Raw genomic sequence first — 144179 nt, forward strand, 5'->3', positions numbered from 1 at the left:
CTATATGTGGTTTATCATGAAATGTAAGGTGATTAAATGTGTATCAAGTTTTTCTTAATTATTCTTTAATGTTTTTATTATGATAGTACATTATTTGGCAATGTCCTAAAGGGGGAAAGAAAGAACTGGGATTAATTTCAAGATAGTCAAACTTTCCCTTCATTTCTTTTTGTGATACTGAGCAGTTACTTTAAAATATCCACAGACTTTGACAGAGTATAAAACATGATTAGATTTCCACCAGCAGCTCATGTGGTTGAGAATAACACAAGAGGCATAATTGACCTTCAAACTAGAACTGAATGCCAGAAGAAATGTTCATCAAAGAAGAAATCCTATGAAGAGAAATTTCCTGGACCAGTAGCCAAAGAAAATTTTAATAATCAAAATATTCTAGTCTGTTCTTATTCATAGGGCAGAACTAAATCATATCTTGAAATAAAGCTATAGCCTTCATTTTCTTTTATGTAATTAACTCTTTATTAATGTTGCCATGGCTTTTAAATTAAATATTAAATAGGGGTAAAACATTAATTTGAGATTTTCATACTATTCTCTCCCACCCTTGTATATATATAAAGAAGGATATATACATTTGCCTCTCCTTCTCTTTAAAGAAGATAGGAGGGTAGATAAAGCAGATCAAGAAAGAGAGGGTATAGCTTATGGGAAACATAGACTTTTATTATCCCTCCATATAGTCTCTATTACACATTATGTGTGTGTGTAATAGCAGTGGACAGGCTGCCCAGGAGGCAGTAGTGGTAAGGAACCCACCTGCAAATGCAGGAGACATGAGACCCTGGTTCGATCCCTGGCTTGGGAAGATCCTCTGGAGGAGAGCATTGCCTGGAGAATCCCGTGGACAGAGGAGCCTGGAGGGTAACAGCCCATATGGTCTCAAAGGCTCAGGCATGACTGGAGGAACTTAGCAGGCAGGCACTCATGCACAGAGAAGTAGACATGAGCTATTGGCAGCCAGAAGAGAAGTGGAAACACGTGGTGCTGAAGCTGATCTAAATAGTGAAGGAGGTTTACTGAGAATATACCAAGCAAGCTTATAGGTCCAGAGGAAGAAACTGGATAAGAAGTTTGTTGATTGAATTAGTTATCAGTTCAGTTCAGTTCAGTCGCTCAGTCATGTCTGACTCTTTGTGACCCCATGGACTGCAGCATTCCAGGCTTCCTTGTCCATCATCATCTCCTGGAACCTATTCAAACTCATGTCCGGTGATGCCATCCAACCGTCTCATCTTCTGTCATCCCCTTCTCCTCCCATCTTCAATCTTTCCCAGGGTCAGTTCTTTTCAAATGAATTGGTTTTTTTTCACAACAGGTGGCCAAAGTATTGGAGTTTCAGCTTCAGCATCAGTCCTTCTAATGATTTCCTTTAGGATGGACTGGTTGAATCTCCTTTCAGTCCAAGGGATGCTCAAGAGTCTTCTCCAACATCACAGTTCAAAAGCATCAATTCTTTAGTGCTCAGCTTTCTTTATAGTCCAACTCTCACATCCATACGTGACTATTGGAAAAGACATAGCTTTGGCTAGATGGACATTTGTTGGCAAAGTAATGTCTCTGCTTTTTAATATGCTGTCTGGGTTGGCCGTAGCTTTTCTTCCAAGGAGCAAGTGTCTTTTAATCTTATGGCTGCAATCACCATCTGCAGTGATTTTGGATCCCCCCGAAATAAAGTCTCTCACTGTTTCCTCTGTTTCCCCATCTATTTGCCATGAAGTGATGGGACTGGATGCCATGATCTTAGTTTTCTGAATGTTGAGTTTTAAGCCAACTTTTTCACTTTCCTCTTTCACTTTCATCAACGAGGCTCTTTAGTTCTTTGCTTTCTGCCATAAGGATGGTGTCATCTGCATATCTGAGGTTATTGATATTGCTCCCAACAGTCTTAATTCCAGCCTGTGTTTCACCCAGCCCAGCGTTTCTGATGATGTACTCTATATATAAATTAAATAAGCAGGGTAACAATACACAACCTTGATGTACTTCTTTCCCAATTTGAAACCAGTGTGTTGTTCCATGTCCACTTCTAACTGTTGCTTCTTGACCTGCATACAGATTTCTCAAAAGGCAGGTCAGGTGGTCTGGTATTCCCATCTCTTTAAGAATTTTCCAGTTTGTTGTGATTCACACAGTCAAATATTTTGGCGTAGTCAATAAATTAGTTATGGTTATTAGCTATGGTTGACTGTATTTATCAAGTTACTATCAAAACTATTGCATAACAATGAGGAATGAAACAATAAAAACTGCACTGATACCTCTCTTGGAAAAAGTCCAGAAGTTTGGAGACTTGCAAGTTTGGAAGAAGTAACTGCTTCTCTTCTGCAGTCAGGAAAAAATAAATCTAACTGGAAAGACCTTTGAGCAATAAAGGCCAATTAGACTTGCTTTGCAACAAGAATCAAGTCAGGGTACACCTGTCACATTCATTCTTAAAAGCTGTGACTAGAATTAGGTGGCTTAAAGAGTCAGTTCAGGTTTGACTCCCAATAAATAAAGTTTCTCTATAGGACATAATGACTCAAAAAATGTAGAGTAAAAATGTGTTTCTCCAAGAAATCTGACATCTTTAACACATGTCCTATTAAAAAGGAGAGAAAGCAGAGTCAGAAAAGCAAATATCTGTCACAAATATAAGAAGTGCATGTCAAAAGTCAATGTGAGTGAAACTCTTGGCATGTGTTGCCAACTCTATTGAATGGATGAGAAGCCTACAATTTGTTGAAGAAACTTGTATCATTAAATGCATCATGGATTAGGCAAAAAAATGATTCTGATCATTACCAGAATATACCACAAATACCAGAACTTTGACTTTTCAAGATCCCCATCTTCTAAGAGCAGAAATGGGAAGAAAAAAGGTGCTAGGTTTCACTGCTCTTGTCCTGCCCTGCCCCACCCCCACCCCCTCACTGAGACTTAGTTAAAAAGACAAAAGGAGAAATAACCGAGAGAATGGATCCAAGAAGCACAGAGAACACTGGAGTGAAGATCCCTCTCCATAACCTTCCATGTAGATTTCAAAATTGACACAGAAACCCATACATTTTTCTCCTTCTGAAAAAGGGCATTTGCTGAAATCATCCAGTTCCCTGGATAAACTATAATTTGTCTATTTAGTTCATAAATATCAGGATCAAAAAAACAAATAGGGCTTTTTGATAAGGGGACTGATTACCAAAAACATCCTAACAAAGATATCAACAAATAATGCAATAAATCTTGACCATTAAGCTTGATGCCAGGAACAGATGGCAATTCAGATAGCTGTCTTGAAAAAAGATAGTAACTTTTGTGTGTAGAATGAAAGAAGCACCAGATAGTTGATGACCAGAAGGTCAAGTATCTAAATAATTATTCTGCTCACATAGTAGTCCCAAATCTGGGACTAGATGGTATTATACTTCCAGGTCAATTTGTAGTTAAATGAAACCATTTGGCCAATGAGTTGAGAACAGAAAAGTGTCAGATATCAGCTCCAGATGACATTATTTAATTACTAGATCAAGATTTTTCATATCTCTCTTTCCTCTGGCCTGGGGACCAACATTTGACATTGTTCTTACCTATACATAACTGAATTAAGCAGAGCATACTTCATAAAAATTTCTTGTTGCCCTATAACACTTGAGAACTAAGCTTTGTAGGCTTGAATCATTGTTTTACTGTACCTTCACTATTTCTACTGATAGGTTTATAATGACATTATTCCCCCTCTTTACAAAGAAACAAAGGTTAGAGAAGATGTATGATTTACCTAAGATCTTTCAGTCCTTTAGCTACTAGACACCAAATTGCCATTTGAACTGTAGTCTTCTAAAATACACATTTCTTCTTTTTGCTTTTAACTTATTGCACTTTGATACATATTGCACATGATACATACATCTTAAGTACCTTAAGTGCAATAATCTGATTACCATACATCTGTTATTCAATCTGAAGACCTTTCTCCTGACCCAGTTATATTATGAAAACTGCCATCATCCACAATTCTTTCTTCAGTGGGTTGACCCTTAATGCAAGCAAGAAAAATCTCACCTTCTTAACCTTCCCCTGTTAAAAAAGGAGACTGTCCAGAGGTACATTTTGGGGACAATAAGTGTCTTACCCATAATTTTCTAAAACATTGGAATGACTAAGAAGTAATTTTGCAGAACCAAAAGCAATACAGAACTCTTTGCAGCCAAACTGTTCTTGTTGAGAAAATCTGACTTCCATGGGATAGGTCACAATGCCCATAAAGGAGGGCATTGTGAAGAGAATTCTTGATGTGAGAAATAAAGAGAAAACTCTAGTGTTGTTCAAGTCCTTATTCCAGTTCTTTTTGAGACCTGGTTAGAGTCTGCCATTCCTGCAATTTGAAATCATCTTTGTGTTTTTGTAAATCATTGTTTCCATTTTTTTAAGGTTGTTCCAGGTTGATTATGTCACTGATATCAAAGAATTATAAAGTTGTATGCACAAAAACCCATGGATTACATGTTCAACCACTTCTATGCTTTCTATATTTTATTTAACTACTAAGTGTTAATAATTACTTAATCAGTGAATTTCATATATTTTTCATTCTGTATTGAATTTAAAATAGAACACTGTATAGCCACTCAGAGAGTCTGATAAAATGTTTCAAGTTTCTATTGACCTTTACCTACTTATATGACAGAGAAAAAAAGAGATTGGACAAATTGATAAAATCGTGAGTCGGTTCCTATTATGATCAGATCCAAAGATAAAATACATCAAATTATTTTATTGGCATATTTTATTAAAAGTGTACCATCAAAAAGGGCTCAAAAATTTATTTTTAGAAACAAGTTTTTATTGAAACATAAATCACTTAATTTTCCATTTATAAGATTGTCATTGCCAACAGGGTGAAACATTAAATGAGAGAAAAAGACTAACTACATGATTGCATTACAACTTGAGGACATGGTTTTTTTTCTTTTCAAGAGAGTAAAGCAAATTCAATGTAGATTTCAGGTAAGATTGTTTGAATAAAAGAATAACTTGTTTCCAACTGACTAGAAGTTTATGGCTTGAAAATAAAAATATTGAATAATCTCAACATGATAAATTTAAATTCAATTGATTTCATTCCTCCCTCCCTCACTCTCCTGTTTGGTGAAATGAAACAATCCAAGAGACAGTTTAAACCAAACAGAGAATCTTTTGATGGTATTATGCCTCAGATGTTTTACCTGAGCTTCTCTCCAACTACAGTTCAGTTATTTTGATTTCGAAAAGGGTAATTGAGAATTTGGAGTGTGTGTGTGTGTGTGTAATGAGGGAATAAGTCTGTACTATGAAATAAATAGTAATAATAAAACATTTCCTTCATTTAAATGTGAAACTTTAAACTTGAAAGAGATGTTACTTTTGTCAAGCCTAAATGTATCTTGCATTTGGCTAGTAGCATTTCTCTGGAGATATATTTATTTATTAAATATTCTTGCCTTTGGTTTATTTTTATGTTTCACTATCCTTTAATTAAAAACATATATCTATATATAATTGCCCTTTGATTAATTACATCATACATTATAATAGCAAAAACATTAAAGGAAACATTATTAATAATGAAAGAAAGAAAAAAATACTGTAGAGGGTATATTCTAAAAACATAAAGGATATATTTTAAGAATATACATTGAAATGGCCAAGTGATAACATACACGAACAGTGGTCAAACAAACTAGGAAAAAGTGTTCATAAATTCAGGTTTTGCATATCCAATAAAAGTTCACTAGATGTTCTTTGATGTCTGGAGGATGGAGAAATTATGTAAAGACAGTCAAATGTATGCCAGGTCTAGAGGATATAAGTTACATAAAGAATTTGAAAAGTCAGTACAGTTGCATGTTTTTCCCAGATAATCACTGACTGGAGGATTGTGTTCACACCTCTCTTAAAGAGACATGTTATTAGCTATAATGGACACAGTGTGAGCTTCAACAAATCATTAACTACTTGGGGAACACTTTTTTTCCCCCATCTATATATTCCTTTATTAAACCATGCCTGTAATGAATCAGTTACATAGTTATTCGCAGCTGCATTGCAGCTATGATACTACTGGTGTTAGGGGAACAAAGAAATCAAGGACTTCTCAAGGATCCAGAAATATAACTTTTATCAGTTCTAGCACTAAAGAAGAAAGGAGCAGTCAGCTTGGGATTGCTTCTGGGAATATTCACCTTGCTGCTTACACTGGATGAATTTATAGAATTCTTAGACCACTTAGACCATGGTTAGTAATTTTAGAACATTTCATTCACTATCAAATAGGGAAAATAAAGACAGAATCTCCCCTTGAGACACTTAATTGTGGCACACTCCAAAACAGAAAGAGCACTTTCTGAATCTGAGATCAGGGGTCTTATTACTATATATTGTTATCTTTGATAGCCCTTCACATATTGTTCTTCCAATCTATATAAATTCTTTCACTATTTGTTTACTTAGTATATGACACTTGTATATCACTGTGAGTCTCTCAGTTCTCCTTTATCTTTTTGAATTTACTTCAGAAAATGTAGTAAATATATGATCAGAGAAATACATAGTTTGTTACATTTTTCTAGTTTATCAAAATCCCTAAATGTAGGCAAATGCTTATATAAACATATATTTGCATATGTACACACACACACACACACACACATATATATATATATATATATATACATAAAACTTTTAGCAATGAATAGATGCATGACAGATAACCAGATATATTGATTGATAGACAGTATCAGCATCCCCATGGTTGGTAATATTGTATGTATTATTATGTTTCATTTATTCATTCAATAAGTATCTAGTATGTTTCTACATTCTGATAGGGCAAGGTATATTTATAATTCTACAATTTTTAACACTACTGATACCACCTATGGTGGCTCAGATGGTAAAGAATCTGCCTACAATGCAGGAAAGCCAGGTTCAACAACTGGGTCAGGAAGATCCCCTGGAGAAGGGAATGTCTACCCACTCCTATATTCTTCCCTGAATAATTCCAAGGACAGAGGAGCCTGCAGGCTATAGTTCATGGGGTCTCGAAGAAGTTGGACAAGACTTACAGTCTAAACAACAACAACATACCACCTACAATTTATTTTTAAAAATGGCTTTTCCTTTAAAACCCTCACAATTTATTGATGTAACTTACCAGACACACACATACACCTACAGAGGTACTGTAGGATAAATTCTAAATAAACATATATACCAAGTACTAGAACATTAAACTGTTTTAAGTGATATGCTTACAGAAAAAAAAAAATATATATATATATATATATACTAATGAATATCACATTTTAATAGTATATTTTTCCCTGTTTACGGGCTTCTTTGAACTCATGGGCAACATGACCATTTGAAAAATTAGATGAAAGAGGATGACTTCTGTTTCAGAACTACAATTGCTAATGGAGAATGAAAGTGCACGAACCAGTGGGATATTTCCACTGAAAACAGAAAGTTTAAAAGGAAAACCATGATTTATACAATCTCAGTTGCCCCCTTGCTAATAAAGCAAGGATGAGGTCTGTTGGGAACTTGTGAGCATGAGTGTGCTAACTGCACCTCCAGGTAGCAGCAGGGATGCTCCCAGGGATAATTATCACCTCCAAGGAAGCAGTAGTTCCAGAAATGATGTTCATCATCAGATAAAAGGGGAAGGCCCCTCACAAGCATTCTGTTCCAAGCTATAAAGTTCCTTTGTTTTCAGAAGAAGCAGTTATGAATTAAGGCCCACTGCTGTTCAAATAATTAGGATTTGTGGTGTTTAAGAATTACCTCCATTAGAGAAGTAAAATGGTATTAATAGTGCGGCAGCAAGCTGTGAAATATAGAAACATTACTTCCTAAGACAGCTGTTCAACTGCTGTTAAAATATGCAAACTTCCCTAGAAAAAAATTTTTCTTTGTAGTCAATCAGTGCCTGGCTAGCAAACAAAAACAAAGGTGAGAAATAATAGCCCCATAAAAAGGAGAGTTCTTTTGAGCTATTGAAACAATTATGGCACAAACTAAATCACTAAGGGAACAGAGAATCATTTCAGGATCATGGAATTAAAGAGTAGGAATTAAGTGATCAATACATAAAAGATGTATTAACAGAATGATTAAGAAAATAGCAATTCACAAGGAAAGTTCTCCTGAGAAGGAAAACCTGCTTTACTAGAGAAACAGCACATTTTAATATGATTCCTGTGGGGATAAATATGTGGATAAATGAAAATAAGTTTTGTTTATTCAGTCATCAAAAGCATCGCATTTCCCATGTAAAGATTTGAGCTTTCTAAATAACTGTGAAGATACTGGAATCCCTTAAATTGAGGATCATACTTGGGTCATTTGCCTGTGATGATGACAAATTGAGGCAATATTTAGGGGGAAAATAATTAAATGGGGCTTCCCAGGTGGTGCATTTCAGTTCAGTCACTCAGTTGTGTCCCACTCTTTGCAACCCCATGGACTGCAGCATGCCAGGCTTCCCTGTCCATCACCAAATCCTGGAGCCAGTATCTTTGCTAAATTGAACCAGAGGCTAGTCTGATTCCTTGGGGGCCTCTATCCTTTAAGTTTCTGAAGATAAGGAAGATTTTTCACTTAAAGATGTTAGACGGTAAATAGGATTTCCAATGGCATGTCTCAGATGTAGTTTTTTTTTTATTTTTTCTTATTTTTTAGAAGTAATCAGTAGCATATGTTCAATTAATATCTACTTAGAATATTTTACTGCTTTTGAAAATTGGTGGTTTAGTCTCTAAGTCATGTCTGACTCTTGTGACCCCCATGAACTGTAGCCCACCAGGCTGCTCTGTCCATGGAATATCCCAGGCAAGAATACTGGAGTGGGTTGCCATTTCCTCCTCCAACTTTTGAAAGAGTGAATGTATTTATTAAAATTATTTGCATGGCAGGCTTCTTAATGATAAAAAGTATTCTGAGGCAATCCATTTTTATTTTACTTTCTAGTGTACGTGCATGCTAGGTTGCTTTCCTTGTGTCCAATTCTGCGTGACCCTATGGACTGTAACCCTCCAGACACTTCTGTTCATGGGCTTCTTCAGGCAAGAAGACTGGCATGGGCTGCCATGCCCTCCTCCAGGGGATCTTACAGGTCCAGGGACTGAACCCGAGTCTCTTATGTCTCCTGCATTGGCGGGCAGGTTCCTTACCACTCGCGCCGTCTGGAAAGACCCATGGGCAAAATGCACAAGTTTCACTGAGTATGTGAAATATAGAGTCTCAATTTATATTATCTGCACAAATTTTGGTCTTGTGTATCTGTATATAGCAATCACAGATTTGCCTTGGCTTTTGTTTTTCTGATTTTACGTTCTTGGTTAAAGAGTTTAGATAGACCTGCTCCCTCTCTATTTTTAACATCAACCACAATCTATACTAGATATGAGATATGTTAGACTGCCAGTCACAGCTCTCCATTTGCATTAAGAAAAGTTATTCTCTGCTTCTGGTTTTCTGGCCTCTTGGAAGGTTATTAAATTCCACAAAGCTATAAAAATAAGCTGCAATTATGAAAACAATCTTTATCACACACACACATTGACCACTTCACTTGTGAGTACCCATGTTGCTAGTAAATTCATACACATTTTTAGTAGATGCTACTCAATCTGTATCTGAATGAAATCTCTTAAGTTCAACAAGAATCATTCTACTTGCAAAAGCAGAAAGAAAAGCAAGGGAGTGATAATAAAACAAACAATAATTTCCCCATAACATTTTTTCAAACATCCCTCTGAATATATAATCAACATTTTTTTCTAAACTCACCATATGTAAAAGCACATTTTTTTTTAATAAGAAGCATTGAAAAAGTATTTCTTGAAATCCAACATAGAAGCTCTATATGATAAAAGGACTTTTCTAGTCCTTTATTATTCCTTCTGTTTCATTTCAGGAAATGTTTATAATTATATAGAGTATTTTCATTTGTGACCTTATAATCTAATGGCTTTTGTTTTTACTATTGATTTTATTTATAGCCTTACATACAATAACAGCATCACTTTGGTCCAAATGTTTAATGGAAATTCAAAATCTAAACCTTACCCTCTTACACTGTTGGTGGGAATGCAAACTAGTACAGCTACTGTGGAGAACAGTGTGGAGATTCCTTTAAAAACTGGAAATAGAACTGCCATATGACCCAGCAATCCCACTCCTAGGCATACACACCGAGGAAACCAGAATTGAAAGAGACACGTGTACCCCAATGTTCATCACAGCACTGTTTATAATAGCCAGGACATGAAAGCAACCTAGATGTCCATCAGCAGACGAATGGATAAGGAAGCTCTGGTACATATATACAATGGAATATTACTCAGCCATTAGAAAGAATACATTTGAATCAGTTCTAGTGAGGTGGATAAAACTGGAGCCTATTATACAGAGTGAAGTAAGCCAGAAAGAAAAACATCAATACAGTATACTAACGCATATATATATATGGAATTTAGAAAGATGGTAACGATAACCTTGTATGCAAGACAGCAGAAGAGACACAGATATATAGAACAGTCTTTTGGATTCTGTGGGAGAAGGCGAGGGTGAGATGATCTGGGAGAACAGCATTGAAACATGTTTATTATCATATGAGAAACGAATCACCAGTCCAGATTTGATGCATGATACATGATGCTCGGGGCTGGTGCATTGGGATGACCCAGAGCGATGGGATGGAGAGGGAGGTGGGAAGGAGGTTCAGGATGGGGAACATATGTACACCCATGGCAGATTCATGTCAATGTATGGCAAAATCAATACAATATTGTAAAGTTATTAGCTTCCAATTAAAAGAAATAAATTCATATTAAAAATAAATAAACCTTAATTTTCAATCTATTTTAAAGACTTCTGATTTTCTATTACTATTTAAAAGGTCAAATTAATTTAAATTTGCATTTCATAATATATCTATGGTGCTGATATTTGGCATTATAAAATTGCAGATAAAATAATAGGCATGCTAATTTGCTTCAGTCGTGTCTGCCTATCTATGCAAACCTATGGCCTATAGCCTGCCAGGCTGCTCTGTCCTTGGGATTCTTCAACAAGAATCCTGGAGTGGGTTGCCTTGCCCTCCTCCAGGGGATCATCCTGATCCAGGGATCTAACCTGGGTCTCACACACTGCAGGCAGATTATTTACCATTTGAGCCACCAGGGAAACCCGAAAAAAAAAAAAAAAAAAAAACTTAAGTAATTAAATAAGTAGGAAAAGTTAATAAATATATCGAAGAAACAAACTGTGATGACTTCAAAAATTAAAAAGTAACTCAGTAAGGAAGTAATATGCTTTACTAAGAATTCCTCAAACCTATTAACTGAACTATCTATGATCTAGTTACTTGCTTTAGCTGTTAACTGCATCCCTCTACACCAAACATAGGTATATAAACAAAGTACATTTTAATATTAAATTTATCCCTAAGATTTTAAGCTCCTCAAATAATAGTATCACTTTGTAACCTCTCACAAATAAGGGGATAGCTATATACACTTTAAAAAAATAAAGGAAAACAATAAATAAACAATAAATAAAGAATGGGAAAGAATAGAGATCTCGTCAAGAAAATTAGAAATACCAAGGGAATATTTCATGCAAAGATGGGTGCAATAAAGAACAGAAATGGTATGGACCTAACAGAAGCAGAAGATATTAAGAAGAATTGATGCTTTTGAACTGTGGTGTTGGAGAAGACTTTTGAGAGTTCCTTGGACTACAAGGAGATCCAACTCAGTCCATCCTAAAGGAAATCCATCTTGAATATTCATTGGAATGACTGATGCTGAAGCTGAAACCCCCAATACTTTGGCCACCTGATGCAAAGAGCTGACTCATTTGAAAACATCCTGATTCTGGGAAAGACTGAAGGCAGAAGAAGAAGGGGATGACAAATGATGAGACTGTTGGATGGCATCACCGACTCCATAGACGTGAGTTTGAGTAAACTCCAGGAGTTGGTGATAGACAGGGAGGCCTGGCGTCCATGGGGTTGCAGAGTCAGACATGACTGAACAACTGAACTGAACTGAACTTTGAACAGGAAATTTCAACATTATTTATGTAATAATAGTAAAATATTAGTGACTTATTAAACATAAATTATATTATTTGATTACAATATAATGGCTACATTAGTTTATCTTTCACTAATTTCTCTAAATTTTATATTTAATATGGTAATACACATTACAAAGATTCCACCCTGTGAAACCTGTATGCAGGTCAGGAAGCAACTGTTAGAACTGGACATGGAACAACAGACTGGTTCCAAATAGGAAAAGGAGTACGTCAAGGCTGTATATTGTCACCCTGCTTATTTAACTTATATGCAGAGTACATCATGAGAAACGCTGGGCTGGAGGAAGCACAAGCTGGAATCAAGATTGCTGGGAGAAATATCAATAACCTCAGATATGCAGAAGACACCACCCATATGGCAGAAAGTGAAAAGGAACTAAAAAGCCTCTTGATGAAAGTGAAAGAGGAGAGTGAAAAAGCTGGCTTAAAGCTCAACATTCAGAAAACCAAGATCATGGCATCCGGTCCCATGACTTCATGGCAAATAAATAGGGAAACAGTGGGAACAGTGGCTGACTTTGTTTTCCTGGGCTCCAAAATCACTGCAGATGATGATTGCAGCCATGAAATTAAAAGACACTTACTCCTTGGAAGGAAAGTTATGGCCAACCTAGACAGCATATTAAAAAGTAGAGACATTACTTTGCCAACAAAGGTCCGTCTAGTCAAGGCTATGGTCATTCAGTAGTCATGTATGGATGTGAGAGTTGAACTATAAAGAAAGCTGAACACTGAAGATTTCATGCTTTTGAACTGTGGTGTTGGAGAAGACTCTTGAGAGTCCCTTGGACTGCAAGGAGATCCAACCAGTCCATCCTAAAGGAGATGAGTCCTGGGTGTTCATTGGAAGGACTGATGTTGAAGCTGAAACTCCAACACTTCGGCTGCCTGCTGCGAAGAGCTGACTCATTTGAAAAGACCCTGATGCTGGGAAAAATTGAGGATAGGAGGAGAAGGGGATGGCAGAGGATGAGATGGTTGGATGGCATCACCGACTCAATGAACATGGGTTTAGATGGACTCCGGGAGTTGGTGATGGACAGGGAGGCCTGGCGTGCTGCAGTTCATGGGGTCGCAAAGAGTCAGACATGACTGAGCAACTTAACTGAGACCTGAGAACTACTACTAAGTCGTTTCAGGTGTTTCTGGCTTTTTGCAACCCCGTGGTCTGTAGCACACCAGGCTCCTCTGTCCATAGGGATTCATGTTCTTAAATTTTATTGCTGTCTGTTTACAAACTAGTCAGTTATTTTCAGAGCCCATATTTTTCCTACTATAAAGACATCCAACTCTGTTCAACAAACAGAATCACTGTTTTTTGACCTCTGTTTCTGGAGCTGGAAGTTCCTTTGTTCACATGCCCACAAATTCCAGTATCACAAAGTATTTTGTCACTTTAAAATGGAAACTGTTTTTTCCAGTCTATGATTATAATTTCCTGTCGATCTTCCCAGTGACGCTAATGGTAAATAATTCACCTGCCAATGCAGGAGATGCAAGAGACAAGGGTTTGATACATGAGTTGGGAAGACTCCCTGGAATAGGAAATGGCAACCCAAGCCATTATTCATTTCTGGAAAATTCCACACACACAGAGGAGGCTGGTGGGCTACTGTCCATGGGGCTGCAAAGAATCAGACATGACTGAGTGACAGAATGCACACACAAACACACACACACACACACACACACATGCACTCATCACCAACTGGCCACTTAGCCAAAGTATCATATTTTAGATCATACATTTAGGTCTGGGCAGCATACCAATTCTTGATTTAAAATTCTGTATCAGTTAGGTTAAGGTAGGTTGCTCTGCATTAACATACAATCCCCAAACAATATTTGTTCATTTCTCTCACTCTGTATGGTCATCATTAGCAAAGGGGCTCTATTCATCCTAAAGAACCAAGGTTGATAAAGATGCCATGAGTCAGTGATGCTTCCAGAATTCTCATAGGAAAGGGAAATGAGTGCAGCTAATTGTAAACAATTTCTAACAGCTTCTATCTATAGGTGAAAAAAGTCACTCCTGCTACTACTTCATTAACTAAACCACAGAAAACACGGTCACGTCTAACTGCAAAAGACAGACAAGTGCTTTGCAAATGTAAGGGCAGAAAGAAGGGAGAACTGAAATGTTTGACAACAGCTTTAATGTTGTTCAGGGATCTAATAATAACAATAGCAATAATCACTATCATCATCACCATAATTACCATCATCATCTCAGTTAGAAGGAGTGCCAGGGAAAGTTTCAATGAAGAAGTCATAACTAAATGGATTTTGGAAAACAATCTATTAACTAAGGAAAAAAGAAGTGTGGAAAGTTATTTTATGGAGGAATAACTTCTGTGGACTCCTTGAGAGGATAGGGACAGACTTACATTGGAGAAAAAGAAATCAAATGTGGCTGTGAAGCAAAAAGAATATGTCAAAGTGGAAATCATGTTAAGGGTTTTCATCTTTAAGAATAAAAGAAAGCTATTAAAGGACTACAATAGTGAAAAAAAGGAAAATAATACTTGGGAATAAACTTAATCAATGAGATATAACACTGGTACCTGAAAGTAACAAAATTTTGCTGAATGAAATTAAAGATAATACAAATAAATGGAAAAACATCCATGTTCATGAACAGGAAGGCTTAATATTGGTAAGATGTCAATACTACCCAAAGTTCAACACAATCCCTGTCACTCTATCAACCTTTTTTACAGAAATAGAAAAATCCATTCAAAGATTTACATGGGATCTAAGAAATATTGAATAACCAAAACAATCTTAGAAAAGAACAAAAAGAACAAAATTGAATGTCTCATACTTCTTGATTTCAAAATTTAATACAAAGGCATTGTGATCCAGTGATGTACTGGCATTGAACCAGACATATAGGCCAACAGAATAGAATAGAGTGTCCAGAAATATGCTGTTCCAAATGGTAAAATGATTTTCAGTAAGAGTATGAAGCCCATCAAAAGGATGAGGATCATCTATTCAACAGATGGTACTTGGAAAACATCTACATGCAAAAAAATAAAACTAATAATAATAAAATTTTTAAAGGGTTAACTTTATTGTAGGTATATTTAACCATAATTTTTAAAATTTGGGTGACATATCTTACCTTCTTTACTTCTAACTGATTACTCATAACTCATAATTTTCAGGAAAATTATCTGAAAAGCTTCACAACTTATTTTTAAATCATTTTGAAAATCATTTTAAATCATTTATTTTAAAATTATAATTGCTGTACAAAACTCTGTAGTCATTTAACATATACCACATGGGGTGCTTATATATAAATTACATTTTGATAAAACTATCATCAGGGTCTGTGCCATAACCATATTCATCACCTCTGAAAGTTTCCTCTTGCCCTCGTTACTTATCATAAGTATTATTTGTGTGTGTGTGAGAGAGAGCAAGATAGAGACCCAATATAAGATCTACTTTCTCAACAAATTTTTAAGTACACAAGGCATGTTATAACTACACACAGTAGTAGATCTCTAGGACCTGTCTATCCTACCTAACTTTGACTAATCCTTGTTCCCTCCCTCCCAAATCTTGGCAAGCACCATTTCATTCACTGCTTCTATAAGTTTCGCTATTTCACTTTCTCTCTCCACCTTCAGAATTTAATCTGTAAAAATATGTACAATTTAGTTATCTTCATTTATTTTGTGGTCATGATTTTATTCAGTATTTTATAAGTTCTGCCTTTGCAAAATAGTTCTTAAAATACTCAGACAAAAAGATACATACCCCCACTGTGTGCATAGCCACACAAACACACAGTAATGTCTAATGCACTCAAGTCAGAAAGTGTGGTTCTGATTGAGTGATTAATTCATTTTTATATATAGGCATAGCATATTTTTGATGAATAATAGCATATCTGTTTTTTTTAGAATCCTATTTAATGCAAAATAAAATCTGGAAAATAAAATAAGAAATGTTTTTTTTTCTGCATCTGAAGTCAAATTCATGCTTTTCATAACAAGGGAGAAACGAGCCAGTCCTCAGACAAAATGGTATTGAAATATTACATATTTTAAGAATCAAGGTCACTGCCACCGCTTGCTGATTATTTAGTTCTTCCATTCAGCCCTTTAAAATGTCAGCTTATGAAATGGAGTTGCTAAAAATGAACAATGAGAACCTAACAATTAGGAAACAAGGTTTGGGGTTGATGAGTGCAGTTCATTAGGGAGAGCAACTCTGAATTTTTCAAAGACAAGCTATTTATATTTTGGGAAAGATAAAACTTTATTCAGTTCATTATGATGACACAGCAGAAATTTGCAATTAATTTTAGAAATGTTATCTAAGAGATTACATGCTTGTAAAAAGACATAATTTATAATTTTAAGCTTCACTACTTATAAAAATTTACTTATTCCAGAAATAGGTTGCATATAAGAATGTCAGGTAAGCCATATGCTTTTATATTTCACTCAGCATGTTTTAGGTTAATTGTTTGGTTACAAATTCAAAGTTAAACATGTAAACAAGGGGAAAAAATTAATTTGTTAAGGCAACAAAAAAATCTATGAAACTTCATAACTGAATTGTGTTGGAGTATCATAAAATGTTGAAGGTCATTTGTAAACATGACCTACATCCTCATCTGATTCTTGCACATCTCTCAAAAAATGAACATTGCACAGAAAATGAATCAAACAAGAGGAGATATTGTTGTAGCTATGTGTTTAGAATTCTATTGCTTCTCTAACAAGTTAACACAAATTTTGTGGCTCAAAGCAATACAAATCAATTATTACCTTATATTTCCATGAATTGGAAATCTGACTTCTGTGTTAAAATAATAGTGTCAGTAGGGTTGAATTCCTTTCTGGAGACTCTGTGAGATGCATTTCATTGCCTTTTATAGGTTCTATAAGCTATCACATTCCTTGACTAGTGGCTTACTTCTTCAAACATCAAAATCAGTTATGTCAAATCTTTCCATGAATTTAGTCAGAAAAGGTCTTCCCGTTTTTTTGAGTCATCTGATAAGGTTGGACCCACCTCTGCCATGTACGGTAAAATATTCCCAGGATCTAGAAATTAGGATGTGAACATCTTTGGGATCTGTTGGCTTACCTCAACTTGTTTTCTAAATCCTACTTTTATGAAAAAACGATGGATAGTTTGAGAATGGTAATTTTGTTCCGACTATGTACATTATATATGGTGCAATGCTAGTAGTTTCCTTTCCATTCTCTAAGGCAGTTGCTCTGAAGTAAGGAATAACAAGTGGGGATTATATACGTCCACATGTTTCTATGCTTAAAGAAACAAATAACAGGGGTATAAAGCCACCTTGTGCAAAAGAGGATTCCATGATACATCTATATCAGTGCTTGATATACTATTTTTCATATAAAGATTTCACTCCCCTTTATACTATTTACAGTTCACTCTGCATTTTGTGGTACATTTTCTCTGGCAATTTGTCTGTATGATGATACAATCACTAGGATATTATAGAGATATAATAAGTCATGGCATAAAACATCTTTGTTTGATGGAAACTAAACTTATTCTAGTTATTACCAAAAATGTCACACATATAGCAACAAATAATTCTGTATATATGCCAGTATGTACTGATGATATTATCTCTGAAAGTAATATTTTTAAAGTCAAGTCCATGTATATTGTGGTGCACATGCTAAGTCAGGGAGATGAGGTATTAGTCCCACTCTCCTTCCAGTTTTTCCTCTTTTTGTTCTTCAAAGTCAAGAAAGCTTAAGAACTCATTTCCTAGACTCATTTGCACCTAGGAGCCCTCCTGAGACTATTTTATTTGTTATAAATTTACTATTACTTTTTACTACTTTCTATGTCTGATTTATTTGCAATATTTTTCTGTTTCTTTAAAAGGGTGACTTCCCTGGTGGCTCAGACCGTAAAGAATCTGCCTGCAACAGGAATGAGTGAATGACAGTCACTCAGTCGTGTCTGACTCTCGCGATTTGGAATCCTCTAGGCCAGAATACTGAAGTGGGTAGCCTTTTCCTTCTCCAGGCTGTAACAGGAGACTTGGGTTCAATCCCTGGGTCTGGAAGATCCCCTGGAGAAGTGAGCAGCAACCCACTCCTGTATTCTTGCCTGGAGAATTCCATGGACAGAGAATCCTGGAAGGCCATAATCCATGGGGTTGCAAAAAGTCAGATATGACTGACTAATACAAACAAAGTCAATCATAATAAGAATTTTTACATAATAAAATGATTAAAATCATATATTTTCATTTAAAATTTCAGCTGCATCCAGAGAACATAAATTTCTATGTTTATCAGAAAACAGGATCTGATTTAGAGTATAATATCAAATTATTTCAAGAAAGGAATGATTTTAGTTTTTTTTTAAAAACACTCCCTTGTATTTTATATTTATTTTCTTATTTTTATTAAACCTACTTAGAAATGTGTAGGAGTGAATACATTCCCAAAGATTTAAACCAAGGAATTAAGTCTGATTATTTTTATATCACTTAATTATTCATTATTCAATAACTTTATCAAGTCTACAAACTGTCACAATATCTATCTACCAATAATCATATACACACTCTGCCCTACTGTTTACATTGTCTCCTTGAATGGAATAAAACATCTATTAGAGCAGAGAGTTTTATCCTGTTTTGATTACAGAAGTTGCTCACACATATAGACGTGTGCCTGGCACTCTGCTGTGGCTGAATACCATTTGCTGAAAGGATTGACTGATGGAGCACCTACCATATGTCAGGCACTGTTCTAGGTTCTTGAGCCATATCTTCAAAGAAAGCAAAGATTCTTGTGGAACTTATAGTCTATGGGTTAGAGAAAGTCACATAGCCAAAGATCAGTAGTCATACAATTAAGTTATATAGAATAGTAAAAGCTGAGTATTAGGGAAAATAGAGTATGACAAATGAAAAAAAAATCAGGAGTCATTGGCTAGGAAGGGAAGCTTCTGAAGCAACAGCTTTTTTTTTGTTTGTTTGTTAAGGTTGTCATGGCAGGATGCATTAAGAAGAAATGATTAAGTGAAATCTTAGAGGTAAAGGAGTTAATCATGAGGATGGAAGAGGATGAAAAATATCAAGTTGAAGGCCCTTACACCTTAGAGAAAGGAGAATTCCCTGAAAGGGTAAAGTAGAAATAGGGATGGACAGGTGGTGAAGAGACCAGAGGTGTAAGGCAAGCGTGTAACTCATGTGGGTCCAGAGCCCAGAGAGAACTTTGTTTAATTGTGAGTGAAACAGGAGGCTCGAGTAATTTTGAGCCAAGAAGTGTGGTTTTATTTGAAAGGGATCATTCTGATTGGTTGTTGTTCAGTTTCTAAGTTGTGTCCAAGTCTTTGTGACCCCATGGACTGCAATATGCCAGGCTCCCTCATCCTTCACTGTATCCCAGAGTTGGCTCAGATTTATGTCCACAGTCACTGATGCCATCCAACCATCTCATCCTCTGTCACCTCCTCTCCTTTTGCCTTCAATCTTTTCCAGCATCAGGGTCTTTTCCAGTGAGTTGCCTCTTTGCATCAGGTAGCTAAACTATTGAAGCTGCAGCTTCAGCATCAGTCCTTTCAATGGATATTCAAGCTTGATTTTTATTAGGATCAACTGGTTTGATCTCCTTGCAGTCCAAGGGATTTTCAAGTTTTTCTCCAGAATCGCAATTCAAAAGCATCAATTCATCTCTCAACCTTCTTTATGGTCCAACTTTCACATTGTACATGACTACTGGAAAAATCACAGCTTTGACTATACGGAACTTTGTCCACAAAGTGATGTCTTTGCTTATTAATACACTGTGTAGGTTTGTCATAGTTTTCCTTCCAAGGAGCAAGTGTTTTTGAATTTCATGGCTGCAGTCACAATCCACAGTAATCTTGGAGCCTAAGAAAACAAAATCTGTCACTGTTTCCACTTTTTTCTCTTGTATTTACCATAAAGTGATGGGACCAGTTACCATGTTTTTTTTTTTTTTTTGATGTTGAGTTTCAAGCCATCTTTTTCATTCTCCTTTTTTACATTCATCAGGAGGCTCCTTATTTCCTCTTCACTTTCTGCTATTAGAGTGGTATCATCTGCATATCTGAGGTTGTTGATATTTCTCCCAGCAATCTCGATCCAGCTTGGGATTCATTCATCCTGGCATTTCACATGATGTGCATTGCATAGAAGTTAAATAAGCAAGGTGACAATATACTGCCTTGACGTACTCCTTTTCCAATTTTGAACCATTCCATTGTTTCACCTCTGGTTTTAACCATTGATTCTTGATCTGCATACAGGTATCTCAGGAGGCAGGTAAGGTGGTCTGGTATCACCATCTCTTGAAGAATTTTCCACAGTTTGTTGTGATCCACAGAGTCAAAGGCTTTGGTGTAGTCAATGAAGCAGAAGATGTTTTTTCTGGAATTCTGTTGCTTTTTCAATGATCCAACAATTGCTGGCAATTTGATCTCTGATCCCTCTGTCTTTTCTAAACCTAGCTTGTACAACTGGGAGTTCTCAGTTCACATCCTGCTGAAGCCTAGCTTGAAGTATTTTGAGCATAACTTTACTAGTATGTGAAATGAGGGCAACTGTACAGAAGTTTTAACATTTTTTTGGCGTTGCCCATCTTTGGGTTTGAATGAAAACTGACCTTTTCCAGTCTTGTGGCTACTGCTGATTTTTCCAAATTTACTGATATATTGAGTGTAACACTTTAACAGCATCATCTTTTAGGATCTAAAATAGCTTAGTTGGAATTCTATCACCTCCACCAGCTTTGTTCATAGTAATGCTTCCTAAGGACCACCTGATATCACACGCTAGGATGTCCGGCTCTAGGTGAATAACCACACCATCATGGTTATCTGGGTCATTAAGACCTCTTTTGTATTGCTATGTTGAGAGTAAACAATATGATGGTGAATTTAGAAGAAAAGAATACTTAACCGTTTTAGTAAGACTGATCATTGGGGACATCCAGGCATCACAGAGCAATAGGAATGTGTCATTGAATATAGAACTGCTTAGAGTATAAATTTTAGTAGCTGCCAATATAAATTGTTTCTTATAAATCAGGAAACATGAATTAAACATTCCTTATAAAAGAGAGTAAATCTTTCAAAATAAATACATACATATCTACATACATACATACATACATTGTGGTTTATTTCTTCTGTAATAAATGTGACGGTTTTTGTTCTTTTCTGTTTCTGGGCATTAGATTTCCAGTGTCCTTCACATTCAGTATTTAGGCAAACTTTATATTTGGGCATGTTTTTTCAACAGAGCACAGGAAAACAAGACAATTTCCTCATGGGAACAGAAATGAATATATTTTCAATATATGCTTATTAAATATATACTATATAAAAACATTGATTCTGTATACATAACCTGAACAAAAAGTGGTACATCAAATGTACTGTTTTTAAGGAGCACATATTATAAAGACAAGTTGGTAGTTTTTACTCACATTTTTTATGCCGAAAATGCTTTTCCAATAAAGGTTATTCACATACATTTATGATACAGTTCATTGATTATAGTGACATTAAGCAATTTCATTGTTTTCCACCAGCCCCATCTTAGGGAAGGAATAGCAGGCTTTAGTCTAAAGATATATAAAGACAAAGCTCAAAAGAGTTGTCTCTTTGCCCCTTTCTTATCAAACACAATATTAATAATCTCTTTGATCTTAAATACAATGTTCTTTTCAGTCTACATAATCACAGACAAATGAAATGTTAAAAATTTCTAAAATACTATGGGAAAACACCTTTTCTTGCCCCATAAATTGCAAAAGTTGCTAAAGTCACCTTCTCATGCAAAATATGAATGAAAATAAAAGGCAAATCTGTTTTCATATCATCAGTCTATCTTTGGCATTACTTTAAGGTCTACAGATGCCATTACTAATGAAGGGATGCTCAAGAATAATGAGCTCAAGTCTCTCAACCTTCGAATGACCAAAAAATGTAAGTCTAAGAGATCACATAGAGTCAAAATGGTGTAAATGCCCACAAATCATTGCAAAAACCATGTTTGTAATCCCTATTCTCATGCATGACCTATGCACATAAATTTCCAATCTCTTACTCTTATGGAAAAATAAATATTTGACAAGTGAGTTTTTTTTTTTATGATAGTCTTCTTATTTATGTTTTTCCTCTGAATTTGAACTTATTATTGAAGTTTTAAGTGCTAAGTTTTTGAAATTATTTCTTGTACTTCAACATATTTCTAAAAGGATTTTGGCAAGCATGTTAGCTTCCGTTGATTTCTAAACATAGCATAATGCTCTTCCTCACTTGGAAAATATTTCCTTAGGTACACTTTAGAATCAAATTGGCAAAGGAATATGGTAATATTTTACATTTATAATAAGGAGGGTAACTGTAAACAATTTTAAGAATAAATACACCTAGTTTTAAGGATAATTATTTTTACAGTGGTCCAGCCTCTGGAACATCAGCTCTAGTGCCTTGAATAGTTTGCCTAATAAGCAGATTTATTGGGAAACAACAATCACTTCTCTGTGCATCTGAATCTATACAGAATACATCCATCTATCTGGTAACAAATTATTGTGTTTTTAAAATATCATTTGAACCAGGAAAGGGAGGTAAGCAGATAATTCATTTTTTCCCCTAACTATGTGTGTATCCAGGTGTGAAACAAAAGTAAATATTTACTTTCATTTATATATGAAAATAGTAGTTAAGAAATCCTTGCATATATTTTGTGAATGCTATTGTGATTTTAGGGCTTCCCTGGTAGTTTAGCTGGTAAAGAATCCACCTGCAAAGCAGGAGACTCCAGTTCAATTCCTGGGCTGGGAAGATCCACTGGAGAAGGGATAGGCTACCCACTCTAGTATTTTGGGGCTTCCTTGGTGTTCAGCTGGTAAAGAATCTGCCTGCAATGCGGGAGGATGGGTTCAATCCCTGGTTTGGTTCAATCCCTGGAAAAGGGAAAGGCTACTCAGTCCATTATTCTACCCTGGAGAATTCCATGGACTGTATAGTCCATGGGGTCACAAAGAGTCAGACACAACTGAGTGACTTTCACTTTCACTGTGATTTTATCTTGAGCAAAAATCATATGTATGAAAGTCTTACCATTGACTAAAGACTGCTGAATAGATAAATTAGCTAAGCCAGGGAATTTCAACCCCTGCACTGTGATAGCAATCAAAATCTTTCTTTTGGTAATAGACTATTAGTGATATATGAGATTTATGCCACAGTTTAACTACATTTAATATCACTTATACATTTTTAAAAGAATTAGTGACAGTTTTCTGGTCATTTCCCCCTTGGTGCTAAAGCAATAGTTCTACAGATAAATGGAAAAATAATTTTAGTAAAATTGTTCACATAAAATACTACGCATGTGTGCCCATGGCTGATCTGTGTTGATGTGTGGCAGGGGCCACCAAGTGTTGTTAAGAGATTGTCTTCCAATTAAAATAAATAAATAAATTAAAAAAATACTACTGTATTCCAAAAGAAATATTAAGGAACACATTTAAGTCGATGATCAACAGCATAAATTGTATCAAGGCATTGCACATATTTAAAAGAGCATGATTAAAGGAAAACAAACAACATTTGTTAATATTTTAAAATTTGAATTACATACTTAAAGAGATTCTTATATCTGTATATTGCATAAGATTCGTTGCTTCCCTGCCAAATATACTGTTCTTTATTAAATCTTCGGGGTTTTCTTTTTCCATAGACTATTTTAATCTAGAGGAGTTGGTGAGGAGGTTGTATACAGAGGCCATAAGTTTAGATCATTTGATTTGTTTCAAACGTAATAATTATGCTGTTATCTATATTTGCCACAAGAAAAACATACTTGGCATAGACACTAGTGGCCATGAACAGAGTTTTTGTTTTTTGTGGGTTTTTTTTGGTACAGAAAAGGACACCTTGGTAAAAACTTTAAACCTCAGCAAAGATTTTTTTCATTGTTCCTTTCTTTTTTAAAAAGCATATAATTTACATATATCTTATTTAACTAACCATGCAGTTTTCTAAACTGGCCTTCAAGCAGATTGACAACACCTAAGGAACTGAGCTATAATCAGGCAGCTTTGGTCATCTAAAAATCAATTGATGGTAAAATGGAATTATAGTTTACAACATATTCTTAAATTTTTAATTCAGATATTGAAACTACTTGAGTGATTATTAATGAATGCTTAAACTTTGCTATTAACAAATCAACACCCACTGTGAAGTTTAATTTTTTAACTAAAGTTTTGTGGAGAGGCAAAAGTCCCAGAACAGCCAACATAACATTGAAGGACAAGCATACTGGAAGAATAATACTATCTGACCTTACTACAAAGCTGTAAGAATCAAGATGTGTAGTGGCAAAAGAATATACAATTAGATCAAGGGAGCAGAATAGTAGAGAGCCTATAAATATATCTCCATAAATAGAGTCAACCTTTCTTTGGCAAAGGAGCAAAGGTAGAGGCAGTAGAGATAGCTTCTTCAATAAATGATGCAGAAATAACTAAATATCCATATGCAAAAAAAATTAAACACACACTTAACATCTTCAACAAAATTAACTCTAAATGTATCATAAACATAAAATTCAAAAATATAAAACTTCTAGAAGATAGTATAGAAAAACACCTAGATGATCTTGGCTATGGTGATGGCTTTTATATACAACACCAAAGATGAGATCCATGTAAGGAAGAATGAATGAGCTGAACTTCATTAAGATTAAATCTTCTGCTCTGTAACAGACAATATCAACAAAATTGAAACATAAGTCACAGATCAGAAGGAAAAGACACATCTGATAAACCACTACTATCCAAAATACGGGCTTCCCAGGTGATGCTAGTAATAAAAAGTCTGCCTGCCAAACCAGAAGATGCATGAGACCTGGTTTCAATCCCTGGGTCAGGAAGATTCCCTGGACAAGGAAATGGCAACCCACTTCAGTATTCTTCCCTGGGAAATCCCATGGATAGAGGAGCTTGGCGGGCTACAGTCCATGAGGCTGCAAAGAGCTGGACACAACTGAGGGACTGAGCACATATCCATAATATATGAAGAACTCTTAAACTCAACAATAAGAAAATAAACAACCTGATTAAAGAGTTGGCCATAGTAAAGCAATTATTCTTCAATTAAAATTAAAGAAATTTAAAAAATGGAGAAGAGATCTTAATGAAGAAGATATATAGATGGCAATTAAGCATATGAAAGAATGCTCCACCTCATATGTGATCAGGGAAATACAATTTACAACAACAATGAGATCCCACTACCCACTAGCCCTTTTTTAAGAAGGGCTGCAATCCAGATCACTGACAACATCACATGCTGCTGAGCATGTGGATCGTCTGGAACTCTGTCCCATTGCTAGTTGGAATGCCAATGGTACAATCACTTTGGAAAATAGTTTGACAGTTTCTTAAAACCTAAACACATTCTTACTATATGAAATGGTGGTCATTTTCCTTAGCATTTACCTGAAAGCTGAGAATTTACATCCACTCAAAAACCTTTTCATTACTGTTTATAGCAGATTTCTTGATAATTGTCTTATTTAAAATCTGGAAGTCATCAAGATGTCCCTCAACAGATGAATAGATAAAGAAATGTGGTACATCCAGACAGACATGGAGGTACCTTAAACGCATATTACTAAGTGAAAGAAGTCAATAAGAAAAGGCCAAATAGTATATATTCCCAAATATATTACATTCTGGAAAAGAAAAAAAATTATAGAAAGAGGAGAACAAGTGTTTCCCGGGAGGTGACAGTGGGATTGAGGGAGAGATAAACATGCAGAGGACAGATTTTTAGGGCACTGAAAATATTTTGTATATTACTGTATTGATGAATACATGTCATCATACATTTACCCAAACTCAAAGAATGTGCAAAGCAAGACTGAATTGTAAGGTAAACCATAGTCTTTGGGTGATTATGATGTGTTTATATACGTTCATCCTTGGTAAAAAAAAAAAATTGTACCATTGCTGTGAAAGATAATAGGGGAGGCAATAAATGTGTAAAGATAGGGAACATATGGGAAATCTCCTGGCTTTCCTTTCAGTTTTGTTGTAAACTTAAAACTGCTCTACAAAAACAGTCTGCAAAAATTCAATAAAATTACATTGCATTATAAAGCTTTTAATATACACTGTTAATAACAATCACTATGTTCTAGCTCTATAGAGCTAGACAGTCTTATCAGAGCCCTTGCCTAAATATTAGCATATTTTTTATCCTCTTCACGAAATTATAGTGAAACATAGAGATAATTGCTGCTACCTAAAACATAATTTTGAAAACAATCAATATAATAGTATAATACATATAAATGAGAAATAAAATCAAATTCATAATAGATTACTTTTATTAGTTATTGTGCATGACAGGGAGGCCTGGCGTGCTGTGATTCATGGGGTTGCAAAGAGTCGGACACGACTGAGCGACTGAACTGAAATGAACTGAAAATAAACATACAATGATAATGAGTTAGTCATATGTTTTCATCTCTTTTTGGTTTAAAAATCTGCAATTAGAAAAATTAATAGCTATTCATTGAAAAGATATTGAAAAAGAAAGGTCAGGATACAGTGGCAGAAACTAGGATAAAATGTATGTTTAGACTAAATAATTTCAATGAGATATTTTGTATATAGTAAGAAGGAATAATAAGAGAAAGAAATGATGAAATCATGCCAAAACAAATTATAGACAAGGTAAATGTAGAAAATGAAAAAAAGAAGCTGTTTTTGGCAATAGGTCTTATAAATGTAGTGATTGTGTAGAGAATACAGCAGAGACAAATTAGCACAAAAAAAGTACCACCTATCTTGAAATCTTCATATCTAAGAAAGATATTGAGTTTCAGGTCCTTAAAAAGAACTTGGTGGGCAAATCTACCAACAGGTAACCATGAGCACGGTTGTGAAAGTCAACTGTGGGTCTGATGAGGCTCTATAGAGATGGGAGAGGTCTTAACACCATCAGGTGAAAAAAATCACAGACTACCCAAAAGAATAATTTCAACTTGTAATTTTAAGAACATAGATTCCTTATCATTGCACTATATATTTTTAAAACCTGTGGAATAAAAATACTAAAAAATATTTTTAAAAATTTCAATAATAAAATTTAAAGATATTCCTTAAGGTTATTAGGTTTCATAAACTTAGTAATATGTTAAAAACAGCTGCTTTCATTTTTTTAATATTTACAGTTATTTTCACATTTTCTGTAATTATGCTAGTGCAGTAAGAATTTGTTGTATAGTCCAACTCTTTTGCGACCCCATGGACTATAGCCTGCCAGTCTCCTCTGTCCTTAGGATTTTCCAGGCAAGAATACAGGACTGGGTTGTCATTTCCTTTTCCAGGGAATCTTTCCAAACCAAGGGTGAAACTTGAATTTCCTGCACGTGTCTCCTGAATTACAGGTAGATTCTTTACCACTGGGGGCTTCCCTGCATTAAGCATATACCAAAGATATAGATGTTATGAATGTTTATAATACATTAATAAGACAAAATGCAGGCATTTGTTACTAAATAAATCACAGATAAACTGTATTTGACATACTTAAATTCCTCTTTAATAATATTCTTAACTACTGGGCTCTGTTGTGCAGGTTTATGTTAAAAAAAAAAATCAGTCTTTTTGGTGATAAACTCCTTTTGATTTGAATTTTGAGTAGGTCATTTGAAATCCCTAAGCATTCTGGACAGTTCTTCATTTTGAAGGACTCTTTTGAGCATTGTGTGTGACCTGACCTCTGCCTACAAATTTCCCAGGAGCATCCCTCTAGACAATAAAAATGTGATCTACATATTTCTACATCTCCCTCTAGTGGGCATAAGTGTTGTAGTCTTAATCCCTGGAGCCTGTGAATAATAAATTAGGTTTTATAACAGAGGCAAATTATAGTTGGACCTGAAATTAAGTATGCTAATTAATCTGTCAAATTAATCACAAGGGTCTTAAAGTAGAGAGGTAGACAGAAGAGGATACCAGTATAATGCAATGTGAGGACTCAACCCACCATTGCTGACTTTGAAGATGCAACAATATATCAATATATCAGAGTGCAGTAAGTGGAGTATATGATTAGGATATAAACTCCATATCAATACCTAGTCTATATCTATACAGCTCACACATTTTACCATATTCATGTATTAGCACAAGTGAATTATCTAGATATTTCTAAATATGGAAATCAGTTAAATACATTTTATGAAAGTAGATATTTTGCCTTCTTTAAAATAAAAATATCTAGGTATTACCCTTTCATTTTCCTTAAGTGCTTTTGTCAAAACATTTGAGATCAAATATAAACATCATTGCCAGTGAGCTTTCTGTGTTCTGATACAATATTGTACAGAGGTCACACTAGCAGAAATGAACAGGGATATTTCAGGAAGCTTGGTTCTCCTGTACACATATGTTCATTAATAATTGTTACTGACATTTTACAATTTACTGCTGACAAAATTATTAAGTCAAATAGGTGTAACTTCAATTTGGGTAAAATCATGATATTCAATTTTGCCCAAATAAAAGACAAAAAACTTTATTTTAGAGATTAATACTTAGTTTGCTCTATACTTTTCAAGAACCTCACAATTCCTTTCTAAGGTTTTGGCTTACCAGTTTAATTGAATTGAAATATTTAACTCACACATTTTTCTTGTTATTTATTTCTTGGAAGATTAATACAATTTTTGATTTGATTCCAAGTTGTGAATTGCTTTAAGTTTTGGTAAATTTAGTAGCACTTCTTATGGTCGAATGCAGCAGATTGTCAAATTTAGAAATGGAGTCTCAAAGAACTGGTCATTATTTGAATAATGATAGTATTCTTTTTAAATTAATTTTTATTGGAGTATAGTTGCTTTACAATATTGTGTTAGTTTTTACTGCACAGAAAAATGAATTAGCCATACATATACTTATATTCTTTCCATTTTGGATTTTCTTCCCGTTTACGTCACCACAGAGCATCAAGTAGAATTCCCTGTGCTATAATGTATGATCTCATTAATTATCTGTTTTACACATAGTATCAATAGGCATATGTGTCAATCCCAGTTTCCCAATTCCTCTCTATCCCTTTCTCCCTTGGTATCCATATATCTGTTCTCTACATCTGTGAATAAAGATAGTATTATTAAAGGAAAGAAAAATGAAAAGTGAAAGTCGTTCAGTCATATCCGACTCTTTGCAACCCATGAGTTATACAGTCCATGGAATTCTCCAGGCCTAAATAAATACTGGAGTGGGCAGCCAGTTTCCTCCACCAGGGGATCTCCCAACCCAGGGATCTAACCCAGGTCTCCCACATGGCAGGCAGATTCTCTACCAGCTTAGCCACCAGGAAAACCCACGATTACTGGAATGTGTAACCTATCCCTTCAGTGGATCTTCCCAACCCAGGAATCTAATCAGGGTCTCCTGCATTGCAGGCAGATTCTTTACCACTGAGCCACCAGGGAAGCCTTGGATTTAAGGAGTAGACTTTCATAGAAGTGAAGTAGAAACATAGGCAGAAGTCAAATGAAACATGAGTGCATCCATTTTTCTCTTCTATTGCCTCACAGCAAACTGTCACCAAGCATAAAGGCCAAGACAAAGAAAATAAGGAAAATGGTATTCATTTTTTTTGAATAATTTGTAATTCAGGAGGAAAAATGCAAATTTGTGGCCAGTTAGCTCTGCCAAACCTTGGGGAAGTGACACAGCTTCTGGATCCAGTTAAATTCTTGGAAGTTCAACAAGCGATACATTAGCAAATAGAAGAGAGAGAAAAGCTCCTACTGCTCCAAACTCAACCTGGTCAAAGAGTGGTAGAAATGATGCTATTAGTGTGTTAGGAACATGAGCTACAAAATTCCGTTCCTGACAAATTTATTAGCTCAGCAAATTTCACAAATTCTTTCTTAATTTCCCTCACCCATAATAGAAGTGATAGAAATTTTAAAAAGTCATTGCTCTTATTTGAATTAACTGAGTTGTTTCATTTGAAGAACATTTCAAGATAGGTTACATGATAAACACCCCATAGAGAAATATGATAGGGAATTCCCTGGCGATCCATTTCCACTTCAGGAGGGGAGGGTGTGGTTTGACCCCTTGTTGTTAAAATAATATCCATTGTGAAAAAAAAAGAAAGAAGTAATGAAAAATTGATAAGAAAGGAATTATGTTAGAAAATTCAATATTCATTCATTTAGGGCAGCTGAGACTAGAGGTTACATTAGGATAAGATTATATGACATCACAATTAAATTATTTTACTTATTTTTGACAGTTAATGCATTTATATAATTCAAGGAATACTATATATTTATTGTTCTATACTATACATTTTTGCTTAAAAATTCATTTTAGATATATTTCTACATAATATATACATTTTTACACACACACACTTGGATGTATACACACCCAAGCACTTGCACACAAATGCTTTTTGCATTAATGGCTGAATAATATTCCACTGAATGAACATGCCTAAATTTAATAAGCAAGCACCTTATATATCTATATGTTTAGACATTTAAAATGCTTCCAATATTTAGTTAGCCAATAAAATCAATGCCTATATGTATACTTCCAGATATGAAAGTTGTTTATTACTAGAATCATCTTCAGTCCAAAGTTCTTTCAATCTTTTTAACTATGCTCATCTCATAGAAAAACACTACATAATAATTCTAACTTACATTTAATTTATAATAATGAGTTTTAATATCTCTTCATGTTTTTATGAAAGTTTCACTTATTATTCATGTTAGTCATTGTTAATATAATTTAAATTTATTTCTTCTTTAATTACTTACTGAACAACTGCTAAGTATAAGTCTTCTTGTAGGTGCTAAAGATATATCAATAAATAAAACAGATAAAAACTCCTGAACTTATGGAATTACATTTTTCTATTGCATTTTTGGTACTAATTTTTCAGACTTGTAGTATATTTATTATGTTACATTTTTCTCTGTTTGTCATCACTTTATATACACTGATAATCACCAAAGTGTGGATACAATGAGATAAAAGATGTTATGTGCAATAACAAGCAAGATAATATCTGGTAATAAAACTAACAAGAAGAGGTGTAAAGCCTACAGACATTTTAAAATTCTACTGAAGGAGAAAAATATAGACTTAAATATAGACACGCTATGATCTGAGAGATGGGTAATACAAGTGCAAGTTTTCTCTGAGTTCAAAACCACAATGAAATAAACATATGGATTCTGGTAAGTATACAGGCAGATCCTGACATTCCTATTAGATATTTAGAACACAAGAATAAACAAAAAAATCAGAAAAAATGGCAGATAACCAACCCTGCAATATATATCTTCATTTAATTTAACAGCAGTGTGGGCTGAATGTTTTTGTACTTCCCAAATTTATATTTTGAATTCAATACCGCCAAATGATAGCATTCAGTGGTAGGACTTTGGAAGGTGTTTAGGTTGTGAGGGCAAAATCTTTCATGACTGGAACTGAAACTGAAGTCACTCAGTCATGTCTGACTCTTTGCAACCCCATGGACTGTAACCTACCAGGCTCCGCTGTCCATGGGATTGCCCAGGCAAGAGTACTGGAGTGGGTTGCCATTCCCTTCTCCAGGGGATCTTCCCCACCAGGGATCAAACCCAGGTCTCCCGCACTGCAGGCAGACACTTTACCATCTGAGCCACCAGGGAAGCCCAATTTATTGAGTGGGATTACTGCCCTTTTAAAGGCGCTTCAGAGAGATACCCAGCCTCTTCCATCACAAAAGGAAACAGCATGAAGGTGCTAACTAAGAACAAGGAACAGGGCCTTCATGAGATTGTGCCATACTGGGACATTGATCTTGGACTTCTCAGATTCATCAATGTGAGAATTAAATTTCTCTTGTTTATAAGCTACTCAGTCTTTGGATATAGCAGTCCAAACAGCCTGAAAAAGTCTGGTGACAGTTGAGACTATATGAGTGCTAGTGGGTGACTCAACCAGTGCAAACTCAACCAGCTAGTAATTCAGTAGCTCTAATTGCACAGTATGTGCCAGACATGGTATCTTTGCTGGAGATCAGTATGATTACAGATACCTGGTATGTACCCACTGATTTTGTCAACGATTCCTGTTCTCTTCCAGTCAAAAAAGTGGATGGGAAATTATTGGCATTTACAAGCCATGGAAAAAGACAGACATTTAAAGTTTTGCTACAGGTTCTCCAGTCCCAAAGAAAACCCATGCTGAATATTCATTGGAAGGACTGATGCTGAAGCTGAAACTCCAATACTCTGTCCATGTGATGTGACGAGCCAACTCATCAGAAAAAAACCCTGATGCTGGGAAATATTGAGGGCAGGAGGAGAAGGGGACAGCAGAGGATGAAGTGGTTGGATGGCATCAGTGACTCGATGTACGTGAGCTTGAGCAAACTCTGGGAGATAGTCAAGGACAGGGAAGCATGGTGTGCTGGGTCACAGAGTCAGACACAAAGTGAGCAACTGGACAGCAAAAACAACAACAACAACAACAAACTCTTGATCCTGTCTTCCTTTTAGTATATCTATTATATATATACAGAATATATTGTATACTATGTATATTAAAATTAAAACTAGATATTTTAAAAAGGCTTGAAACTAAATATTAAAAAAACTAAGATCATGGCATCTGGCCCCATTACTTCATGGGAAATAGAAGGGGGAAAATGTGGAAGTTGTTTCAGATTTTCTCTTCTTGGGCTCTAAAATCACTGTGGATGGTGAAGAAGATGAAGATGAAGAAGCAGAAGATGATTGCTTCTTGAAAGAAAAGTTATGACAAACCTTGACAGTGTGTTGAAAAGCAGAGACATTATTCTACCTACAAAGGTCTGTATAGTCAAGGTTATGGTCTTTCCAGTGATCATGTACAGTTGTGAGAGCTGGACCATAAAGAAGGCAGAGCGCCAAAGAATTGATGCTTTCGAACTGTGGTGCTGGAGAAGACTCCTGAAAGTCCCTTGGACAGCAAGAAGATCAAGCCAGTCAATCTTAAGAGAAATCAACCCTGAATACTGGCTGGAAGGACTGATGCTGAAGCTCTAGTGTTTTGGTCATCTAATGCGAACAGCCAACTCATTGGAAAAGTCTTTGATGCTGGGAAAGACTGAGTGCAGAAGAAGAGGGCATCAGAGGATAAGACGGCTGGATGGCATCACTGATGCAATGGATATGAACTTGGGCAAACTTTGGGAGATGGTGAGGGACAGGAAGGTCAGGCATGCTGCAGTCATGTGGTCGCAAAGAGTTGGACATGATTGGGCGACTGAACAACAACAGCAATGCAAATATACACATGTGCATACACACAAGCACACATATACGCACATACCTTTCTGGCTCTTTTTCTCTGGTTGAACCTCAAATGAATAAATCAAGGTGAGAAATGGTTCCAATATATAGGGCTTCCTGCACAATGTTATTAAGAAACTTAATTAGTTCTCTAAGATTGATCACACTACTGTTTTCCCTTCAGAGTACAAGTCCTTACAGTGATCTGATGTAATGCCTTACATGATCTGGTCCCCCACTATCTCTCTCACTTCATCTCCTACCACTCTTCCTTATGTTAAGTCATCCCCAGTTTTATGGATCTCCTTCATCTTCGTCAAATATAACATGGACCCCTGTCTCAGAGATTTTACTTTTGATGTTTCCTTATCTCTGGAGCACAGTTCTCCCAGATATCAATCCTTATGGCTCTCTCCTATCCTTCAAGTGAAAGCTCAAATGTCATCTATCTGGGAGGCCTTCCCTGACCACTTGTATAAAAGAGCAACTCTGCCATCATTCATTTTTCTCTATAGCATTCATCTTTTTTTTTCAAGTGATATGTTCATTTGTTTGCTCATTTTTTTTGTCTAACTAGAATGAAGACTGCATGAAAACGTGAACACTAGTGTTTGTTTTATCTTCAGTAACTACAGCAGCATTCATTATGTAGTAAATATTTAATAAGTATTTTATTGAATAAATTAATGAGTGATTGAATAACAATATGAATCAAAATTATAAATAAGGACATTTTCTTTGAGGCTACAGTTTTGCCTCTATGACTTTGATTTAAAAATACAGTCAGAGAATTTACCTACAAGTTTAAAATTTTTAATAGTAAAATTGAAAGGACAACACTAAATACTCACCAAAGAAGTATTGTGCATCTGGTCTACCTATGATGCAATTTAAGTGACTGTTTAATGATGTAGGAATATTTTCTTGCTATTGCGTCAGTGAAGAAAGCAATGTATATTAAAGTATGTAAGGGTCTTAACACTGTGAAAGTGAGAAATTTCCTTTTTTATTTTGTACAGCTCTATATTGGTTAATGTGATTTTTATTACAGTCTCATACTGCTTTTACAACTAAATTCTTCGCATAGATTTACTTAAAACACATGTACAGCAAACACAAACACAAACTCTAGATCTATTGGTATAACATGATTGCTGATAACAGAGGTGCTGAAGATAATTATAAGACGAGCTCCCTGAGAACAGGACAATGTGTATTCTCTGCTCTACTTCAGTACTTAAAACTTCAGCACTTTGCCTCAGATTAGATGTTTAATAAATATTTGTTGATTGCATTACTGAAATATCAGCCACACATATTATATAATATCACAAAAAGTTTCTCCTCATATTTATATTTTGCTCTTACTTTCATTCTTATCAACACACACACACACAACACAGTCACAATAAACAGCTATTCTGCTCTCTAGATAAAAAATTTTCTAGCTTGTGGAGGAGTCCCAAGAGATAAAATGCAATGACTACAAATACAGCAAAGTTCCCAGGGGAACTTTTGACTCAATTTTCTGAGAGTGGCAGAGAAAAAAGAACAGAGGTCTGTCAAGTTCCAGAAAAGAACCATCCCAGCCAGTCCCTGGAGGAATGCTGGGAGGATGGGCATTACTATTGCAGCTTCTGAAGCTCTCCTTTCCCAATCTACTACAGCTAGCACTGCCCACTTAACTGCACGGTGACCTGCTTTGAAGGAAGAAATGCAGGGAAGGTGAATGCCAGCTTGAAGTTCCCAGACATAGGGTTCATATGGACCTGATCAAAAAGGAAAGACATTTCAGGTTTAGGGGACTACTGCTGAGCTACTGAGATTAGAGTCCAAAAGAACAGTGGATTTAAATAGCACGAGCTATACTTTTATTCTGCCATCTTTGCAGAGGGATTCATTTTGGGACTGTTCAACAGATTTCACATCTCATAGCTTCTTACAGTATTCTACAAGCAGATTTAATACTTCTTTGAGGGCCCTAGAATCTTGCATAACTGGATACACACTGTCATTCTGATGAAGTAAAATGATGCATTTACATAATGTCAAATAATGAAAGAATTATACAAATTTCCCAAAGTGTATTAAAACTATATAAGAACCTTTTAATAAATCAAATACATAGTATTACTATGTTTCCATTTTATTAATAAGAACTATTGATCATCTAATATTTAACAAAATTAATAACTCCTCTGAGTATTTAAATAACTCAGTGACTAAGAGTTCTAAAATTAAAATGCTTTATATGAAAAGTTAAAAAGATGCAAATGCCTGAAATGAAAATGCAAGGCATTATTTGTCAGATGCAACATATTTTACAAATCTAAGTATTTTAAAGAATTTTACTGGTTATTCAATATTTTGAAAGAACATGAACTATTTCAGTAATAATATCTAAATTATTAGCAAAATTATATTGCTATTTTTATATAATCCAAGATGATGTTATACAAAAAATCAAATTATACACAACTATTTTAAATTTTATATCATACATATTTTATTTATTAAATTACTAAATTCTCTTCAGGTAAAACATTTTCATTGCAAGAAGTGTTATTACTAAAATTGTTTCATTTGTCAGTATGATACCTTTTTGAGTTATTTTTCCTGCCCTTTTGTGCCATTCCCACTTCATCTCCTTGATTACCACATGATCATTATTTTCCATTAGTAATAAAGCATATGAATTTGAATAAGTTAAAGGCAATATGAACAATCAGAGTTGTAGCATTTCTTCTAAAGATACCAATTTTCTCACATCTTGAATTACAATCCCATTTGTGAACATTCAAATTCCCAATTTTATACTCACATTCGATTGATATTAAAGCAAGATATAATTTTGAATAGATTTCTCAGCAGTTTACAATCTTCTAATATAAATAAGTTCATTTTGTAAAGTTATTAATATTTTAAATTAAAAAATAAATCAAGAAATGATTTTCAGTTAGTATTTGTATACAAAATCTACCACTATTTTCTACAAATTTATTCTAAAATTGAGAAAACAGGAAGTTTATCAAAATATCTGACATTTGGTTTATCATCATAGATGACAACCTAAATCTCTGTATTTCTCCATTCATACTTTTTAAATACTGAATTAACCCAAATTTTAAAATATTAAAATTCAGTGGTAAAGTTAGTCATAAATTAGTTTTCACACACTTTCCATTCCCTCAAAAAATATACTGCTATTCCTGAAATACACCACTTACAGGCAAAAGATAGGTGAGATTGAGTATATATCTGTGAGAATGAAACAGAATAAAGTGATTTACTAGTGGTGAAACTGTGATTAGTATTTTGAGATTTTATTGCCATTCAGCAGATACATTTGGGCTAAAGTCATATTGCTCCAGGTAAATAAAGATCTATGCCTTAGGCTGTGCCTCTCTGCTTTGATGGCTTCTTAAAATTTCTCCTTTTATAACTAGTCCTTTATCATTAATGCCAGCATACCAAACCAGGATCTGAGTCTCATGAGACTTGGAGACATCTCACACTCATTCTACAACAGTGTTTCACAGTGAGACCATATGGGTTGCATGCATTCAATAAGACAATTTAAACCAATGCTTGTTAAAATGAGCTAAAGGTACTTGTTGAAGTCCTTGGGTAAGAGACTGCCTCAAAAAAAAAAAAAAAATGTGTAGTAAAAAATAACATGACTAGCTTATGTTTACTGTCAAGATGATAAGGTAGCATTGTTCCTCCTTTCTTGCCAAAAATCTATTTCAGACAGAAAATAACTAACTCAGAAATCGGCAGGGGAACTGAGAGCAGAAATTAGCCCTTGTGGATGTAGCCTGAGTCAGAAGGTAGCAATGGTAGTGTATTGAAGGAAATGTGAATTCTGTTCATGTCCTAATTACCACGTGACTACCACTGCCTGACTTTTACAGAGAAGGCAGAAGGAACCAGCTCACAGATTTTAGTGGAATTCAGGATCCTAAAAGAGCCCCTGCAGAATGAGAAACTGATGAAAATTCTTCTGACTGCAACCTGGCAATGATTGGTGAAAACCCGCCCAACTCCACTATGCCAAATTACTAAGGTAGGTGGATGACAAGCTGGAAAGAAAGCCACTACAGGGGACTGACTTTTAAGAGTTGACAGATGATACATCCCTCTGGCTGTGACAGAGTAACAGAGACAAAACTCATCCCTCATGTATACAAACAAGTGGTTTTCAGACATTTCAAAACGAGTAAGTGATCCCAGAAAGAAAAGAAACAGACAAGGTGAGTTCTACAATTGCACCAGCTTATGTCCTATGGACGCCCTTTGTTGAGAGTTTCTAGGAAGTGCTGGGAGGTGAAACTAAAAGAACCCAGAAGCCTACGCTGAGGAGACAAATTTCCAGGAGGCCTAAGCAGCTAGAATTTCTGGGAGAGTCTAAGAGAGAAGAGAGCTGCAAAGACGAAGGGCTCTGGAGAGCAGCAGAGGGCTCCCTTCAAGTCTTTAACTGAGGACTTATTTTACTGAATTCTTGAAATGGACATGGAACAACAGACTGGTTCCAAATAGGAAAAGGAGTACATCAAGGCTGTATATTGTCACCCTGCTTATTTAACTTGTATGCAGAGTACATCATGAGAAACGCTGGGCTGGAGGAAGCACAAGCTGGAATCAAGATTGCTGGGAGAAATATCAATAACCCCAGATATGCAGATGACACCACCCTTATGGCAGAAAGTGAAGAACTAAAGAGCCTCTTGATGAAAGTGAAAGAGGAGAGTGAAAAAGTTGGCTTGAAGCTCAACATTCAGAAAACCAAGATCATGGCATCCGGTCCCATCACTTCATGGGAAATAGATGGGGAAACAGTGGCTGACTTTATTTTTCTGGGCTCCAAAATCACTGAAGATGGTGACTGCAGCCATGAAATTAAAAGACGCTTACTCCTTGGAAGGAAAGTTATGACCAACCTAGATAACATATTAAAAAGCAGAGACATTACTTTGTCAACAAAGGTCTGTCTAGTCAAAGCTATGGTTTTTCCAATGGTCATATATGGATGTGAGAGGTGGACTATACCAAAAGCTGAGCGCCAAAGAATCGATGCTTTTGAACTGTGATGTTGGAGAAGACTCTTGAGAGTCCTTTGGACTACAAGGAGATCCAACCAGTCCATCCTAAAGAAGATCAGTCCTGAGTGTTCATTGGAAGGACTGATGCTGAAGCTGAAACTCTGGTACTTTGGCCACCTCATGCGAAGAGTTGACTCATTGGAAAAGACCCTGGTGCTGGGAGGGATTGGGGGCAGGAGGAAAAGGGGACAACAGGATGAGATGGTTGGATGGCATCACTGACTCGATGGCCATGGGTTTGGGTGAACTCCGGGAGTTGGTGATGGACAGGGAGGCCTGGTGTGCTGCGATTCATGGGGTCACAAACAGTCAAACACGACTGAGCAACTGAACTGGACTGAACTGAACAACTTCCAAGGTCAGAGAAAGAAACAAGAGAAAGGATCAGTGGAACAATAAGTAGAGTTCACTCAAAGCCTGGAGTAGATTTTGTTTCCACAGCGTGCTAAGTCACTTCAGCTGTGGTCGACTCTTTGCACACCTATGGACTTGTAGCCCACCAGCCCCAAACAGGAAAGAACCCAATATCTACCCATGGGTGAATAGAAAAAAAATCGTGATGCATACATAAAGTGGCATACCACAGAACCATAAAAATGAACAAAGTATTGATGCATAATATAACATGGATAAAACTTAAAGGTATGATCCTGAGTGAAAGAAGCCAAACCAGAGTGCATACTCTGTGATTCCACTAAAATGAACTTCCAGTAAATGCAAACTAATCTACACTTACAGAAAATAATCATTGGTTGTCTGAAGCATGGGTTTTGAAAAGGAGAAGAATTACAAAAGGTCATTAGGAAACAGAGGGTGATGGAATTTTTCCTTATCCTAGTTTTATAGATATGTTTAGTTGAATATATACATTAATATTCACTAATGTTAGTATTTATTTTAAATGTATACAGTTTATTTTACATTATTTGTTTTTTCTTCTTACAGTCTCATTAGTTATACCAAACTTATACCTCAAATGGGGCTTCCCTGGTAGCTCAGACAGGAAAGAATCCACTTGCAATGCAGGAGACCAGGGTTCAAGACCAGGGTTTAATCCCTGAGGTGGGAGGATACCCTGGAGAAGGGAATGGCTGGCCACTCTAGTATTCTTGCCTGAAGAATCCCATGGAGAGAGTAGATTGGCAGGCTACAGTCCATGGGGTCGCAAAAAGCCTATAAAATATAATAGATGCAATGGAGAAGGCTATATTTTCTCTTGTATCTACCTGTAAATAGCTGGTAAAATGCTTATTATTTTATTAGTACAGTAGTTGCTACCACATTGATAATATTTATTTATCAATTTTTATTCATAGATGTCTTACAATGTATCTTGCTTTTATGAGAGTCTAGAATGAATCAGTATGACAACACCATTACTCACAAGATAGAAAATATAAGATTTAACCTGCTAGTAATGCGATGTCACAAGCACATTTAATTCACAAACATGAATTTCAGAGAAAAAGAACATTTCTTTCTAATAGTTTTATGAAAAATTATTTTTTCTAAATATTTTCTTGTCATGTGCTCAGTAGCTCAGTTGTGCCAACTCTTTGCAACCCCTTGGACCATAGCCTGCCAGGCTCCACTGTCTATGGAATTTTCCAAGCAAGAATACAGGATTGGGTTACCATTTCCCACTCCAGTGGATCTTCCTGACCTGGAAATTGAACCCATATCTCCTGGGACTCCTGCATTGGCCGGCGGATTCTTTACCACCAAGCCACCTGGAAAGACCCTTTCTTAATAATTGAATTTATTTAGTTTTAATTGATTGATGACTGTTTTTAATATTGGTTGACTTCTGTCATACATCAACATGAATTAACCGTAGGTGTACATATGTCCCCTCTTTCTTGAACCTCCCTCTGGAAAGATCCCTTTAATCATGTATTTGTCAACATCCTTCATAAAATAAAAAAAGTAAGATCTCTGTTTTGTTTTCCACTTAGAAAATGTACTGGCAACTCCTCTGTTAATATTGCTCTAACTCTGGAAAGAGAGTATTTCTTAAATTAAATAATTTTTTGCTGACAGCAGCATGTGCAATTCCACACTAAACAATTATTTTCCTGGCTAATACTTTACTTCTAACCAAAATGTAGCAACTTGATAAGTCATAAGTAAATATGAGTTCAAGCTATGATTTTATTTGAATTTAATTTCTCTTCACAGAATTTTTTAAGGAAGTCATTTTTCTTTGCTCATATTATTATTAGTATCATGAATTTTAATATTAGTGTCCCTGATTGGGCAAAGCTTCCCAAAAGTTTCCAAATTAATTAAATAAGTCTCATAAAAGGATACATATGATTAATTAAACTATTCATATTTTTATTAGGATTCAGACAAAATAACTAAAAAGTTAGAGAAAATTAACAGATATTTGGGAGCATTCAAAATTGGATAATTTGTTGCATATCAGAAGAAGCAAAATCTTAACTCTCTTACTTCCATTTTCAAATAACTAGAAATCTTTCTAAATGATCGGAATGAAAATTCAAACAGGTTTTTCCATAAAGCAGCATTTGAAAACACACAAACATGGATTGCAGTGATTGCAGTGTTATCAATTTAAGAAAATACAAGTTGTTTTCTTCACTGTGGGGTAAATTTATTAAGCATAAAATTCATATTTTTAGCTTCATGGCAACTTCATTGATAATATTTGATTACATGTCACTATGTACCAACATTTTATCCCTAATTCATATTTTACCTTTGTAATTGATTTAGATCAACGAGGTATCTCTCAAAGGAAACCAGAGCCAAACAGACTTGTTTGAGCATATCCACAAATCCATTTACTAGTTAGGGGTCTTCTGTTTGCCACAGATTTGATCAGTTTTCCCTTGTCGCAGAATTGTAGCGTGATTCTGCATTCTACAGCTCCATCTTGTGTCAAGCAGTGACTGAAAATGATTTCTCTTTTTTTCTGAGCTGGGTAATTATATTTCTGCTCTTTGAGGACAGTGAATGATGACAAGGTGGGCTAAACATAAGTGCTTGGACAAATATTCTGAACAAGTGTTAATAACAGCCAGATGGGAGCTGCAGCTAATCTGTGAGGAACGGGCTGCTCCTTCAATGAAGCTCACTGGAAAAGGGCTTCTCAGCGCAGAACTGGCCTAACCTTTCCTGTCTTCTTATCCCCCCATCCACGTGTGACAAGCCCATCAGCAGCGCGGTTCGCTGGCCAGATGCTGTAGTCTGCAGCTGTGGACATAGCACTCATTCTTTCTCTTTTTGTTCCTCCTTTGAAAACAAAATTGGTCTTGACAGTGGATATTTATAATCAGCATGTCCATCTTTCAGTGTGGCCAGTTTTTTTGGTATAAAACACACTGGTTAGTTTGAGAAAATGAGATTATTCTGTGATATTTAATATGTATTTATATTTTTGCTAGTGTGTTTACTGTGTTAAAAATTTTAAAAAGTCTGTACAGTTTAAGAAACTTATCTGACAGTCCTTAAGACAGGGCTACTACAGAGAAAAGCTGAAAGCACAGATTTTTGTCAATGGAGCATGAAGATGACTAAAAGAATAACCTCAATCCAGCATTCTAAGCTATCCAACTGCCATAGCAATAGAAACTGCTATAGGCAAATTGTATGCTCTTCCCTTAATATTTCAACTTTCCTTTAATTGCATATTATTGCATTTGGGTTCCTTAAAAAGTTATTCACTGACAATTATATATCTATCGAATGAGCTGAGTTTTTAATGAGAATAGTGTAACTATATTTTTAGCAGTTAAAATACAAACAATGTTGATACAAAAAACTTGAATAAGGTTTGTACTATTTAAAACAGATTCTGAATATTAAAATTTTTAACATAAAGATTATTTCACATAGCTAATATCAACTGGTAGGGAGAAAAAAAGTCATTCCAACAAAATTTAATTGCATTTGTCAAGCAGGCAGTGCTATTATTTAAATGTGTTTGTGTGTCTTATTTGGGAAGACATCTAATGGTTTTAATGTCTGAGAGGATAATGGATTAACCCAGATTAAAATATTGTTCGCTGTTATAATTTTTGTACTTCAAATCCAAGATATAATAAAAGTTAACTCTTTATCAATATTTCATGCATTCATTTATTCCCCTTTTCATTCTTTCACTGAAAAATTAAAAAACACTGTGTTGTTCATGGTGAGTTGTGATGTGGGTATATGGATGTGTATGTTTGTGTATGATTGTGTGATTCTATTGAAGAGACAATAAATACTTTATTCTCAGTGATAAATCATTATCTTAACCAACAACATTGTGAATGACTGTTTATAACTTTGGCACAAACTACTCAATGAACACCTCAAAAGTTCAGTGTTTCATTATACCAGTCTCATTGCTTAGAAATAAATTCTGATAAATGCTGCTTATACTACAAATAATTTTATTTATGGAAGACTTATCATTGTTTAAAATATTAATGAAAAGTTTTAAATGTATCATATGCCACATTCTATGTAAGGGTTACTTAGTAATAGTGTTAAGATAGTGACATAGTTTAGTGATTTATTTCTTAAAATTTGCCTCATCTGTGTGCAAAGGAATCAGAGCAACTCACATTAAATTGCAGTTCTAAATGATCACATTAAATGGTAAAACAGAACGGACATTATTTCTTCAAAGAATGATTTAGTAATCAAGAATTACCAACAAATGAAATGTAGTTTAAATTGATGCAAAGAAAAAAAAAAAGGTTTAATCTTCCTCTTTAGGAATACATGCATTATTTTAGGTATATGTGTGTTTCTCACTTTTAAGTTGGCCATTCATTTATAGGAACTCTACAATGGTAGCATAACAAAAAAATTATGAAAAATTTTGAAGTGTGAAGAAAATGGCATCAACTATTAAAAACTTTGAGAACGAGTCTAGACAGCAACACAGAGGAGAAAACAATTACAAGAGGGGAAAAGTAGAGCAGAGTCTGCTCTATATAATATGAAAAGAGCTCATAAAATCAGTGCCTGATTCTACTTAAACCAATCCCCTGAAAATGACCCCATCCTTTTTCACATCTAGATTGGCTCTTACTAATATTTGTTAGTAATGTTGATATTACTCATTAAATTTGATCTTCGCCTTCAAATGTCACAGAGATAGTAACACAAGCATAAGCACGAAGAACAAACTCTGTGTTCTCACATTTTGCACTCAAACCATTCTTGTTTTTGGATCTAAGAAAGAATAACAAAGTAAACAAATATTACCAAAAAATCTGTAACCACTGGAATGAGCCCAGTAAGGACACAGTGACTCTTGGTAGAGCAAGCTGTACTTCCCTTAGGGCTGCTATTGTGATGAGACGAGACTCATCCGAACTTTCTGGTATTATGTTGAAGGAGGAGAATGCATAATAATCTGTTTCTTCCTTTTCTTTCTCTACTATTCTGAAATGCTTATGGTTTCTCATCTTGAATCTATCATTTTAAATTTTATCAATTTCATAGAGATATAATTTGGAAAAGAGAGTGCAGTCCATAGCACACTCAACAGATTCACAGTGACTCCATAGTGCCCATAACTCAAATTATCCAACACTTGTGACCATTCTCCCTCAGTACAATAATTTTTTTAATTATTATTTTTCAAGTAACATGTCTTAGTGCCTGCTATGTGTTAGAAACATTGTAAGAAGCTTTCAAAATAAATGAGTGTGTAATACACATTCTATGTCCAAGGACCCACATCCTAGATGGGAAAAGGTGAACACACATACATGGACTTCCCTGGTAGCTCAGTGTCAAAGAACCTGCCTGCCAATGCAGGAGACATGGGTTCTAGCCCTGGATCAGGAAGATCCCCTGCAGGAGGAAATGGCAACCCATTCCAGTATTTTTGAATTGGAAATCCCATGGACAGAGGAGTCTGGTGGGTTACAATTCATGGGGTTACAAAAGAGTCAGGTACAAGTTAGCAACTAAACAACAGACACATACACACACACACAGATTTGGTGATTTGTTAAACAGTTTAGTAGCCTCAGAAAATAAACAGAGGCCTGGGTGAGAAAATCCAGAAACGCTAAACTGTAGAGATGTGATTATGCTAGGTCTTTATTTTCTGTGCCTTTTGGTAGCAAAAAAATCACTTTCTATTGATAACCTTATTTTTATATTCAGAGCACTTTTAAATAAATTCTTAGTTTTAAAAAATATGATTTTATATTAGTTTAGAGGCTGTAGAACTTAATTACCCTTTTCAGTTTTCTCTAGAAAATGTTATGTGGGATGTAAAAATTTCTTAAGCTAAACAACTGCTGAATCATTTAATTCTTTAAATAAAGCGAGTCTTTTACCTTTCTCTTGTATAAAAGATAGACTTTCCTCACTGTTGAGTAAAGCTCTTATTCCACTTGGACATTTTAGGTTCTTGCTCCTTTTTAAAAAGTAATGATGGAATAATAAGCTAAAATTGATTTGTTTCATCATATTAGCTATATCTATTTTTCCTAAAAAATGACTTAAAATACTTCAGTTATATATTCTGAAAAAAAGATCATTTCTTTTAAAATACATATTTAAAAATATAGCTATTGATGATTTCCAGTACACAAATACGAGACGTCTGTTTTATTGAGATAATTTACATAATCTATTTTTTTTAGACTACAGTAACTGAATTTTAAGTATATACAGAACATAAAGGGATGTAAATTGCTCAATATATTTTAGAAATTTTACTCTATCTCTCAAATTAAATATAATTCCAGGATAAAAGTTTAAAAGATTTATTAGTAAGAACAATAATTTGCAACATAAGCTTAGCTTTGACAAAAAATGGAACTTGATCTTAACTGAAATCATACTATATTTGATTTGAAATATGAAATTTTGAATAAAAAGTTACATTTTAAAATTACATAGTTTTCTTTCCTTTTCCATTGGAGAAGTTTATATGACTGTCCAGGAAGTTAATTCCATTCCCCCTGCACATTCTAACAGGGCCTAAAATACAATAGGAGTTCAGGGTTTCTTGATTGAATGAAAGAAATACATCTGTGATCTGTAGTTATTTTTATTCTTACATTAATAGACTGTACTTCTTGAGAATTTTTAGGTTTATAGAAGACCATAAAGTATAAACATTTCCATATACTCTGACCTCTTGCCTCCCATCCCTAGTTTCCCCTATTATAAATTTTTAATGTGGCATATTTGTTAAAACTGATGAGTCAGTATTGAAATATTGCTAAGTAAAGCCATAGTTTACCTTGGGTTCACTTTTTGTCTTGTACATCCTATGGATTTTGAAAAATGTACAATGACATGTATCTATAATTATGATATTACAAAGAATATTTTTACTGCTCTAAAAGTCACCTGTACTCCAACCTATTCATCTTTTTCTCCCTCTTCTTACCATCTGGCAACCAATGATTTTTCTAGTTGTATCTGTAGCTTTGCCTTTTCAAGAATGGCATATAGTTGAAATTATACAGTATGTAGTCTTTTAAATTGGCTTCTTTCTCTTAGCAACGGACATTTAAGTTTCTTCCTTTTGTGTGTGTGTGGCTTGAGATCGTCCTTCATTTTATTGTTAAGTAGCATTCTGTTGAATGGGTATACCATTGTTTATTTATCTATTCATCTGCTGAAGGAAATCTTGATCACTTTCCGTTTCACATGATTACAGATAAGGCTGTTATTAATGAAAATATTCCGTGCAAATTTGTGTGGATGTAAGTTTTCAGCTCATTTCAGTAAATACCAAGGAGCAAAACTGCTAGATCACATGGTAAGTAAACGCTTACTTTTGTAAGAAACTTCCAAACTGTCTTTCAAAGTGACTGCACCATTCTGCATTTCCTTCCAATTCACTTCTGTCTCTTTTATATATATATATATATATATATATAAAAAGAGGTTTCCCTAGTGGCTAAGATGGTAAAGAATTCACCTGCAATGCAGGAGACCTGGGTTTGATCCCTAGGTCAGAAAGATCCCCTAGAGAAGGGAGTGGCTAACCCACTCCAGTTGTATTGCCTGGTGAATCTCATGGACAGGAGAGCCTGGCAGGCCACAGTGCATGGAGTCACAAAGAATCGGACATGACACCGAGCAACTAAGCACATACATTTGTATATTGGATGCAACTAATCACAAACTAATCTACATTGTTTATATATTTATTTTCTTTATTATACTTTTATTATATAGATATGTTTATAAACCCTTAGTCAGATTTAGAATTCCCTTTCTCTCTCCCATAGAACTTTTCTATATAGAAGAAAATACCTATGACAATGCTTCCTAAATGATACATTCTAGAAACCATTTAGTCTCTCACAAAGACAGTGAAAACTAATTTTTCATATATTCTAATAGCACATTTTTGGTTTTAGTTTCCTTTTTGTTAATATTAAGGGAAACTTCAAAAATACAATTTATTTTCCGTTATTTGCAAGTTGACAAATGAAATGTGGTTCCAAACTAATCACATTTAATTTATACTTTAAAGGAAAAGTGTTCTAATTTTTTTGGAGCTCAGTCATTTTGTTATAATTGAAACAAAAATGTGTGGCAAAAATCTTCTCAGCTTTTTCTTTGAAGTTAGAGAAATACATGTGTGTTTATATAAATACATTTTTAAAGAAAACACAGAGGACATCAGAAATTCTGACATCATAATAATAGACATATCTTTTGCAAATTTTGAAGAAAATGCACTAAATATCCTAAACCTTATAAATCCAAGTTTTCATAGAAGAGTAACACCTCACTGTAGTGCCTATGGAAAGTAGACATGTAATGATATTGCCAGGGAGAATCTCTCTTAGAATTGTAAAATATTCTGCATATTCACAATTTTATGATGTCATGTGGTATACAATTTCACATACAGCTTGCATTAAGGGCTTTATCGAACTCCAACTAGAGATAATACCACCCCGACTGATAGACTGAGGGTGAAGAAAGGCAAATAAGAACTGTATAACTATCCAATAAATAGATTCATAAAAATAGGATCCTCAATTATCAAAAGAAATAAATTTTGAATTTCAAGCAAAGAGCATATAACTTGAAATTTCTATTATAAAACATCACATATTAGTCATTTCAAGCTACCTTACAAAATATTATAGACAGGGTAACTTAAACAGTAGACATTTGTTTCTCATAGTTTTGGAAGCAGGAATGTCCAAAATCAAGGTTCTGGCAAAGTGGGGTTCATTCTGAGGCCTCTTTTCTCTTGTTTTGAGGGCGGTCTCCATCTTACTGTGAGCTCACATGGCCTCTGTATATACCTGGAGAAACAGCTTTCTGGTGTTTCTTATAAGGACAGTAATCCTGTCAGATTAAGCCCCACCCATGTGACTTAATGTAAACTTAATTATGGCAGAAAGGGAAGAGGAACTAAAGAACCTCTTGATGAAAGTGAAAGAAGAGAGTGAAAAAGCTGGCTTGTTAGTAGAGAAACAATTATTCTACAATATCACTCATTATTAGAGAAATGCAAATCAAAACTTCAGAATGGCAGGGTCAGAATGGCCCTCATCAAAAAGTCTACACACAGTAAATGTGGCAGAGGGTGTGGAGAAAAGGGAATACTCTTGCACTGTTCGTGGGAATGTAAATTGATACAGCCACTATGGAAAACAGTATGGAGATTCCTTAAAAAACAAAGAATAAAACCACCATATGACCCAGCAATCTCACTCCTAGGCATATAACCTGGAAACTAAAATTTAAAAAGACACATGTATCCCATTGTTCATTGCACCACTATTTACAATAGCTAGAACATGGAAGCAAACTAGACGTCCATCAACAGATAAATGGATAAAGAAGTTTTGGTACATATACACAATGGAATATTACTCAGCCATAAGAAGGAATGCATTTGAACAAGTTCTAATGAGGTGGATGAACCCAGAACCTATTATACAGAGTGAAATAAGTCAGAAAGAGAAAGCTAAATATCATATTCTAATGTGTATAGAAGGAATCTAGAAAAACGGTATTGAAGTTTTCATTTACAGGGCAGCAGTGGAGAAACAGAGAACAGACTTATGGACATGGGGAGAGGGGAGCAGAGGGTGAGATGAATGGAAAGAGCAACATGGAGATTTGCATTACCACGTGTAAAACAGATGGCCAACAGGGATTTGTTGCAGGGCTCAGGAAACTCAAACAGGAGCTCTGTGTCAACCTAGAGGGGTGGGATGGGGTGGGAGAGGGGAGGGAGGTTCAAAAGGAAGGGGTTCGATGTATACCTGTGGCTGATTCATGTTGAGGTTTGACAGAAAACAAAATTCTGTAAAGCAATTATCCTTCAATTAAAAAATTATTTAAAAAACTCATTCAAGAAATGAAGATTATGGCTTCTAGTTCCATTACTTCTTGGAAAATAGATGGGGAAACAATGGAAACAGTAACAGACTTCATTTCCTTGACCCCCAAAATCACTGCAGCTGGTAACTGCAGCCATGAAATTAAAAGACATTTGCTCCTTGGAAGAAAAGCTATGACATGACAAACATAGACAGCATATTAAAAAGCAGAGACATTACTTAGCCAATAAAGATCCATTTAGCCAAAGCTTGGGTTTTCCCAGTAGTCATGGATGTGAGATGTGAGAGTTGGATCATAAAGAAAGCTGAGCACTGGAGAATTGATGCTTTTGAACTGTGGTGTTGGAGAAGACTCTTGAGAGTCCCTTGGACTACAAGGAGATCAAACCAGTCAATCCTGAAGTTAATTCAGGAAATCAACCTGAATATTCATTGGAAGAACTGCTGCTGAAGCTCCAATACTTTGGCCACCTGATGTGAAGACTTGACTCATTTGAAAAGATCTTGATGCTGGGAAAGATTGAAGGCAGGAGGAGGAGTGACAGAGGATGAGATGGTTAGATGGCATCACCGATTTGATGGACATGAATTTGAGCAAACTTCGGGAGTTGGTGATGGACAGGGAAGCCTGGCGTGCTGCAGTCCATGAGGTTGCAAAGAGTTGGACACAACTGAGTGACTGAACAACAACAAAAATAGCATGGTTTATACGTGCATACTGCCAACAGCATAAAGTAAAAATAATAAAATGGAAAGATTTCTTTTAGATATATGCTGAAATTTTAATAAACTCCTGTTTTGAACAATGGAGCAAACAGTAAGTAGTTATGACACAATTTTGCAAAAAATTTAATTACTGTATACCAGTTAATTATAGTTTATGTTGCTCAGTAAGCAAAAGAAAAATTTTGAAACACAAAATTCTGTAACTTCTATTCACGTGGACTTAGATGAAAAATGTGTGTGGTGTAAGAATCTAGTGTGGCTCTCATAGTCCTGACTTTCTGATGATAACACCTTTGAACCTTCCCTTAAAGTGACAATATTTGATGACTGATTATGTGTACATGATTGAGTTACACAAGAATGGAACCCATCTTGCTAGGAAACTCTTTGTCTTTTGGCTTTGAAGTCATGGTCAGTTGTGAGCTGCTATATGGAGAAGGTCACACTCAGGAAGTGAGGGTGAGCACTGGACACCAGGCAGCCCGAAACCGAGACCGTGAATCCAGTAGCCTCCTAGGTGTGTGAGTGTGTGCTCAGTCACTTCAGTCATGTCCCACTTTCTGTGACCCCATGAACTGTAGGCCACCAGGCCCCACTGTCTATGGGATTCTCCAGGCAAGAATACTGCTGTGGGTTGCCATTTCCTCCTCCAGGGGATCTTCCTATCCCAGGGATCAAACCTGTGTCTCCTCCATTTCCTGCATTGCAGGCAGATTCTTTACCATTGAGCAACAGAGGAAGCCCCCAGCCTTCTAGTTACTTACTGAATACTGTCAAGAATCACATGAGTTTGGGCAAGGATAACTTTGCAGCTGAGTCTCAGCTGAGACCACAGTCCTGGCTGACACCCACACTGCAGCTTTGAACAGACCTGAAGCACACAGCTCAACTAAATGAACTAAATCCTGACCAGGCTCCTGACCCAGGGAAATGGTGAAATAATAAATTTTCTTGCTTTAAGCTAAAAAGTTTGTGGTGTTATTTCAGTAGATAACTAATGTAATCTCATTATATATTATTTATACCTTATCACTGGCTTTCTGAATAATCAAAAATTTATTTAAGAAATAAGTGCCTCACTAAACACATACATAATCAGATACATGTGTGTGCCCACATTCACAGAACCATATAACATATACCCATATAAAAATGGTGATGCAGAGAGAAGTGTATTTGATAAAGTACAATATTTGTTAAGATATGCATTATTCAAATGATGCATGGTTGAACTGATTTTGTCTTTAAGTTTCAGAGCTCAGAAAATGAACTGAATTTTTGTAAGTAATGGGAAACATGAGGAAAGCTCTCCTCGTAGATTGGTCAAGAAGTTGAGTGCCTGAGGTTTTGCCAATTACTAGCTTCTGGAAAATGCCAGCTTCAGAGGTCAGTACTGTTATTACAAACTATGAAAATATAAAAATGCTTTAAAATCCTTTCTGTGTAATGAAAGGTTAAAAGCTGAAGTATGTGTTGTCATGGCAATAGTGTTTTGTTTACAGAACTTGCCTTTTTTAGAACTTGTCCTTTAAATGGTAGGAAAGATTCACTTTAGTCTTAACATTGTATTGTACTTTTAGCTTTCATTAGTGAAATATTATTTGTTCATTTTTCAATAAGAAGCACAAAATATTCCATTGCTCAATTTGTCCATTTATTTAATGGCACAGGTAGGCGTGGTACTAAAATTAAACACATCTGAAGAAAATGAATATGTACTGATTAATCCAACTGCATCCATGAAAATACACAACTGTAATTCTAAACATTGGTAAATATAACAAACTCTCACTAATATACAGGATGGAATGTTAGAGATAATGTTCTGCTTCACAGTGATTTACTATGATGCAAGGACTATTTCATTTGCCAGTTTCTCCTACTTTCTGATAAACTGTATTAATCAGGATGATACAGGCTTTGTAGTTCTCACGATTGACTCTGACAATGCAGTGGCTAAAACATCACACAGTTGTTCCTTGTTTTCACAAAATTAAGGCCCATATTCTCCAGGATATCTGACTGCTATGCAATACTTCATTGATTGAGGTTGCTTCTGTTCTATGCTCTACCATCTCAGTACAAAGACTCATGATTGCCCTAGCAGAAGTGAGTGTTGGAAGACTGCACATTTGTTCTGCTCAGAGCCTGTTGACTACAACTTATTACATGGTCCTGGCTACTGTCTACTACTAGGACAAAGAGGAAAGTACTGATTACATTTGCCAAAGCATTAGTAACCCTTCCACATCCATCTTTCAGGAAAAACTATTCTTTCACTTCCATGCCTTGCCATCACACCATCACATTCTGCAATGCCCACCTTATCAATCATAGACTAGAGCTAATATTTTACTACACTAGTCTAACCTCTGCAAATATTACCTGATCCAATCTTTGGAAATAATAAAAATAATAGGAATTTTTAGAATTCATTCATGTGAATGAATAATTAAGAGAAGGGTTGCATTGTTATTTGATTAGTTATTTGATGGAAGAAACCATACTTTCTGGTCTTCTGACCCTTAATCCACAGCTCTGTTTCTATTATCATTATCACTACAGAAGTCATTTCAATTTTTGTTATTATTGAGTGGTTTTTTTCATATGATGTGGTAAAAGACTATGCACAATAAAAATTAATTTCTCAGGTTCTCAAAGTTTTCAGTATTTTGAAACAATATGTATATACACAAACATATATAATATAGTTGAATGTGTTCAACATTTGTTGACACTCATATTGTGGGTTCCTCAACGAACATCCTCACCATGGAAATATTTTATAAAAAATTTTCATGTTATCTTTTTTCCATATTCCTTGATATGGAATAAATCATTTTGTTTCATAACTTTCTCAGTTTTTATGTGCCATTTCTGTTGCTCAAGTTAGATTTCCTGTTTGTGACCATTTGCTTTCAATTATTTGTCCAAAAGGTCAGAGACATAGCATGAAGAGAGGCATGGAATTAGAACAGAAAATTTTGTTCTGGTGAAAAAGTCAAAAACTTTTCAGAAAAGGCTGTGATGTGAAGTAATTGCAAATAATACCCTGAAGTAACTAGTAGGTAAATTATTTTGAGGCTTGTTTTTTTTTTTTTTTTTAAATTGGTAGGTTTTTACCAAGAGCTGCAAGAGCATCAACAAAATATTTCCTCAAAATATAGAGCTTCCAAGTCTTCTGAGCTCCCTGATGTTTACCATCTATTCCAGCCTAAATGTTCTCTAATTTTACATCAATCATCTAATGATCTAGATTGCCCATTGCTTCCAGCTCTCTTTTCATGTTTTATTTGGTTAAAGTAAAATCAGCTTTACACTGTGAAAAGGCATACTGTTAGTGAATTGTGAAATTGTGAGGGATTGTGCTGTAATGACTGAATATTGGCTCTCCACAAACATGTTGCTTCAACGTGGATAGAACTGCCAGAGAATTTCACTCTCTCCCCTCATAGTCCATCGTTACAGCAACAATTGTGGAAATCAAGTGAGATATGAAGCCATTTTTGATTGCCTTAAATGGCACATTTATACACACCAGCAAGAATCTATGCTTCTATATAAACTGAAAAGAAAATGAAACAGTCTGTGGATGTAGTCTCTCGGGTTGAATGGAGGTGGATCAGCTTGTACTTAACATCTGTTCAGGCTGGAAATGCAGGGGAAGCTTAATATGTTTACTCAATCATACTGATTTCCTGGGTGCCAGGCAGAAAATCTGAAACATATGACCTCTGTTCACACTATGAGGGAGCTATTTAGAACAAAGGTGATGATCCTGGAAGAAAATGTGGAGATGCTCTCTCGGGTGCCAGCACAGTTGGAAGACTTCACTGCCAGCAATCAACAGCCCTTAAATATCAACATTGCAGGCTTTTGTCAACTAGTGTACAGGACAACTTCTAAAAACATTTAAGAAGGAATAGGAAATGAAATTGGCGTATTTCTTAACATATCAAAAAAAAAAAAAATTCAACATATGGTCTCCAAACCTTTTCACTTTTCCCCCCTGCAACTCAATACAAAATTATAATGCATTTAATGTAGCATTCCAATCCAAATAGTTGTGAAGCTAAATCGTGAAGCTGAATTTCAGACTCCTTTTTGGAAAATTTTCCTGCACTCCTGAAGCCAGATAACATGCAGTTACAGTATCAAAAGGGAAAAGCATAGGAGTGCAGTCTGTATGTAATCCCCTTACCAACAAAATGTTGTAAAACAAAAAAGCCATAAAATAAAAATTACTATTAGGAGAAAGTCTTTTAAAATCTTATATAATGGGTTTTTTTTTTTTTTTTTTTTTTTTTTTCTGTTGCTACCATTTTGGGTTTGGGTTTTTTTTGTTGTTGTTTGTTTGTTTTTAAGCACACTTTATCTCTCTGACTTTGATTGGGTAAAGGTAAGCCCAGAGTTTTTGTCTTGTGGATGTGACTCAATTCAAATTTCATGCTCCCCAAACTATCTTTGATTTGGTTGGTAAGACAGCAGGACAGTAGCTACAATTCAATGGGATTAAATGCTTTACTATACAGTAAGCCCCCTACATAAGAACCTTCAAGTTGTGAACTTTGAAATATGCCAGCATCCATCAAGGTTAGGCATGAGTGAAATTGCGACTTCCCTTTTGTCTTCTTAGCTCAGACGGTAAAGCGTCTGCCTACAATGTGGGACACCCAGGTTCGATCCGCAGGTTAGATCCCTGGGTCGGGAAGATCCCCTGGAGAAGGAAATGGCACCCCACTCCAGTACTCTTGCCTTGAAAATCCCATGGACGGAGGAGCCTCGTAGGCTACAGTCCACGGGGTCGCAAAGAGTCGGACACGACTGAGCGACTTCACTTTCTTTCTTTTCTTTCTTCCTTTCGTCTTCCATTGCTGACGATCCTTCAGCTCTTACCTCCTCTCTTTCCTGCAGTCAGTAACTCTTCTTGCCTTTTCATGGCCTGTATGCCAGCTGCTGTACTGTACTACTGTTCCTTCCAAGGTACTGTATGGTAAGACTAAAACTGTTTATTTTTTGTGTTTGTTTTTTATGTACTATTTCTGTGAAAAGGACTATAAACCTAATGCAGGTACATAGGTGTATGCAGTACATAGTCGATTGTGTTGGCTGGACACCTGGACTAACTTAGTTTGACTTACGAACAAATTGGAACACAAACACACTCTCAGAATGGAACCTGTTTGTATGTAGGGAGCTAACTGTATTCCATAATTTATACTGAGAGAGGTCAGAGAGAGGAACAAATAATTATGCTTGGGGTGTATAACACATGTCACAGTCAGCCTTTGAATTGGATCTTAAAGAACAAATGAAAATTCACTGGCTGGAGTAGGAGAGAATATAGCATACTGAGGGGAGGGCATTTTGGAAATGTCAAGGATATATTCAAAGCCCTGGAAATTTCAATAATTAAATGTATGTTAGATGCAGAGATAAAGCTGAAAAGACAGGTGGCTGAAAGGTTAGATCAGAAGTTATTGCCAAGAGTTATTGATGTCAAAACTAAGGAAATTACATCTCATCGAAGAGCTCTGTGGTCTGCAAAGTGGGGTGTAAATAGTCTTTCTTCCTCCTCATCCTGCTGCCTCCTGTATCCTCTTCGTCTTCCAGGAAGTCTCACCACTCTTGTCCATCCTTCACATTTTGCATCACATCAACAATATCCTTGGTGCTTTTTCAATGAGCAGCATTAGGTGAAAAAATTCTAAAATGTATATTCAAAAAAAGATTACTTGTCTTCTATTTTAAGTGGGAAAGCATGAATTAAAGCCTTTATAGTAATAAATGAAATATTAATGCATGAGTTAGAGTATATTGTAGCTACAAAGATAACAAAATGAGGGATTTTCTACTTGTAAGCAATAATCAGGCTATTTTTATTTAGTAATTATCTATTAGATCTGGTAGAGTGACTTAATTGGACAGTGTATTTTAGGAACGTGGCTTGTAGAATATTGGTTATGATAGATGTATTATATAAACAAAATACGTGATAACTTTAATTCAACATTTCACATCACATAAAGTTCTATATGACAATTACATTTTTATAAAAGCCTAAAATTTTAGGCATTCAATTGATTATTTGATAAATAACAAAAAAGAATGACATCTTTTAAGAACATGTCTTGTATATGCTTTTTGGCTTTATATTTTCATATTTAAAAACCATATGAATTTGTTTAATAAGTTAATACATATAAATTTGAATTATAATATATACATGGCATTTATATCTATATATCCCTCTTCAAACTGAATGCATGTATTTATCTTATAAGGAGTATACTGAACTAAAGAAAAAAAACATTTTTAATTAATTACAGAAAAATAAAGGATCTATAAATGATATAAAATCTTCTCTTTCTATATTACTGCATGTATGACTGATTCTTATATTTACTGAAGATAACCTGGGAATAATCTTTGTTTTTTAAGTCTGGGAAATATTTTTAAGTCTGAGAAATATTTTTAAGTCTGGAAACGTTTAAGATTAAATTAAGCAAGATTTTTCTGAAGAAGTTTCAGTTTGAAATTTGATCTCATTTGGATTTAATCTCAATGTAAAGCCTATAATCACTTATATTAACAAGCAAGAACAATGAAACATTAATTGTATCTTGCTAACTGAATTGAGAGTTGAAAGTTTTTGAGGTAATTAGGCTTATATTAGCTTAATACTGATTTTTTTTCCTACAAACTACATGTAAAATCAAGGCAAATTATCATGACTAGGCATAGATGTTTGCTATTTTCAGTATATTTACAAATCTTAAGCAATTGTTTTATTTTGTACAAATTTTAAACACTAACAAAAAAAGAGAGCCTTTTGAACAATGTTATTCACTGTTGAATATACATCCTAAAAATTCAAAAGCACATATATCTTAATAGTTACCAAAAACATGTCCCAATAAACAATAATCATGTTCAAAATATGGAGATACAGAGTGGCTAACATTAGAACCTGATGATTAACAATGCCATCAGGCTCTCAATACTAAATTCAGTGCTTGGAAGACATCAATTTCCTGCAACAAGTAACCAGAGAAAATATTCTGTGGCAACAAAAACAGGATGTGCTGTGCCTTCCACCCACAAACAAGAAAAGGTACAGAGAGCAATTCAAAGTTAAATTTGTTGTTTTAAAATGTTCACATATCCATCAGGCTTACATGTTTTCACTTCTCATTATGAGAGCAGTTAGATCATTAGGCTAAATATACATTATATTTCAATAGACAAACTCATAGCAAAAATATTAAAGAAAAAAAAAAGAATTTTGCTTTAAATGGATGAGAGCTGTTTCTTTGAATTTGCAAAATCCAAATGTTTGAAATCTAATTTTGAAAATGGCTCCAATCTTAAATTGTTTTATATAATTAGTCCAAAATTGAGTATTACAACAGTAGTATGTAACTCTCTGAAAATGCATGTTTATACAACAAATAAGTTATATTTACACATATGCACTTAGAAGGAATATTTCTCTATAGGTGTGTGTGTTTATTCACGCAGTCATGTCTGACTCTCTGAGACATCATGGATTGCAGCCTGCCAGGCTCCTCTATCCTTGGGGATTCTCCAGGCAAGAACACTGGAGTGGGTTGCCATGTCCTCTTCCAGGGGATCTTCCCAACCCAGGGATTGAACCCAGGTCTCCCACATCGCAGGTGAATTCTTTACTGATTGAGCCACCAGGGAAGCCCAAGAATACCAGAGTGGGTACCCTATCCCTTCTCTAGGGGATCTTCCAAATCCAGGGATCTAATCAGGGTCTCTTGCATTGCAGGTGAATTCTTTATCAGCTGAGCTACCAGGGAAGCCCATTTCTCTATTGGTACCTCAGTATTAAGAGGGATAATGAATTTGAGAAAGAAACACAAGGAAAAAAGAGACAGGGAGCCAAGGAGAGACAGTGGCAGAAAGAGAGATTACCACAGTAACAATCTTTAGAAAGAAAGAATTTTGTATTCTTCCTTAACGAGATAAACTATTGCCTCTACTGTTTCTCCTTTTAGTTGCCAAGTCACCTCAGACTCTTTTGCGACCCCATGGACCGTGGCCCACTAAACTCCATGGTCCATGGGATTTTCCAGACAAGAATACTGGAGCAGGTTGCCATTCCCCACTCCAGGGGATCTTCCAGACCCAGGGATCAAATCCAAGTCTCCTTGGTCTCCTGCATTAGCAGGCAGATTCCTTACCACTGAGCCACCTGGGAAGGCCTGCTGCTTCTATAAGTGAAGTGAGTGAAGTTGCTCTGTTGTGTCCGACTCTTTGCAACCCCGTGGACTGTTCCCCACCAGGCTCCTCCATCCATGGGATTTTTCAGGCAAGAGTACTGGAAAAGTGGGTTGCCATTTCCTTCTCCAGGGGATCTTCCCGAATCAGGGATCGAACCCTGGTCTCCCGCATTGCAGACAGACACATTACCCTCTGAGCCAGCAGGGAAGCCCACTGCCTTGTAATTGCAAATGAAGAACAATAGGAGCCCATCTCCTAATTCTAATAAAGTCCAGGGATTGAAAGCTAAATTTTAAAACACTAGGACTGAAATTTCACTACATGATATTTATAATAAATTTTGGTGTGAAAATAACACGTTGAACGGGATTTAGCCTAGTATAACTATTTACTCAGTGAAATTTAAATGTTAAATTGATCTCTTTACTCACATTAGAACAAAAGATATACCCAAACACTTCTTTTCTTCTTAAGAAGGAAGTTGAAAACATGGGACTTAACTAACTTTCCTCAAATCATCAGTATTTCTAAAGGATATTCCTTTTCAGCTTTTATACCACAGAGATTTGCACTGTTTTGACAAAAATCCTGGCTAATTTAAGCCCATGGCAGGAAGCAAGTTGAGGTCAGTAAAACAGCATTATCATATATCCTCTTGTTCAGTGAAGTAACACTTGAAAAAAGTCTGCTGAAAGCCAACCTAATCACTGTCAACTCCAGAATTGTTAGGCAATTCCCAATCTTCCAGGCTGTTATTCTACTTTCCTTTTGTATTCGGGGATTTGCAGGCTAAGTAAATGCCTTTCAAAATAAGTCAAATTTAAGAGCATTGTCCAGCTCAATGTTTCCATTGCATGGGATAATCATGGTTCAGTGGATAAGAGCAAAATTGGAAGTGAAGAAATGCTCTAAATGGTTAGGCCTGTCCAAATTTCAGCCTCTGACACTGTCAAGAACCTTTTCCAAGAAGCTTTAATTACCTCACCTACAAACCAGGAGCAGTAAGATTTACTCTTCCTTTCCAGCCAGGCTGTTTTAGGAATCAAATTAAATACATTTTTGAAAACACATTTAAAGTAATAATTTATGATGGCATTATTTTAATTCTCACGGTATTCTGAGACTATCAAGTTAAAAGTCTCATTAGTTATTATCTTCAACCTTGATCACCAAAATTTATCAGAAAATTGTGTTGCTCATCACTTCATTCAGTCACTCCTTGTGTCATTCAAACATTTATTAAGCAGCTATGGTGTGCAAATGATATCCTTGTAATTCATATATAGTATTATGAATCTAAAACAAGAATAAGAATTATATGAAACCATGCTGGAAGACAGTTAAATGTCTCAAAGGAAATACATAATAAATTTTACTTGATTTAGAAGACAATATCCTTTTGTTAGACTTCAGTTTTTAGCAATGAGTAAATTTGAAATGCAAATCATTTTATTCCTCAATCACTTTAGAAATTTAAAATTATTTTACAGTTACCTTTAGAGTAACACAGCAAATGCTTAGTTCTTTAAGGCTTTGTATGAGCTGGCCCCAGCCTGACTCATCAAACTTACATCATATTGCTCTTCCTCCATCATATATCCCTCAGAATTTTGTCATTATACTTAAAAATAGTACTATACTTTTGCTAGGGAAGATATAACATGCCATAACCTCTGATAAAGGCTTCTGCCAATGCAGGAGATGAGGGTTTGATCCCTGGGTCAGGAAGATCCCCTAGAGAAGGAAATGGCAACTCACTCCAGTATTCTTGTCTGGGAAATCCCATGGACAGAGGAGCCTGGCATGCCACAGTCTATGGGGTTGCAAAAGAGCCAGATACGACTTAGAGACTAAATAACAACAATAAGGCTCTTTTGGATATAAATTGCTCATTCAGGAATCAGACAAAAATTTGATGAGGTTAACATTCCTTTTTGATAGTAGAGGATCTTAACTGCTGTTCTTATATAAATGGACAACTAAGTAACCAAACTTCACAAGAAAGTGGAAAATGTTGGATATATTTTTTAGAGGTGAAAATCGGAAGTGGTACAGCAACAAACTTATTATGAAGCCATACGGACTGTTATAAATTCCCCCAAGCTATTTAGCACAAGCCATCAGTCAAAGATATCAAATGGGTCTCTTTTGTTACTTTGCCTTCTTGGTGTAATTCTAAAACAATCCAAGGACTGCAGGAAGAGCCAACTTAAACATCAGGGGTTGTGGGGAGGGGTTGTTTGTTTGTTCCTACCATTCTACCCTCTACTTTTGTATTCCTCAACCCTTCTTCTTTTTTTCCTGATAAAGTTGCATGCCTTATTCACCTTCCTCTACGCTAGGAGCTGTTATACTCCTGGCTGCCATGGAGCTAACTGGGGTCAGTCCTTGACATGGCGCTTGGATTTCTGTGCCTATAGCATTTCCCTGGCTTTCAACATTTTGGTACTTGGCCAACACCACCTACTCTCCAACTAAGTTAACTATCATCTGAGCCCGCTTGACTACTGTGACATTGTACCACTTGGTTGTTGGGCAGACCTGTCATTCATCTATCCAACCATATAGAAACACTTTCTCTTAAATGTTCTTGAAATTAGTTACATTTTCAGCTTTATTTATGGAGAGATGACAGGAGCACTCGAGATGCTCTCATTTTCATATTTTTATTCATATTCATTTCACATTTCTACTCATGGATATTATTTGGTATTTCCAGCCAGTACTCTTAAACCTTGATGTCATCTTTAACACTTGGGTTTTTCCCTCCTCACTGAGCCATCATAATTTCACTTGTATTCTCTCCCTCTATGCCCAGTCAGGTCTTTTATGAACTGGCTGCTGGATTTGAGCACTAGGTTCCTGCAGGGCTAGCATTTGAGGATCTGCCTTTATAATCAATCAAAACCTTCCAAAAATCACACTCAGTTCCAGAAATACAACCTTGATCAACATCTCTCACTTTAAAAAATTTTTCAGTTTATGACCTCTGCTTATGGTTCAAGGCTTAGTTAAACATTGACAATTCTCTAAAGTCTAGCCTGAATGATCACTTCTAGTCTTATTTTTCATATGTCCTAGGATATATCTGACTCTCCTCAAAATGTATTGCTCACTGTTTTCCAGGAATATTTCCACATTTCTACTTCTACTTATCTGTTTATGTTTTCCCTGGCATTCATTTTTCACTTCCTTCTATTAAGAACTTTTACTCTTTTTCAAGGGTCATTTAATATCAATTTTTCAACAAGAAGTTCTGTTTAATCACTCCATGGAGTGCTCAGTCAAGTGAAAGAGGAAGTTTTATAAGCAATAAATAAGGTCACAGTTAGATAAATGCTGTGCTTGGAGATTTGGTTCAAAGAAACTTGAGTACCACACAGTGCCTTATCCTTACTCTTTGGGACTTCTTCACCTAGATTACAGTTCCTTACAGTCACAGGTCACATAATGTTCCTCTTCCTCTTTATTGTCTCCTATAAATCTTCCAAGTAAAATATGTTCAATATTGATTTATTGTTTGATTGTCTAAGTCAGAAGTTGTGTTCTATAAAGGCAAGGCTCTGAGTAGAATTTTTTTTTAATTTGATTCTATCCAATGAGTGAAGAAAGCTCCCAAAACTTCACTAAAAAATTCACACTTTTTGCACTTAGGTCATCATTTATTAATTATACAAATAATCATCAAATGATTTATTAGAGTATGAAGTACGCTTTTAAAAGCTGAGGAAATGGCAGAGTCAGAGAAAATGCCTTGCTAAGTGCTATTCTCAGCATTTAGCCAATTTTAAGATTTTATTTCTTGATATTTATAAACTATCATATACTTTTATTATATTACATTATTAAATATTTCTACATATTATATTCTCTATATTATATATTGTTTTCATTTTTTCTCTCCATGGGAGAGGTACTCCTAATCCCAGACTTTTTCTCATAGTAGATAATAAATACAGAATATGGGAACACCATGCATAAAATACTTAAATACACTTATCATAATCTATGCAATTTTTTGTAGGTTTGTCTGATGTTCAGTTTACTGTTATCCTTTATATGAATAAACTATTTTACTTGAAATAAATGTTTTCTTTTTCTTTCTTATTAAATTTATTTAAAGGGAAAAAAATCTTGGGATGGCAAAGAGTCGGACACGGTTGAGCAATTTCATTTTTTTAATGATCTAACACATCTTTCTTCCAGAAAGTCACACCGTTGACTCCTTTACTTTCTTCTGTCTATACTTAGATGTCATTAAGTATAGACTTTCTTGAACCAAGTTATATAAAATAGCATTCCTTCTCCACTATTTATGATCTCTCTTTTATTTATTTGCCATTATTCATGTACCACTTACCTTATCACACTTTCTCATTTAAATGCTATGTGCTGTGTAAGTAACTCACTTGGGTCGTGTCTGACACTTTGTGACACTGGACTGTAGCCTGCCAGGCTCCTCTACCCACGGGGATTCTCTCGGCAAGAATACTAGAGTGGATTACCATGCCTTCCTCAGGGTATCTTCTCAACCCAGGAATCGAACTTGTGTCTCTTACATCTCCTGCATTGCAGGTGGGTTCTTTACCCACTGAACCACCCGGGAAGTCCTTCTCATTTTTACACACACACACACACACAAATTTAAAATATATATATAAATGCAACATTAAAAATAATATTTTTACTTGATACTTGGTGCTTGCCAATGTCTATAATAGAATCTCTGTCAGGCAAGGAATGTTGTTTTTTTCACTTCTATGTTGAGGAAGTTGGAAAGAGTGACTTGTAAAATGTAGGTGACTATTGAATATTTTTGGAGAGTTTGAAAATCTGTGTTATTGAAACTTGTGGGAATTTTTACTTTCTATTTAAATGATTCTAATGTGAACATTTTCTATTTAATTTCAAGTAAGAATGGTATATTTACATGAAACCATTTAGACAAAAATAGACATTTTTATATTCCATATTTCATCCCCTGGGAAGAAACATACTTCTGCGCTCGTATAAATGAACTACAGTGAAATATGCACCACTGCAGCCTAATGTTCAATGGAATAAATGGGTCTCTAGATTTCTTGAATTAAGCTATGAAATAGGAGATACAATTGTCTCAAAAGAATTCCAGAACATAAAAGGAAGATGAGTTGCATTCAAGCATAGGTGTTTCCCATAGTTATAAAAGCAATAGTAACTTATTAAAATTGTTTCTCTACTTTTGTGTTCTTTTTTTAAGTCCTATAACTTATGCATTTGAACATGTACAGCTTTATGAAGTCATGTAGTAAAAAATGCTTTGGGATGTTTGTGATCATCTACAGTTAAGGGCAGCAAAGTTGTCTAGTATTCTCATTGTGGTCTTCTGTGTCTACAAAACCCACTGAAATGTTGTGAAGTAATTAGCCTCCAACTAATAAAAAAAATAAATAAATAAATAAAAATAAAGAAGGAGTATTATATAAAAAAAAAATTTAGTTGGCAAAATATTGCAAGAAATAGATAAAATATACACCTGTTCTGCAAAAAAGGATGTGTGTGTGAGTGTGTGTATGAAAGAGAAAGGAAAAGAGAGAGCTATTTTACTATTCACACAAAAATAGAAATTACAACATACATAGTATCTTAAGGAGAGTTTTATTGTCATCTTATTATAACCCAGTTGAGCGCTATAAAAATTCTCAGAATGTATAATATAAAAGCCAGTATTATTTATCATCTCTACTGCTTCAACATTTCCTGTCTAGATCTTTATGACAAAAAATATATTTTGTGTATTTAACTGTATATCTCTCCTTCTTAAACGTTATATTCTTTTCTAAGGATGAATTTATTATTTCACTGTGTGAAGTGTCAAGGCTTGCTAGAAATTCAAGTCCATTTCACTAAGAATAGATATATGAAACTTCATGTTTCCTAGCTGTGCATTTATACACACCTATTAAAGAGAAATATTATGATGTCTTTCTTTGATATAAAATATTGAAAAGATTTTCTGTTTCAATTCCAACTTTAAATAGAACGGTGAAATAAATATAGTATATATAAAAATAAATCTGTCACATGAAAGAGTGTAGATGATACTGTTTCTAGTGTTATTTCAACCTCTCCAGTTCTACAAATGGTTAGCTACATACTAGATTAATATTGAATTGTGGAAGAAAAATCACTGCATCTTCATTATCTCTAATATGAGTCATTATATTATTAGAGACGCGGTTGTCAGTGACATTGCTTCTCCAAGAATTTCTCTGGAGTTTACACTTTATGAATAAAATAAAATAGAGGGTTAATGTTTTCTGAATTGCTAAACATATGGGAAAGCTAATCTACATTAATATTTTAAAATATTTTTGATATATGAAGAGTGAAACGACTGCTACAGTCATGCAATTACCTTTATAATTGTGTCCATTCATCATTTAAGAGTAACTCAACATTCATTTTATAATTTTCTCTTCAGTAATTGTTAAAAGCATTGTTTGTAAAAAAAAAAAAAAGTTATCGAATAGTACAAAATTAAAACACCCTGAAATAACTGCCACAAGAAATGAAAACATCTTAAATTATTTTAATCTTATATATTCCCAATATAGATCATATTCTGTATCAGAATACCAGCCCAAATGATACAGCATATATGTTCTCTACTGAAAAACTATGTATCTCCATTTTTTTCTTGGTATAGCTATTTAGAGCAATCATTTTGTTGGGTTATTAAGATGAATGGAGATTGTTGAAACAAAAAGGCAAATAAAAGAATGAGAAGGAGATGTAGTATAAGAAATATCAGAAAGAAAAATGAAACAGGAATTTTGTTATATATGATCCAATTTAGTATATAGACATGGGCTTTCCTGGTGGTTCAGATGGCACAGAATCTGCTGCAATGCGGGAGACCTGGGTTCAATCTCTGGGTTAGGAAGATCACCTGGAGGAAGGCTTGACAACCCACTTCAGTGTTCTTGCCTTGAGAATCCTCAAGGACAGAGGAGCCTGGAGGGCTACAGTCCATGAGGTCACAAAAAATTGGATACAGCTGAGCTACTATGCACCGCACAGCATATAGACATAGAGATACATAATGCCATTGTTAATGGAGATGACAGTGAAAATAATTAGGTCAGATTGAGAACATCACTCCTAATTCACTGACAATTGGTCTATTTCATTATGATTAATACTTTTGAAAGACGTCCATTTCTGAGTAGCTGTACATATAACAATATTTAGGTGAAAGACATAGAGTGTGAAATCACATGTGAAAAGTCTAGTTTTTCTGTGTAATCAACATTCTAAGATGCATTTATTACTTTAATTAATAAATTCAAATTTTTCATTGAGTGAGCCCTTTCTATCAAATTAAGTACTTAAAATATATATCATTCTTTTAGACAACTAAGGTATCTTTTCTTAAAAAATAGAACTGGCAAAAGCACTAACAGGTTTGACATACCATATCGGTCATGGCCAACAAAGTTATGACTGACAGCCTGCCCAGGGCCTCAGGGACATATCTTTAGAAGAAGGTTAGTGTCCAAAGCCAGAGTTCAAGGAAAAGGTCTGGAATAGAGCAAGACTAATACCTCAGAGCATAGCAAAAGCTGCCAAGATCAAATTAAAATCAATTCATCAGTTTATGGGCAGCTCATGTGGCAAAGACAAGGCCAGAACTCTATGATTCTGCACCACACAACCAATGAAAAATCATTTTTTAAAAGTCTTCAGAGAGGAGAGTGATATCTTGTGATAGTAACCGACAAGCTGTCAATTTATCTCAGGTGTTTGAGACGGTCACTCTCTCCTTATTCAAGAAAGACATTAATTTAGCAGAATTGTAGTTTGTGTAGCATTTTGTGTTCCTTGGAGAATTTTTCAGTCATTGTTAAAAACGGTAAACCCATAATTTGCCATCTATATTGTGGCATAATGTTAAAACTGTGTGAAAGATATCACTGATGCTAAGAAAAGACTGGTTTGAATCGCATTTCTGCCACTTAATAACTGAATAAACTTGAGATGTTATTGTACATCTCTAAGCTTTGGTTTCACTACTTCTAAAATGGTGCTGATAATAAATAGCCTGCAATGTTGCTATGAAGATGAATTGATAAAATGAAAGTACAACATTTAAAGAGAGGTTGGAGAAGAGCTATAGTAGCCATAATTTTATTGTGCATTTCTCTGACAACTTAGTTCAGAGACTAACATACAACCACCACAGCTCATTCTGTTGCAGAAGATGAAAATTATAGAACTAAGATGGCATAAAGGTTTCATCTCAGGTGTTAATGCCAACATATTCCTAATGGTTACATGGTTAACTCTATCAAGGAGAGTTCTGGAGTTCACTCAAGTCCACCATGAAGCAGTATCTATACTTGGTAGAAAAGAATGACAGCGTAACTATAGATGTTAACCCCTATGCACAAAACTTAATTAAAATAATTTAACTGACATTTTTCTTTCAATCACATTTTTTCTGTCAATTACCTTAATTTGGAGTGTTTATAAAAATTACTTAAGCGCTATGTAAGTGGAAAATTAGCTATGTTGCAAGGTTCATACAAGTACACAAAAATAAAATAATTCAAATATTTTGATCATCAACACTGTTAATACCACCAATAACATAGCAATCACTCAGATATGATGACTATATATTTTAAAAAAATCTGTATGTGAGGTGAAAGTTGTTCAGTTGTGTCCGACTCTTTGTAACCCCATGGACTATACAGTCCATGATATTCTCCAGGCCAGAATACTGGAGTGGGTAGTCTTTCCATTCTCCAGGAGATCTTGCCAATGCAGGGATCGAACCCAGGTCTCCTGCACTGCAGGCAGATTCCTTAACAGCTGAGTCACAAGGGAAGCCTTGTAAAAAAAAAAAAAAAACGAAAAAAGAAAAAAAATTGAGTACTTATATATAAACCATAACCAAGTTAAAGAAAATATGAATAGCTACTATTCATTTTGTCATGTTTCTCTTTTCTTTCCTAGATGTTTTTTAGAACCTGTATTAGTAGATTAATATACCAGGAAACTTTCTTCTGTTTGTTCTTGGAGAACAAATTTTCTGAAGCATCATATAGATGGTAGAGCTACAACAGGAAGATACAATACAAATACATGGTAGTAGGAAACTCAAATGTCACATATTTGAATTTTTGTTGAAGATATGACATTCATCAATCCTTCAAAACATATAGTGTTAAAATTTAAATATAAAACTCTTAAGGAGGTAGGAGGGATGTTCAAGTGGAAGGGGACATGGGTAAATCTATGGCTGATTCATGCTGATATTTGGTAGAAATCAATACAATACTGTAAAGCAATTAACCTTCAATTACAAATAAATAAATTTAAAAAAACATAAAACTGTTTTGGAGATAATTTTTAGTACCCAGAATCTGTCTGATGCTAATACACAAATTTTAATATGTTGACAGATAAGAGAGTTAAATAAAATAGGTCTAAAACCCAATTTCTATACTTTTGGAATAAATAGGTGCCCCCAAATAACAATTCATCTAAAATGCCTCAGTGATGGCACTGAATGCTTAACAAGGCATTTTGTTGTTGGCGGTGGTATTGGAAGACATTCAAAGGTGAATTACGTTTCTTGCCAGAGTTAACTGGATTATATTTTTCTTCAGTTCTGTTGCTAAGTTGTGTCCAACTCTGTGATCCCATGGACAGCAGCAAGCCAGGCATCCCTGTTCATCACCAACTCCCAGAGTTTACCCAAACCCATGTCTGTTGAGTCCCTGATGCCATCCAACCATCTCATCCTCTCTTGTCCCCGTCTCCTACTGCCTTCAATCCTTCCCAGCATCAGGGTCTTTGTAAATGAGTCAGCTCTTCACATCAGGTGGCCAAATATTGGAGTTTCAGCTTCAACATTAGTCCTTCCAATGAACACCCAGGACTGATCTCTTTTAGGATGGACTGACAGGATCTTATTGCAGTCCAAGCGACTCTCAAGAGTCTTCTCCAACACCACAGTTCAAAAGCATCAATTCTTTGGCGCTCAGCTTTCTTTATAGTCCAACTCTCACATCCATACAGGATTACTGGAAAAACCATAGCCTTGGCTAGATGGACCTTTGTTGACAAAGTAATGTCTCTGCTTTTTAATATGCTGTCCAGGCTGGTCATAACTTTCCTTCCAAGGAGTAGGTGTCTTTTAATTTCATGGTTGCAGTCACCATCTGCAATGATTTTGGAACACCCAAAAATAAAGTCAGCCACTGTTTCTACTGTTTCCCCATCTATTTGTCATGAAATGATGGGACCGGATGCCATGGTCTTAGTTTCTGAATGTTGAGCTTCAAGCCGACTTTTTCACTCTCCTCTTTCAGTTTCATCAAGAGGCTCTATAGTTCTTCTTCACTTTCTGCCATAAAGATGATGTCATCTGCATATCTGAGGTTATTGATATTTCTCCCGGCAGTCTTAATTCCAGCTTGTGCTTCCTCCAGCCCAGCGTTTCTCATGATGTACTCTGCATACAAGTGAAATAAGCTGGGTGACAATATACAGCCTTGACATATTCCTTTTCCTATTTGGAACCAGTCTGTTGTTCCATGTCCAGTTCTAACTGTTGCTTCCTGACCTGCATACAGGTTTCTCAAGAAGCAGGTCAGGTGGTCTGGTATTCCCATGTCTTTCAGAATTTTCCACAGTTTATTGTGATCCACACAGTCAGTCTTTGGCATAGTCAATAAATCAGAAAAAGATGTTTTTTTCTTGAACTCTCTTGCTTTTGGATGATCAAGCAGATGTTGGCAATTTGATATCTGGTTCCTCTGCTTTTTCTAAATCCAGCTTGCACATCTGGAATTTCACAGTTCACGTGTTGCTGAACGTATTGCTGGCTTGGAGAATTTTGAGCATTACTTTACCAGTGTGTGAGATGAGTGCAATTGTGTGGTACTTTGAGCATTCTTTGGCATTACCTTTCTTTGGCATTGGAATGAAAACTGACCTTTTCCAGTCCTGTGGCCACTGTTGAGTTTTCCAAATTTGCTGGCATATTAAGTGCAGCACTTTCACAGCATCATCTTTTAGGATTTGAAATAGCTCAACTAGAATTGCATCACCTTCACTAGCTTTGTTCATAGTGATTCATCCTAAGGCCCACTTGACTTTGCATTCCCGGATGTCTGGTTCTTGGTGAGTGTTTACACCATCGTGATTATCTGGATCATGAATCTTTTTTGTACAGTTCTTCTGTGTATTCTTGCCTCTTCTTCTTAATATCTTCTGCTTCTGTTAGGTCCATACCATTTCTGTCCTTTATTGTGCTCATCTTTGCATGAAATGTTCCCTTGGTATCTCTATATTTCTTGAAGAGATCTCTAGTCTTTCCCATTTATTGTTTTCCTCTATTTCTTTGCACTGATCACTGAGGAAGGCTTTCTTATCTCTCCTTGCTATCTTTGGAACTCTGCATTCAAATGAGTATATCTTTCCTTTTCTCCTTTGCTTTTCATTTCTCTTCTTTCACATCTATTTTTAAGACCTCTTCAGACAGTCATTTTCTTTTTTGCATTTCTTTTTCTCGGGGATAGTCTAGAACCCTGTCTCCTGTACAGTGTCATGAACTTCTACCCATAGTTCATCAGGCACTCTATCAGATCTAATCCCTTATATCTATTTCTCACTTCCACTGTAGAATCATAAAGGGTTTGATTTAAGTCATACCTGAATGGTCTAGTGGTTTTCCCTACTTTCTTCAATTTAAGTCTGAATTTGGGAATAAGGAGTTCATGATCTGAACCACAGTCATCTCTGTTTTCTTTGTTTTTTTTTTTTTTTTTTTTTTTTTTTTTGCTGACTGTATAGAGCTTCTCCACCTTTGGCTGCAAGGCATTTAATCAATCTGATTTCAGGGTTGATCATCTGGTGATGTCCATGTGTAGAGTCTTCTCTTGTATTGTTGGAAGAGGGTGTTTGCCATGACCAGTGCATTCTCTTGGCTAAACTCTATTAGACTTTGCCCTGCTTCATTCTGTACTCCAAGGCCAAATTTGCCCATCATTCCAGGTGTTTCTTGACTTCCTACTTTTGCATTCCAGTCCCCTAGAATAAAATGGACATCTTTTTGGGGTGTTAGTTCTATAAGGTCTTATAGGTCTTAATAGAACCTTTCAACTTCAGCTTCTTCAGTGTTACTGGTTGGGACATTGACTTGGATTACTGTGAAATTGAATGTTTTGCCTTGGAAATAAACAGAGATCATTCTGTCATTTTTGAGATTGCATCCAAGTACTGCATTTCAGATTCTTTTGTTGACTATGATGGCTACTCCATTTCTTCTAAGGGATTCTTGCCCACAGTAGTAGATATAATGGTCATCTGAGTTAAATTCACCCATTCCAGTCCATTTTAGTTCACTGATTCCTAGGATGTCGACATTCACTCTTGCCATCTCCTGTTTGACCGCTTCCAATTTGCCTTGATTCATGGACCTAACACTCCAGATGCCTATGCAATATTGATGTTTACAGCATTGGACCTTGCTTCTGTCACCAGTCACACTCACAACTGGGTGTTGTTTTTGCTTTGGCTCCTTCTCTTCATTCTTTCTGGAGTTATTTCTCCACTGATCTCCAGGAACATATTGGGAACCTACCGACCTGGAGAATTCATCTTTCAGTTTCTTTTCCTTTTGCCTTCTCATACTGTTCATAGGATTCTCAAGGCAAGAATACTGAAGTGGTTTACTATTCCCTTCTCCAGTGGATCACATTTTGTCACTATTACTTTTCTTGAATAATAGTAAATTGTTCTTTTTCAAAAATATCCATGATTTTCACAGAAAATCTGGTTAACCTACAAATGAATTATTTAAACCTGACTGTAATTATTTTTTTTAATTTTAGAACAAGAAATATATAATTTTTTGCAGTATGCTTTTTATCTTTTTCTTCCTATACAGTATTTTTTAAACTTCTGTAAGTTTGCTTTATTTTACAACAACACAGAATATTTCAATATACAGAATGTTAAAAATATAATCTTACCCTTATACTGTTCTGCAATACCAATCCATTGAGCAACTGTCCATAATATTCTTATAAAACAAGGAATATGTATTTTTATTTAATTTTTTAGTGAGACATTTTTCTATAAAATCTTTAGCATTAGTAATTTCCTAATATATTTTTGAGCATCCAAGGAAATTATTTTTAAACATTAGGCCTACTATAGATTTTTTTAGACCTAAGACCTGCACTGAGTTTGGTCAGTGCATATACTTTGATCAGATAGCTAGCAGAAATTGTTGAAAAAATAACCAAAGTACAAAATCTAGGTTAACTATTCTAAAGGTAAGCCATAACCGTAGCAAGATATAAACAAGTTTTTTTTTTAAGTTAGGAAAATGACTTTTTAATTCTTAAATTTATAAAACATGGCAATTGAAAGAGGAAGCAGGAAAACAATGTCAGGATTTTATTATGCCTACAGGGATACCGTGGAATAGACAGAGATTTCAGCAAAATTACAGATATATTGTGAGAGTGTGACAAAATGATTAATGTTGGGATGGGTCAAGGAAGTCCATTTTATATATGTAGAGAGAGAGAGAGAGAGAGAGAGAGTGCTATGAAAAAGTTTAATTTAAAGGTCCCATATCAATGAGAGCAAATAAATAAACATTATATTCTTCAGTATAGATTTTAGTATCACCTACCAGCAAGGTAGATTGATTCTGCAGAGTGTATACTGTTGTCAGATCAGTGGGGGAGGGGGGGGAGAATGAGAGAGAGAGAAACACTCCCCATTGCTGTCCAAAAATACAGATCTTTTCTTAGACCAGAAATATTGAGAAATATTTGTGACCCACCAACTAAGCAGTTCATTCCACTCTTATGGGATTTAGTAAGTAGTTAAGCAAGAAATAAATATTTATTGGAACTCAATAATCTATCAACATAGGTTTGGCTCTAACCTTTTGAACTTGCTCTTTTGAGTATGTTATGGTGACACTAGTAGGAAGAAAAAATTTTCTTTTTTTCTCTGAGAGATCTCCAAAATTGGTTAAAGCAGCTCATTAAGTAAATTGACATTACAGTCACTACGAATTTAAGACTGAAATTGTCTGCCTATCATATTTCCCAGTCCATACTGTAATCAGCCAAGCTGTACATTTCCCACTATTATCACCTGAATGTTTTGTAAAGAGATCAAAGATGCAAATAAGATGTACAAACAATAATTTGAATATAAACATTATTCAGTTCAGTTCAGTTGCTCAGTCGTGTCCAACTCTCTGTGACCCCATGAATTGCAGCATGCCAGGCCTCCCTGTCCATCACCAACTCCTGGAGTCCACCCAAACTCATGTCCATTGAGTCGGTGATGCCATCCAGCCATCTCATCATCTGTCGTCCCCTTCTCCTCCTGCCCTCAATCCCTCCCAGCATCAGGGTCTTTTCCAATGAGTCAACTCTTCGCATGAGGTAGCCAAAGTGTTGGAATTTCAGCTTCAACATCAGCCCTTCCAATGAACACCCAGGACTGATCTCCTTTAGGATGGACTGGTTGGATCTCCTTGCAGTCCAAGGGACTCTCAAGAGTCTTCTCCAACACCACAATTCAGAAGCATCAATTCTTTGACACTCAGCTTTCTTCACTGTCCAACTCTCACATCCATACATGACTACTGGAAAAACCATAGCCTTGACTAGATGGACCTTTGTTGGCAAAGTAATGTCTCTGCTTATAAATATGCTATCCAGGTTGGTCATAATATTATAACACTAGTCAAATGCTCAGGGAAAAATTTGTCAAATACTAAATCCCATTTCAATCAATCAATGAAGCTTTGTATTTATCTCACTGAAAAGAATCTGGTTGTCTCATGACCTCTGAGTTGAACTGGTTTCATGACAAGTCTCTCATATCATCTTTAAAGATAGCAAAGAGATAATTGATCACACAAGACTTTCATTACACTAGCCCTATACCCTCTGGATTAAAAATACACACCAGTTCCCAGACTTTTGAGCAGTTATCTCAGCAAAAAATTCTATAGCACATCTCAGCATTTAGTGCTGACAAAGACTCTACAGAAATGCAGTGTTATCTGAGAAAGGAGGAAAGAAAGAAAATATTCATATTATTGCTTACTGAGAAACCATAGAGCTTAGGTGGGTTATCCAGAATTCATGACCACTGAACTTTGATTCAAATAGGAGAAAGCCTCCAGGAAGAACATGATTTGGCATGATGCATTATCACAGTTTGAAGGGGCATATCATCTCTTCCTATTCTTTCATCTCAGACAGGGGCTTTTGTGGCACTTTTGCTAGGTCAGAGACTTAAAATTGGGGAGTGGTCTTAGCCTTGGGCATCAGATGATATCTAAATCCCTACTATTCCTTTCTGGGGGAGTCCCGTGGTGGCTCAGCAATAAAGAATCTTCCTGCAATTCAGGAGACACGGGTTCAGGATCAGGAAAATCCCCTGAGAAGGAAATGGATACCCACTCCAATATTTTTGCCTGAAAAATCCATGGACAGAGGAGCCTGGTGAGTTACAGTCCATGGGTTTGCAAAGAGCTGGACATGACTGAAAAACTAAACAACAACATTCCTTCCCGGATATTCAAAATCTATGAATAATTCCTTCTGCTTTGCACTGCCAATCTATGTTTGCTGCCAGCACTCTGGAGCCTAGAACATCACTTCTGTAGTGCTTGTAGAATTCAGTTGCAGGTACCCAATTCAAGGTTAAGCTTGAACCTCAACATTCAAAAGAGACCCTGACACTTCCTTGGAGTCTGTACTTAACCCATGTGTGGCCCACAGCACCCATCCCTGCCGGGCCGTGCTGTCGCTTCGGTTGTGTCCGTCTCTTTGCGACCCTATGGGCTGTAGCCACCTGGCTCCTCTGTCCATGGGGTTCTCCAGGCAGGAATATTGGAGTTGGTTGCCATTTCCTTCTCTAGGGGATCTTCCCAACTCAGGGATCAAATCCACCTCTCCTGTGGCTCCCGTATGGTAGGCGGATTCTTTACTGCCGAGACACCAGGGAAGCCCATGGTGTCTTCTACTGTTACCTAAAGTCAAGAAGCTACACTATTTATTTGTAAACCACTAAATGCAAATAAAACAAAAAATTTAGCAAGTTAAAGATCTGTGTTTTGTAATATCCTGTAAGTGCATTCCAAATGTGCATCCACTCACTCTAGTGAAGTCAGAAACTTCAATAAGTATTATTTTTTCTATCCTAAAATGCTACTTTTTCCATTTCTTCAAGTTTGTAAAACAATCATTTCAATTTAAGAATCTTGAAATTTTGCAGCTAACTCAGTTGAGCAGAGATGGCCCTTTCCAAAGTTATGTCATTCAGGTACAGAAGGAAATAGGTACTTTCTGTAGGTAGGTTCCTCTCAAGAGAAAAAAGAGGCAAAACATTTTCTGCTCCCATTCACACTGCCTCCCCTGGGAGGACACTATGCTAAAAAGCATCTCGTTTCACATGAAAGAAAATATCTTCAAAGAAAGAAGAAGTATTCCTCCTGCTTTCAACAATAAAGAACACTGGTTGGCTTTTACATCTGGGATGGGAGTGTGAAGAGCTCCAAGGACCCACTCCTGGTGAAACTAGTGTAACTGATGAAGAATATAAAGAAACATTACAGTCATAGAAACTGTACTGAGAGTATGGAGCAAAGAGGATTTACTCAAGAAAACCTATGAAAACTTAATAAGAACAGTTAGTCTATGTGACCTAGCCATGACCAGCTCTCTGCCTTTCCCCACCACACTCACAGCTGAGCATAAAGAAAGGTTTGTTCTGGGTGGGTGTGACTGAGAAGATTGGGCTCCCTCTCTACTCCACTCCAGTCAGAGAGATACACCATCTCCTGAGAAGGAGAGGAAGGATGTGAGCATTTGTAATTTTTTCTAGTTTAAAGTTGAGGCTAAACTGCTGGTGAGAGTGAGGGAGTTTTGGGTACTCTCTTCTCCACCCCGTCCCACTCATCTGCTATACATATACTCCTGGTTTGACAGGCTGAAAATTCTGAAGCTCCAAACTCCCTCATGCTGCTAAGTCACTCCAGTCTCGTCCGACCCTATGCGACCCCATAGATGGCAGCCCACCAAGCTCCCCCATCCCTGGGATTCTCAAGGCAAGAACACTGGAGTGGGTTGCCATTTCCTTTTCCAATGTGTGAAAGCGAAAAGTGAAAGTGAAGTCGCTCAGTCATGTCCAACTTGTAGCGACCCAATGGACTGCAGCCTACCAGGCTCCTCCATCCATGGCATTTTCCAGGCAAGAGTACTGGAGTGGGGTGCCATTGCCTTCTCCACCAAACTCCCTCATACCAGCTTGCTAATGACACAGAGTTCCTATCAAAATAGGGGCAAGCTGAGAAGACCAGAGGCAATCATTCCACCAAATCACCTGTTTAGTAGCTTAGAGATTTTTTTTTTTTTTCTCAAGATGAGACAATCTATGAGAACAAAGAGACCTAAAGCTCTAGAACTTCAGAAACAACCTATTTTAAAAAAAAATGTAGGGAAGTTCAAGTGTAAAGGCACCCTTTAAAACAATAGTTCCTTTTGTTTAAAAGCAAAAAAAAAAAAGCTAAGAAGAGACTTCAGGAGGACCATCCACAAAAGCTACACCCTGTTCCAATTTAATTGGATTAGACTCTACAGCGTTTATGCCATAAAGTCTTATTGAAAACAATACAGAAATCAGCATGCAATTAGTGGATCCTAACAGCTGGGTGAAAAGCAAATTAGGCAGACAATTAACAGAGAGATCAGGAAAAGAGATAGCCAAGGAGAGCCTTCCAAAACGGTGGCATCCCAGAATAGCTCTGAGCATAGTTCCTAAGGCTGTGCCCTTCAGGTAGTGGCATCAGAGGCTTCTTATTGCAGGAGAATAGCTTCACTAGGATAGTTAAGCCAAACCACTATCAAATAAACAGACCACAACTAAAACAAGTTCTGGTCAGGAGGGAGATAAATCACTATCCAGATTTGTTAAATTGTGTTCTCTAACATGTTCACTAATCAAAAACAAAAAAATTATATAAAACATGCAAAGAAGTAAGACAGTATGGTCCGTGGGCTTCCCCTGTGGCTCAGGGGCAAATAATCCACAGACAATGCAGGAACCGCAGGAGACTCAGATTCCCCGGGTTGGGAAGAGCCCCTGAAGGAGGACCTGGCAACCCTCTCCAGTATTCTTGCCTGGGAAATCCCATGGACAGAGGAAACTGGTGGGCTACAGTCCATAGGGTCATAAAGAATTGGACACAGCTAAAGCGACAGCATACACAGACAGATGGCCCACACACAGGAAAAAAAAAAAGAAGCCAAAGCTGCCTGAGAGAGGACCAAGATGTTGGGTTTAACAGACAAAGACATCAAAGCAACCATTATAAATATATTCAAGAACAGTCAAGCTATGCTCCAAAAATTAAGAAAAGTTCTGGTGATATTGTCTTATCCAAAGTTAAGGATGGACCTGAGGAGGAGCAGTTCTGTATGCTATTGAAGCTATTTTGGTGTCAACTCAAACTGGGTTCTTAGAAATTTAGGATATTAATTATAATTCCCAGGATAGTAACTAAGAAAATAACTAAAAAATACATAGAAAAGGAAATTTGGAGGTAGTCCAAAAAATGCACTAGAAAAAAATACAATAAGCCACAGGAGAAAGGATTATTGGAGGAATTGAGGAGCAAAAAAATTATATGGCATATAGAAAATAGCAAAATGGTAGCAGTAAATCCTTTCTTACCTATAATCATTTTAACTGTAAATGAATTAAACTCCTCAATTAAAAGACAGTCTGGTAGAATGGATAAATTATATGATCTATTTTCTTTCTGTAACTCTATTTCTGTCCAAAGAGTTAATTTAGACTCAGAGACACAAATATGTTGAAAACAAAAGAAAGGAAGAAAGATATTTCATCCCTGTATTAACCAAAAAAGACCTGAGGTGACTATTGTAATAGAAAAACAAACAAAAAAAAAAACCCAAACAGACTTCACGTCAAAATTTTTAGAAAGGGTTAACTGATCAATTGATTAAAGGGTCAAATTATCAAGAAGACATAAATATTATAAACAGGCACACACAGACAGATTACAAGGCAAAGGCTCATGCCACGCACATAAAGCACTAGAACTGGCAGGAAATAGGGGTGTTGGGGAAAGTGTGGTCAAGAGCCTTTATTGTGGTTTCTGCAGGAAGGAGGAGGAGGGGCAGTGTCTGCAGGTTATTCTGAGCATTTCAGGGGACTCTGCGGCACAGGGCTGTCCTTAGTTGTCAGGGGTGATTAGGACGGGTGGAGACTGGCCTGGCATTTAAGGGTTCCAAAAAGGAAGTGGTTGGGTGTATGGCATCTGGATTGGTTGGCATGCATTTGAAGGCACACTTAGGGGTAAGATGTTTACTATAAGAAGGAATTGACTGACCCCAGGAGAAACAGCCTCTCCAGGGACAGCAGGGCCCCCAGATGTCAAAACATCAGAATACATAAAACAGGCAGATCTCTCCCATGCAGACAAATTCCAAGTAATTTCTGTAAATACACTGCCATTAAGGAGGTGGAGCACAATTCCACAGTCAGTGTGGTCTGTGCTAGAGATTTTCTTCTACAGAGAACAGTAGGGTGAAACAGCAAATAAAGAGTGGTTTGTGGTGGAGAAACAAGTTTCCCAAGTCAGGTGATTAGGTTAACATCAACAGTGAGGAGTCATATTGATAGCATGTGCCTTTGCTATGGCTTCCATGGTGGTTCAGAAGGTAAAGAATTAGCCTGCAATGCAGGAAATCCAGGTTTGATCCCTGGGTATGGAAGATCCCCTGGAGAAGGGGATGGCAACCCATTCGAGTATCTTTTCCCGGAAAATCCCATGGACAGGAGATTGGCGGGCCGCAGTCCATGGGATTGCAGAGTCGGTTAAGACTAGCTGACTAAAACTTTCCCTTTCTTATGCTGTGATGAGATACAGAATAGTACTTCCACTCTGTATTCTCTTTTTCCAAAATATATTATTCAAATTGAATCATGAGAAAAATGCTAGACAAATTCTAACTTGGAGACACTCTATGAAACGTTAAAACTTCTAACCAGTAATGCTCACAATTGACAAGGGAAAAAAAAATTCTGAGAAACAGTCACAACCATCAAGTAGAGCCTTAGGAAACATGATGACTATATGTAATGTGGTTTCCTGGAAGAGATTTTGTGAAAACTGAGGAAATAATTGACTTTAATTAAAAATAGTGTATTAATATTGATTCATTAATTTTAACAAGCCCAGATGTATAGGATGTAGAAAATGCTATTACCTTCTTTTTTTATGAATATATATATATATTTTTTCACAATCATCTGTTATTCTTATAACAAAAATGTTATGTTAGGTAAAAAGTGATTTTATTACATATATTTTTAACTTACATAGGACTGCTTTTTCTTTCCTTTGTCTTTGCATCTTTCTCCCTAAAAAATTTGTTAAAGTGTTAGTTGCTCAGTTGTGTCTGACTCTTTGTGATCCCATGGGTTGTAGCCTGCCAGCCTCCTCTGTCCATGGAATTCTCCAGGCAAGAATACTGGAGGGTAGCCATTCTGTTCTCCAGGGGATCTTCCTGACTCAGGGATCCAAGCTGGGTCTTCTGCATTACCGGCAGATTCTTTACCATCTGAGCTACCAGGGAAGCCCAGTGAGAATCACCAAGCTATTATATTTTGGATAGAGAAATAATAAAAGTAATTTTTAAGTTTTCCAAAATTAAAACCATTTGCTTTAAAGTTTCAGTTCTTACCATTGCTTGTGTTAGCATGTACAGTGGGCAAGCCATAATATAACATAGCAGCATTGTTGTGAGCATAAATACAAACAATTGATATTGTGTTCAGTAAATATTATCTACAGCTATCTTCATTAAAATATGTGTGATATATCATTGATGAGTTTCCCCCTAAACTGACCTGTCAACAACCACTTTGTTGAGTTTGGAAGTAGAATCACCAGTCAAAATCAAATCTGGAAATAAATTAATCTCTGTCAATAGTTTGACTACAATTTGTGAGATACCCTGAATCAGAAACACTTAGTCAAAGTTCTTTCAGATTTATGACCCTAAAAGGTTGTGTGGGACAATTAATTTTTGTTATTTTAGGCTGATTAGTACTGAGACAAATTATTGTGCTACAATGGATACTTATTACATATATTAGTACCTAAAAGTAAGGTGCTGTTGTAAGAAAAACTCAAAATGTATGAATAGCTTTGTATCAAAGCTGGCCAGTAGAGGAGGAAATGTTTTAAAAAGGTGAGTATGTGTTAAATAAATTGTTATCAGAAGCCTCATGTTCTTTCATAAGGCTGTGGTTTAAACTCTTGTAAGTAAGTGAGGTAAATCTTATTTGAAATTGTAGGAAAGAGAATCTTTGTCATGTAACATTGGTTTACGACCATTATGCTGTAGTTCTGAGGTGCTATGGACTGCACTGTGTCCTCTCAAAACTCCTATGTTGGAGTTATAATCCCCCGTACCTCAGAGTTTGAGTGTATTTGGAGATAACAGCATTTACAAAGGTAAATAGGGCCATATTAGTGGCTTTTAATCTCATAGGACTGGTGTCCTTGTAAGAAGAGATTAGGACACAGCCCAGAAGACACAGAGAGGTAAGCATCTACAAACCAAGGAGAGAGGCCTTAGGAAAAACCAGCCCTTGACAACTCTGGAACTATGAGAAAATGAATTCATTTTGTTTAAGCCACTTTCTTTGTAGTCATTTGTTTTGGCAGACCTAGAAAACGAATACCAATTTTGGTACCAAGAAGTAGCATGCTTCTGTAACAAGTCTCTAAAAGGTGAAAGTGGCTTTGAAACAGAGAACTGAGAGTTCTCAGAGACCGGGAGAGTTTTGAGGTAAATATTAGAAAAAGACTAGATTGCCTTTGCCTGCTTTCTCCTGGCTGCTTATGAAATAAATTGAAGGAGAAATTGTTAAGCAAAAAACAAAACTTGAAGATTTGGAAAATTCTCAACCTAAGCATATTGTGAAAAATGAGAAAGCATATTCTCAGGAGAACTCTGAGGGCAAGGCCAAAGAAGGTTTGCTGAAGAGATTACATGCACCTGATTCATGGATCCAATCATCCATCTTAGCAGAACCCAAGAATAGAGATGGGGTTACACCAGCAAAAACAGTTGCCGGCTTGGACTGAAGGAGACAGAAATAGACATTTTTCCTAGAAATAAAAGTAATTTGTTAGATTTCTAGGATTCTACAGAATGTGCCAATAGAGCTATCTAGCTGTAAATATGTGTTATCCCTCAGTCAAAGGAGAGGATGACCCTGAAGGTAGTTCAGAAGTTGGCAGGCATCTGCTGCCACCACAGACCCACTGGGCATAGCCCAGAACTGCCCCAGTCAAAAGTTTTACTGTAATCTCCTAAGACACCTGGAGGTAGAACCAGTCACCTAAGCCCCTCCTGGTTTTCTGAACTCAGAAGTTGTATAAAATCATACATGTCATCTTAAGTTGCAAAATTTGGGGATAGTTCAATATGCTGCAATAGGGAACCAGAACTGTGGGACTGTTGTTAGTCTAAAACTGATAATGCATGATGCTTCTGCCACAGTATAATTTCTCAATCTACATTATCAATCGTTATTTTTATTAACATTAATTATATTTGATGGGATACCCCACTTATTAGTGTAGTCCAAGAATATTGGGAGAATGGCTCTAATTTTATCAACCTTTCAGAAACATCTGAATAGGCTCCAATAGAAAAAATTAACTTCTAGAATAAAGTTAGACAGCTATTAAGCTATATTTTTCAAAAACATATCTCATTTGGTTTTCTGTAATTTAATCTTGCATAATTCTCTTTGGTAAGTTTACAATACCTTACTTTATCCATCCATAAAATGAGAACTAATTTCTACCTACATACCTCACAGGATATTGTGAAAATTAATGAGGTAACATCTATAAAACTCTATAAGACTTTAAATAGTGCTATAAAATAAGGATTTTATCCCTGTGGGTGGGTCCTATCTATTTTTCTCAATGGTTTCCAGCAGGTGATAGATGAGATGATGGATAGATAAGTGAATAGGTAGACAGATGGGAGAGAAGGTGGGAGAAAGACAGAAAAAATAGAATAATAAATTACAATACACATTATTGGCTTTGAAATTTTATTGAAAGTGTCTGTCTTACTTCCTAATCACAGGTATTTTCAATTATATGCAAACACCCATATTTGACAGCTATCTGCCTTCTTTTTGGTATTTTTGGACTGATCTAGGGGGTGTTAGTTGTATCTTCACAATTCATTTGGCACTCACTTTTTCACTTTTAATCTAAATAAGATTGCTTCTTATAAAGAAAAAAACTCCACTAAAATAACCCAATTTTCTATGCATTTTTATCAACCCCTTCTTTTCTCCTTATCCAAATTGTATTTTTCAGGTAACTGAGGCTTCACTATTTCTCTTTTACATATATGTAAGTGTCTGTGTATATAAATACAGGAATATATAATAGGGCATTAAACTAGAATATATCCTGGCTGATGTTCAGTGACACAAAATGTAAGAACAAAAGCATAGATGACAAGTCATCTCAAGTTTCCAAAAAGACAGATGGATCATCTAAGCAATATTTGCATATATGCAGTGTGATAACTGTCTGTGAGACCCATAGCTAACTGCACTCCCCTAAATCCAGTCCAGTATAGACTCTTAAGCAATCATGAAAGAGGTTGGAAATTTAATTTAAGAGAGTCTTCGGGGAACTATAGGTCTTACTAAGCCGCTGCAGAGAAGGGACTGGGAACTTTCTTCTTATGTCAAGCCTGGTGGGGACAATACAGAGAGCTTGTATGTGTCCATTGGAACTTGGAGAAGAACACAGTATTTGGTGTATGATTCACACTCTTCATTCCAAAGAGTAAAACACTGGCTTGAATGTCTTGGGACAGTGGAATAGAAGACACTGATTCAAAAATAACTCAACTCATCACGATCAGGTATTAAAGTTGCATGCTTCTCACTGATGGATTGAACCTGGATCATTTAACCAATGTGTCATTAAAGTTACCTGAAAGGCAAAAGACTGAAAAATAGAAGAGGAATATAGTTGAATCCTCAGAAATTGATGAAGGATCTTTCTGAGTGACACACCAGGAGGTACGTATAACTGTCACCACTTATGAGAGCCCTGGAGTGAGCAGAGGTGTTTTCCAAGACTGCATGAAAGTGCTCCCAGCAGAATGCAGCCGGCTGTCTACCATCACTGCTCTTTATACTATATCCCTGCCTGCTTCCTCTGATCACTGGTTATCTCACCTCACCACTGAGTCCTAATCAGTCAGAGGCTGTCTCCTGAGCGGGAGACGACTATGGCAGGGGAAAGAGAGATTACTCTGAACTCTTCTCCTCATAATCTCCTCCAAGCCGAAGTGGTCAAGCGCTACAAAATGAGAGTGGTTCTAACTTTAAGTTTACAATTCTGAACTTTCAAGGTTCTGGACAATTCATAAAAATGAGTCTGTTTGAACTTGAAGGCCTGTGAACATTTTTTTAGTACCTGAGGTCTGTAAGACAAGTCAAGGAATATGCCTTAAATTTTACCCAAGGTCAAAGAGGAATGGATCTTCAAAGTAGTTTGAATAGGAAGTTGAAGGTATAAATCAAGTTGTTTTCTGTTGTACCCAAGTCTCTACTGCATGCATATGAATTCACCCATACCTATACACAGAATACAAACATTTATATTCACATGCATGTGTTTTTTCTCAGTTATACAGAAATATATTCTTAATGAATATATAGAACATATGTCCTAGCATATTCTCAATAAATTTGTGCTTTATGTATGTGAACATATTTACCTTGTAAAATATCACAGTTTATTATATCATCTTATTATTACTCCCATTTTATATATTAGGAAATTGAATACAGAGTAAATAAGTTACTTGTAAAAGTTCACATAGCTAAAAATGGAGAAAGGCAGGTTAAGATACAGGCAGGCATTCTGACTTCAGAATTTATGCTTTTAACTACTGTACCACACGCTTACTTGCTACTTGTCAGTTGCTCAGTCATGTCTGACTATTTGCGAGTCCATGGACTGTAGCCTGCTGGGCTTCTGTGTCCATGGAATTCTCCAGGCAAGAATAATGGAGTGGGTTGTCATACCCTTCTCCAGGGGAACTTCCCAACCCAGGGCTCGAACCCAAGTCTCCTGCATTGCAGGTAGATTCTTTACCATCTGAGCCACCAGGGAAGTTACTGTGCTGTATAGTATATCTATCTTTTTTGTTCAAGTATTTATAAATATATATGCATATACATCAATATATATGTATATCTGTGTATTTGTGTGTATACAAATACATATAGTATTTTATAATACATAGTATTTTTATTCTCATTACTCCTTTAATAAGCAGCTTAATTATTTTGGAGAAATACTCAGAGTGCTTCAGCTATTCCACTTTTATCTGAGACTGTATACTAGATCAGTTTTTTCCATATATTTTATAAATATGAAATGGCATTATCTTCTACTATTTGTGGGGACAGGGAGATAGGTAGACAAAAACAGAGAAAACATAAGTCCTAAAGTTTAAATTTACTTGGTAACACTTCAGTGATATATATGAGATAGGCTAATATTTTCAAAATTAATGGAAGTTTTATGAAAATTCCTTCCAGGTTTGTTTTGCTCATTTTCTTCTATAAGTAAAAGATTTGATTTAAATTGATTTTTATTTTACATAAATTGCTCTAGATGAATTCAGTACACATAGAAACATACCCTCCTCCTCTGTATTATCACACACACACACACAAAGAATAAGTATGCTTTTTAGATGAGTGTTCAATAGTAGTAAAAGGCATTTAGATATTTTATGCAAAAATAATACATTAGGATCTTATCATCATCTTCTTGGGTGAGGTTATGTGAGAAGACTATACTATTTAAACTGGTTTTAAAATGACTTTCTTTACATATACCTTGTTTCTTTGTATGAGCACATTATTCATTTTTGAATGTTGTTGTGAAAGTATTATTATTTATCAATGTTGAGAATTGAAAATGAAGAAAAACAACTAGAAGAAGCATATTATACTGGTATAAAGAATGGACTTTGGTACTACATGGCCTGAGCTTGAATTTTGGCTCAGTTAATTTCTATTTTTGTGCCCTTAACAAGTTTTCTACCTGTTTGTGCTCTAGTTTCTTCATGTGTACAATGGAGATAATAATAACTATAACTCAGATGCTGTGAGAAACACTGGGTTGGCATTTATGCCTTTTTAAAAAGATGTTTAACATTGCTAATCATCAGGGAAATGCAAATCAAAACCACAATGAGATATCACCTCACACCTGTCAGAATGGATATCGTCAGAAAGAACACAAATAATAAATATTGGTGAAGATGTACAGAAAAGGGAACCCTGGTACACTGTGGGTAGAAAAGCAAACTGGTGCAGCCATTGCGGAAACAGTATGGAGATTCCTTAAAAAATTAAAAATAGAACTACCATATGATCCAGCAGTTCCATTGCTGGGTATGTATCTGAGAAAACAAAAACATTAATTTGAAAATATACATGAATACAGTGTTTATATTTGCATTATTTACAATTTCCAAGGTATAGAAGCAACCTAAGTATCTATCAGCATACGAATAGATGAAGAAGAAAATGTGATATACACATATCCATATATAAACACATGTGAGTGCAGGCAGGCATATAAATTATATATACATATATAAAATCATACAGATATATACACATATATAAATTATATATAAACATTTATGTATATATACAATGAAATACTACTCAGTCATAAAAAATAATTAAATTTTGACAGGTGCAGCAACATGGATGGGCGTGAAGGTCACTATGCTAAAAGAAATGTTAGAGTAATGTTAGATAAAGACAAATGATACATGCTATCACTTGTATGTGGAATCTAAAAAATATAACAAACTAATGAATATAACAAAAAGCAGACTCAGGGAGACCAAACTGGTGGTTACCAGTGGGGAAAGGGAAGCGGGGAGGGGCAAAATACTGGTAGGGGTTTAAGAAGTACAAAAGTTTATGTATAAAATAAGCTACAGGGATATGTTATGCAACACAGGGAATATAGTCAATATTTTATAGTAACTATAAAAAAGTTTAACCTTTAAAATTGTGAATCAGTATATTGAACATGTGTTAACATATAATATTGTCCAGCAACTATACTTCAATTTAAAAATATATATAAATAAAAGAGCATGAACTCCAAAGCCAGACTCCCTAGCTTCAGCTTCTGCCTCTGCTGCTAACTATCTGGGATGTTGCACTAGTGTCTCAATACCCTCATGTCTTAGTTTTTTCATCTTTAAAGTGGAGGTGAAGATGATAATAGCATCTACCTTATAGGCTGGATGAGGATTAAATGAGATCACATTTGTACAGCATTTGAGATACGACTGGGCATTTAGTAAGCATTATATGTTTGTTTGTTTTTTTTTTTAAAAAGCCACCTAGTACATCATAGGCAAGAAACAAAATATTAGTTAAAAGATTTTCTAGTTAGTTTAGGTTAAACTGAAGTGTGTAAATTTTTCTTGATTTTTAAATATGATCTTGAGCTATAACTCATATTTTATATTAACATCTTATGTAGTTCACTTTTATATTTCAGATATTTCACTGAATCAGTATCCTTTTAAAAAATAAAGGACATTAAAGTAATATGTTGGTCAACAAAATTCAACTAAATGGCATATCCTATAAACTGGAAATGTTTACGTATTTATTTATAAGGGCAATCATCCAGAATAAAGACTAGAATAAACCATGTATGGATCATGCTTTTTCTATAACATTCTAGTAGCTCTGTGAAGAAACACTGGCTTGAAACCAAGGATAAAGAGATAAAATGTGGTAGAACTGAAGTCTCAAGGGACTTAGCAAGTAGCTATTCTGTATGAAAATAGTAAGGCTTAGCCTCATTGAAAAAGAACCATTTCCAGAGCTGAAGTCTGAGATTCTCTCAGGGCCAAATTCACACATGGTGAGCTGGGAGAGTAGGGGAAATCAGAGAGATGAAAACTGTACAGTCTGTGAATGGAAGGTCTAGAAGGTATCAATATAGAGCAAGCAAATAGGCACCATCTTCTTACTGGGAATAAAAAAAAAAAAAGTACTTTTTCCTCTTTTCCAATCATATTCATCTACCACTGCTTTGAGAATAATTGACAGGCAAATTAGGTAGACCTGAGTCTAGAATAATTTAATAGTTTTACTCAGAGGAAGTAGTTACTTATCCTTATTGATTCACTTACAGTTTCTGTTGTTTAGTACAGACTATTCGGCTATTTCAAATTCTACCAATTTTGAAATTTAAAAAAATTCTTCAGAAAATTCCAAGTAGTTTGCCACTGTTTATAAAGTAGAGAACCTTGAGGCAGTTGAAATAGGTTAAGTTTACCTTATTTGGCATTCTCAGGCTAAGTGGATCTTTATCCATAAAGTGTGCTTATGTAAAGTAATAGCCTGTTAGTTTTCTATTCCTGCACAACAAGTGACCACAAACTTGAAAGTGAAAGTTGCTCAGTCAAGTCCGACTCTTTGTGACCCCATGGACTACACAGTCCATTCAATTCTCCAGGCCAGAATACTGGAGTGGGTAGCCTTTCCCTTCTCTAGGGGATCTTCCTAACCCAGGTCTCCTGCAATGCAGGTGGATTCTTTACCAGCTGAGCCACAAGGGAAGGCCAAGAATAGCCTATCCCTTCTCCAGTGGATCTTCCCGACCCAGGAATCAAACTGGGGTATCCTACATTGCAGATGGATTCTTTACCAACTAAACTATCAGGGAAGCCTGACCACAAACTTAGTAGTATAAAATGACACAAATTTATTATCTCAAGGTTTTCTTGGAATTTCAGGCAGAGGTTAACTGAATCCTCTGTGTGGGTCTCACCAGGCTGAAATCAAAGTGACAGATGGGGTTGTAATCTTGCATGAGGCTTAGCATCCTCTTCTGAATTTATTCAGGATGGTAAGTTTCTTGGGGTTGTAGGACTAAGAGTGCTTGTTTTTTTGCTAGTTATTGCCTGAGACTGAAACTGAGCAGGATCTTGTGGGGCTCCTGGACTCAGAAGCCTTTCTGTGTTTCCTTTCCTGAGTTCTAAAGAGCACGTTCAAATAGTGCTAATCAGGGAAGGGAGGGGATGCAGAGAAGAGGGAGGCACCGCCAAGAAACAATAGTACAGTCTCGAGGGCAGGGTCCTTTTTCCCCCTCAAGGGATACACATACCATCTTTCAACTCGTCTGCAGAACTAAAACACCCACCAAATGCAAGATGTTAACTATGTGTTGAAGCACACTTCATCTCAGAGAACGTCACAGCTCACCCATCATCACGTGATGTCAGATGATCTCTGGATTGTAGGAATGAGGGCCCTGAATGCACCCCAGTTCTTATGAGCAAATCCACCTCCTTGACTATAAACTTCTTCACAAACCTCCCTGGGTTGGGACACACAGCTTTAAGGGCATTTGCCCTCAAGGACCCCTTTGCTTGGTAAAGCAATGAAGCTATTCTTTTCTTGTTGCTGTCGTTCAGTCGCTAAGTTGTGTCCAAATCTTTATGACCCCATGGACGGCAGCACTCCAGGCTTCCCTGTCCTTCACTATCTTCCAGAGTTTGATAAAATTTGTGTCCATTGAGTCAGTGATGCCATTCCACCATCTCACGCTCTGTTGCTTACTTCTCATCCTACCTTCAATCTTGCTGAGCATCAGGGTCTTTTCCAATGTGTTGACTCTTTGAAGTTTGGCCACTTCAGGTGGTCAAAGTATTGGAGTTTCAGCTTTAGCATTAGACCTTTCTATGAATATTCAGGGTTGATTACCTTTAGGATTGACCAGTTTGATCTCCTTGTTATCCAAGGGACTCTCAGGAGTCATCTCCAGCACCACAGTTTGAAAGCATCAATTCTTTAGTGCTCAGCCTTCTTTATTGTCCAACTTTCACATCTGTACATGACTACTGGGAAAACCATAGTTTTGGCTAGACAGACCTTTGTCAGCAAAGTGATGTGTCTGCTTTTTAATACATTGTCTAGGTAAGGACAATGTCTTAAAATTTCATGGCTGCAGTCACTGTCTGCAGTGATTTTGGAGCCCAAGAAAATAAAATCTGTCACTATTTCCATTTTTTCCCCATCTATTTGCCCTAAATATCTGTTTCTGAGATTTAATTTGGTGTCAAGGTACAGAGACCAGATTTGGCTTCAGGGTTACTCTAAGGATTTAGAGGCCACCAGAGATTCTTATTACATGGTCCTCTGACAACACCAAGGTTTCTTCCAAGTCAACAAGGCTTCAATTGGCTACAGTACATTTCTATATCACATGATGTAATTGCAATCATGTGTCAAGTATCAGAGTTACTGTCCCATTATATTCACAGGTCCCACCCAGATTCACGGGAGCCGTCTAAGAATTCTATTATGCTGAATAGTTAGCAGAGGACACAGTGATAAATATGAAATCAAATGCACTTTCCAAATTGACAGCTGTTACTCAGTTCCAGCCAACTCTTGCTACATGATAAGGTCAGATGCTCAAAATTTTAAAGTGATGCTGTAAGTCTAGAGTTTTATGTTACATTTTGCAGTATTTAAAATAGCACCAAGCATTCATTTATCACGACCTCTAGACTAGAATAATATAGTATACTGCTAATTACAGAAATTTAATCACATCTTCATGGACTAGAGAGTGCTACCTATCTAAAGAAAAGAAAATAATGTGAAGAAGAAAACATGACTATACATAAAACAGAAAACAAATTCTTTTTTTTTTTTGAGAAAGAGTTCTGGAATTGTCATTGAAGCTTCATAGAGAAAAAGTGAATCTGAATTTCAATTTTACATAAATAAATGTTCTAATACAGAGACCAGCAAAGTACAACTCATGGCTTTAAATCTGACCCATGAACTAAAACATTTTAAATGTTTGACAAAATATCAAATCAATGAAAGTAATTCATGGCACATGAAAATCAGTTAAATTCAATTTTATGTATTCATTATTAAAATATCTACTGAACAGGGTAAAACTTCTCTGTTCATGTATTGTCAATGACTGCTTTAAGATACTACACAGAAATAGAGTTGTTGCAATAGAGACCATGTGCTAGCTGAGAATATTTAATGTGTAGCTCAATACAGAAACATTTTGCTGAATTCTGTTCTAGTAGATAATGATGGGAGAGAGCTGAGTGTCATTACTTCACCCACCCACCCACACCCACACACATACTTCAAACAGACACAAATGCATAGTTGTCATACTCTTTTGCATAGTATTAACAACTCATGATAGAGCATAGCTTCTGTATTCAGGGAAATAGAGCAGTAAGGGAAACTGCATATATTAGAAAGTGACCCACTCTCCCTCCTGCTCAACTGACAAGGAAATTAGCTTCTGCATGGGTTCCATATCACTCACTCTCTGTAGGTCACCAACCAACAGTGGCATCCTACTGATGGCTGATCCATCCCTGTGCTGGCCTCAGTAACTCTATCACTGTTGAAACTTCTCTAATTGCACAAATCTCATACATTCCCAAATTTTGAAATGCAGTTTCTATCAGATATAACACTTCTTCTCCACTACTGGCAATTATATTATAATTACATTAATTTAAAAGCAGAAATCTTAAAATGACATCTCTAAGTCAGAGAGTCTATGGAAGAGAATTTGAAGAAACAACTGTGGATATCTTCTTTCTTTGGGGACACTGAGATACAAAGAATAGTGAAGAAAATTCTCATTCTCTTTCTAGATATCTCATTCTGGATATGGTCCAGAATTTCAGCAATATTCACATTAAAGAATTTTTGTGAGGCAGTAACAAATATAGACTAACTGGAATGACAAGATAGCCAACCTAGGGTATGCAAAAACTCATGTATAATGTTACGATTGTAACAGAACATACACATACATTGATGTTGAATAAATCTCTGTTTTAGTCATAATAGATATTATTTTTATAGTAAAATATAAACATCATTAAGTAATGTAATCTAAATGTGGATAAAAAGGCTATTGAAGAAGAAAAACTGAAAATATCAACAAAATGTAGTCATAGGAAAGGCAAGGGTATTTATGTCTGTGTGTGTGCGTGTTTAAGGATGGTATTGCAAATGAAGTCTGGCATGGTTAATATTAATAGTAAGATATTAAAACATGACTACAGTTGGCCTTGAGATTTTTTTTTTTAAAATGTGTTCTGTATACAAATACAGTTCTCTAATTAATAGTTTGTTAATTAAAAATTGCTGCTTCCTTAGTAAAAGCCCTTATGTTTTAAAAAAGTGTCTTGTGAGGCTAAACAAGAAGAAATTATTTGTTTTATTCTTTAATTCCCAAAGCTAATATGTAATTTATTCTTTAAAGGGAAATATACAGACACAATCTTTCTTTTTTTAAGAAGTTTTAATGCAGACTCCTATTTGGAGTCTTTAAAATGAAACTTCGAAAATAATTCTAAGTTTATTTTTTATGCATATGAGTACAGTTATCTTCAAATAACCATTCTAGTTATTTTTCTATGTGTATTTCATTTGGGACTAGAGAAATTACCTGCAGTCTCATCACTCAAAGAAAGACAAAGTCACAGAAATATAGTTATATCACTGAATACTCCTTGGCAATGAAAGGAATGGACCACTAACATATTCAAACATAAACGAAACTCAAAAGCATTATGAAGGAAAGAGGAAACCAGATTCAAAATTAGTGTATTATAGAATTTTAAAAAGTAGCCACCTCTGGAAGACACTGAGGATTTGACTGAAAAGGTATAGGAGGGAATTTTCTGGCTTGATAGAAATTTGCTATATCCTTTTACAGTTGAAGAGGCATATTCAATTATCAAAACTCCAACTGAAGACTTAAGATGCCTGCAGGGTTTCTCTTTGAGTTGTGAAGAAGCTTAAGCTTCCATCATGATACTAATGTATCAATCATGTGATTTGCTATTAAAATTGTATGCATCTGGCATCCTATCACAAAAGTGGCAATGTGTATATCAGATATTATAATATTCACTTGTGAAAAATGTCATAAAAATGATTCTCACAAAACTCACAATTTTTATCATGGTGTTATGTAATTAAGCCTAATGAATGATATGAAGAAGCAATGATTAAGGTACAGGTATTACATTGATCTGTATTTGATATATTGATATTTAAAATAAAGTTTTGATATAATGGATAACATCAAGGGATTTGAAAACTAATTTCATTCCTCTTCTTGGTTTAACAGTAATAATGAGACCTTGAAGAATCACCTCATTTCTCTGGCTCTCAGTTTTCTCCTTAATTAATAAAATTAATGAGTAGAACTATATAAGTTAAAGGTCTTTTCCATGTCTCACATTGTGATAATCCATATTAATTAAGTAGCAGTACTCGGGACAATATAATAAAGTACACAGTTGATTGTCAAAGATCACAGAGCTTTTCCTATATCAATGTGGCTGTGTGCTCTAAAACTATTCATTGTATTCAGAAATACTTTAAAGGATGTTAAATAAAATCAATGAGGTCAAGGGGCGGTCCTAAAATGGTGGAGGAGTAGGACGGGGAGACCACTTTCTTCCCCACAAATTCATCAAAAGATCATTTGAATGTTGAGCAGCTTCCACAAAACAACTTCTGAATGCTGGCAGAGGACACCAGGCACCCAGAAAGGCAGCCCACTCTCTTTGTAAGGAGGTAGGACAAAATATAAAAGACAAAAAGAGAGACAAAAGAGTTAGGGATGGAGATCCATCCCAGGGAGGGAGTCGTGAAAGAGGAGAAGTTTCCAAGCACTAGGAAACCCTCTCACCAGTGGGTCTGTGGGGAATTTAGGAATCTCAGAGGGCAACATAACTGGGAGGAAAAAACAACAAGAACAACGAAACAAAAACCCACAGAACACGGGGCTAACTGCAACTCCCAGCAGAGAAGTAGCCCAGACACTCGCATCTGCCCCCAGCAAGCAGGGGCTGAACAGGGAGGAGCGGGCTGTGTGCTTAGGGTAAGGACCAGGCCTGAACACCCTGAAGACAATCTGAGGGAGCTAATGTGAGATAGCAACCCCCCCAAAAAATAAATAAATAAAAAACAAGAGAGAGAGAGAACTTTCCCATAAAAAGCTCTAACCTAAGGAACAGCCTGGCCTGCTCACAGAACAAAGGATTGAGCAAATACCAAAGGGGAGATTGCTGGCTGTGGACCAGCCCATCTCCCGCTGGAGGTAGAGAGGCAGGCGGGCGACAGCCAGAGCCAGAAGGCAAGGGGCAATCTTGGCCCCAGAGACTGCATCCGCCACCAAACTGTGAGCAGGCTCCCAGTTGCTAACCAAGTCTTCCTGGGATCCTGGATGGTTGACATCTGCCAGAAGGGTCACAGCCACAGATCAGCTCCCCAGAGGAGACACACAGCGCACCTAGGAAACTGAGCGTCTGGGACAGGGAAGGTGACCAAAACACAGTCCACCTGGGACAGGGCACTCGCCAAGCACCTGGATAGCTGAGCTGCTCGGACCTGGGCACAAAATGCCCAACCAAGTCTGTACCTTTGTGGAGTACCTGAGAACCTGAACCTGAACAGCTGAGACCTGGGAAGTGCACAAAACCCAGGGCCCATTTTGGACAGTTCCCCTGCAGAGCAACCTGGAGCTTGAGCAGTGTAGACCAGGAAAGCACACACGCTGTGAGCAGGGGCAAACCCAGTGTGGCCCAGACACTGCGAGCACTCCCCACACAAGTCAGTAATTTTGTTTTCAGTGTTCCTCCCTCCCCACAGCACAACTGAACAAGTGAGCCTAAATAAGTGACCACCTCTGCCCCCTGGTGTCAGGGTGAAAATTAGACACTGAAGAGACTTGCAAACAGAGGAAGCCAAAATAAACAAAGACGAAACTGCTCTGGAAGTGACAGGTGCAACAGATTAAAACCCTATAGTTAGCACTGACTGGAAGGGGCCTATAGACCTTGAGAAGAAGTATAATCTGGAAAAAGGAATCATCTGAAACTGAACTGACCCAACACTGCCTTCAACAGCTCCAGAGAAATTCCTAGATATATTTTACTATTATCATTTTTTATTTTTTTTAAATTTTAAAGTTCTTTATTACTCCTTTAATTTTCATTTTTATAACTACTACTACCTTGCAGGAAAAAAAGACCCCATTTTAAAGCAAATTTCATATGTATATATATGTATAATTTTTGTGATTGATTTCATTTTCTATTTTTAATTTTGTATTTTGAGTGTCTAACCTCTACTCTGGGAAGATCCCCTGGAGAAGGGAAAGGCTACCCACTCAAGTATTCTAGCCTGGAGAATTCCATGGACTGCATAGCCCATGGGGTCACAAAGAGTTGGACATGACTGAGTAACTTTCACAAACTCTACTCCAGATTTTTAATCTTTGCTTTTTGGTATTTGTTATCAATTTTGTACCTTTAAGGATATAATCTTCAGTACCCATTTTTACTTAGGAGTGTGATTCCTGGCTTGATTCCTCTCTCCCCTTTTGACTCTCCCTTTTCTCCCCCAGGTCACCTCTATCTCCTCCCTCCCCCTTCTCTCCTCTATGTAACTCCATGAATCTCTCTGCGTGTTCCAGACTGTGGAGAGCACATAGGGAATTGATTACTGGCTAGATAACTCTCTCCCCTTTGACTCCCCTCTTCTCCTTCTGGTCACCTCTATCTCCCTCCTCCCTCTTCTCTTCTCCATGTAACTCTGTGAACCTCTCTGGGTGTCCCTCATTGTGGATAATCTTTTTGCCATTAACCTAGATGTTTTATCATCTGTGCTGTATGGATGAAGAAGTCTTGAGACTACTGTAAGAAGAAGACTGAAAGCCAGAGGAAGGAAGCATAAATCCAAAACTTGAGAACACCAGAAAACTCCTGACTCCAGGGAACATTAATCAACAAGAGCTCATCAAAAAGCCTCCATACCTACACTGAAACCAAGCTCCACCCAAGAGCCAGCAAGTTCCAGAGCAAAACATACCATGCAAATTCTCCAGAAACACAGGAAAATAGCCCTGAACATTAAAATAGAGGCTGCACAAAATCACACCAAACCCATAGACACCTCAAAACTCACTACTGGACACTTCATTGCACTCCAGAGAGAAGAGATCCAGCTCCACCCACCAGAACACTGATGCAAGCTTCCCTAACCAGGAAACCTTGACAAACCACTAGCCCAAACCCCCCCACAGGGAGCAACCTCCAGAATAAAGAGGAAACACAAACTTCCAGTGTACAGAAAGGCGACCCAAAACTCAGCAATCTAAAGAAAATGAAAAGGCAGAGAAATATTCTGCAAGTAAAGGAACATGATAAATGCCCACCAAACCAAAGAGGAGGAGATAGGGAGTCTACCTAAAAAAGAATTCAGAATAATGATAGTAAAGATGATCCTAAATCTTGAAAACCAAGTGGAGCTACAGATAAATAGACTAGAGACAAGGATTGAGAAGATGCAAGAAATGTTTAACAAGGATCTAGAAGAAGTAAAAAAGAGTCAATCAAAAAAAGAGTCAATCAATAATGAATAATGCAATAACTGAGATTAAAAGCACTCTGGAGGGAACCAACAGTAGAACAACTGAGGCAGAAGATAGCATAAGTGAGGTGGAAGATAGAATGGTGGAAATAAATAAAGCTGAGAGGAAGAAAGAAAAAAGAACTAAAAAGAAACAAGGACAACCCTGGAGACCTCTGGGACTATGTTAAATGCTCCAACATTTGAATCATAGGAGTCCCAGAAGACAAAAAGAAAGCCATGAGAAAATACTTGAGGAGATAATAGTTGAAAACTTCCCTAAAATGGGGAAGGAAATAGCCACCCAAGTCCAGGAAACCCAGAGTGTCCCAAACAGGATAAACCCAAGGCGAAACACCCCAAGATGCATACTAATCAAATTAACAAAGATTAAACACAAAGAAAAAATATTAAAAGCAGCAAGAGAAAAGCAACAAATAACACACAAGGGGATTCCCACAAGGATAATAGCTGATCTTTCAACAGAAACTCTTCAGGCCAGAAGGGAATAGCAGGATATACTTAAAGTGATGAAAGAGAAAAACCTACAGCCTATATTATACCCAGCAAGGATCTCATTCAAATATGAAGGAGAAATCAAAAGCTTTACAGACAAACAAAAGATGAGAGAATTCAGCACCACCAAACCAGCTCTTCAACAGATGCTAAAGGATCTTCTCTAGAGAGGAAACACAGAAAAGGTTTATAAATTCGAACCCAAAGAGGCAAAGTAAATGGCAATGGGATCATACTTATCAACAATTACCTTAAATGTAAATGGGTTGAGTGCCCTAACCAAAAGAAAAGGACTGGCTGAATGGATACAAAAATAAGATCCCTATATATGCTGTCTAAAAGAGACCCACCTCAAAACAAGGGACACATACAGGCTGAAAGTGAAGGGTTGGAAAAAGATACTTCACACAAATGGAGATCAAAAGAAAGCAGGATTAGCAATACTCATATCAGATAAAATAGACTTTGAAATAAAGGCTGTGAAAAGAGACAAAGAAGGACACTACATAAAGATCAAAGGATCAATTCAAGAAGAAGATATAACAATTATAAATATGCATGCACCCAACATAGAAGCACTGTAATATGTAAGGCAAATGCTACCAAGTATGAAAGGGGAAATTAAAAGTAACACAATAATAATAATGGGAGACTCTCATACCCCATTCACACCTATGGATAGATCAACTAAACAGAAAATTAGCAAGGAAATACAAACTTTAAATAATACAATGGACCAGTTAGACCTAGTTGATATCTATAGGACATTTCACACCAAAACAATGAATTTTTCAAGTGCACATGGAACATTCTCCAGGATAGATCACATCATGGGCCATAAATCTAGCCTTGGTAAATTAAAAAAAAAAAATTGAAATCATTTCAAGCGTTTTTTTCTGATCATAATGTGGTGATATTAGATGTCAACTACAGGAAAAAAACACTATTAAAAACACAAACATATGGAGGCTAAACAACATGCTTCTGAACAACCAGCAAATCACAGAGTAAATCAAAAAAGTAATCAAAATATGCATAGAAATGAATGAAAATGAAAACAAGATAACCCAAAACCTATGGATTCAGTAAAAGCAGTGCTGAGGGGAAGGTTCATAGCAATATAAGCTTACCTCAAGAAACAAGAGAAAAATCAAATAAATAACCTGATTCTACACCTAAAGCAACTAGAAAAAGAAGAAATGAAGAACCCCAGGGTTAGTAGAAGGAAAGAAATAATAAAAATCAGGGCAGAAATAAATGAAAAAGAAACAAAGGAGACTATAGGAAAAATCGATAAAATTAAAAGTCAGTTCTTTGAGAAGATAAATAAAACAGACAAACCATTAGCCAGACTCATCAAGGAAAAAAAAAAGGAGAAGAATCAAATCAGCAAAATTAGAAATAAAAATGGAGAAATCATAACAGACAACACAGAAATACAAAGAATCATAAGAGACTACTGTCAGCAACTATATGCCAATAAAATGGACAACTTGGAAGAAAGGGATGAATTTTTAGAAAAGTATAACCTTCCAAAACTGAACCAGGAAGAAATAGAAAATCTTAACAGACCCATCACAAGCACAGAAATCGAAACTGTAATACAAAATCTTCCAACAAACAAAAGCCCAGGACCAGATGGCTTCACAGGTGAATTCTACCAAAAATTTAGAGAAGAGCTAACACCTATCCTACTCAAACTCTTCCAGAAAATTTCAGAGAAAGAAAAACTGCCAAATTCATTCTATGAGGCCACCATCACCCTAATACCAAAACCAGACAAAGATGCCACAGAAAAGGAAAGCTACAGGCCAATATCTCTGAAGAACATAGATGCAAAAGTCCTTAACAAAATTCTAGCAAACAGAATCCAACAACATATTAAAAAGGTCATACATCATGAGCTTGTGGGCTTTATCCTAGGGATGCAAGAATTCTTCAATATTTGCAAATCAATCAACGTGATACACCACATTAACAAATTAAGAAAAAAAATATGATTATCTCAATAGATGCAGAGAAAGCCTTTGAAAAAATTCAATATTCATTTATGATAATAAAAAAAAAAAAAAAAAAAAAAAAAAAACCTCCAGAAAGCAGGCATAGGAGAAACATACCTCAACATAATAAAAGCCATATATGATAAACCCACAGCAAACATTGCCCTCAGTGGTGAAAAATTGAAAGCATTTCCCCTAAAGTCAGGAATAATACAAGGGTGCCCACTCTCACTACTACTATTCAACATAATTTTGGAAGTATTAGCAAGAGCAATCAGAGAAGAAAAATAAATAAAAGGAATACAGATTGGATAAGAAGAAGTAAAACTCTGCTTACAGATGACATGATCCTCTACATAGAAAACCCTAAAGACACCACCAGAAAATTACTAGAGCTGATCAATGAATATAGTAAAGTTGCAGGATATAAAATCAACACACAGAAATCCCTTGCATTCCTATACACTAACAATGAGAAAACAGAAAGAGAAATTAAGGAAACAATTCCATTCACCATTGCAAAGAAAATAATAAAATACTTAGGAATAAATCTACCTAAAGAAACAAAAGACCTATATATAAAGAGAACTATAAAACACTGATGAAAGAAATAAATAATGACACAAATTAGATGGAGAAATATGCCATATTCATGGTCAGAAGAATCAATATGGTGAAAATGAGTATACTACCAAAAGCTATCTATAGATTCAATGCAATCCCTATCAAGCTACCAACGGTATTTTTCACAGAACTAGAACAAATAATTTCACAATTTGTATGGAAATACAAAAAAACCTTGACTAGTCAAAGCAATCTTGAGAAAGAAGAATGGAACTGGGGGAATCAACCTGCCTGACTTCAGGCTTTACTACAAAGCTACAGTTATCAAGACAGTATGGCAGTGGCACAAAGACAGAAATATAGATCAATGGAATGAAATAGAAAGCCCAGAGATAAATCCATGCACCTATCCACCTTATCTTTGATAAAGGAGGCAAGAATATACAATGGAGAAAAGACAATCTCTTTAATAAGTGGTGCTGGAAAAACTGGTCAACCACTTATAAAAGAATGAAACTAGAACACTTTCTAACATCACACACAAAAATAAACTCAAAATGGATTAAAGATCTAAATGTGAGACCAGAAACTATAAAACTCCTAGAGTAAAACATAAGCAAAACACTCACTGACATAAATCATAGCAAGATCATCTATGACCCACCTCCCAGAGTAATGGAAATAAAGTCAAAAATAAACAGGACCTAATTAAACTTAAAAAATTTTGCACAATAAAGGAAACTATAAGCAAGGTGAAAAGATAGCCTTCAGAATGGGAGAAAATAATAGCAAATGAAGCAACTGATAAAGAATTAATCTCAAAAATATACAGTCATCACATGCAGCTCAATTCCAGTAAAATAAACGACCCAATCAAAAAATGGGCCAAAGAACTAAACAGACATTTTTCCAAAGAAGACACAGATGGCTAACGAACACATGAAAAGATACTCAACATCACTCATTATCAGAGAAATGCAAATCAAAACCACAATGAGGTACCATTACACACCAGTCAGAAGGGCTGCTATCAAAAAGTCTACAAGCAATAAATGCTGGAGAGGCTCTGGAGAAAGGGAACCCTCTTACACTGCTGGTGGGAATGCAAAGTAGTACAGCCACTATGGAGAACAGTGTGGAGATTCCTTAAAAAACTGGAAATAGAACTGCCATACGACCCAGCAATTCCACTCCTGGGCATACACACCAAAGAAACCAGAATTGAAAGAGACATATGTACCTCCTTATTCATTGCAGGACTGTTTTACAATAGCTAGGACATGGAAGCAACCTAGATGTCCATCAGCAGATGAATGGATAAGAAAGCTATGGTATATATACACAATGGAATGTTACTCAGCTATTTAAAAAAATACATTTGAATCAGTTCTAATGAGGTGGATGAAACTGGAGCCTATTATACAGAGTGAAGTAAGTCAGAAAAAAAAAATAAACACAATACAGTACATTAACACACACATACACACACACAGAGATGTGTGTATTTAGAAAGATGGTAACAATGACCCTATATATGAGACAGCAAAAGAGACACAGATGTAAAGAACAGATTTTGGACTCTATGGGAGAGGCAAGGGTGGGATGATTTGAGAGACTAGCATTGAAAGATGTGTATTACCATATGTGAAACAGATCACCAGCCCAGGTTCAATGGATGAGACAGAGTGTTCAGAGCCGGTGTACTGGGATGACCCTGAGGGATGGGATGGGGTGGGAGGTGGGAGGGGGGCTCAAGATGGGGAACACATGTACACCTATGGCTGATTCATGTCAACATATGGCAAAAACCACTATAATATTATGAAGTAATTAGCCTCCAATTAAAATAAATTAATTAATTTAAAAAATCAATGAAGTCAATCATTATTATGCTCATTCTAGGTAACTAAGGTAATGCTGGGCAAAGGAGAATAAAAATAGAGAGAGGGACATACTTATTAAGACATTCAACAAACATTTGTTGAATATGTACTGTGAATTAACACCTGTATTTAATACTGATGAGTAGTTTACAAGAGCGAAGTATCCTACCCTGAAGCCACCTGTACATTTAAATGACCCAGAACATGACAAATGCCCTTGAGAGTTGTTAGTTGTTTAAGGAACAAATGAGTTAGATTTCACTCAGTCTAAGTATGGAATGTATGGTTCATAAAGTCAGAGAAATGTGGAACAACCAGGCTGTGAAAAAGGCAGGCTGCAGTTCAGGAGCAACTGTTCTAATTCTTTTAATCATCTCTTCCTCATGCCATATTTTGTCATCCTCTCTGACTGCAGCTAGTTTACTTTACAAGGGGGAAAACATGACTGACCCAGGGCACATGAGTTCTATATCTTACTGTTTAAGTCACTGCAGAGAGACCGATAGGCAGCATTTTTTTTTTTTTTGGTCCAAGTCCAGAGTTCTTGAGAAAAAGATAATGTATCAAGACTTAACTCAGGTATACATGAAGACTAATCCAATTCAATCACAGATTTAAGAGCCTGTTTCAGTGCACGGTCTCTGGCCAGTCAGAACCAATGCAGAGAGCACTGGAAAAGTGCCTGGAGAGGAACTGCCTTACCATGATTTTATTTTCCAGTTACTAGCTCACAGTGCAGTCCAGGAGATTCATGAGAATGGTCATATCAGCCAGGAACCAAGTAGAAAACTATGTGAGCATTGAACTCAACATTTCATTTCATGAAAACAGCCACATTTTAGAAATCAGCATTAATAAAATAGTACTATTCCAGGTGGCTCAATGGTAAAGGATCCACCTGCAATGCAGGAGATGCAGGTTCCATCCCAGGGGCAGGAAGATCCTCTGGAGAAGGGAATGGCAACCCACTCCAATATTCTTGCTAACAGAATCCCATGGACAGAGGAGACTGGCAGGCTACAGTCCATGTGGTCGTGAAGAGTTGGACACAACTGAGTGACTAAACAACAACAAATATTGTTTCTAGGATAGAAAGTAATAGATTGAGAAAATGTATTTTATTGGGTATCTAAATAGCAAGAAGCAAATATATTCAAGTGATGATTGGGTTGGCTAGAGTTTTTACTTTTTTATGTATGAGACTTTTAGTAGTCACGAGGTGGCAATTCTGAGGCCAAAAGGCACAATATCTGTTTATTAGTGCAGTTTTATGTTCTATTAAGTTTACTGTTTATAATGGAAAGATAGCATTCATTATCTGGGGAAATCAGCTATACAGGCATTTTTTTTCTCAGTATATTTGTTTTTATAAGGTTGACTGACTATATAATCCAAATGCAGGTAACTTAGTGTTTTTTAAATGCTGTTTGTCTAATACCCATAATTATGAAAAGCTTCCTTCATTTTTTTCTTAAATTCTTCTCCTTGTGGCATTTCAACAGCTTCTTTTTGATCACTAAGAATACTGCAGCATAGCTATAGAAAATGTTTGTCTCATTAAAATGTACCCTACTGCAAGTTCAGAGGATTGTAAGTGTATGTATAATTTTATTTCCACTGGGTGATTTTTGTAATGTGTATGAGCCATTCTCTCTAATGGAAAGTGCAATAGTAAGGTACTTTAAATAAGCATTAATCCTCACAATACATTTGCAAGTTAGGTAAGCAACATGAAGCGTAGAGCCATAATAAGCATTATCCATATTCATCCACCTTCACAGCCTGCAAAACCAGAAATCACACATTACAAACAAAGGACATTTGCAAAAGGTATAGCAGAGATACTTGTGGTATATTAATATCTCCTTTATGGTTGTCATAGACAGATGAAGCAAAAGGAGCACACAAAAATTGATTTTTTTTTTAGAAAAAGAAAAAATAAGTTAAAATAACACAAAGCAATGCAAAATATTTGTAATATAAGAGAACAAATAAAGTGTTAGGCTCCTTATTCAAATAATGATACTTGGATAATGACTCTACAAAAAACAGTTACTGCCTCCAATCCTATTGCTACAAAGCTTCCTTTCTTCTGTACTTAATTGATATTCTATAATGTATTCTTGTCAAAAGAAGCAACTGAGATGGATGGAAGCTTAAAAACTAACAAAAACAGAAATCAAACCAAAGCTATATGCATACACACATATGACTTTTAAGTCATCAACATTTTCATGAAGCAAGGATTCCTGTATATCTTACTTACATATAGTAAAATAGAAATTCCACTGAATTTTCTAAAAATAATAGTATCTTGATGATAATTTATTTTTTTCCATCTTGGACACAGGAAAAAAAATACTATAAGCTTCATTGTAGCTATTTTGAATCAATCAGAATAAAATTTGTTTAAAAAAATGAAATACAGAAAAGAACACATCTATACTTACATAAAGTAAATAGGAATATAATAAATGAGGTTGCATTTACATTAGTCAATAAGCAAGTTAAAAAATAACTATTTTTTAGTCATCTTTACTTCACAATAGGATTGGAGTCTGCACTGATGTGCTTAATTAGGCAAAAATGAGTCATTAAGTCACTAATTAGCTTATTTATTTAAATTTATGAATCTAACCTTATTTATTTACCATGTGATTTTAGTTTATAAAACTATGTAATGCCTTCACACAAACAGAAAACTTAGGTTCTTTGATAATATACTGTAATCAATATTAAATGACTTTATTTAAGGTGATTGTGTATTTACATCCTTTTCAAATATCCCATACAAAAACTTAGGAGTTATTCCCCATAGTTTTTCATACTTCTCTACAGAAAATAAGGAACAGGCTTCTGGAACAAATTTTTCTGTATGTTTCCATTATTAGAATGAAATTACAAATGCTTAGGTAGTATAAAAGATGTGAGTCCAAGAAAAACTCGACTATTTTTACGTTGCCCTGGCATACTGCTCTTACTAATACAACAGAACTTCAGTTTTCAAAGACAAACTTTAAATCTCTATCAGATATTTCAAAGACAGAAAAAAATATGAATTTTAAAACATCTTTTTTCATGAGAATTTGAAATTTACACCTATAGCAGAATATGAACTAAATATCTTGTGTGTGTTTGTATGTATATCTATCTATCTGTCTATCTATCTATACATATACATCTCAGAGAAACTCATCAGAAAGAAAAAAATTCTAGAAACATGAATTGAATAATAAAAATAAGAATCACAATATTTGGAAAATTTATGTCTGTGAGAGACACAGAATTGTCCATTTGTCAACTTTACCCCTACAATTTTTGTTTATTTTTAATACTGTGAAAATTAAAAATCTCATCATGTTATGCCTAAAGTTATCAGTTTCCTTACTATAGCACTAAAGCTTATTCAAAATTGGCATAATAATAAAATATTATACAATTCTAACCATCGGTATTAAATCTATGCTTATAGATAGAATGGTTTTGTATGGTCAACTTTGGAAATGTTTATATAAAGAACTGTTTCTTTTGCTTGTCCCTCAAAATTCCTGTGAAAACAATTTAATTGTCTGTATTTCATTTAAATTCAGTCAGAACGGTATGATAAATTGTGACATGCAGATCGTCTATTTCACTTAATCCCAGGAACCTTAATTCTGTATCTACTGCTTCTTGCTGAATGCAAAAGCAAAGTAGTCATAGTATCCATGGAATAACTGAGGACAAGCCAGCAAGCTTCAAGTACACAGCTGAATTCAGCTCTGAAGTGGTAGGGAACCTAACTGAAGCTTGATTAATGGGATCATGTCAAGTGGAGAGATTACCGAGTGTTTGGAGAGTCAGAGGCCTGACCCAGCTTCTCCAAGGTAACAACTCTCAGCAACAGAGCTACTGTGATGTTTGTCCTTTTCTGAGACAAAAGCTTAGTGCATTTAAGAACACATTCAGGCTTCTGTAATCTATGCATTTGCAGCACGAATAGATGAGTAACACAGAAGTGTTTGATCACAGCCCTTTTAAACATGGATTACAAAGCTCCCAACTGAAGGTTTAAGGGGCTGGAGAGTGAGGATGCAATCTGCCTCTAAGTGAAAGTGAAGGTCGCTCAGTCATGTCCAACCCTTTGCAACCCCATGGACTATACAGTCCATGGAATTCTCCAGGCCAGAATACTGGAGTTATTTTATTCCCTTCTCCAGGGAATCTTCCCAACCCAGGGATCCAGCCCTGGTCTCCCAAATTGCAAGCGGATTTTTTACCAGCTGAGATGCAAGGGAAGCCCATCTACCGCTAGACCAGTGCTAGACCAGTGCTCCACTTTAGTGGAGCTTTGCAATAAGTCAGACTTGCTGAACTTGAGGTGATTAAGCAAACAAACAAAAAACTGTGTCAGTGAAAAGTAAGATTTTTAAAATTAAAGTGACTGAATGTATTAATATATTGGAAAAAGATAAAATGTAACAAAATATAGTAAGAAAAATAATGTGAGGAAAATTTTATTGAGCTTTGAGCAGTCTCGTAGAGTAAGAAAATAAACAAGACAGGATAGGCCAAATATATCTGCCAGGACAAAGAATTACATGCAAAACTAAGGAGAATTTTGAATGCTAAGCTTATGGGGGGCTTTATTCCTTTTTAAAGAAACCATTTAAGAACTCACTTCTTTTTTCCTTTCCAAATTTGACTATTCTCTGCTCTCCCAACACCCCTTGAGTATCTTCACCACTGAATCTTAGCAACCTATTCCTTTCTTGGTAAGAATCAAATACCTTCTGTCAGTTTAGTCAAAGTTTGCTCTTTGAGGTTTGCTTTAAAATTATCATTCACATCAACCAACTGCAACTACCCCAGTCAGCAGAAATCCACCTCTTTGAAAATTTTACTTGTTACTCTGTGGCCTCTATCTGGAACCTTTTTCTTATTCCCCTTAGAATTGTTAGTTATCTCTGTACAACCCGAGTTCCATTTTGGACATGTTTGCTTCCAGAGCTTGCATCACCCCCAGGAGAAGATGTCAGCCAGTAACCTCAAATGTGATAACCAAACTCCAGAGGCTTTCAGAGTCAAAAAAGCAGTCTGTAACAATATTCAAGTCGTACTGGAAACTGTGAATGAGCCAGATTGCAAAGAATTAATTCAGAGAAAAGCAGCCAAAAGCTCCCACTTACTGTCCTTCAGAAGAGGGTTTTTGTTTTTTGTTTTTGTTTTCCCTAGAACGATAAGAATCACAAACAGTCCGGAGCAGGAAAGATACTGAAAATCTTGCCTCTAGGATCAGAGAGAGCTCTTGGCCACTAGCCATGTGGAAATTCTGCTAGCACACTGGAAAAATCAAAATAAACTTGATAAAATCCCCTGGGACAGCAAAGCTGGTGTTGTTTCATCCTCAACAGACGATTTGTTTAAGTTTTGACAAGGGCATAAGCTAACCTTTAATGTTATTAACAGAAATTCTGCATGTGTGTTACTTTCTAATATCTCTATTAGAGGAGGAAAAAGTTCACCTCCCAGCTCCAATTTTCCACCTCCCAATTCCAAAAGGAGAAAATAAAACAAGATTTTGTCCTTGGAAACTGCTTATGGAGGCTTCTTTTTTATGTGTGTGTGTGTGCGTCCACGCCCGCACTGAGTTGTGTCCGATTCTTTGCGACCCCATGGACTATAGCCCGCCAGGCTCCTCTGTCCTTGGGATTCTCCAGGCAAGAATACTGGAGTGGGTTACCGTTTCTACTCCAGGGGATCTTCCTGACCCAGAGATGGAAATCCCATCTCTTGCGTCTTCTGCACAGGCAGGCAGATTCTTTGTCACTGCGCCACCTTGGAAGCCCCTTTTCCTTTCTATTCCTGTATTCAAACCAGGGTGAAGGTGGCGACGCAGTTTAAACTCTTCAGTTTGCCTGACGCAATTCAAGGTCAAGAAGTTAACCAGCAGAATGGGTAAAATCGGTGTTAGGTAATGTGTGTTTATTCCTTAGTATTGTCTGAAGGAGAAAATAATTGAGTTTTAAAAAATGACTCTGACAACTGTCTTTTCTCATAAAGCATGAACTTCTCATTTATTTTTATGAAGAGGAGCATATAAATTCATGTTGATGAATTTAGAGACACCAGCAGTTACAGGCTCACCCTGTAAAAGTACTTGCCTAAAACACCTCCTCATCTAAGCAAAATGGACAGGCATATGAGACTGCAGTTTGTCTTGCATCAGGGCAGAACAAAGCTGGACAAATGTAGAGACAAAGAACAAATTTTTCAGTTTTCTAAGTTCCATTTGCCTGACATTTTACTTACTTGATCTATAATGCTCATAACTAACTGGTGGAGTCGATAGTATCTTGGATTTATGGATAAGAAAACCACAACTCTGGAGGTTAATTAAATTGTTGGAGGTCACATAGTGAGTAATTAGTGGAACTTGAATTTGAACCTAGGTGAAGAAGTAGATTTCATCCAGGTCTAAACCTCTCCTACTGGGGATATGAAACACCAAGAATGCGGACCCTGTAAAACACTTTGATCCAGCTTTAGAGAAATCTTGGTTAAAACCTGTGACTGGATTTTCATCATTGCTTATAATGAGGGGAAAAGCAGGTGTTTAACCATAAAACATGGAGGAATCAGGAGGATGCGAAACTAAAGGGAAGATTTTGAGGTGAGACCCTGGAGGCAAAGCGGCAGTAATAATAACCAGTAACATGCTGAGGAAGCAAGGACATGTGAGGTTGCTTCTCCAATGAGGAGGACAGTTTAGAGACTTTTACTGTCACTGCCATCTTTGTGCACATTGTTTGGGCTTTCTTGAGCTCTTGCTAAACTTATTAGAGATAGTACTAGTTTCCAATGGCTGTTATAACAAATTACCACAAAGTCAGTAGCTTAAACAATATTTACTGTCTCTCAGTCTGGTGGCGAGGAGTCCAAATCAGTATTGTCAGAATTGTTATCCAGTTGCTAAGTTGTTTCTGACACTTTGTGATCCTATGGACTGCAGCAAGCCAGGCTTCCCTGCCCATCACCAACTCCCAGAGCCTGCTCAAACTCATGTCCATCGAGTCAGTGATGCCATCCAGCCATCTCATCCTCTGTCACCCCTTCTCTTCCTGCCCTTAATCTTTCCCAGCATCAAGGTCTATTCCAGAGGGTCAGCTCTTTGCAATCAGGTGGCCAAAGTACTGGAGCTTCAGCTTCAGCATCAGGGCTTCCAATGAGTATTCAGAGTTAAATATTGCCAGAATGGCCTAAATCAAAGTGTTGGCAGGGCCACATTACCTCCAGGGAGTCTAGGGGAGACTCTTCTTGACTCTTCCAGCTGCTGGTGGCTGCCATCACTGTAATCTATGCCTCTGTCTTCCTATTACCTTTTGTTGTGTGTATTTCTTTGAGTGTCTTGTAGGGATACATCTGATAGCATGCAGGACTCACTGGGATAATCTAGGATAAGCCTCCCTTTTCAAGATTCTTAACGTAATTATATCTTTCACCACATAAGGTAATATTTACAGGTTTCAGGGATGAGGACATGAACACATCTTTTAAGAGGACATCATTCACTGCACTTAGTAACCAACTGGCAAATAAATGCACACCTGGTTAATATGGTTTGAGCAATATATATAGGATTTACTGTGTCTTTTCACCATCTATTGAATTCTTCTGACTGCACAACATTGTAGTGATATAGGTACAGATATATATATATATTGGAATTACAATATTATAGTTTAGTTTTAATTTTTATCAGGAAATAGGAGTTGCAGTGAGAGAATCACAAGACTCCTTCAAATTACAGTTGTTTTCCTCTTGAGATTCAGGAAACAAGTGCTCCAAGTGAGTTTTCACGTGTGTACTATCCAATAGTAAGAGGGAAGATATTACAAATAATATTTTGTTAAATGAGTCTTAAATACAATTAAGCACTTCACATAGTGTGGCTGGACAAAACAAACACAAACAAATAAAAAGCAAAATGATAGGTCCAGACATATGAGATATGTGATTATCATATGCATCATGGAATGAAAATATTCTCAGAACTATTGAAAAATCAAGATTAAATGGTTTAGCAACCTATCTCCTACCCCTAGATTTTTAATTCATGAACAGTTCATAATAATATTATTTACTTTACCAGTTAAAAGTTAAAAAAAATTCTCTAACACTTATGCTTTTATAAAATAGTTTTTCACTTTTTAAGTAATTGCTACTTTTTGCTTTTGCCTGAATTTTGGCAAGTCATTTGATGCAGTAATTTCCTACAATGAACAAAGATGGAGACAATAATATATGTGCAGTGGTACCGTGGAATCCCCAGGGCTTTGTTACTGGGGAATATAGCTTTGTTGGAGAGACAAACACTAGAAGAAAGAAGTCTACAGCTCCCAGGGTAGAGTGATGATTATAGCTACTGGAGCCTAAGGAGGAAAATTATATAGATAACATCAGCAGTGGTAACCTGGTAGAATCTAAAAATATTAACTTGGATCCAACTCAGAACCAAAGCAGAAGGAACTAATTGGAAGCAAGACAAGTTCCAATGTTTCCACCATAAACATAGACAAGAAATGTAGCTGTTCCTGGTATTTTGATTAGTACACATCTCAATCTTTTGAAGCATTACAAAAGACACTTCAAAATACAAATCGTTATTATTATTTTTTTTAATCTCAGGAGGAGTATTATAAAAAGAAACATGTCTTCTTCAACATTGCATAGTAAGAGGAATAAAAATGAGGTCTGTCTAAGCTTTAAAGAAGTCAAACCACAAAAACAAATGGGACTCTCCCTCTTTAACATGTTTTGGTTCTCTATAAAAATGTACATTTCTACACATCATCTTTTTTTAAGCTGTACAGATCTTTGAGGCTGGATCTAGAATACCATATATTTGAAAGAACAAGAAGTCAAAACTTCCACTCAGTTTTTTTCCTCTGGATATCTACTAAGGTACATATTGTGTACTATGTTCCTGTATTAAAATAATTATAATAGTAATAATTATAATAATGAATCTAGCACATACAGTGCTTACTAAGTACAGTGTCTGAATACTTTACATAAATTAATTCATGTAACCTTCAAAGTAGCCCTACAAAATGTGCTTATGCCATTTTATGGATGAGAAAGCTGAAGCATGTATATTTATCTGAAGAAAAAATAGCACTTCTGAAAAATGTTCATGAGAAAACCAACTCAATTGATCTTTGCTAGTATTATAGATTCTATCAAGCTCCAAGTTGTTCCAGATAACTTTATAACTAATTAATGTAATAGCAAGGTTGACTTATCTACAGTATATAATTTTGAATATGTTATTATGAGTGCCAGCTCAATTCTTCAATTTAATTATGCATTAATAGAAACTTTGCAATTTACACATTAATTACAATAGGAAACAACAGTCACTTATGTGATTTTTCTCCCTAAGCAAAATATTCAAATTCTGATAGCATGAAAAAAGTTGACAATATTTTCATATGTGTGGGATTCATCTCTGTGTATACAAATACTATGTCTCTCTATATATATATAACTAAATGGAGAGAAAGAAATAGAAAGATGGAAAGAGACAGAAATAGAGACAGAGGCACAAGGAGACCAAAAGAGCTGTTAGCTCTTGAACATTTATAGTAAAAGCCATTTTTATCCAAAGCAAGCAAAGCAATTATTTAGCTGATTAACTAAAAGGTCATGTAAGCATAAAACTCAAAAAATGTGATTCATATCTGCCTCATTTTCTTTTAATTAACACATAAACATTCATTTGGTAATCTTTTGATGTAAGTCTAAGTGTTTTCCTTTGATGTTGAGTCACAAATTGAGGTACTAGGATATATTTCATTTATAAACTACACCCATAATATACAATTTATTTTTTTTTTATTTTTTTTTTATTATTATTATTATTTTTTCCCAGTGGGTTTTGTCATACATTGATATGAATCAGCCATGGATTTACATGTATTCCCAATCCCAATCCCCCCTCCCACCTCCCTCTCCACCCGATTCCTCTGGGTCTTCCCAGTGCACCAGGCCGGAGCACTTGTCTCGTGCATCCCACCTGGGCTGGTGATCTGTTTCACCATAGATAGTATACATGCTGTTCTTTTGAAATATCCCACCCTCACATTCTCCCACAAAGTTCAAAAGTCTGTTCTGTATTTCTGTGTCTCTTTTTCTGTTCTGCATATAGGGTTATCGTTATCACCTTTCTAAATTCCATATACATGTGTCAGTATGCTGTAATGTTCTTTATCTTTCATACAGATGGCTAACAAACACATGAAAAGATGCTCAACATCACTCATTATTAGAGAAATGCAAATCAAAACTACAATGAGGTACCATTACACGCCAGTCAGGATGGCTGCTATCCAAAAGTCTACAAGCAATAAATGCTGGAGAGGGTGTGGAGAAAAGGGAACCCTCTGACACTGTTGGTGGGAATGCAAACTAGTACAGCCGCTATGGAAAACAGTGTGGAGATTCCTTAAAAAACTGGAAATAGAACTGCCATATGACCCAGCAATCCCACTTCTGGGCATACACACTGAGGAAACCAGATCTGAGACACGTGCACCCCAATGTTCATCGCAGCACTGTTTATAATAGCCAGGACATGGAAGCAACCTAGATGCCCATCAGCAGATGAATGGATAAGGAAGCTGTGGTACATATACACCATGGAATATTACTCAGCCATTAAAAAGAATTCATTTGAACCAGTCCTAATGAGATGGATGAAGCTGGAGCCCCTTATACAGAGTGAAGTAAGCCAGAAAGATAATATACAATTTAGATTTGCATTCCTATGAAGTGGAATAAGAGCTTACAAATGCAGGAAAAGCAATTCAATATTAAATATTGAGTACCTTTATATTTTTCAAATATTAATAACATTTTATACTTCCCCAACTTTGCATATTTTAAATTTAAATTTTATTTTTACTTTAGTGACTGACTTTCATTAAATATTTCCAAAATATTCAGCCCAGGTTTAAATTAAAATCACAGTGGTTTTCTTATAGCTGTTCATGTTGTACATGTTTACCTAAGATTTATCTAAATCATATATTTACAATAAAAATGAATCAACTGGGATTGGTATAAACAAGTAGTAGAACTCTTGATCATCATATTATTCCAAGCAGAAGAGCAGAAATAATCAGGCATGCTGAAGTATAACCCATGGCCATGAATATTCAGCTTCAAGGCATTTCTTCTTCAAAGGAAATGAAAAACCTGAGCTAATTTGGTAAATACATTCTCTGTCCAAATCTATTTTAGTTGCATGTAACCTTTCTAATTGTGGTCCTCACAATATAAGAAGTCACAAAGAGAAATAAGAAATGAGGAAATACAAGCCTCAAACACACAGGTATATTGCTGTTGTTTAGTTGCCAAGTTGTGTTTGTCTCTTTTGTAACCCCACGGATTGTCGCCCACAGGCTCCTCTGTCCATGAAATTTCCCAGGCAATAATACTGAAGTGGACTGTCATTTCCTTCTCCCAGGGATCTTCCCGAGCCAGGGCTTGAACTCTAATCTCCTGCATTGGCAAGCAGATTCTGTACCATTGAGCCATCAAGGAAGCCCAATATAGGTTGGTAAAGTTATGTTTTAAAATTCTAATTATTCCAAAAGTGAACATTCCTGGAAAATATAAGGGAAAGGTATAGAAGCATGTTATTACATGTTCAAAGTCCTTATAACCTATAAGAGCTCAACATTTTAAATTATTTGTTAAACTATTATCAAATAATTAAAATAAAATGTTACCATAATTAAAAATATGATCAAGATAGCTTACAAATATAAAATGTTAGAAAGTACATGTGTTAAAATTTTATAGTTCCATAAATAATCAACAAAAATAGAAAAAATGAGATCTTCCAAAGCACGATTTAGTACTTAAAAATGCAGTCTCTGGAGTCAGGGTTGCCTGAATTCAATTCAAAGTTAATATGTATTAGTTGCAACCATAAGAAAAAAATACTCAGTTTCACTAGTCATCAGAGAATTGTACCTTAAAACCACAATAAAATAGCATACCCACTAATAAAACCTTACACCCCGTAAGATTCCATAACAAAGCAAAAGTAACAACAACAACAAAAAAAACCAGTAAATAATGATAACAAGTGCTGTGAAAATGTGGAGAAACTGGAACCCTCGTCCACTGTTTGCCAGAATGTAAAATGGTGCAATCACTATGGAAAAGAGTATCAAGACTCCTAAAACAAATTAAAAACTGCTTCATGATATATTAATAATTCTACTTCAGGTATGGTTCCAAAATAATTGAAAACAGAGTCTTGAAGAGATATTTGCACAGTCATGTTTTATATCATCACCCTTTACAATAGCTAAGAGGTGGAATCAATTCAAATGTCCATAGACAGATACATGGATAACCAAAATTTGCAATATGAATTCTGTTGGGAAGGAAAAACTCTCCCTCTAACTGCTTACATTTTTTGCTTGGAGGGTCTGCAAATTAAACTGGCAAAAGACAACAAGAAAAAATATAGATGTTTTTAATGTGGGTGTACAGGAGTTCACAGAAAAACGTGGCTGAAAAAAGTAGTTAAAATTTGGAACTTCCATAGCATCTTAATAGGGAAAACGAGTTAGAGAAAGGCACTTATGGGAAAAAATGACTTTTAGGAAAGTTAAATGAGTCCTTGGAAGAACAGATAGGAGACCCAAAAATTTTGTAACAATGTTTTGTTAGATTTGATGTTGATTTCTTTCTAGTGATGAATCGATCTTCCCTGGTAGAGAAACTGCCATGAAGATTTGTAACAATTGACTTCTTTTGGGAGACTCTGTTTTTAAGAAAATAAGGGAGTTAAAAAGTTCTGTTCTCCTATGTCTTCAGATACAAGTAATTTTTTTGTGCCATAGTGGTGTCTTCTGAACCATTTCAGTACAATGGACTATTATTCGGTCTTAAAAAGGAAGAAAATCCTATGGCATGATACAACATGGATGAATCTTGAGGAAATGCTAAGTGGAATAAGCAGTCACAAAAAATAAATAAATAGGTGAGGTCAAATTCACAGCAACAGAAAGTAGAATGATGGTTACGAGGTGCTGAGGAGAGAGGGGAAAAAAGAGTTATTTATTGTGCATATCTTTCAGTTCTGTAAGGTGAAAAAGTTCGAGAAATTTGTTTCACAATGACGTGAATATACTTAGCACTACTGAACTGTTGTTTTATGTGTTTTTACCACAATTAAAAAAGTTAACTTTATCAGCTAGAAAACGTAGGCTTTTCTCAGCCTTAGCATTCATCACCTGAAAAATGGTGATTATCATAAAATTTATGACATTTTTATGTAGGAAAAAAATAAAAATAAAATAAAAATAATGAACTTAAAAGACTTTTCACAATGTCTGTCACACAAAAATAATAGGGAACAAAAAGGATTATAGGCAAAATAAGCCAAATAGTCAAGTGATATATTGGTCCACAAGGGCATTCAAAAGCTTTTACTCAGAATATAATGTGTACAATGAATCTGTGCCTTCACAAATATGTTCACTTTCAGTGTGAGAGGACAGTGAATCTCAGGAAATTTCTAAAGAATTTCTTTTAATATAGAATTCTGTTAAGGAATTGAGATCTGGATTTCTGCCATAATTCATTCTAATCTCTGAGTTACATGATCAGCCTCTGATTTTTTTTTTTTTTTTTTCTTTAAAGTAAAGCAATCTTTGAACTGAAGATTTTTCTATTTTTTGAAATACTTAGAAGCAAATGAACAAGGCTTTCCAGGGTAGCCTGAATTTAGTTAATCAATTGTGGAAATGGCCCCATTCAACTAGAATAAAATTCAAAGAAAAAAGTATGTGTTAGGGTAAGGGGAGTTAACTAGGGGGAAAAAGGATAGAAGCTAAAAAGGCAAAATTTTTACTTGCATATTTTGTCCATCTTTTCACCCGCTGCTTTTATCTTTTAATTTTTTATCTCCCTAATTACATCCTCATCAGGGAGCATCCTATGCTTCATTGTGTAATGCTATTAAAACTTAAGTTAAAAAAATAATTTTAAATCTCTGCCACCTGTATTCTTCTACTTTCCTATCTAGATCCCAAGGTTGAATGATATTTGAATGGTAGTTTGTGTGCGTGTGTGTCTGCATGTGTCCTTATGAGGTTTTCGAGCTAAAATTTTTTGCTACATCTGCTCTTGTAATCCATAAATGACACAACTGAAACATTGGAGATAAGTTATGTATTCGATTTATCTATTTGGGAATTGCCTTTTGAGGCAATTCACTGGAGAAGGAGAGAGTCCCCCAGGAGTTGATCTCATTTACCTGGTGCCTTCATTTCTCAGACCATTTGAGATGCTAATTACAAATTGTTTTTGATTGTGCAGATGACCTAGGTAGTGACACTGTGGAATGAAATCACCATTTGAATGCATCTCCGCTCTAATGAAGGTTACGCACTCAGGGACCCAGAGTAAGGAATAAATAGAGCACTACACAGGCTTCTTTCTTTGTTTTCTTAGTATTTCTACTGGTGAACATAAAAATGCAGAAAAGGAATATGAAAGAAAACATTACAATTATTTCACTTTTATGATTCCTTGGTTAGATTTTCATAGGTTATAAATACCTTCCTGAGACAAAGACATTTGAAGGTATTGCTTAAAATGACCTTTATTTTCAGATCAAGAGGGTAAAAAGCATGAAGTAGGAGTAAGTGACTCACACCATGTCTAGCCGTGTTTTGAGCCTCTTATTGTTAATTTAACATTTTTCTCTTTCACCATACTCACTAAAGCTTTTTAAATTCCTAAAACAGACCTGTGTTTTCCACTCAATTCCCAAAACACGACTGCACGATGTGGCCTGAAGGGGTAACTTATGTTTTGAGAAATCCTATTTAATAAACAAAAACCTCCTGCTCTGAAAGAAATATTTGATGAGTTCTTCCTGTCTCATTCATTTCCAGTTATCTTTTACCCACAGAAGCAACTAGCTAAACATCTAATATCCTTGATAACTGATGTGATAGTCTAATGTGTTTCTGCTTTCAAAAGTGAGAAGAAACCTTTCAAAACCAACAATAGGTAAGCAGATGTCCAACAAAATCCTTTGGACCACTGGGCTTGGGAAAAAAGAAGCTTCATCCTCACTTCCCTTCTATCATTTTAATATGGCTGAACAAAGGACCAAAAGCACAGCAGCTGAAAGTGCTGTCATCTCTGTCCAACTCAGCGAAAGCACGACTTTCCCAGGTTTCCTGGCTGTGCATTAATGAGGGAATTGTCAGAGGGAAAGAAGGAATGAGTTCATGGTTCTCAGTTCCATATGTCAATTCTTCAGCTCCCAACCCACTGTATTATGACTTCCAAAAACTGTGCTTCCGCCATTAGTAAGTGGTAATTGAGGGGGCATTTATGTTTTCATGGTATTATCTTATTGACCCTCCTCAGCAATATTCATTTAGAATTTAGGCATGGAGTTACTTTGCCTAATATTGTTCAGTAGCTTCTCTTCTCTTCAAATGCAGACATAGGTTGGCAACGGGCCACCTCTAATTATTTCTCATTACTTTCCTTCTTCTTTTAGCATGTTCTTACTGTGTGGAGCCTTGCCAATTGCTGACAAAAGCCAAATGGAAAAAAAGAGGATGATACTTTGATGGTTAATCTGTTTCAGCGGCACAGTAGCACCCTCTAAGCTCTCTTGGAATCTGCTTATTGCCAAAGATTGTACCTGCTGCTTGCGATGTTAAACCCTGGAAACCTGCTGCTCTTTCTGCTTTGGCTCTTGCTAACTCTGGAGGCCACAGACGCACCTCAAGAGGAGAAAAGCTAGGCAAGAATATGCCTATTTATTTAAGTGTGCATGTAAAGGAAGACCTTTCCCATCAATTTCTGACCTCTGCAAGTCCTAAATGCTTCTGAAAATTAAGGATCAATTGATTTCCCTTCATTCAACAAAAATATACAGAATGCTTTCTTTATACAAAGCTCTAGTTAGGCACTTGGAGGTAAGCCACCTACTAAGAGGTGACTAAATGTAGCCCCTGCTGAAAATACTTTTACAACATCATAAGGATGTTAACAGGTAAGTTAACCACAGTGAGGATGATGAGGATGACTAAAAAAGGTAGTGAAATAATATACTTAGGAGTTCAAAGAAAAAAGGAAATCAGTGTCTTGATAGTGTTTGAGGAAACCGTTTTGTGAAAATAGTAGAATTTAATCTAGATCTTGAAGGATAATAATATTTCAATAAAAGAGAAGGGAAAATGTTTAGCTAGTGAAAAGAATGAAGGTGACTTCACAGAGGCCATATTAAACCTAATCAGAATCTATATTATTAACAAAGATACTGTTGGAAGATAAGACTGCAGAAGTAGGTAGAGAACAGATTATAAAGGATATCTCTTGTAATACCAAAATACATGGATTTAATTCAGAATACGTAAATGTTTTTCTATAGAGTAGTACCACGTCTGATCGGTACTTCAGAAATACTAATAATGAAAAATTATGAGCATTATTGAAGGTGATGGGGAGAGGCTTAGATGTGTAAGACACAATTAGCCTTGGGGATAAAAGAGGGGTCTTAGTCTTTTCAGGTTATTATAACAGAATACCACAATCTGCATGGCTTAAGTAGCAGACATTTGTGTCTCACAGTTCTGGAGGCTAGATGTCCAAAATCAAAGCACTAGCGTATTCAGTGTCTGGTGAGAGCCCACTTCCTGATTCATAGGTACTGTATCTTCACATGGCAAAAGAGGTGAGGGAACTTTCTGGAGCCTCTTGTATAAGGGCACTAATTCCATCTGTGAGGGCTCTGCTCTCAAGAACTAATCAATTCCCAAAGGCCTCATATCCTAATAATAACAGGTTGACGGCTAGGACTTCAACATTTGAATGTCTGGTGGAGGGAAACATCCAGTTGACAGCAAGAGACAAGTGTTCCTAATTGCCTGGGTCATGATGGTGGCCATGGGAAAGGTAAGGGGGTACCAGCTTTGAGACAGGAGGACTCACCTGGAGTGGGTGACAGCCTAGATGGGAGAATCTAGGGAGAGTCAAAGATCAGAGTTTGTACCCTGTTAGAAACTAAAATCTTAACTCCACTCAGATAAAGAACTCTTCTGCTTACACAGCTTCACATTCCACACAAAAATCCCTTTTGGTGTGGTGAAAGACGCAGGGGATTCTGAAGTATTGCTGCATGAATGGAAACTCTGGAAAGGCCGTGGGCTCCCTTCTGAGGTCTCATCCAAAAAATTGTATAGGAATTCTGTGTTCCAACCATGACTTTGCAGGACCCCTATGTAAGAACTCTTCTGCACCAAAATTCTCCTCTTTATGGTTTGTTTCTTAATTTTTTGAAGGGTGTAAATAAAACAAATTTAAAACAACTTTATCTAATTTAGGTGGTCCAAAAAGGAGGCAGATGAAAAAGTAACTCTGGTTTCATATCTCCTAGATTATTTTATCTTTATTCCTGAACCTTGACTTTGAAGGGAAATTAACAATAGTTTGAATATGTCTAACTGGTAAAATTAGTCACAAATAATTAAAATTTGAGGAGCAAGGAATGTGGGTGAACAAGGGTTGACTAGAGACAGTGCACCCATCATTTTTATTTGAACAGCTTTGTAGAAAGAAATGTTTTTGCGAGGTCATTCTTTGTACATTTTCTCCATCTCATTTTTTACCTTCAACCTGCTACCATAGTCCTCCTAACTGGTAACAAGAATCAGGAAAATGATATACTATAGTATTAGCAGAAAAACTATAAACTTGGCCAGTTAAATTATGTGTGGCACCGTAGGTGTCCTTGCACGGTTTGGAGACTAACAGCCTCAGGGTCTAATCTCACAGTCTTTCATGTGAAGTCCTCACAGAAGAACTGTTCGTAATAGAATATCAGTAGGAATTTTCTTATTACTGATGAAATACACCAGACCTAGGACTCAAATCATTTCATGTGTGGTACTTTTTTTTTACCCCTTTCATATTATCTACGGTCTGAGGATATGTCCTTGCTGTTTTTTTCAGGAAAAAAATCTGACCTGATATTCTTTTTCATTGATTTCCAAAAAACTGAAAATGGTAAAAATTTGTTACAAGGAGGCTTTTCAAGTGATATCAGACCCAAATCATGCATACCATGCATTAACCAAAGCAAAACCACTGTATGCTGATTGAATGTATTAGATGGAAATGAAGAATAAATATTAAACAAGTTAGAAATGAGATAAATAAATGCATTGTGAAATTACAAGAAGTACATTTTGTTATAGCCCCTTTCTGACTTTTTCAAAAAATGTTTGGATATTTCTTAAGAGTTCTGAAGATGTTTCAAATCATCTTATACAATTTTGTCCTTACTGTGTTTTCTCATTCACTTGCATTTGTATTCATTCATTTTTCAAAAGATCTTTTAGGTGTTTTTAATATGCCAGGCAGTGTCTTAGACTTGGGAACAAAATGTATAGGCCTTGTCCTAAAGAAGTAGAAAGACTAGCCGGAGAGAAAGAGATACTTAACAAATATTTATTGTTAATATGGTAATCATGATATGCATAGGTACAGTGTTGTTCAAAAGAAAGAATGTTTTTCTTTTAGCTCGAGAAATTAAAAAAAAAAATTATTTCCAGAGAAGATGCCATGTTTTATCTTGGAAGACAATTAGAACACCAATAATTAAACAAGAGAGATTCTACACAGACAGAAGAGCCTAAGCAATATGGAGGGAGGGGGTTGGCAGAAGAAGTGTATCATGGTGTTAATGGCCGGTCCTGGGTGGAGTACAGAAAGCAGTGCTAGTTATTTCTCCTTTTACTGTTTTGCTTAGGTGTAATAAATATTGCATTAACCATGACAAAGAATGGTTAGATATTTGCAAAACACTAAACTCAGAACACAGGCATGCACATATACACACACTCCTGAAAATGGCTAATGTTATACATCTTTGATGAAAAACTCATAACTGACACCAACCTCTTATTAGAATTGAGAGAAACTAATTCTCAAATCATGTTGCTGCTTATTGATTCTTGTTATGTCATTTAAAATAAAAATTACTGAATCAAACAATACTTTTGAAAATCCAAATTCAAAATTAGACCATCCATAAAGTTTCCATGTTCCTATATCTTCAAATTATAAGAAAAATGTACTGAATTCTTCTCTTTAGGGTATTAATGAAGTTCAGACAGTAGTACTGTTAAGTTTACTTGGATACATGCATTACTTGTGTTCTATCCTAGGATGTGCCTACTTTATAAAAGAAATGTGGAGACTTGTTAATGTTCTTTACATATTACTGCTTTTGTGTGTGTGTATATGGTATGTGTAAGGATGTACATTTTTATATGTTTAAGTGCAAATATGTCTCCATTGTCTTGGCTAGAAAAATTAGGCAGCCCAGCCAATTGTTTTGAGTGTGTTTATATATATATATATATAAACACATGTATATAATATATATATATATATATATATATATATATATATATAGAGAGAGAGAGAGAGAGAGAGATACATACAAATAAAAGAGAGTTCATTTCACTTATACAATGATTATCCACAGCATCAAAAATCTTCTGGCCAAGGAAAATAATGTATCTAAACATAATTTTAGAGAAAAAGGCCCATGTTTGCAAATGATGAGAGGAAAATCAATTTAGTCATGTGGAATATCAAGAGATTATTTCTCTGGGGAAAGTCATGACATTCAATTTAGACAAATAGGCTTTGCATTGTTAAGGCATTGCCTTGGTTCTTGTTAACTAGTAGAGTTGACATATATAATTTCCTGTTTAAGTTCCTTGAATCCATGACTATTTCTTTTGCTGCTGTGTAATTCAAAGCTCTCAGCATGATACGGGAAGGGAGGAAAAAATCCTTTCCTCTACCCTATTAGGTTCTCCACCTGGAACTCTGGATTAAATTGACAAAAGACAAACTAACAGGAGGAAAAACTACACACCATATGTAAACATGTGCTGGGCACATATAAGTGGGAGAAACTGAGGAATATATCAAGGCAGAATTTGAGAATTGAGAATATTTCAAAAAGAATTTGGCGATTACATATCATTTTAACAGAGAACAATAAACTTATAGAAAAGTGACAAGAAAAAGGAAAAGAGGTTCAGTTTTTAGAGGAAGCAAACTCTGAGTAGGTAAATATATGGAGAGAGGCTACTTATTGAAGATGAGGGTTATTTTAGTAAAGTTTATTATATATATTCCCTACAAGACTGTCTTTGGGCTGATAAGAGTCAAAAGCTGTATCTGGTGATTCAGTTCAGTTCAGTTCAGTCTCTCAGTCGTGTCTGACTCTTTGCAACCCCATGGACTGCAGCACACCAGGCCTCCCTGTCCATCATCAACTCCCGGAGTTTACTCAAACTCATGTCCATTGAGTCGGTAATGCCATCCAACCATCTCATCCTCTGTCATCACCATCTCCTCCTGCCCTCAATCTTTCCCAGCATCAAGGTATTTCCCAATGAGTCAACTCTTCGCATCAGGTGGCCAAAGTATTGGACTTTCAGCTTCAACATCAGTCCTTCCAATGAACACCCAGGACTGATCTCCTTCAGGATGGACTGGTTGGATCCCCTTGCAGTCCAAGGGACTCTCAAGAGTCTTCTCCAACACCACAGTTCAAAAGCATTGATTCTTTGGCACTCAGCTTTCTTTAGAGTCAAACTCTCACATCCATACATGACTACTGGAAAAACTGGAAAAACATAACTACTGGAAAAACCATACTGGAAAAAAAAAAAAAAAACATACTGGAAAAACCTTGACTAGATGGACATTTGTTGACAAAGTAATGTCTCTGCTTTTTAATACTCTGTCTAGGTTGGTCATACCTTTCCTTCAAAGGAGTAAGCATCTTTTAATTTCATGGCTGCAGTTACTATCTGCAGTGATTTTGGAGCCCAAAAAAGTAAAGTCAGCCACTGTTTCCACTGTTTCCCTGTCTATTTGCCATGAAGTGATGAGACCAGCTGCCATGATCTTAGTTTTCTAAATTTTGAGTTTTAAGCCAACTTTTTCACTCTCTTCCTTCACTTTCATCAAGAGGTTCTTTAGTTCTTCTTCACTTTCACTTTTAACACTTTTTCACACTTCACTTTTAAGGATGGTGTCATCTGAGGTTATTGATATTTCTCCTGGCAATCTTGATTCCAGCTTGTGCTTCACCCAGCCCAGCATTTCTCATGATGTATTCTGCATATAAGTTAAATAAGCAGGGTGACAATATACAGCTTTGACATACTACTTTTCTTATTTGGAACCAGTCTGTTGTTCCTTGTCCAGTTATAACTGTTGCTTCCTGACCTGCATACAAATTTCTCAAGAGGCAGGTCAGGTGGTCTGGTATTCCCATCTCTTTCAGAATTTTCCACAGTTTATTGTGATCCACACAGTCAAAGGCTTTGGCACAGTCAATAAAGCAGAAATAGATGTTTTTCTGGAACTCTCTTGCTTTTTTGATGATCCAGCGGATGCTGGCAATTTGATCTCTGATTCCTCTGCCTTTTCTAAAACCAGCTTGAACATCTGGAAGCTCATGGTTCACATACTATTGAAGCCTGGCTTAGAAAATTTTGAGCATTACTTTACTAGCGTGTGAGATGAGTGCAATCGTGATTAAAAGGTGGTTTTGAGGCAACTGATAAGTGAAAACAGAGCTTTTTTTTTCTTGGTGCTTCTTGTTTTTCTATTGTCTTAAACTTAATCCTAATGCTAAAGTGGCATATTTAGGGGTGACAAATTCTGAGATTCTGGGACTCTTCTTGCGTGATAATAATTAAATGAATGTAGTTTTACTGTGCTAAAAAAATCCTGCAATTTTTTGTTTTCATGTTCCTAATACTAGTAATAATAATTTATACAAAGCACAATGGGAAGAAATTCACAAATCTAAAGTTGGCAAATAAAGCACAAATATGTCAGTCAAGGAATATTACTTAATAAACAGGAGACCATTTTGGTTTACTTGGCTTTTGACTGAGTTCTCTTTGTCAATCTATTAAAAGATGTTTGCTTTTGAATTTGAAAAGACTGTGAAGCCTTGAGGACAAGGTAATTTACATATTTGTTTACCTAGTATCTAAGACACAGTAGCTATGATTACTGTGGAACAGTCTAGCATATTTCATTTTTGGTGTATTAATTCTCTGTAGTCCAAGGAACATTTTTTCTAAAGGATGTTAATTAACAGCATGGGTTGCCATACCCTCCTTCAGGAAATATTCCCAACCCAGGGACGGAACTCACGTCTCTTAGGTCTCCTAGATTGACAGGTGGGTTCTTTACCACATACCTAGAAAATGGCTAAATCTGAAAATTGAATTCTAAAGCGTAAATCAAATATACTGCATAGATAATTGTTTTTGAGTTTGTTTTATACATGGGACCAAAATTTCTAAAAGTTTGTTAAATTTTTCTGGATCCAGGCATATTCTACCAAGATTTGCAAGCTGAATTTAAAAGTCTAAGATGGAGGTCAAATTTTGAAACTGCAACTTTCATAAACTGAATCCTAATTATGTAAGTTCCTTAAGGAATTATGTAAGTTCCTTAAGGAACTATTAATAGAATTTTCTTCATTCAAAAACCACCCTTGAGGACAACTAAAATTGCACCAATAGGCTTATGGAATTTTAGTGCTTAGGACATAATTTTTGAATCTTACTGGTAAAGCTGCAGTGAACATTTGCATAGAAATTTTTAAGCGAATGCATATTTCCTTACCCTTATTGGTGAAAACCTAGGAGTTAAATGGTTAGGTTGTATGATGCATTCATGGTCAATTGCTTCAGTTGTGTCTGACTCTGTGTGACGTCACGGACTGTAGTCCCTCAGACTCCGCCATCCATGAGATTCTCCAGGCAAGAATACAGGAGTGAGTTGCCATGCCTTCTTCCAGGATATCTTCCTGACTCAGGGATTGAATTCCTGTCTCTTATGTCTTCTGCATTGGCAGGCAGGTTCTTTACTACTGAGACACCAGGGAAGCCCAGTTATTACTCTAGTATCTCCATTATCCATCACAGATGCTCTTTCAATTATCTCCTAACTGGTAACTCTTCCAATCTCATCCACCCTATTAAAAAAATAAAGACTCCAGGAGACTATCACTATATACTGTAAGGACAGATTCATCAGTGTGAATATCATATTTTTTCAAAGTTAGCTATTCCCATTATTATTAAGAAAAGATCTTATTAATATATATGAAGTCTCTATTATGTATATTAATTTCTTTTCTTAGTTACTTGTGAAGGGGATCAGAACATGCCACTCCACATGATCAGGTCTAAGAACAGTATTTTGCTGAAGGTATTGATATTTCAGTTCCTTAAATTCCTTGTCTGCCTAACATCAGAGTCTCCCCCAAAGAACTCCAGGAGTTCCCTCCCCACTCATAGAGGAGAAGGCAATGCCACATCCAAACAGATTCTGTTGCCAAAATCTCATATTTCTGTTGATCTAAAACAAAAAGACTGCCAGATATTTCTTTAGCAAAGATGGGTTTATTTGGGATCCAATTTGGAGTCTGGAAACCATGGACAGCCACATACAATTCTTCCCACAGCAAGGGAATAAGAGCACTTTTACAGTGAGGAAAGGAAGTTGGGAGTGCTACAGTAAACAAAGAGTCCATGGCTTATCATTGAGTTCTTGCCCAGAAGGCAGAGGTGTCTTCTTGTTGAGCTCTGCTATTGTCCTAGGGTATGAGAGTTCCTCCTCTGACCTCCTAACTCTACTTAACTGAGGTTTTGTTTATTAAGTTTTAAAGTTCCACTTTTGTTCAAGATCTTTCTCTGAAAGCATCAAGAGTCAGGTTTTCTAATTTCAGCTTGTTTTTTTTGTCTCTCAATGTCAGAAAAGATGTTTCTTGGGTGTAGTGAAGCCTATTGAGGTCACATTCAAGTAACAAGGTGAGGTAGGAGTGAGAACTCTCAGATATGTTTTAATCTAGAATCCATATATTTATCAAAGTCATGGATACTAATGATCATCTGAAGCACTGTGTCATCATGAAACGTTTGGCAACAAGCTTCCAGCAGACCTGGTCCTTTTGTATTGGGAAAGCTGTCTCATCAGATATCATCTGCTTTAGTTCTGGGAAACCTTTATGTGGAAATCACCATATGATGTGTGGGTCTACCAAGAGTTTGGTGCTTTCTTTAGGTGTACCACATGAATCCAGGTGTCATTCCCTTGGAGTTTGGCTATTCAAGGGTTAATTAGCAGGACCTGATCGGCACCTCTCCAACAAGGTTGAAAAGAGTTCTTCTGGAGATCTCTTTTCCATTATTTTAAATCTCCAGGTTGCAAGGTATAATGTTTAAGGTTTTTATCTCCCAAGAGTGCACTGCAGAAAGATTGCCATATGAAATTATGGTTATTTTAAATACAAGCAATTAGGCCTTCACAATATAGGAGTATCTCTCCTTTTATTCATTGTGGGTCAAAAGAGGCAGGTGTTAAGTGCATTAAGTATCCTGTGACTATCTCAAAGCATGGGAATTCACAAGTTCCATAAAGGTAGATATGAGACTTAGAAGGACAAATGACAATGTTTTTTGGCAAGCTATTTAAAAGTCCTCTACAAATTTTGCCAATTGAGTCTTAATAACGCCATTAGTGTGTTCTACTAAACGGGAGGATCAAGGATGGTGAAAACAGTGAAAGAATTGTAAAACTGGCCAGACAGCAAGGGCTTGTTGAAGTGCCTGGCTAGTAAAATGGGTTCCATGGTCACTCTGATGTTTGAGAGGAGTCCCCAGGTCAGGACAATCCTTTCCAACAGGACTTCTGCCACAGAAGAGGAAATATCATTTCTTCAAGGGAAGGCTTCATTCTAGTATCCAGAGTGCAACAACAATATATTTATATCCATTAGAGGAAGTTGCATGAAATCGATTTGCCCGACCAATAAGCAGTTTAAAATATCCAAGAGTAGCATGAACAGGCTTCCTTAGGTTGTACTTCAGAAAAGTGGTCCAGGTGAGTTAGTCATTTTTGTGGCTTGATAATGTTTCCACAAGAATATTGATTCATAAATGCAATCATTCTGTTGGTAGACCAATGGCTTAATGCAGAGGATCTCTGGTAAGGCTGGATTGTTATTTGGCCCAAATCAAAGCTATATCAAATCAATAATTATTAAATCTCCAACCTTGTGTTTCTTTTTGTCTGTTTGTTTGTTTGTTTGTTTCCCCTAAGGCCAATTATTAGGCTTCTCTAGTAAGTTTTTATAATTTATCATTTGGGAAAATATTCCTTTGGCTCATGAAATAGCATGGCTGCAATTGGTTTCTTTAAGGGCAGCATTCCTTGTGGAAATATAAGCTAGGTGATCTTCCTTAGATTCCAGAAATGTTTAGAATGACCTAGAATCATAATAATTTCTAAAGCAGAAGGTAACTGTATTGCATCAAGCAATTTCTTCCCAGGGAAGAAGTCAAAAGTTTTATTTTAGCTTCTTTCCCAAGACCAGCCTCTATTCCACGGGAATGGACCAATACCACATTTTCAGTGAAGTGGCCTCTGTTCCCAAAGTAATGGGCTGACAGTTTACAAGCCATCTTGGATTGGAACTGTTTAATACCAAAATCAGACTAAAGTGCCAAATGATCATTCACATACAGAATAAGACCTTAACCATGCAGAATAAAACCTTTAAAAAGAACCCAAATAAAGCCTGTAGAACTTCACATGCAAAGATAGTGTAATCTCAGATCAAGGAGAGGAACAAACCTTCCACCTGCAAGACTGACACAAAAAGCATTAAGCACAGTGGACTCAACTGTAGAACCACACAAGCTTGCTCACCAGCCCCAGAGCCCTCCGGGGGTCTTCTCTGGTCTTGGAGCACACCAAAATATTCACCTAAAACAAACAGACTGATGGGTTTTTTTCAAACAAACAAAACAAACAAAAGATGGGTTTTTTCAGGATCAGCAGAGAATTGTAATTTGGTGTCTGCAACCATGAAGAGCCATGTGCATGTCCCTACATGGCAAGAAAGAACACTTTTACAGAAGGAAAGGAAGTTGGGAGGGCTACAGTTAACAAGGGTTCCATATTTTTTCGTTGGCTGAGTCCTTGCCAGGAAGGAAGAGGGGACATCTTTATTTTGAGCTCCGGTAGGGCATTAAAGTTCCCCATTCTGGTCTATCGACGCTATTTAATTGAGGTTTCTGGTTTTTTAATTTTTTTTATTTTTTTATTTATTTTTATTATTATTATTATTATTTTTTCCAGTGGGTTTTGTCATACATTGATATGAATCAGCCATGGATTTACATGTGTTCCCAATCCCGATCCCCCCTCCCACCTCCCTCTCCACCCGATTCCTCTGGGTCTTCCCAGTGCACCAGGCCGGAGCACTTGTCTCATGCATCCCACCTGGGCTGGTGATCTGTTTCACCATAGATAGTATACATGCTGTTCTTTTGAAATATCCCTGGTTTTTTATTATTATTTTTTTTTTTACATCTTCCATCTATTCTGCTAAGATCCCATTTATTTTTCCAAACAGTCATTTGTTTTCCATAAGTGCCCTTACACCCCATCCCTTTCTTTTAAGTAAGATATGTAGACTCCCATTGCTAACCAATCTTTTTGAGTTACTCTACTCAATCTTTTTGAGTTACTCATATCTGAGCACTCCCATGTGTGTGTATGTTGTTGTTTAGTCACAAAATCATGTCCGACTCTTTGAGACCCCATGGACTGCAGCACGCCAGGCTTCCCTGTCCTTCACTATCTTTTAGAGTTTAATCAAACTCATGTCCATTGAGTCAGTGATGCTATCTAACCACCTCGTCCTCTGCCTCCCTCTTATCCCTTTTCCTTCAATTCTTGCAAGCGTCAGGGTCTTTTCCAATGAGTCAGCTCTTCACGTCAGGTGGCAAAAGTATTGAAGCTTCAGCATTAATCCTTCCAATGAATATTCAGGGTTGATTTCATTTAGGATTGACTGGTTTGATCTCCTTTCAATCCAAAGGACTTTCAAGAGTCTTCTCCAACACCACAGTTGAAAAGCATCAATTTTTCGGCACTCAGCTTTCTTTATAGTCCAACTCTCACATCCTTACATGACTGCTGGAAAAACCATAGCTTTGACTATATGAACCTCTGCCAGCAAAGTAATGTCTCTGCTTTTTAATGTGTTGTCTGGGTTTGTCATAGTTTTTCTTCCAAGGAGCAAGTGTCTTTTAATTTCATAGCTGCAGTCACCTTCTGCAGTAACTTGCAGCTGAAGAAAGTAAAATCTGTCACTGCTTCCTCTTTCCCCACCTCTACTTGCATGAAGTGATGAACCAGATACCATGATCTTAGTTTTCCAATTTTGAGTTTTAAGCCAGAGGTTTTATTCTCTTCTTTCACACTCATCAAGAGGTTCTTTAGTTCGTCTTCAGTTTCTGCCATTAGAGTGGTATCATCTGCATACCTGAGGTTGTTGATATTTCTCCCAGCAATCTTAATTCCAGCTTGTGCTTCATCCAGAGCAGCATTTCAGATGGTGTACTCTGCATACAAATTAAATAAAGAGGATGACAATATACTGCCTTGACATACTCCTTTCCCAATTTTGAACCAGACCATTGTTCCATCAACCTCAGATAATACAGTATCATACTGTAATACTGTATCTAATTAATTTATCTATGTAGTTTCCTGTGTCCAGAATGTACTCTTTTTGGAAATGTTGCCTTTCTGCATTTTATAATCTTTAAGATTCATCTCAATTATCATTTTTATGAAATATTGTAGAATTATTATAATTTGATGTTATAATCTTCCTAATAACATTCAAAGGTTCTATGAACATATTCCTGCTAAAGTATATACATTCAGTCTTATACTGGGCATGCTAAATAAGTCCTTTCAGTCATATCCAACTCTTTGCAACCCTATGGACTAAAGTCCATCAGGCTCCTCTGTCCCTGGGATTCTCCAGGCAAGAATACTGGAATGGCTGCTATGCCCTGCTCCAGGAGATCTTCCTAACCCAGGCCCAGGGATCGAATATGCATCTCTTATGTCTCCTGCATTGGCGGGTAGGTTCTTTACCACTAGCAACACCTGGGAAGCCCCCAGTCTTATGTTAAGAGTTGTCTGTCTTTTGGCTTCAATGACACTATGAAATTATAAACTCCTTGAAGGCAAACGCTGTATTATATGTCCCTGAAAATTGGCCACAGAGGCTCTAATGGGAATTTGATCATAATTTTTGCTTTGAATTGGACTGGCCATCTCTGGAAAATAAAACTTTTTTTTTTTTTTTCTCAATCTTCCTATAAAAAACTTTCCCTTTTTAACCCACTGAAACATAAGCACTCTAAATGTAGAGACTATTATGTTTTCAATTCTCTTATAAACATTTCAGATATCTTGAGAATTATATCTGCTCTATCTTTCTAGTTAACTTCTCTGATCCAAAAGGCTAGTAAAAATTTCTTACATCCCCCAGAAGTCAAAGGGCTACAGCTTGAACTTGGTTCTAGGTTAAGCCCCAAGGTGCCTCTGAGAATAGAGCATTACCTCCTGAAGAATTTACATGCCAAAGGAATGAAGCCCCCAGATTTGAAAGTAACTTCAGGTCAGAAAGGTCTTCAGGAGAAGGTTGGAGTAAGAAGGAAACCCTTTCAAGAGCAGAGTTAGACAGATGTCTTTTTCTCATTATAAGAAGAGAGATAAATAAATAGATATTATAGATAGATAGATAGCCTTGATTCTCACCTCTGCAGTGTCTGGATACTCATACAGGAAAATGTCTCATCAGCTCTTATCATGCCACATAAAGGAAGCAGCCTGGGGGTGAGTATGGGTAGCATACCTATGTACTGTGAAATAGTAAGAAAGCTCTGACCCAGAAAATATACCCAGTGGGTGCTTTCCGTTCCCTCCCCTGTACATTCCAGTTCCTGATATATCCATTCAGCACAGAGGTACAACTGGGAAGAATCAGGAATCACTGGAGAGATATTTCTGAAGACAAGTGAAAAACCTTTACTATCCACATACTATGTATCCTGGACTTTAACAATCATCATGTGGTTATTTTTTAGGAAATTAAAATTGGAAGCAATTAAAAATAAAATATTGACCCATACACTTTTACTGTTCATTCATTATGTGCTTCTGTGATCCTGGTAAGACTTAGCAGTACTGTGACAAAGAATACAATCACAGAAATGCCTCCATTAAATGCTTTAATCACTTCCCATCTTGACTATTGCAATTAACTCCTTTATTATCTTCCTAAATTCTTACTCTCTGAGCATCAGGGGGTCCAAAATGTTGTAGAAAAGAATAGCACTTTTTCTAATTCTAGGGCATGAAGACACAGCATTCTTTTGCTTGTATCCTCTTATTAATTCAGTAACAGAACTTGAAATTAAAGTTATCTCATGATATAACTTAAAGGAGCAATTCCTTTGCAAGGAAATTAAGGGGAAAATTCAAGAGATTTAAAGAGTATAGAAGAGTCACAGCATCAAGGAATGAAATGAATAAATATAAAAAATAAGAAAAGGAAAGAAAGGAAAATGTAAAAGATTATAAGAGACATGCATGTACATAGTTCTATACAAGAAATAAGCAAAAGGGAAACTTTAATTTGAAAAGATAAACATGGAATATCGTCTTCTTCAGCATATTTTGTTATACTAGAATTTGAGATTTGAAAAATAATACTTTGACTGGCGTGTAATGGTACCTCATTGTGGTTTTGATTTGCGTTTCTCTAATAATGAGTGATGTTGAGCATCTTTTCATGTGTTTGTTAGCCATCTGTATGTCTTCTTTGGAGAAATGTCTGTTTAGTTCTTTGGCCCATACTCAGCCGTTAAAAAGAATTCATTTGAACCAGTCCTAATGAGATGGATGAAACTGGAGCCCCTTATACAGAGTGAAGTAAGCCAGAAAGATAAAGAACATTACAGCATACTAACACATATATATGGAATTTAGAAAGATGGTAACGATAACCCTATATGCAAAACAGAAAAAGAGACACAGAAATACAAAACAGACTTTTGAAGTCTGTGGGAGAATGTGAGGGTGGGATATTTCAAAAGAACAGCATGTATACTATCTATGGTGAAACAGATCACCAGCCCAGGTGGGATGCATGAGACAAGTGCTCGGGCCTGGTGCACTGGGAGGACCCAGAGGAATCGGGTGGAGAGGGAGGTGGGAGGTGGGAGCAGGGATCGGGATGGGGAATACGTGTAAATCTATGGCTGATTCATATCAATGTATGACAAAACCCACTGAAATGTTGTGAAGTAATTAGCCTCCAACTAATAAAAAAAAAAAAAAAAAAGAAAAATAATACTTTGTAAGAAACATAAAGAGATATTAGAGTAAATGTACAAGGTTTTAAGGTATGACATTTAATATACCTTTAAAATATACTTAATATATATTTAGAAAAGATTCACCAGATTTGTGAGCGTGAGTTTAGCAAAGTCTGGATAAAGAGGTTAATCTTTATCTTTTGATTTTGAGGATATAGAGAACAATAATTAACTCTTACCCCCCACTATTACAATAAGAAAATTCTTCTGGCTCCATATTGCACTTATTTTTATAATTTTTAATTTCTAAAAGTATATATTAACAAAACTAATGCTAGCATGAATCTTTATCTCATGCTCAGCAATATTTCATTTTTAAATAAAGTGTAAAAACTGATGTCATGAGTTCATGATTTTAAAGTTTGCTTATGAAGTTTTTTAAAGTGCATAGTTAATATTTGGCACTGCTTAATTTGCTTTTTTATTTTGAATATCCTCAATTCTACCATTTTTTCAATGTTATGTTAAACTGAATATACATTTAAACAAACAAAAAAAATAGTTCTATGTTTTCATGCAATACCTTCACACAGTAAGATAACTTATGCAAACTTTCCATCTAAATCCAATATAATAATTCTAAAATACTGTTGGGTCTCAGGGTACTTCACCCCAAAATATACCAAAGTGGCAAATTGATTATTTTGAATTAAACTTACTTGAGAAACAGCCAGTGAAAGAATACTCTGCTCTTCCTCTGATATCAAGAAAAAATATTTCCCAAGTAAAAGTTAACTTTCCTGCAACCAGGAGATAGACAGACTTGTCACAGCGAGGGAGTTCAGGGCTGAGGAAGCTGCGTTAAAAACTCTGCGTAAGCCAGAAAGATAAACACCAATACAGTATACTCATGCATATATATGGAATTTAGAAAGATGGTAATGATAACCCTCTATGCAAGACAGAAAAAGAGACACAGGTGTACAGAACAGACTTTGGGACTCTATGGGAAAAGGCGAGGGTGGGATGTTCTGAGAGAACAGCACTGAAACAAGTATACTATCAAGGGTGAAACAGATCACCAGCCCAGGTTGGATGCATGAGACAAGTGCTCAGGGCTGGTGCACTGGGAAGACCCAGAGGGATGGGATGGGGAGGGAGGTGGGAGGGGGGATCGGGATGGGGAACACATGTAAATCCATGGCTGATTCATGTCAGTGTATGGCAAAAACCACTACAATATTGTAAAGTAATTAGCCTCCAACTAATAAAAATAAATGGAAAAACAAAGAAACAAAGAAAAAAAGATCTAGACAAAATCTTCAAATTTTCTATGTGTCTTATCATTAAGTGAATTTGAAATCATTGATTTGGAAAAAATAAATCTTATATAATGAGTTATAAAAAAATAAAAAAAAAATAAAAACTATGCTTACATTCTTCATTAATTAGCACACAAGCCCAAGTTTATTTGTTTTGTCACTTCCTCACAAATTTGCTTTTTCTTTGTCTAGAATGTATAAAAACTGCCTGCTTTGGTCAGTTCTTTGGTACCATATATATGAAACCTCCATATGTACAAAATTAAATTTGATTTCCTTCCATTAATGTGTCTTATGCCAACTTAATTATTAGACTGGCCAAAAGAACCCAGAAGAGTGGGGGAAACTTTCCCCTCCTTGTTTTGCATTTAATTATCTTATTTAATTTCTCTATGGTTAGTGACTGCTATGGGCTTATACCTAAATCTTTGTCACTTGTCTCTTCAGTTTACTTATTAATTTTTCAATTTTAATAAATATTTAGAAATAAAATTCACTTTAATTTCCTTTTTTCAATGAGGTGATATTTAAAACAATTACTTGGAAGATGGTATAGTGTGTGTGTATGTTGTGTGTTTATGTCTATGTGTATATATATGAAATGAAGTGAAAATATTAGCTATTCAATTGTGTCTGACTCTTTGCAACTCCAGGGAGTGTAGCCCTCTGTCCACGGAATTCTCCAGGGAAGAATGCTGGATACATTATTAAGGAAATTACATTATAAGGGAATGAAGAATACATTCCCTTCTCCAGGGAATATTCCCGACCCAGGGATTGAATTCAGGTCTCTTGCATTGCAGGCAGATTCTTTCCCATCTGAGCCACCAGGGAATCCTATATACATATGCAGGTATTTATATATTGCATCTAATTGGCAATTTGCATTTATGAAATTATTGCTAACTGAATTTCTTTTTTTATACAAGCAGAATAAGGTTTTGAAAAGCTGAGAAGGTGTTTGTGTACCTTTTTGGCTTTGATAATCTCAAGGAGCATTAGTTGCTTTCTTTATTCTCTGTTGCCTTGTAAAGTACTAGAATTAGCCTCATGCCATCTAAGGGAGGGAAAAGGCCCACTATGATTATCTCCAGCCCAAAACTATTCATTTAATTGTTAATACTTTATATCTACTTCAGTGGAGGGAGGTTCCGAGAAGACAAACATTTTAGGAACTTGTAACACATGCAAAAGCACCAACAGTAATTAATTACATTATTGTGGACAGGGTGGGGAAGGCAGAAAAAATGCCTAAAATAATTATTTAGACATCTGTGGTAGTGCAGGTTCTCATTTGGCCTTCCAGAGAACAATTCGATTCTTGTTCAAAACACATTCATTGTTCTCAGCTACATGTCAGTGACTGGCAGTAATAAAAGATGCCATACAATATGGCTTGTGTCACTTCGTGCAAACTAATTTGTGGTCAAAGGAGAGTCACAAAGCATCCGGCTGGAATACAATGACTTCGTGATGATTATATAAAGAGTCAGTTAAGGCTGTGTCTATGCAATCCAAAGACAAATGAAGATTCTACACTTACCAAGCTGATTAGATTGGTGTGAGGAATAAAGAAAATTCAAATTAAATTTGCTTTGCATAGAATTTTCTTTTTAGAAAGTATCTAGTTTATCTGATCTGTGTTCTATTATACATTGTGCTCTGCCAATCAATCTTGTATCTACATATAAAAAATTGGGGGAGGCTACTGACTTAACTCACACTGCTTCTGATTTAGGACAGATAAGAATATCTGGAAATTCAGTTACACATTATTATATCAATTCATTCAAAAATAGACACTGCGTAGATAATATATGCTGGCCCTGTTTGAAGTATTACAGTATGACAGAAACAAAACTGAAAAAGTCCCTGCATGTAGTTAGCTTATTATTTTACTAGATTAGTGTGCTGGGAAAGATTGAGGGCAGGAGGAGAAGAGGGCGACAGAGGATGAGATGGTTGGATGGCATCACTGACCCAATGGACATAAGTGTGAGCAAAGTTGGGGAGACAGTGAAGGGCAGGGAAGCTTGGTATGTTGCAGTTCATGTGGTTGTAAAGAGTTGGATATGACTTAGTGACTGAACAACAAAAACGTGAATAATAACAAAAGTCAAGGCACTGTAGAAAGGGACAATAACACAGCATTTTAGAAAGGGATGTTTTCTAATGTTCAGAAAATATCAATGAAAATTGATATATTGATAAATATATACTATGTAGGTATACCTAATTGATAATGGGCTTTCCTGCTAGTTCAGATGGTAAAGAATCTGCCTGCAGTGTAGGAGACCTGGGTTTGATATCTTGGTTGGGAAGATCCCTGAGAAAAGGGAACAGCTACCCATTCCTGTATTCTGAATTCCATGGACAGGGGAGCCTGGTAGGCTACAGTCCATGGGGTCACAAAGAGTCAGACATGACTGAGCAACTTTACACATGCATACACACACATTGATAATATAAACCAGTACTCTCTTTAATATTATCTATCAAAAATTTCCATTATTTTCTTGGGCCAGAGGGTCAATAACACTGACTTAGGTCTATATAGTCACACATTTTGGATCCAAATAACGAACTAATTATTTGAGACAGACATCAACCAATTCCAGGAAAATTTATCAGTTTTCACCAAAGCAGTACATGATGAGATCAGGCAATGAGAAGCATAGTTGTTCCTATGTTGGAGGTGAGAAAAATAGAATGAGCAGAGTAGTTAGCGTAGTGGGCAGTCACCTAAATCAATACTTGTTCTATTTATTCCAAAATATGTCCACTTTTTAAAAAGTGTTGCATTTTTGAACATTTTTTGAAGATACTGAACTAAAGTAGACAAGAAAAGCTTTTAAATTACAGAATTGATAATATAAGTTGTATATCATTTAGTATAGGATAAACAGTATACTTTCTGAGTTTCCGAATGACTACATAAAAGTATGGCTTCCCTGATGTCTCAGATGCTAAAGAACCCACCTGCAATGCAGGAGACCCTGGTTCAATTCCTGGGTTGGGAAGATCCCCTGGAGAAGGGACAGGCTACTCACTCCAGTATTCTTGGGCTTCCCTTGCGGCTAAGTTGGTAAAGAATCCGTCTGAAATGCGGGAGACTTGGGTTGGATCCCTGGGTTGGGAATATCCCCTGGAGAAGGGAAAGTCTGTTCACTCCAATATTCTGGCCTAAAGAATTCCATGGACTGTATAGTCCATGGGGTTACAAAGAGTCAGACACAAGTGAGCAACTTTCACTTTCACAGAAAAGCATTCGTTTCCTAAATCATTATTCAATAAAACATATATTGGTAAATGCTTAGAATTCAGGATTCCCTATTTGGCCTCACTTATTAGTCGGCCCTAGGATTTAAGTCCGTCTTTCAGGAGACTGCTAACTGTTGGGAAAGCTGAATCTGGTTTGTCCTAAATTGTTGAAATTTTGAAATAAATGACAACCTCTTGCTCCTACTGCCATTGACTAGAACATGTGCAGACACAAGCAACCACTTTCAAGCAAACTTTTGGCTCAGAACATAGCTTTCATTCTTTTGAGTAGACAGAGTTGATAAAACCAATCAGTCAAGTGCACAAAGAAACAAAAACTACTGAAAAATAAGCTATAAAGGTAACTAATATAGGTGCTGTGGTACAGAGTGTCTGAGTTGTTAGTTTGTATTTGGTGTCACTCTTTTCTTAGGGGATAATTTGAGAATCAGGGTGTATCAATTAAACTGCATCAAGGCATGCAGAAACCACAGCAGTTACTTTAACAGAAAGAATTTGATACAAGGAATTGTTTAAGAAGCACTGATGAATGGTAAAATCACAAAGGGAACACTGAGCTAACAGGTTGCTGCTGGTATCCCCAAGGACAGAGTTCTCTCTTTCTGTATAACAAACCACCACAGACAAAGTGGCTTGAAACAGCTCTTTTATATCACAATCCTTCAAGTCAGAAATCCGGAAAGGCTGAGCTGCATCTTCTTTCTCACAAAGAAAAAATAATACCGTCCAGCTTAGCTCTTATCTGGAGGTGCTGGGAAAGAATCACTTCCAAGATCATCCAAGTTGTTGATAGATTCCATTTCCTGTGACTATGGGTCTGAGGTCCCCACTTCCTTGCTGGCTGACATAGAATTGGTTTTAGCCTTTGATGCTTCCTGCATTCCTCATTTCTTGCCCATCTCAATATTCAAAATTCTCTGCTTTTAAGGAATCCTGTGATTAGATTAGGCCCAACCGGATAATCTCACCTTGTTAAAGTCAACTGTGCTAGGTAGCATAACACAACCATAGGAGTTTCAGGACCTTGTGAATGTAGGAGTGGAGAATCTTGGGGATTTTCAATTACTGTGTAACAAAGTACCCAAAACTGGGTGATTTAGAACAACAGCAATTCATTCTCTCACAATTTCACAAGGCTAGAAGTCCAAATTGGAGGTGTTGGCAAGATTGGTTCCTTCAGGAAGGCTCAGAGGATGAGTCTGTTCCATGGGTTTCTGTTATTTTCTGGTGCTCCTGGAAATCTTTGGTGTCACTTGGCTTATGGGTGCATAACTCCAATTCATCATATGACTATCTTCCCACTGAGTGTCTGTGTCTTCAAATGGGGTCTCCTCTCTATGGGTGTCTATCCAACTGACCTATCAGGGAAGCCCTCATCTTAATTTGTATGTTAATTAAATCTGCAAAGACCCTATTTCCAAATAAGTCCACATTACATAGGTACGAGAGGTTAGGACTCCAGCATGTCTTTTTGGTGATCACTCAACACACAGCAGAGACCCTTCCAAGAACTTCTGCCTCCCACAGGGAGGAAAGAAGCTGGACTTAGAGGGATGAAGAAGATGGGAATTAGAGGGGAATACCAAATAAAACTGCTATTAAAACAACTTTCCTACCAGGTTTAAGGGCCATTCTGAGGCAATAACTAGCAAGAATAGGAAGCCAATGGTAAGAGAGGTTTATCTTCTCTAGCATTCTAGTATCCACACTGTTTGCCATTGTCAAAAGTATAATAGGGACTCACTTGGAAAAAAAGAAATGCAGCTTACAGTTGCCTAGGTCCAGCATTACATAACAGGATACAGAAAGGTTGATATGAAGGAATAAACAATAGCTTAGTAACTGGTGAAAGGTGGAAGAGTACCCTGAATTAGTCTGGGTTCTTCATAAGATATATTTTTGTTATGTGTATCATATGAACTGGTTTGGATAATGAGAATTGGTTCATGAGGTTTTTGAGGACAAGGACTCATAATTGTCCGTCTGCAAGCTGGAGAACCAGGAAAGACAGTGATATAATTTAGCCTGAGTCCAAAGGCAGGAGAAACCGTGGAGCCAGTGGAATAATGATCAGTCTGAAGTCAAAGACCCAAGAACCAGGAGCTGCATTGCCTGATGGCAGGAACAGATGAATGTCCTACCTTAAGAAGAAAGAATTCATCTTTCCTTTGCCATTTCGTTCTATTTGGCCCCAATGGATTGGGTGATGTTCATTTACAGTGGTGAGGATGTGTCTCTTAATCAGTCTACTAAATCAAACACTAATTAATCTCTTCCAGAAACATCTTCATAATCACACTTGAAATTAAGCTACCTGGGCATCCCTTAACCCAGTTAAATTGATAAATAAAATTAACCATCACATACCTGAAGCCAAGGAAAGAACTAATTTAAAGGTTCAGCCATGAAGATACACTGACAAGTTTTAAGGTAAAGAGAGAAGTGTGTATAATGAGTGATCAAGAAACAGAGAAACAGATCACCTAGGAGTTAGTAAGTGTGCCTAAAGAATCTTATTTTATTTTAAATGTTATTAGAAGTATTAGAAAGACTTTAAGCATGGGTTGCATAATTTACTTATATGTTTATAAATTCACTTTGTCAACAGTATAGTGAATAAATTTTAAAGTGTATATTCACTTTAAATATTTTCTATGTTATCAGAAATAAATTCTAAACGGAAAAAAAACCAAGTCTATTTGTATTCATCCATAGTGGATCACAAGGAAGGCAAAAGAGGGAAAAGGAAGACTATTTAGAAACATATTTCAGTAGTTCAGGCAAACAGTGACTATACCTTTAGTTAGAGTAATCATATGATTGACCAAATGACCTTAAATTCTCCTCAGCGCAGCTAAACTTAAGACAATTCTCTTTCAATCTACAGATCATGACCTCCCCTTTCTTAGAATATTTACTTTTGAAAACTTGCCATTATGAATTTCTGCTTGGTTTCTAATGGTCTCATTGTTTTCTCTATGAGAAAAAATGTCTCACAAGGAACTGGAAACTATCCATTTGAAACGTAATCAACAAAAAAGACAGAGTCCTGATCTTTCAGTCTCTGTGAAAGGGTAAGGACCTAAGTCCTTTGATAAGCTACAATTCGAGAATACAGATGGCCCGATGACAATTACGTTGAGCAATTTCTCCACTAATGTCCTCTAGGACTTTTTCATTAGTTCATCTCAGCATTTAAAAATCCTCCTGCTCTTTGCTTCAGAAGCATTGAATGCAATCTCTCTCCCCCATTTCAATAGTTTTCGCCCCTATTGCAATAGTCTTTGAATAAATTTTTTTCTGTCTGTTTAACTGGTCTAGCCCTATTTCCTTCTACAGTATAGATGAAGAGACGAGATGCAACTTGGATTACTGTTTAGAGTTAAGAACTGTCAATAAATTATATATGGAGTGAATCACAAAAAGGAATAAAAGTTATAACCTAGGTTGCTAAATGGCACAGTTGAGTGAATGGCTGTTCATTTACTATGAAGAATAAAGCTTGAGGAGTAAGTTTTGACAGATAATTAGCAGTTCTACCTTGCCTATTTTAATGTTGAGATATTTATTAGCCTTCCAACTATTTACATCAAATGGACAAGTGGATTTGTAAATCTCCATTTATGGGGAGGAGACAGAGATGGTAGTATAATATTTGAATTATCAGCATAGAGATGATATTGTAGCCAAGAGATCACATGAAATCATCTAGGCAGAATATTTAGGTAAATAAAAAGCTGGAATAGGACAAAATACCTAGGGCATTCCTTACAAGCAAGGATTCCTAAATTGAAGACATGCCTTTAATATGGTAAGCAATAGTTTCCTCAAGGAGATGAGAGTTCCAAAGAGGTTCTATAATAGTTTCAGAATATAGAAGTTTGCACTTGATCTATATCCCTATTTATGCTGCTTTTTATTCAATAACTAATAATATGCCTGGGTCACAAAAGCCCCGAAAGAAGTGAGGAGATGATATGTCTTAGATTTCTCCTATTTTTAAAACTCATATTTGGGATAGAGTATTTTATTTTTCATCTAGTCTATTTTTACATTAAAATGTCCAGTGAAAGTGAGTGTTAGTCACTCAGTCATGTCCAACTCTTTGCGACCTTATGGACTGTAGTCTGCCAGGCTCCTCTGTTCATGGAGTTCTCCAAGCAAGAATACCGGAATGGATTGCCATTCCCTTCTCCAGGGGATCTTCCTGACACAGGGACTGAACCCAGGTCTCCTGTATTGCAGGCAGATTCTTTACTATCTGAGCCACAATGGAAGCCCAAAATGTCCAATACCTGATGATAATTAATGGTTTTATTCTAGATATTTAAATGCATTAGTGTTGCATCAGCCCCTTGTTTTATCAGTGGAGTCTTTGCAAAGAGATGTTTCAGTACAGTTCAGTCCCTGAATGGGTCTTATTTGAAAGGCAAGAGGTTGGAAAAAAGGAACGTGCAATAAAAGCGACTCTTCAGCACAACCATGCTAGGAGACACAGTGCTACAAAGTTATTAAAATAGTAAACAGGGAAAGTGTAGATCAGACGCATAGGAGGCTTATCAAGGAGTGAGAAGCTTATATGTGTTCTTGCAAAGACAAGTAGGAGGAAAAACCAGCAGAACAAAGTCTCACTCTGAGGATTTCGTGCAAGTGGACCACACAGACGCCAGCCCTTTGCTGTCCCTGGGAGAGGTGAAAAGAAAGCTCTGTACATCAGCAGGATACTGACCTCTCCCTCCGCCTCCACGTTCTTCTTTGTTTTAACATTCCAAGTGCAACTGACGGCACTCACCCCTGCTGTCCACTTCCTCAGTTCCTATTCATGCTCTGCTGAGTGCTTCTGAACAAACTAAACTTTAGACTGGGCTCCTTAGAGTAAATTGGTTCTCTGCCTCTTAGTTCAGAAAAAATTCTTCCCACATGGTAGTGTTGCCAGGAGTACAATAGAAAACCCCATTATCAGCAAGTTTCTAAACTTCCAGCGCAATGGATGGATTTCATGCTTTGTTTGCACAGAGATTTTGACATCCAGGATATTCATTTGTCTCTAAGGATTTTGATTATGCTTCTTAGCCTCCCAATCCTTGCTATTCACTATGTCTTTGCAAATGTAACTTAGGAGGGTATGCTATAGTAGAAGTAAGAAGCACACGTCATGGTCTCAGTTGGAGTGATTTCATGTTTTTCTGTCACTGGGAAATAATGAATCTATGTTTTCCCCTCTTGTCTGAGAAACTATATCTTGTATGGTAAATTCTGTCCTCTCAAAATACATGTGTTGAAGTTCTAATCCCCCTAGTACTCCAGAATGTGACTGTATTTGGAGATGGAAGTTTTAAAGAGGTAATTAGATTAAAATGAAGTCATATGAGTGTGCCCTAATCCAGTGTGACTGATATTTTATGAGTTGATTAGGGCACAGACACATGCAAAATGAAGATCATGTAGACAAAGACAAAGGGAAAAGATGGCCGTGTAAAAGCAAGGAAGAAAGGTATCAGAATAAAATGAACCCTGCTAAAATTTTGACTTGGGATTCTAGCCCAAAATGAGAAAATAAAGTTCTGTGTTTTAAGCTGCCTAGTCTGTGGTACTTTGTTTTGTTAGCCTAGAAATTTTATATACCATAATGCTACTTTTAGTATGGTGTATTTGCTAAGAATGTGTACTTATAAGTCATACTATCGTATTCAAATCTTGGTTCTGTCAGTTACTTAGTCTGAGATTATGGAACAGTTACTTAATATTTAAGGGTTAAACATTTATTTTACAAACTATGCAAAAATTGAAATAACCCACATGAAGTTCACAGCCCATGTAAAAGCTAAACAAAGTTTAGCTATCTTTATTATTACTAAATAGTCTAATAATAATCATGATTTTATTAGACTATTATCATTATTTAGTATAAAATGGCTTTTATGAAAACAAGAAGGGTTAAATGTCCCCATATAAGATTAAACTGTATAGCTTTCTTCAGATGTTAACACTTGTTATTTTTCATAGTTAAATTTTCCAACTTTGCTTCTTATGAAGTAAGAAGTACTTTCAACATGACTTTAACATAGAGATGATGTCATGAAAGTGAACAGGAAGCCAAAAACGTGTTAATAATTCTTTAAATACATTATAAAATGTGAAATTTGTATAGAAAGTGATATGAAATAGATTAAATATGAAAAGGGTTTTCCAATTTTTGGTGGCAGAGACCTCAGCTTGTTGATTCAGTACTGTATTGCTAGCGTCCATTATGCTAATAGGTGAAAACAGGTGGTAGGTCTTTAAAAATCATGAATTAACCAATTTGAAGAAACAGTATAAGGAGAATGTGAGAGAGCATCCCACTAAACACTCAGATAAAGAACAGATTTCTGAAAATAATATAGTATATAAAACAGAATAAAAACAATTTATAAAGAGGTCTCATATATATAAAAGGTAGCATAAAGGTATCACTTCATGAGCTAGTTTATTCTTAAACATCAAGATCCCCTAATGTCTTTCTTGGCCCAACCAATTCTGATTCATGTTAATAGACATAGTATCTTGTTCTCTCAGGCCACTACACATCATACATACTCACTCTTCAGCACTATGGTAAGATATCTGTTATATGTTATTTCAATAAAGCTGCTTTGAATAGAATTATTTTGGAATGATAGGAAATAAATACATTCTATGTCTCTTGCTTATGGATTCCTCTTAATATGAATTGATAAAATTAATAATCATGATGGGAGAGGTAGGAAAATGACCGCCTAAAATTGTCTCTATCTTAATGACTGGAACCTGTGAAAATGCTAGATTACAGAATTAAGGTTCCAGATGGAATTTAGGTTGCTAATCAGTTGACTTGAGATATGCAACTTACCCTGGATTATCTGGATTCTTGAAAGTGAAATTAGAATTAGAAACAAGTGAAATTAGAAAGTGAATTAGAAAATAGAACCAGAGAGAGGGTAGTGTGAGACATGCTCGGACCAATGTTGCTAGCTTTGAAGATGGAAAAAACAAGCCGTGAGCCAAGGAATGTGGGTGACTTCTAGATGCTAAAAAGATCAAAGAAACCATTTCTATCCTAAAGCCCCTAGGAAGAAGGAAAGCACTGCCAACGCTCTGATTTAGCCCACACTGATTTCAGACTTGTGAGCTATAGAACTGTAAGATAATAAATGTGTATGGTTTTAAGCTGCAAAATTTGTGATACCTTTTTACAGTAGCAATAGAAAAATAGTGTACATGGTTCCCAGCCCACTTTAAAATACCTGAATTCTCTTCTATAGAATACAAATTCCTCTTCTAAGCTGGTACAGAGTGATTTGAAATTTAATTCATTTTACATATATTCAAAATATCCTCAGTATTACTAAATTTTGCCAAATAGTAGATCTGTTGAATGTACATTAAACTGGCTTGTACTGATTAATTAACAGATGATTTACTAAATGTGTTCAATTTGTTTAGGAAAATGACTAAAGATTCCTCTTCTTAAAGAGTCCTCCTCTTCTTACAGCATTCTGTGGTAGCTACTGCAGACGAGACACTAATTAAAGGTGATAGGGATTTCATTCAAAACTATCATAATGAAGGAAAGAGCTAAGCTCATTTCCAGTATAGCAAAGACACTTAGCCATAAGAACCAGTAAGAAATAACTTTTACAACATATATGCCAGCACTGTTCAATAAGCCACTGTTGTGAAGTGAATGTCTGTGTACCCTGAATTTTATATTTTGAAACCTAAAATGGAATGGTATTTGGGGGTGGAATCTTTGAGAGGTAATTATGCCATGAAGGTGGAGCTCTCATGAATGAGATTCATGCCCTTCTAAGAAGAGGCAGGAGTTAAAGCTTGTTCTCTTCTGCCATATGAGGGTACTGTCGCACAAGCAGTCAGAAGGCTACAACCTGGAAAAGGGCTTTCACCAGTACCAATAATACTGTTACCTTGATCTTGGACTTTCAGTCTACAGATGGTGAAAAATAAATTTCTGTTTATAAGCCACTCACAATCTATGGAACTTTGTTACAGCAGACCAAACTAAGATAGTCAAGAATGTAAGTTAACATTTTATTAGTAGCAGCATTAAAATATGAACAGAATAAACTGATTAATAATATACATTATTTAACAGATATATCCAAAATACTACAATTTTATCATGTGATCAACATAAAAAACATTGACATATTTATGTTCTTTTCAATTGAAAACTTTAAAAATCCAGTGTCTAAATTCAGATGAGTCATATTTTATGTGCTCCATAGTCACACATGAGCTATGACTACTACATTAGATAACATGATTATCAGTTCAGTTCAGTTCAGTTGCTCAGTCATGTCTGATCTTTGAGACCCCATGAATTGCAGCATGCCAGGCTTCCCTGTCCATCACCAACTCCTGGAGTCTACTCAAACCCATGTCCAGCGAGTCGATGATGCCATCCAACCATCTCATCCTCTGTCATCCCCTTTTCCTCCTGCCCTCAAACTTTCCCAGCATCAGGGTCTTTTCCAATGAGTCAACTCTTCGCATCAGGTGGCCAAAATACTGGAATTTCAGCTTCAGCATCAGTCCTTCCAATGAACACTCAGGACTGGTTTCCTTTAGGATGGACTGGTTGGATCTCCTTGCAGTCCAAGGGACTCTCAAGAGTCTTCTCCAACACCATAGTTCAAAAGCATCAATTTTTCAGTGCTCAGCTTTCTTCACAGTCCAACTCTCACATCCATGCATGGCCACTGGAAAAACCAAGTCTTGACCAGACGGACCTTTGTTGGCAAAGTAATGTCTCTGCTTTTTAATATGCTATCTAGGTTGGTCATAATTTTCCTTCCAAGGAGTAAGTGTCTTTTAATTTCATGGCCACAATCACCATCTGCAGTGATTTGGGAGCCCCCCCAAAAATAAAGTCTGACACTGTTTCCACTGTATCCCCATCTATTTCCCATGAAGTGATGGGACCAGATGCCATGATCTTAGTTTTCTGAATGTTGAGCTTTAAGCCAACTTTTTCACTCTCCTCTTTCACTTTCATCAAGAGGTTTTTTAGTTCATCTTCGCTTTCTGCCATAAGGGTGGTGTCATCTGCATATCTGAGGTTATTAATATTTCTCCCAGCAATCTTGATTCCAGCTTGTGCTTCTTCTAGCCCAGTGTTTCTCATGATGTACTCTGCATAGAAGTTAAATAAGCAGGGTGACAATATACAGCCTTGACATACTCCTTTTCCTATTTGGAACAAGTCTTATAGACAGTATGAAATAAAATTAATGATTTCTTATCTCATATTGTATCTTTATAGTTTTCAAATATATTGAGGAACATAGTTTTTTTCAAATAATTTAGAGAGAGGTAGGATAGTTAAGTGGAAAAGGCTATGGCACCCCACTCCAGTACTCTTGCCTGGAAAATCCCATGGACGGAGGAGCCTGGTGGGCTGCAGTCCATGGGGTCTCGAAGAGTTGGACACGACTGAGCAACTTCACCTTCACTTTTCACTTTCCTTCATTGGAGAAGGACATGGAAACCCACTCCAGTGTTCTTGCCTGGAGAATCCCAGGGACGGGGGAGCCTGGTGAGCTGCCGTCTATGGGGTCGCACAGAGTTGGACACGACTGAAGTGACTTAGTAGCAGCAGCAGCAGGGTAGTTAAGAGCTAGATGTATAAACAGAGTACCTGAATTCACGGTTTTGC

The sequence above is a fragment of the Dama dama genome, chromosome 17, assembly GCF_033118175.1.
Source record: "Dama dama isolate Ldn47 chromosome 17, ASM3311817v1, whole genome shotgun sequence".
Classification (NCBI taxonomy): Eukaryota; Metazoa; Chordata; class Mammalia; order Artiodactyla; family Cervidae; genus Dama; species Dama dama.